General features: G+C 37.7%; 20 protein-coding genes, 2 long non-coding RNA genes and 1 pseudogene across 25 annotated transcripts; 8 read left to right on the forward strand and 15 right to left on the reverse strand.

Moving 5' to 3' along the window:
• Positions 1-6,070: 6,070 nt before the first annotated feature.
• LOC126788219 (zinc transporter 2) lies at positions 6,071-7,777 on the reverse strand. The gene is made up of 2 exons (XM_050514191.1): positions 7,113-7,777; positions 6,071-6,723 (listed from the first exon to the last, which is right to left on the reverse strand). The coding sequence occupies exons 1-2, from the start codon at positions 7,738-7,740 to the stop codon at positions 6,332-6,334; spliced, it is 1,020 nt and encodes a 339-aa protein (XP_050370148.1). The 5' UTR covers positions 7,741-7,777; the 3' UTR covers positions 6,071-6,331.
• Positions 7,778-10,970: 3,193 nt separating this feature from the next.
• LOC126787673 (probable LRR receptor-like serine/threonine-protein kinase At3g47570) lies at positions 10,971-14,486 on the forward strand. Its single transcript, XM_050513564.1, has 3 exons — positions 10,971-11,262; positions 11,345-13,729; positions 13,882-14,486. Exons 1-3 carry the CDS (start codon positions 10,992-10,994, stop codon positions 14,265-14,267), a joined length of 3,042 nt encoding a protein of 1,013 aa, XP_050369521.1. The 5' UTR covers positions 10,971-10,991; the 3' UTR covers positions 14,268-14,486.
• Positions 14,487-16,066: 1,580 nt separating this feature from the next.
• On the forward strand, positions 16,067-23,225 carry LOC126787443 (probable LRR receptor-like serine/threonine-protein kinase At3g47570; annotated as a pseudogene).
• Positions 23,226-25,000: 1,775 nt separating this feature from the next.
• Positions 25,001-26,422, reverse strand: LOC126786263 (E3 ubiquitin-protein ligase RDUF2-like). The gene has a single exon (XM_050512037.1). The coding sequence runs from the start codon at positions 26,378-26,380 to the stop codon at positions 25,313-25,315; it is 1,068 nt and encodes a 355-aa protein (XP_050367994.1). The 5' UTR covers positions 26,381-26,422; the 3' UTR covers positions 25,001-25,312.
• Positions 26,423-40,325: 13,903 nt separating this feature from the next.
• On the forward strand, positions 40,326-47,168 carry LOC126785836 (pumilio homolog 2-like). The gene is made up of 9 exons (XM_050511485.1): positions 40,326-41,522; positions 42,508-44,081; positions 44,169-44,310; positions 44,401-44,508; positions 44,741-44,953; positions 45,046-45,159; positions 45,538-45,732; positions 46,152-46,326; positions 46,632-47,168. The coding sequence occupies exons 1-9, from the start codon at positions 40,890-40,892 to the stop codon at positions 46,676-46,678; spliced, it is 3,201 nt and encodes a 1,066-aa protein (XP_050367442.1). The 5' UTR covers positions 40,326-40,889; the 3' UTR covers positions 46,679-47,168.
• Positions 47,169-48,349: 1,181 nt separating this feature from the next.
• Positions 48,350-49,081, reverse strand: LOC126788713 (uncharacterized). Its single transcript, XM_050514729.1, has 2 exons — positions 48,707-49,081; positions 48,350-48,609 (listed from the first exon to the last, which is right to left on the reverse strand). The coding sequence occupies exons 1-2, from the start codon at positions 49,064-49,066 to the stop codon at positions 48,436-48,438; spliced, it is 534 nt and encodes a 177-aa protein (XP_050370686.1). The 5' UTR covers positions 49,067-49,081; the 3' UTR covers positions 48,350-48,435.
• A 1,635-nt stretch (positions 49,082-50,716) lies between these two features.
• LOC126787764 (transcription factor PCL1-like) lies at positions 50,717-52,904 on the forward strand. Its single transcript, XM_050513663.1, has 2 exons — positions 50,717-51,870; positions 52,425-52,904. The coding sequence occupies exon 1, from the start codon at positions 50,905-50,907 to the stop codon at positions 51,844-51,846; it is 942 nt and encodes a 313-aa protein (XP_050369620.1). The 5' UTR covers positions 50,717-50,904; the 3' UTR covers positions 51,847-51,870; positions 52,425-52,904.
• A 3,967-nt stretch (positions 52,905-56,871) lies between these two features.
• Positions 56,872-58,586, reverse strand: LOC126788541 (pentatricopeptide repeat-containing protein At5g59600-like). Its single transcript, XM_050514543.1, has one exon. The coding sequence runs from the start codon at positions 58,264-58,266 to the stop codon at positions 57,547-57,549; it is 720 nt and encodes a 239-aa protein (XP_050370500.1). The 5' UTR covers positions 58,267-58,586; the 3' UTR covers positions 56,872-57,546.
• On the reverse strand, positions 56,962-57,390 carry LOC126788539 (pentatricopeptide repeat-containing protein At5g59600-like). Its single transcript, XM_050514541.1, has one exon. The coding sequence runs from the start codon at positions 57,388-57,390 to the stop codon at positions 56,962-56,964; it is 429 nt and encodes a 142-aa protein (XP_050370498.1).
• Positions 58,587-59,445: 859 nt separating the features above from the next.
• On the reverse strand, positions 59,446-60,832 carry LOC126788542 (uncharacterized). Its single transcript, XR_007671379.1, has 3 exons — positions 60,731-60,832; positions 59,822-60,126; positions 59,446-59,622 (listed from the first exon to the last, which is right to left on the reverse strand). It is a non-coding gene; the product is annotated as an uncharacterized LOC126788542 (long non-coding RNA).
• A 2,124-nt stretch (positions 60,833-62,956) lies between these two features.
• Positions 62,957-65,463, forward strand: LOC126788535 (uncharacterized). Of its 2 annotated transcripts, XM_050514536.1 has the most exons (5): positions 62,957-63,452; positions 63,931-64,099; positions 64,462-64,494; positions 64,632-64,726; positions 64,879-65,463. In XM_050514536.1, exons 1-5 carry the CDS (start codon positions 63,081-63,083, stop codon positions 65,113-65,115), a joined length of 906 nt encoding a protein of 301 aa, XP_050370493.1. In that variant the 5' UTR covers positions 62,957-63,080; the 3' UTR covers positions 65,116-65,463. The 2 variants fall into 2 exon arrangements, with proteins under 2 accessions (XP_050370493.1, XP_050370494.1); XM_050514537.1 differs by lacking the exon at positions 64,462-64,494.
• A 112-nt stretch (positions 65,464-65,575) lies between these two features.
• On the forward strand, positions 65,576-68,126 carry LOC126788531 (uncharacterized). The gene is made up of 5 exons (XM_050514531.1): positions 65,576-65,646; positions 65,808-66,036; positions 66,115-66,384; positions 66,525-67,682; positions 67,951-68,126. Exons 2-5 carry the CDS (start codon positions 65,856-65,858, stop codon positions 67,992-67,994), a joined length of 1,653 nt encoding a protein of 550 aa, XP_050370488.1. The 5' UTR covers positions 65,576-65,646; positions 65,808-65,855; the 3' UTR covers positions 67,995-68,126.
• A 118-nt stretch (positions 68,127-68,244) lies between these two features.
• Positions 68,245-71,015, reverse strand: LOC126788533 (ribulose bisphosphate carboxylase/oxygenase activase, chloroplastic-like). The gene is made up of 7 exons (XM_050514534.1): positions 70,880-71,015; positions 70,332-70,648; positions 70,098-70,203; positions 69,720-69,805; positions 69,157-69,629; positions 68,713-68,994; positions 68,245-68,575 (listed from the first exon to the last, which is right to left on the reverse strand). The coding sequence occupies exons 1-7, from the start codon at positions 70,922-70,924 to the stop codon at positions 68,460-68,462; spliced, it is 1,425 nt and encodes a 474-aa protein (XP_050370491.1). The 5' UTR covers positions 70,925-71,015; the 3' UTR covers positions 68,245-68,459.
• Positions 71,016-72,452: 1,437 nt separating this feature from the next.
• LOC126788530 (D-xylose-proton symporter-like 3, chloroplastic) lies at positions 72,453-76,589 on the reverse strand. Its single transcript, XM_050514530.1, has 14 exons — positions 76,161-76,589; positions 75,949-76,049; positions 75,310-75,388; positions 75,160-75,219; positions 74,978-75,044; positions 74,758-74,882; positions 74,583-74,684; positions 74,103-74,480; positions 73,911-73,958; positions 73,723-73,785; positions 73,541-73,621; positions 73,328-73,426; positions 72,909-73,046; positions 72,453-72,803 (listed from the first exon to the last, which is right to left on the reverse strand). The coding sequence occupies exons 1-14, from the start codon at positions 76,374-76,376 to the stop codon at positions 72,669-72,671; spliced, it is 1,692 nt and encodes a 563-aa protein (XP_050370487.1). The 5' UTR covers positions 76,377-76,589; the 3' UTR covers positions 72,453-72,668.
• Positions 76,590-82,827: 6,238 nt separating this feature from the next.
• On the reverse strand, positions 82,828-84,604 carry LOC126788540 (pentatricopeptide repeat-containing protein At5g59600-like). The gene has a single exon (XM_050514542.1). The coding sequence runs from the start codon at positions 84,220-84,222 to the stop codon at positions 83,503-83,505; it is 720 nt and encodes a 239-aa protein (XP_050370499.1). The 5' UTR covers positions 84,223-84,604; the 3' UTR covers positions 82,828-83,502.
• On the reverse strand, positions 82,918-83,346 carry LOC126788537 (pentatricopeptide repeat-containing protein At5g59600-like). The gene has a single exon (XM_050514540.1). The coding sequence runs from the start codon at positions 83,344-83,346 to the stop codon at positions 82,918-82,920; it is 429 nt and encodes a 142-aa protein (XP_050370497.1).
• Positions 84,605-85,401: 797 nt separating the features above from the next.
• Positions 85,402-86,788, reverse strand: LOC126788543 (uncharacterized). Its single transcript, XR_007671380.1, has 3 exons — positions 86,687-86,788; positions 85,778-86,082; positions 85,402-85,578 (listed from the first exon to the last, which is right to left on the reverse strand). It is a non-coding gene; the product is annotated as an uncharacterized LOC126788543 (long non-coding RNA).
• Positions 86,789-88,907: 2,119 nt separating this feature from the next.
• Positions 88,908-91,416, forward strand: LOC126788536 (uncharacterized). 2 transcript variants are annotated; one of them, XM_050514538.1, is made up of 5 exons: positions 88,908-89,405; positions 89,884-90,052; positions 90,415-90,447; positions 90,585-90,679; positions 90,832-91,416. In XM_050514538.1, the coding sequence occupies exons 1-5, from the start codon at positions 89,037-89,039 to the stop codon at positions 91,066-91,068; spliced, it is 903 nt and encodes a 300-aa protein (XP_050370495.1). In that variant the 5' UTR covers positions 88,908-89,036; the 3' UTR covers positions 91,069-91,416. The 2 variants fall into 2 exon arrangements, with proteins under 2 accessions (XP_050370495.1, XP_050370496.1); XM_050514539.1 differs by lacking the exon at positions 90,415-90,447.
• Positions 91,417-91,528: 112 nt separating this feature from the next.
• Positions 91,529-94,079, forward strand: LOC126788532 (uncharacterized). The gene is made up of 5 exons (XM_050514533.1): positions 91,529-91,599; positions 91,761-91,989; positions 92,068-92,337; positions 92,478-93,635; positions 93,904-94,079. The coding sequence occupies exons 2-5, from the start codon at positions 91,809-91,811 to the stop codon at positions 93,945-93,947; spliced, it is 1,653 nt and encodes a 550-aa protein (XP_050370490.1). The 5' UTR covers positions 91,529-91,599; positions 91,761-91,808; the 3' UTR covers positions 93,948-94,079.
• A 118-nt stretch (positions 94,080-94,197) lies between these two features.
• LOC126788534 (ribulose bisphosphate carboxylase/oxygenase activase, chloroplastic-like) lies at positions 94,198-96,974 on the reverse strand. The gene is made up of 7 exons (XM_050514535.1): positions 96,833-96,974; positions 96,285-96,601; positions 96,051-96,156; positions 95,673-95,758; positions 95,110-95,582; positions 94,666-94,947; positions 94,198-94,528 (listed from the first exon to the last, which is right to left on the reverse strand). Exons 1-7 carry the CDS (start codon positions 96,875-96,877, stop codon positions 94,413-94,415), a joined length of 1,425 nt encoding a protein of 474 aa, XP_050370492.1. The 5' UTR covers positions 96,878-96,974; the 3' UTR covers positions 94,198-94,412.
• A 1,431-nt stretch (positions 96,975-98,405) lies between these two features.
• LOC126788529 (D-xylose-proton symporter-like 3, chloroplastic) lies at positions 98,406-102,540 on the reverse strand. The gene is made up of 14 exons (XM_050514529.1): positions 102,112-102,540; positions 101,900-102,000; positions 101,261-101,339; positions 101,111-101,170; positions 100,929-100,995; positions 100,709-100,833; positions 100,534-100,635; positions 100,056-100,433; positions 99,864-99,911; positions 99,676-99,738; positions 99,494-99,574; positions 99,281-99,379; positions 98,862-98,999; positions 98,406-98,756 (listed from the first exon to the last, which is right to left on the reverse strand). The coding sequence occupies exons 1-14, from the start codon at positions 102,325-102,327 to the stop codon at positions 98,622-98,624; spliced, it is 1,692 nt and encodes a 563-aa protein (XP_050370486.1). The 5' UTR covers positions 102,328-102,540; the 3' UTR covers positions 98,406-98,621.
• A 14,478-nt stretch (positions 102,541-117,018) lies between these two features.
• On the reverse strand, positions 117,019-121,461 carry LOC126787444 (scarecrow-like protein 30). Its single transcript, XM_050513329.1, has 5 exons — positions 121,454-121,461; positions 121,227-121,305; positions 121,077-121,136; positions 120,226-120,355; positions 117,019-119,395 (listed from the first exon to the last, which is right to left on the reverse strand). The coding sequence occupies exons 1-5, from the start codon at positions 121,459-121,461 to the stop codon at positions 117,312-117,314; spliced, it is 2,361 nt and encodes a 786-aa protein (XP_050369286.1). The 3' UTR covers positions 117,019-117,311.
• A 6,022-nt stretch (positions 121,462-127,483) lies between these two features.
• Positions 127,484-132,174, reverse strand: LOC126786106 (transcription initiation factor IIA large subunit-like). Of its 2 annotated transcripts, XM_050511821.1 has the most exons (11): positions 131,815-132,171; positions 131,403-131,567; positions 131,134-131,307; positions 130,409-130,460; positions 130,275-130,333; positions 129,926-130,051; positions 128,917-129,042; positions 128,477-128,537; positions 128,191-128,354; positions 128,009-128,092; positions 127,484-127,925 (listed from the first exon to the last, which is right to left on the reverse strand). In XM_050511821.1, exons 1-11 carry the CDS (start codon positions 131,923-131,925, stop codon positions 127,902-127,904), a joined length of 1,146 nt encoding a protein of 381 aa, XP_050367778.1. In that variant the 5' UTR covers positions 131,926-132,171; the 3' UTR covers positions 127,484-127,901. The 2 variants fall into 2 exon arrangements, with proteins under 2 accessions (XP_050367778.1, XP_050367777.1); XM_050511820.1 differs by having other exon boundaries at positions 130,275-130,460; positions 131,815-132,174.
• Positions 132,175-133,268: the final 1,094 nt, after the last annotated feature.

The raw sequence follows: 133,268 nt of genomic DNA on the forward strand, positions 1-133,268 counted from the left end.
TTAGGAAGCTCCACCAACTCATATGTGCCATTTTTCAGTAAAGATTCCATCTCAGACTCCATGGCTAGCCTCCATTTGTCGTGGTCTTGATGAATCTTTACTTTCATGTAACTTTCAGGCTCTCTGTCACTAGTCAAAAGGATGTAATTTTCATATGGATCATCTCCATCATTAGTCACCAAAATATATTGAGATGATGGATACTTGGTGGATGGAATCTGCCTCCTGGTGCTTCTACGAACAACTACTTGATTATTCACATGCTGCTCCCCCTGATCAAGCTCCCCTTCATTTTCGACTTCAGTATCTCCCGTGTCAGGTACATTTTCAACTCTATCACCTTGCAGCCCCAACGTTGGATTCTTGCTGCAACGGAGAATCATAAATGTGACTATCACTTGTTGCATTGGTAGTACCTCTTTGTCGAAATCTGCAATAGATTGGTCTTCATGGAACACCACATCTTTACTTCTTATGAATTTCTTCGTCTTTGGATTCCACAACCGGTAGCCAAACTCTTCTTCACCATAGCCGAAAAATATGCATGGCGTCACCTTGTCATCCAGCTTTTTCCTCTACTCCTTAGATACAAGTGCGAATGTTTTACATCTAAATACTCTCAAATGTGAGTATGATGCATCTTTTCCGGTCCAAACTTCATTTGGAGTCTTAAATTCCAAAGGTACACACGGTGCTCTATTGATCAGGTAGCACGTAGTCTTCACAGCTTCTCCCCAAAATTCTTTTGACAATTTGGCCATCTTTAACATGCATCTGACTTTCTCCATAATAGTACGGTTCATCCGCTCTGATACGTCATTATGTTGAGAGGTGCCAGGAACTGTCTTCTCATGTCTGATGTCATGTTTTGCACAATAATCTCTAAATTCGTGCGCTATGTACTCTCCGTCATTAACGCTACGAAGACACTTCAATTTTCTTCCAGTCTCCATTTCCACCATAGCGTGGAAAATCGTAAATGTCTAGAACACCTGGTCTTTGGATTTCAACAAATAAACCCAAACCTTTCGTGAAGCATCATCGATATAAGTAACAAAATATTTATGCATACCTAATGATTCTTCTTCCATCGGACCACACACATCTGAATGTACAAGATCTAGAATATTTTCTTTCCTAGTGAAAGTTTTTAAAAAACTAATTTTCTTATGCTTGCCAAATAAACAATAATCACAAGAGTCTAGTGAGTTTGTCACGACCCCAAAATTTCGAGTATGAAACTCGAATTTCGACGTCATGAAAAACTCTAAAACAATCTCAATAAATCGAAATCGTTCTAATGTCATAGTGGATCATTACTGGGTTCATAATACAACTCAGACAAACCAATTATTACAAACCAAATTTATAATTCAACATTACATCAAATGGAAATGTAATAATCCTCACAAATTCTCACACAAATCCACACAAATTCTCGCCACAAGATGGAAAATGAACGACTTCGGATCTACAGAGTTCTCCTTCGATTTCCACTAATCGACACCTGCATAATTATCCCCGACACCATCGAATAGGTGCACCGGGATTGTAAACACAAACCCGGTAAGCTTTACAGCTCGTATAAGTAAAATAACAAATACCACTCGCATATCAATATATACGAAAATCCACAAATCAACAGATATAAATCCACTCATGACAAATTAGACTGCCCATCTGGTTGTCTAATAATGTGAAAATATATGAACTCATGAGAATTGGGCAACCCCTCTGTTTACCCAAATGCATTTATAATACGGGTACTCATGAGCGCTGGTACGCCTCTGTTACCCCTCATTTAGTACACCGCCGACATTGGACAACCTTCTGTCATCCAATATCAAAAATATATGGGTACTCATAACCCGATAATCCATCTGTTACCTCATATGCAGTACCCCGGCAGACAGACTAGAGCTCTAAATGTATCGTAACGTTCGCCCGGCCAAAGGCTAGGTTCCGACATGCCAAACACGTCCGAAGACATAAACTCGTCCGAAGACAAAAACACGTCCGAAGACATAAAACTCGTCCGAAGACATAAACACGTTTTAACAAACTCAATGTTAAAACCACGTACAATAAGCATCACGTTATATTGTACAATCAAATCAAAATGCTCAATATATATATCTCATCATCAAAATGATCTTATTCACAATGACATCCTAACAGTATATAATATAGCAAACTATATATATGTACCTATTTACCATTTTTACAAATACATATTCCACTATATCATATACATGTCATATTTCATTCTTTAAAATTCTGCATAAAACCCGAATTACCGCAAGGGGTAGATTCGTAATGTGAGATTTTACTCACCTTATAATCTCGAGCATAATTCCACAATTCGGAATGAAATTCCTTTTCTTGAATTATCGATCACCTTGAAAAGATAAGAAAAGAATTTAGAATCGTTACGTAAACCTTAAATGTCGAAACAATAATAATATGTTACTGTTCAGCAATTTCTGGTTTTACCAATTTACTGTTCACGGAGTTACTATTCATGTATTTACTATTCATGTATTACTATACAAATACATATTAATTACATATTTTTGTACAAATACATATTAATTACGTATTTCTGTATGCGTACATACTGTTTACGTATTTTCTGTATGTATGAATACAATTCAAAAATAAATATTATTTCAGTAAATAATAATTACCGATTTACCCTTCTGAAATTACTTTTATATTTACTGAATGTAATTTATATTTATATTTACCATATGTAAAATAAATTTACATTTACCGTACGTAAATCACTTTTACATTTACCGCACGTAAAAATAAATTTTACAAATTTACTGTTTCGGAAACATTGTTCACACGCCGCCGCACGTGGCGGCGCGTGGGGTTCACGCGCCACCTCTGGCGACCGCGCGTAGCACGCCACCGCCGCCCCATTTCTCCTCCTCTCCTTCTCCTCTACCCTCCTACGGTCTCAGACCACTCCTAGGCTACCACACGCACCCACACGCGCCGCCTCTAGGCGGCGGTATTCACCCTCCTCCTCCGATCTCCAATCTCCTCCAATCTTCCACAATTTCATCCAAAAACACAACAACAACAACATCACAACAACTCGATTCAATCAACCCTTACCTAGTTCAAGCCGTGGAAGCACCGGAGAGGCGCCGGAGTGGGCTCGACAACGGCGGAGGAAATTTGCAGAAACTTGGCGACGTTCGTGCGACTTCACGGCGGCGAGGCACGGGGTGGCGAGCTCGAGGGTTGCTGCGGAGGTCCTTGCGATGCCCTAGAGCCCAGCGGTGAGAGGTACGGACTGCCGGAGAGGGAGATCGCCGGAGATGAAATTTTCGGAGGGTGAGAGAGGGAAATCGGGGAGAGAGAAGGAGAGGGAGGCGGATGAGAGGAGAGAGAGAGAGAGAGAGAGAGAGAGAGAGAGAGAGAGAGAGAGATAGAGAGAGAGGTTTCCAAATATGGAAACCCTAAACTGAAAAATTCCCCTTTATACTCATTTTCAAAATCGGAAACTAACTTCCGACGTTAATAACTTTCACGTCCGACGTCCGATTCGAACACGTGATGCATCCACGAACTCGTATCGACGAGCTCTACAACTTTCGTGAAGGAAGTTTTCACAAACGAGCGATGGAACAAAAGTCAATACTCACGTTACGGAAACGTAACGTTTTCTAAATAAACGTTCCGAGAAAGTTTCCGTTTTCGTTTCGTAATGTCGCAAACCACCAATTGTCATTTTAAATGAATTTCACAAACTTTATAAATTGAAAACAACTCGATCAATAGTTCCGAAAAAATTCGGGTTATTACAGAGTTACCTTTGGCAACAGGAATTAGCGACATCTTTGCCAACAACTGTAGCAGCAACATTGCTCATGTCCTCATTTTGTTGATGAGTAACGTATTCTCTCGCTTCTTTAAATTTCCGCTTCAATTTGTTACAATTTTTCTTCATGTGGTCTGGAAGACCAGAATGATAACATTTTCCACTAAACCTTGTTCTGGATTTGCTCATACTTCTTTTGTGACCTCTGGGTCCTTGCTCTTGCTCCTTCCTCTCCTTTCCGCAACGAAGAATTGACCATTTTCTAAACTTGATGAAGTACTTCTTGTTTCTTCGTTCGACATATTATCTTTAATATTTTTCATAGATAATACACCATTAGGAGCAGAGTTACTTACAGTAACAACAAATGTCTCCCAGCTATCTGGTAACGACCTGAGCAGCAGCAACGCTTGTAACTCATCATCAATCTTCATGATCATCATGGCTAATTGATTGAGTACACTTTGGAAGTTGTTGAGGTGTTTGGTCACTCGAACGCCTCCCCGATACTTCATGTTGACGAGCTCTTTAATGAGAAAAGCTTTCTTGACAGTAGTCTTTTTCTCAAATAAGGACTACAGCTTCAACCAAAGCTCATGCGCGCTAGTTTCATTGGCAACATGGTGAAACATACTATCGTCCATCCATTCACGAATATGAACGATAGATTTGCGGTTCAACTTCGTCCAAATTGCTGATGAAATCTCACTTGGCTTGGCATCGTCTCCCTCAATCGACTCATGCAAATCTTTGCAATAGAGAATATCCTCCATTCTCGACTTCCAGGTAATCTTGTTGGAGTGGTTGAGTCTGATCATGGTACTCGTGATCCTTCCATTCTAGCAACTCCCAGTCAGAACCAGGAGCTCTGATACCACTGTTTGAGAATGCGAAAAAATGAACTGTAGAATAGAAATCGAAATAACTCACACCCACAAGCGGAAAATAAAAATGATAGAGAACACCGGGATTTAACGTGGTTCGGCAAAGTGCATACGTCCACGGGTAGCAACAATAAAGAACCTCCACTATACGAAGAAAAGTTACACCGAAAGAAACACTATTTCAAGACTCACACTTGACGGGATACACTCTCACACATTTTATTTTGCTACACACACAAAACTCTCTACTTGGAGTTTTCTCTCTATCTCTCACTCTTGATCACACACAAGATGATCTCTCCTTTATTGTTCTTCTATGTTTAGTACACCATTTCTCATATCTTTATATAGGCAAACATCTTTGTGCAATTCATGCATTTGCATGTAACATGCATGGAAGTAAAGTCAATTTTCTTCCTTGATTCATGCTCAATGTTGGCATGCTCATCAATGCATTCTTCTTTCTTTGTCAAGCAAATCAGCCACTTACTTCCCTAAGGTTGTAGCTTTGTTTCTTACCTTCAATAAAGATTGTTCTAAGTTTCAACAAAGATTGTTCCAAGTTTCAACAAAATCAGCTTCATCAATTAATGAGTCACCAAAATAATATGTGTGTTTGATTTACTCATGTGAACATCATCACATAGTTTTCTCATCTCCATTAAGGAGAGACTGACCCTATGAAATATAATGTGGCCAATCGGCTGTAGCGTAGATTTGACAAACAAGACTAGAATCGCCAAATGATAAATCGAGCTAAATATATAACGACTGTAATCAAAACTAATCTCTCAGTTCTATTTGTCAAATCTCTATATGCTGATCTCTCAATCCTTGATATTACTTCCCTGATTCTTTCCATATATCGTTATATATCCTCAATTAAAGCTAAGATAGAAGGTTTTGTTTTCGTTAAAAATTTCTTATCTCAAAAGTCAATACGGTGCATGGCGCCATGGCTAATCATCACTTTATCATTACAAGTGCGGAAGTTTTCATAGGGAAAACATACTTATTGACACGTTGAGAGAACGTATTTAAGTACATATATATGGGTCGATATAATTTGTTTTTCCAAATAGAAACGAGTCACATTGCAAAGAAAACTCTCGATCTGCTTCACCCGCCTCCTACAAGATCAAACCGGAAAGCTTGATATGCATGCATGGATTTGGTTATCCATCTTTTCCATTTTCTATTTTAATTCATGCATGCATGATTGGGGATGGAAAGATCATGTTCTTGCAATTGCCAAACACTGCAATTCATAAATAAACATCCAATAACAATTGAAGATCGAGTACAAGTCTACGGTGTTTAATAGAATCATCGAGCCCTAAGCAATATATTGAAGTAGAAATGAAGATATATACAATTATAAGCAATCAGGTCAATAGGCAAATTAAATCACCCCCGTAATGTTCTGATGATATATTTCATTTCATGGTCCATGTGTACGTACTAATACGTTTCTAAAACGCGGATAATTAATCATCACACCCTTATTAAAGAAGGTAATAAAATTCATAAAGTGCAAACTTATATCGGAATATACTTATTTTTTCACAAACGCAACACAACCAAATTTGTTCTAACTAATAATTAATTGGAACTAATCCCATATCATAACAACTGCCATGACTCCCACTCCAAGAAGCACGGCAAGAAATTTGAAAGCTGGAGTGTCAAAGTAACATTTGGTTTGTGGTGTAAACCCTTTGGCAATGAGATGGTTGATTGCAACATAGACGAAAACCCCACAAGCAAGCGCCATGGAAATCGCATAGATCCAATCAGCTACAGCTCCTTGAGTAGTTGCGTTAATGGCAATCCCTATGCCTACTCCAATGGGACTAGAAACAGCAAAAGCAAAAGAGTAGGCCGCAGTTAACAGAAATGCTCTCTTTGGTAGCATCCTCAGTAATGCAATTCCCATTGCAATGGCTGCAAAAATCTTGTGTAATGATATCGTCCATAGGTTCCTCCATGCATCGGCCTTTGTATCTGCAATGTCACAAACACATGGACTGACTTTTGGTGGCGATGATCCTTATAAGAACTAAGTGATTCATGCATCTATCGGATTACCCAAGAAAAAATAAAACTCAAGTGCATATGAATTTTGATTGAACCTTACATTCAAATTAGAAAAACCTAACCCGATCAGAGATACACAATAGATACAGAAAAAAACTATTAGTAGGCATATAGACATGTAATCCTGATCTGTGGAGTAAGATGCAAGTAAGCTCTTGAAGTGAGTCCAAGTAATCAAGGAGGATGGAGATCAAGTTTATCAGAATATCAGATCAGTCAATCTATCTCCTATGATGTAACAAACAAAAGAAAAGAATATGATGCTAGAAAACTGAAATTACTTGGTCCAAAAGTACCTGCAACTCCAACGGCAATACCCTCAAAAATTGAATGGAAACACAGGGCAAGAATAAGAAGTATGGTGTCTCCTATAGAATTAGTTGTCTGCAAGAAAACTGGGTTGACTCCATGTCCAATTGGAACTTCCTTGCTCCCATGCTCCTCGTCAACCCTTTCCTCCTCCACTTCAACTCTAGCTTCTGTTTCGCTTGACCTCGTCACATACATCACCACGCAATCGCCAAACATTGTTAGCATATAACCAGCCGAAGCTAGCATGAATGCAAAAGGGTACGCCTTGGCGGTAAGGTCTCGGAATGTCTCATTTGAATCGCTCAAGAAGTGCATCAAAGAGGTACCGAGAAAAACGCCACCCGCAAATTGAGTTCCCAAGAGAAGAAAGTTTTCATTCCATCGATAAAAATATGGAGAGATACCACCAATGAAGGTGGACACGAATAAAATGATCAAACACCATACTTTCACCAGCACCAAACTTTTCGAATGCAGATCTACGTGCTCGTCGCTGCTGCTACCGTCATCATGGCCGCTATGACCATTAACTAGGAGTAGTTGTAGGAGTAGAAGAACACATGGGGAGAGCGATGTTGACTTGAGAGTCTTGATGATATAAATGAAAGCCATGGATGATCAGTTTGATCGATGAAGTTCCTATATCTCAACCCAATAATAGTTTCTGATAGACTTGTCTACTATTATTGGCTACTTACAAACATTTTAATTAAACAACATGATCAATTAGTTTCATTTTTTCTCTTTCTAGTACAACATTGACTTTTTTCGATGATCGTAGTTCAACTGTACTACATGTACATTAGCAGCCTGATATGAGTTGAGACTTGAGAAGAAGCATAGTTAATCCGCCTAAAATAAAATACCTGACTAATTAAAGTAATCAATCATGCACTATAACCCTAAAGATTATAACAAATCTGCGGAAATTATATAAATATTCCACTTCTGTACCCTCACATCGATCACCATTGACATCTTACACATCCTTCTTGTTCATGTACGAGACAGATCATGCAAATCACGCTCAGGTGTCATAGGAGATATCCATTTATACACGTACATATTAATAGCTTTCCTACATGCATACATATAATAGACAAATTAAAAACTGAAACAGCCAAACAGGCCGGTTCATATCGATCGTCATTAATTAGGTTAAGATCGATATACAATGGCTGCAATAGATAAGAGTCCCGCGATCGACATCGATCAATACCATATATTCAAAGTCCTACCACCGGGCAGGAATTGCAATATGGAAGTTAATTGCATGTTGTTAGATTGTTAGAAGCGAAAAATATGTTCGTAACTAAGTGATCGATTTTCGTGCACGCGTTGGTAGATGGTAAGGAGGACAAGAACTAGCTTACTGCAGAAGTGCAGAGTAATATAAAAATGTTTCGGCATATAGCATACTATAGAACTATGAACAGGATAACACCTGACGCGCGCATAATTACTAGCTCTCCTGCAGCGACGTACCCTTCATTGTTATCGGTTTCTCCCTGCTTTGCTTTAGGTAGTAAAAGCTTCGTTGTGGAATGAACACAGTAATTTACGTTTTGATTGAAAGTCTTAAAATGTGGCTGCTGAAATATAAAGAAATGAGAACCCCATCACTGCCTGAACTCATTAAATTAAGTGCCCTGCTGCTGCAGATACTGCAGTAGAGGAAGCTAGCTTTGGTTTCGTTGATGATACATAAAATAGTACGGGGAGATGTCCCATGGAGGTGGTCCTAGTGGAATTATTACCCGTTAGTTAAACAGTTAAAGCTAAACCACCAAGCCTTTCAAGTGTACGTAGAACTACGTACGTGCTCATCGCTGCTGGTATTGCCAATTTGCTATTGGAATGTTCTCCATGAACGTAGATGTATGTAGAAGCAGGGAAAGTGAAATAGAGGTTGAATGAAGCCGTGGATCAGTGGATGAGTAATTTGATGTAAGATTCTGTCCCAAACCAATAATGATCTTACGTAAACTTTTATCTTCTTTTGAAGGATACAATTGATGGAAGCATGCAGGCCGAATATATGGTATGCAGCAGCCCATTTATCTTGGGGCTAAGACTTTAGCCCAGCCCAGCTTTAGAGAGGGTACTGAGCATGAAACGTCGGATACTACACGACACTGTGACTCTGGTCATGACCGACGCAAGCACATTCCCCTGCCGCCACGGCTCAACAACATACAACACCGCGACTCCACCACCCAGAAGACGTGAACAACCAGGCACCACCTTTGATTATACCAAAGAGTTGATGATCGATGTTCCATTTTGAAGACCTAGCCAGCATCAATTAAATCAATCATGCGATCATGTCTACCGTGTCAACAGGGCCGGCCCTGCGTGTCAAACAGGCTCAGCTCTATGGCAACATTAATTCCTAACACGCACCCAGCTAGAAGCGCATGCATTCTTCTCGTTCATACTTCAGCACTGGATTTAGAGTATAAATCCAAAATGATATCTGAAGTATCGTGAAATGTATTTTTTGGTACCTACGAATTTTTGTTATCCGAAATGGTACTTGAACTATTACACCGTTACCCAATATAGTACATCCGTTAGTTTCTCCGTTAAATTGATGACGTGACATGTATTTAGAGTTTTTTATCAAATATTGTAAAACCTTGTTAAATAATACCCGATTAATTAATAACCTCGTTAAAATAAAACATTTTCCGGTCTCTACTCGGAGCCAACGTGCTAAATTAATAATTCACTAAATGTATAAGATAATAGAAATTCAAGAATTTATTTAGCTAGACCTCATCGAATATATAAATTATTAGTGTCATAATTTATATAATAAATTTTAAATTTATGAGGATTTCATTAAAAAATTAATTAATATAATCATCATCAAACATTATAATATTTTGAATAATGTAATACATAAAAAATAGTATATCTAATAAGGTATACATAATAAATTAAACAATGTAAGTAAAAACTTTTTTCTTTACAATAAAATGAAACAAAATATTTATTATACCTTGATAAATTAATAAGTTATAAATTAATCAATAAATTAATAAATTATTAATTTGTTGATATAGTAATATATCGCTAAATTAATAAATTTTATCAATCCCGAGACTATTAATTTATAGAGGTTTTACTGTAAGTAATAGGAAAAATAATAATTTTAAAATTAATTTTATTATTATTACTAAACAAATATATATACTAAAACTTGTGTTATGTTTTGTGATACAAGAGTTGATTTTCCTCTTAAAATTACAAATTTTATAAAAAAAATATTGTAAATAAATTTGCAAATAATATAGGTATAATTTATGAAGTCCAACAAATTTTCAATCAATTTGGTGAATTTGTGAGAATTTTGGAGGAAAAGAGATAGGAAATAAAAAAATAATTGTGTATAGACCATTTTATCCTTCTAAATACATGTTACAACATCAAATTAATGGAGAAACTAACGGATGTACCATATTGGGTAACAGTACAATAACTCAGATATCATTTCGAGTAACAAAAATTCGTAAGTACCAAAAAATATCTTTCACGATACTTCATGTATCATTTTGAGTTTTTAGTCCTGAATTTATGCTAGACCAAGTCTCGATTACACTCATATTCTCAAAGCACCATTAATTGTCTCTACCTTCCCACCGCACATCTAGCAACTCAGACTCTTTCAAACACTCCCATCACTTTTCTTGTTTGACATTGGGACCTATCAGGAAAAAATTAAATCCCAGTCCAGACTACTAGTCAACAAAAAACACAGAATATCATACTTGACCAAATCTCTCTTATAAATTCCGAACATATATTGTTCAAAACAAAGAAACAAAGTAAGCTTTATTCCGGTGTAATCTTCAGTAACCATGGATTTCAACTTGCATACAATACTGCGTCTTCAGTTATCTATGTTAGCTCTTCTTCTATTTCTGAGCGTAGGGTTTGCTATAATTCCAAGCATCAACACAGACAAAGAGGCACTGATCTCATTCAAGGAGGCCTTGATTAATGCCCCTCCGTCTTTAATCTGGGACCAGAATACATCACCTTGCAGCAATTGGACTGGAGTTGTTTGCAGAAAGCATGATCAGAATCAGAGAGTTGTTGGTCTTGATCTTTCAGGCTTGGGACTTACAGGTATGATCCTATACTAGATATGCTTTTACTTTTTATATCTATCGTAATTATTTTTGTTGACATTGTAATATAATATTTACAGGGTCCATAAGCTCTCACATTGGTAACTTATCCTTCCTCCGTTCCCTTCAACTTCAAAACAACAAGTTGACAGGAGCTATTCCAACTCAAGTTGTTAACCTTTTCCGCTTGAGATCTCTGAACCTGAGCTCCAACACCATACAAGGTCCACTACCTTCTAACATGAGCCACTTGACTGCACTAGAAATACTCGACTTGGCGGGGAACAACATAACAGAAAGGCTCCCTGAGAAGTTGTTCGGCTTAAGTAAACTTCGAGTCTTGAATCTTGCACGAAATCATTTCTTTGGTTCTCTTTCTCCATCCATAAGCAACCTCTCATCCACGCTCACATATTTGAACTTGGGTACAAATAGCCTCAGTGGGATCATACCTAGTGAGGTGGGTCTGCTTAATAGTCTCAAGGAACTTGATCTCTCTGGTAACAAGTTCACTGGGACTGTTGCTCCCTCCATATACAACATCACTTCATTGGTTTTGTTTACTGTTGCTTCAAATCAACTTTGGGGTGAGATTCCCAAAGATATTGATCAAACACTTCCAAATATTCTATACTACCGGAACTGCTTCAATCTAATGACAGGGAAGATTCCTGCTTCTTTGCACAATATCACCAAGATTCGATCAATTCGGATGTCAAACAATTTTCTTGAAGGAACAGTCCCACCAGGGCTAGGAAACTTGCCAGACCTTGAAATGTACAACATTGGCTTCAATCGGATTGTTAGCAACGGCAGTGATGGTCTCAGTTTTATCACTTCATTGGCGAACAGCACCAACCTGCAATTTCTGGCGATCGACGACAATCAATTAGAGGGAGTCATTCCAGATTCACTTGGCAATCTCTCGAAGGTTCTCTCTATTTTGTACATGGGAGGGAATCGGATTTACGGTAATATTCCTGCCTCAGTTGGTCGTCTTAGTGGTTTAACTTTGTTTAATGTGAGCTACAATTCTATATCTGGTGAAATTCCCACTGAGATAGGCCAATTGAAAAACATGCAAGTGCTTACTTTAGCTGGAAATGAAATGGCTGGTCACATTCCAAACTCCTTGGGAAATCTCAAAAAGTTGAACGAGATTGATTTATCTGGTAATCACTTTGTTGGCCAAATACCCTCTTCTTTTTCAAACTTTCAGAGTCTGCTTTCCATGGACTTATCAAACAATCAGCTCAATGGAACCATTTCCGGTGAGACTCTAAACCTCCCTACTTTAAGCACCATCCTCAATCTGTCCAAAAACTTTCTTACTGGACATTTGCCTTCAGAAATTGGATCTTTAGTAAGCCTTGTCACTATAGACCTTTCTGATAATGGTTTATCTGGAGATATCCCGGGATCACTAGGAAAGTGTAAAAGCTTGGAGAGATTGTTGATGTCAAGAAATAGATTTTCAGGTCCTATTCCTAATGGTCTAGGCGAATTGAGAGGCCTTGAGTTTCTAGACCTTTCCTCAAACCAGCTTTCCAGCTCCATCCCAGAGAATTTTCAAGACCTACTCGCTCTTCAATACTTGAATCTATCATTTAATCACTTAGAAGGAGTGACTCCCAATGGTGGAGTGTTTGTTAAAAATTTCACTGCTGTTCATCTGGAAGGCAACCCAAAAATTTGCCTCAAATTTCCATGTGCGAAGAAGAATATTAGCAGAATAATAGTACCAGTTTTGGTCATTACTGTTGTGTTAGCAACAATATGTGTTACGCTGGGCTTGGTCTATGCCAAAAAAGGAAAAGACCGTAAAGCAAAAATTGCAGGAAGTGATGACTTACTAGTAAAAGGGCAGCATCAAATGGTATCGTATGAAGAACTCCGTCGCTCAACAGAGAATTTCAACCCGGGAAATTTGGTTGGAAGAGGGAGCTTTGGTTCTGTATATAAAGGGTTTCTTAGAGACCAAGGAATTGAAGTTGCAGTCAAGGTGCTTGATATAAGACCAACAGGGTCTTGGAAAAGCTTCTTGTCAGAGTGTAACGCTCTAAGGAGTGTGAGACACCGGAATCTTGTCAAACTGATCACCTCCTGCTCAAGCTTAGACTCTAAAAACATGGAGTTTCTGGCTTTGGTTTATGAATATATGAGTAATGGGAGCTTGGAAGATTGGATTAAGGGCAAAAGAACAAATGCAGATCGAAATGGTTTAAGCATTGTGGAGAGATTAAATATGGCAATTGATGTTGCTTGCGGATTGGATTACCTCCATAATGACTGTGAAGTTCCAGTGGCTCACTGTGATTTAAAGCCAAGTAACATTCTTGTGGACGAGGACATGACTGCAAAGATTGGAGATTTTGGGCTGGCAAAGTTGCTGATAGAAGAATCAGATCAACATTCTATTGGCTCCACCAATGTCCTCAAGGGTTCCATAGGATACATACCCCCAGGTTAGTAATTAACAATGAGCTAGCTAGTAGTTTCCTTATTCAAGTACTTCATGAGTTATTGAACAATTAAGACGATGTTATTCGCTTCCTCAGAATAATATCATCTTATAAGCTACTATAACAATATGGTTAATTGTTTCTTAACAATGCAGAATATGGTTTTGGACAAAAACCCTCCACCGCTGGAGATGCATACAGTTTTGGGGTAATGTTGTTGGAGCTGTTTACTGGAAAAAGTCCAACGGATGAAGACTTCACAGGAGATCTTAACCTCGTTCAGTGGGTGCAGTCATCTTTTCCCCACAACATTGCACAAGTACTGGACTGTAAGTTGTTACATTGTCAGCACGACAAAGGCTCAAATCCCATCTCAGAAGAACTGAATTGTCTGACCTCAGTTATCGAGGTTGGGCTCTCTTGCACCTCGGCATCTCCTGATGGACGCATTAGCTTGAGGGATGCCCTTCACAAACTTCAAACTGCTAGAGACACCTTTTTGAAGCTTGCTCATTTTGACAGTGTAGACTGCAGAGTGTAACTTTCAGCAAGGCCTTACCGATTACCTTGTACCAACTGGTAGTACATGTTAAGACTGATAGTGTATAAATAACTGATGTAATAATACCTGTCCATACATAGTACCCAGTAAATGCTACTTCTATATGTGATGAACATACGATCTGGTTTTTAGCTGAAACTGGCCATCAGAAATTGAGCACATGTATGATATTGGGTAAACAAGGGGGGAAATAGCTTATAATACTCAAGAAGTCATAATCCTGGATTTATGAATTCATATATAACTCTTTTGTTTTTAAGAATGTGAAATAAAAACTGGTCTTGAAAACAAAATTCCTTTTCCTTTAATTCCATGGAAACTCTGCAATGATTACATTCCCACAACCCACTTGTTTCTTTATTTTCCACTAGGTGATGTTTGAATAATAGAGGCCGAGATGTTGATGAGGAAAGGTCAGTCCTAACTTGCGATATCATTAATTCAGTGCATTTCACATTCAAATGAGAAATCATCCAAGAAATAAAAGAACTGCCATTCTTGTTCCAAGTCACTTCCAACCAATGCAAAGACCATTCTTTTAGATACTTATTGTGTATCAATATGTGCACACGCTAGTCATGACTCATGAGTAGGCAGGACATGGCTGTAGGAGATAGCCAAGTTAAATTTGAATAGCAAGGCATAGGCATAAGTCAGCCACATATGATAACCAGCCGTTTGAAATGTTCTTGTCTAGGAAGCACGGAAACGCGGGGGAATGTTCGTTTCCGTGCTTTCGAAGCGGAACCATTACGGAACTGCGACGGAAACGCCCGGAAACGTGTTTCCAGAAAAATGTATTTTGGAAACGCGGTGGAAACGCGAGTTTCCGATAAAATAAGGTTTTTTATGTTTTTTTTTCTTAAAAAATGAAGGGTTAGATCTATTTTCGTCGAGTCAAATGACTCATTTCGACATACTTTCGACCTCCCGCTGAGTTGCCGACCCTCCCTCCCTCTTGTTCATACTTAGATCTCCCATTATATTTGTGTTATTTCGAATGTAGAACACTAAGTTATTTAAGTTATTTGAGATTTTAAGTTACTTAAACTAAAAATTTGTTATTATGTTTATTTTTTTGTATAATTTATATATATATTTATTATAATTTTTATTTCGACGTTTCTAAAACATACCCGCTTTCTAAAAAAAATTTAAAAAAACGCTTCCGCGTTTCCAAACGTTTCACTTCTGCGCACCTGTACCCGATTCCGTGCAGCCTAAATTCTTGTAGCAGCCCATGTGAGAAGTAGAAGCTTGTACCACATACTTTGAGCCAAGCAAAACTCCCCACAACAAGTAAGCATGCCGAGGTGGATTGGTGGACAGGATATAGTATGCCAACCAACATAGAGCAACACATACTGCAACACTATTTTACATTGATAGAGTACAAGTACAAAAGATTATTATATGGAGGTTATTATATGTTATATGCACAAGAGGGTTACCTTCAAGTTGAATTGAACCTAATTAAGGTTTATTTCACATTTTCATATTAGCTAGTTATTTATTGCCAGAACCAATGCATGTGGTTTTGGGCGTTCAAAGCGCGCATGGGGGGAATTCATTTTTGGCTAAGCCGCCTAAGCACATGATTATCAATCATACATAAAGGATAGGCATGTGCTTGTATGAGAAGTATGGGTGTGATGAAGTATCTTTCATTTATATAGCTTAGAGTTGTAATTTTATTTTTCATCAAGAAGAAAACCAGAAAAGCTTCTGTATTTTTGTGTTCAGTTTTTTAACTTCTTCCGGTGTAATCTGCAATAAGCATGGATATCCGCTTGCATACAATACTGTGTCCTCAGTTATCTATGTCAGCTCTTCTTATATGCGTATCATTTCTGAGCGAAGGGTTTGCTATAATTCCAAGCATTAAAACAGACAAACAGGCACTGATCTCATTCAAGGAGGCCTTGATCAATGCCCCTCCGTCTTTAATGTGGGACCAGAACTCATCACCGTGCAGCAATTGGACTGGAGTTGTTTGCAGAAAGCATAATCAGAATCAGAGAGTTGTTGGTCTTGATCTTTCAGGCTTGGGACTTACAGGTATTGTCCCATATCAGATATATTTTTACTTTTAAATCTATCGTAATTATTTTTGTTGACATTGTAATATAATATTTACAGGGTCCATAAGCTCTCACATCGGTAACTTATCCTTCCTCCGTTCCCTTCAACTTCAAAACAACAAGTTGACAGGAGCTATTCCAACTCAAGTTGTTAACCTTTTCCGCTTGAGATCTCTGAACCTGAGCTCCAACACCATACAAGGTCCACTACCTTCTAACATGAGCCACTTGACTGCACTAGAAATACTCGACTTGGCGGGGAACAACATAACAGAAAGGCTCCCTGAGAAGATGTTCGGCATAAGAAAACTTCGAGTCTTGGATCTGGCACCAAATAATTTCTTTGGTTCTCTTCCTTCATCCATAAGCAACCTCTCATCCACGCTCACAAACTTGAACTTGGGCACAAATAGCCTCGGTGGAATCATACCTAGTGAGTTGGGTCTTGTAACGACCCCAAAATTTCAAGCTTAAAAACTCAAAATTTCAAAGTCGTTAAACACCAAACAATCTCGATGAAATCGAAATCATTTAAAATGCCACAGCGGATCATCTCTGAGTTCAAAATACAACTCAGTCAAACCGATTATTATAACCAAATTATAATTCAACATTATAACAAATGGAAATGTATAATCCTCACAACAACCTCACAAGATAGTCACACAAAATCCTCACATAAGCTGGAGATAAATAACTTCAAGTCCTCTGAGTGGTCCGTCAATTCCCGCTAATCCACACCTGCGGAGTTATCCACTACACCATCGAATTGGTGCACCGGGATTGTAAACACAAACCCGGTAAGCTTTACAGCTCGTATGAGTAAAATGAAAATATATAACTCGCATATCAATATATACGAAAATTCACAAATCAAACAAATATAAATGCACTCATGAGTCAGTGGACGGCCCATCTGGTTGTCCCAAAGAAATATGAAATAAAACGCTCATGAGAAATTAAGTAACCCTTCTGGTTACCCAAATGCATTTATATTACGGGTACCAAGAACGCTGGTACACATCTGTTACCCCTCTCGTAATACACCGCCGACGTTGGATAGCCACCCGCTACCCAACATCCAAAACAATCTGAGTACCCATGAGCAGATAACCACCCGTTACCTCACATGCAGTACTAAGGCAGACAGACTAGAGCTCTAACTGTATCGTAACTTTCGCCCGGTCAAAGGCTAGGTTCCGACTTGCCAAACACGTACAATAATCTCACATCATATTGTACCAATCACGTCCGAAGACAAATCAACATTTTAACAATCTCAATGTTAAAAATCACGTACAATAATCTCACATCATATTGTACCAAAAATCATGTCCGAAGACAAATCAACATTTTAACAATCTCAATGTTAAAATCACGTACAATAATCTCACATCATATTGTACCAAAAATCATGTCCGAAGACAAATCAACATTTTAACAAACTCAATGTTAAAATCACGTACAATAATCTCACATCATATTTTACAAATTAAAATCACATGCTCGATATTTAAATCTCGTCATCGAAATGACATAAATCACGATAAAATCATAACAGTATATTATATAGCAAACTATATATATATGTACATATTTACCATTTATACAATATATATATAATCCATTATATCGTATACATGTCATATTTCATAAACACGTCCGAAGACAAAAACTCGTCTGAAGACAAAACATTTTAACAAACTCATGTTAAAACCACGTACAATAATCACACCTCATATTGTACAAAAATCACATCACATGCTCAACATTTAATTCTCGTCATTCAAAATGACCAATTCCAATGAATTCATAACAGTATATAATATAGCAAACTATATATATATGTACTTATTACCATTTATACGATATATACGTAATCCACTATATTGTATACGTGTCGTAATTCAATATTAAAAACTCTTGCAAAAATCTTGGAATCACCGCAAGGGTAGATTCGTAAATAAGTGAGATTTTACTCACCTTCTTTCCTGCGTGCAACTTCCACGACCCTGAAAGTAATTTCCTCACTCGTTTCGTCAGTCACCTAATAGCACGATAAATGCTTAGAAAATGATACTTAAAATATCAGGTGACGAGTTCAGCACAGCTAAATGTTGTTCATAAAACATTGTTCACGGGAACACTGTTCATGTTACTAATCACTGTTTTTACTAAACCACTGTACACAGTACTGTTTTACCAAAACACTGTTCATAGTACTGTTTTTACACGCCATTGTTCACATTTACTGTTACAGATCACTATTCACATTTTACTGTTACAGATCACTATTCACAGATCACGATTCACAGTTACTGTTACAGATCACTATTCATGCGGAGTTACTATTCATAGTCACTATTCACTCGGCGTTACTGTTCACCGACCGCCACCAATCATCACCAAATTTCACCACCACAACCTAAACAACATTTCCAACAACTTCCTAGTTGACACCAAGGTCTAAATCCGAGTCTAAACAGTCCAAACAACGAAGAACATAAAATCGGCACTATTCACAAACCCTAGAAATTGAAATTTTGATTCGGGTACTTACACTTCGATTTGGCTCGATTCCTTTTGTGGGAATGTTGCTGGGACTGAGACAAGCAAAACCCCCCAAGAATCTTGAGCCATGGTGGCCGGAGGAGGCGGCACCGCCACAACAGTAACTTCCGGCGGTTTCTACGCCGTGTGTGGTTGTCGCCGGAGTGCAAGGCGTAGCCCAAAAGATGGAGCTCGTCGAGCCCGTCAGTTTGATAGGTGGCACGACACGAGGCGACGTCGGATGGTGGAGAAATCGGCCGGAGAAGGTTTTTGGGTCGGGTGAACAGTACCCGAGCTCGGGTGAACAGTACCCCGATCTGATTTTTAGAAAAAATCTGATTTTCTGATTTTTAATCTCCTCTCTTTCCTTTTATACTATTTCCAAAATCGGAAACGAACTTCCGACGTTAATAACTTTTGCATCCGACGTCCGATTCGAACGCATGACGTGTCCACGAATTCGTATCGATGAGCTCTACGACTTTCGTGAAGGAAGTTTTTGCAACCGAGTGACGGAATAAAAGTCGATCTATACGTTGCGGTAACGTTACGTTTTCTAATTAAACGATCCGAGAACGTTTCCGTTTTTGTTTTGAAATGTCGCAAACCTCCAATTGTCGTCTTGAATTAATTTCACAAGTTTAACACTTAAAAAATACTCGACATTTAGTTTCTAAAAATTCGGGTTATTACAGGTCTACTTAACAGTCTCACGGAACTTAATCTCTCTGGTAACAAGTTCAATGGGACTGTTGCTCCCACCATATACAACATATCTTCATTGGTACTGATTACTGTTGCTTCTAATCAACTTTGGGGTGAGATTCCCAAAGATATTGATCAGACTCTTCCAAATATTCTATACTACCGCAACTGCTTCAATCTAATGACAGGGAAAATTCCTGCTTCTTTGCACAATATCACCAAGATTCGATCAATTCGGATGTCAAACAATTTTCTGGAAGGAACAGTCCCACCAGGGCTAGGAAACTTGCCAGACCTTGAAACGTACAACATTGGCTTCAATCGGATTGTTAGTAACGGCAGTGATGGTCTCAGTTTTATCACTTCATTGGCGAACAGCACCAACCTGCACTATCTGGCTATCGACGACAATCAGTTAGAGGGAGTCATTCCAGATTCACTTGGCAATCTCTCGAAGGTTCTCTCTATTTTGTACATGGGAGGGAATCGGATCTACGGTAATATTCCTGCCTCAGTTGGTCGTCTTAGTGGTTTAACTTTGTTTAATGTGAGCTACAATTCTATATCTGGTGAAATTCCCACTGAGATAGGCCAATGGAAAAACATGCAAATGCTTAGTTTAGCTGGAAATGAAATGTCTGGTCACATTCCAAACTCCTTGGGAAATCTCAAAAAGTTGAACAAGATTGATTTATCTGGTAATCACTTTGTTGGCCAAATACCCTCTTCTTTTTCAAACTTCCAGAGTCTGGTTTCCATGGACTTATCAAACAATCAGCTCAACGGAACCATTTCCGGTGACACTCTAAACCTCCCAAGTTTAAGCACCATCCTCAATCTGTCCAAAAACTTTCTTACTGGACCTTTGCCTTCAAAAATTGGATCCTTAGTAAGCCTTGTCACTATAGACCTCTCTGACAATGGTTTATCTGGAGATATCCCGGGATCATTAGGAAAGTGTAAAAGCTTGGAGAGATTGTTGATGTCAAGAAATAGATTTTCAGGTCCTATTCCCAATGATCTAGGCGAATTGAGAGGCCTTGAGTCTCTAGACCTTTCCTCAAACCAGCTTTCCAGCTCCATCCCAGAGAATTTTCAAGACCTACTCGCGCTTCAATATTTGAATCTGTCATTTAATCACTTAGAAGGAGTGCTTCCTAATGGTGGAGTGTTTGTTAAAAATTTCACTGCTGTTCATCTGGAAGGCAACCCAAAAATTTGCCTCAAATTTCCATGTGGGAAGAAGAATAGTAGCAGAATAATAGTACGAGCTTTGGTCATTACTGTTGTGTTAGCAACAATATTTGTTACGCTGGGCTTGGTCTATGCCAAAAAAGGAAAAGACCGTAAAGCAAAAATTGCAGGAAGTGTGACTTACTAGTAAAAGGGCAGCATCAAATGGTATCGTATGAAGAACTCCGTCGTTCAACAGGGAATTTCAACCAGGAAAATTTGGTTGGAAGAGGGAGCTTTGGTTCTGTGTATAAAGGGTTTCTTAGAGACCAAGGAATTGAAGTTGCAGTCAAGGTGCTTGATATAAGACCAACAGCGTCTTGGAAAAGCTTCTTGTCAGAGTGTAACGCTTTAAGGAGTGTGAGACACCGGAATCTTGTCAAACTGATCACCTCCTGCTCAAGCTTAGACTCTAAAAACATGGAGTTTCTGGCTTTGGTTTATGAATATATGAGTAATGGGAGCTTGGAAGATTGGATTAAGGGCAAAAGAACACATGCAGATGGAAACGGTTTAAGCATCGTGGAGAGATTAAATATGGCAATTGATGTTGCTTGCGGATTGGATTACCTCCATAATGACTGTGAAGTTCCAGTGGCTCACTGTGATTTAAAGCCAAGCAACATTCTTGTGGACGAAGACATGACTGCAAAGACTGGAGATTTTGGGCTGGCAAAGTTGCTGATAGAAGAATCAGATCAGCATTCTATTGGCTCCACCAATGTCCTCAAGGGTTCCATAGGATACATACCCCCAGGTTATTAGTAATTAACAATGAGCTAGCTAGCAGTTTTCTTATTCAAGTACTTAATGAGTTATTGAACAATTAAGACGGTGTTATTCGCTTCCTCAGAATAATGGCATCTTGTAAGCTACTATAACAATATGGTTAATTGTTTCTTAACAATGTAGAATATGGCTTTGGACAAAAACCCTCCACCGCTGGAGATGCATACAGTTTTGGGGTAATGTTGTTGGAGCTGTTTACTGGAAAAGGTCCAACGGATGAAGACTTCACAGGAGATGTTAACCTCGTTCAATGGGTGCAGTCATCTTTTCCCGACAACATTGCACAAGTACTGGACTGTAAGTTGTTACATTGTCAGCACGACGAAGGCCAAATCCGATCTCTAAAGAACTGAACTGTCTGACCTCAGTTATCGAGGTTGGGCTCTCTTGCACCTCGGCATCTCCTGATGGACGCATTAGCTTGAGGGATGCCCTTCACAAACTTCGAACTGCTAGAGAGACCTTTGAAGCTTGCTCACTTTGACAGTGCAGATAGCAACTTCCAGCAATAATTAGTGGTTTGAGGTCTTGCCATGTACTAACTGGTAGTACATGTTAACGTACTGGTTCTTGGTTCTTGTTCTTGTTCTCGGTTCTCTTTCGTCAGCCACAATTATCTCACGGCTTGGGTTATGATGGGGAATTGTACGGTACTGATTCAAGTGTGTTCTACCTCTCGGTGGTGTGTTTCTATATGCTTTGTGTATTTGGATATGTTTGGCATCAGTTATTCGGACAACTTTGTTCTAATTTAGTACTGCTCACTACCTTGGTGCTGCTTACTGCAACGACGACGACACGCTTGCAAGCATAGGTTGTTGGTGCAGTGGATTAGTTGTATTTATTGCTTTATTGTATTCGGTTGTGGGGCTCATAGATTAGCGGGCCATGAGTCTCGTTTCACTCCTTCTACATTGATCAAGTTGGAGATTGATGCTGTTCGTTGTATTTTCCGTTTCGCATTTGCAGCTGTTGTAATTTGGGTTGTCTCATGATTAATGAAATAATCATTTCTCACCAAAAAAAAAGAGTTCTATACATAGTACCCATAAAATGCTGTTTCTAATTGTGATGAAGATATGAGTTGGTTTTTTAGCTGAAACTGGCCATCAGAAATTAAGCACATGTATTATTTTGGGTAAACATGGGGGAAATAGCTTATAGTACTCAAGCACCCTTAACCTGGAATCCTGGATTTATGAATTCATATATAACAATAAATAAAAAGAATGTGTTATAAAAACTAGTTTTGAAAAAAAAAATTCATTTTCCTTTGATACCATGGAAACTAGGTTTGGGATCGGTTCCAAACTAATGATTTTTTCCTAGAACCAGAATCGGAAAAGAAATAACGATCCGGATTTAGCACCAATTACTTCTAAAATCGGAAGGAACCTGAATTGACAAATATCGGATCTGTTTTCGAGTTTTTACGATTTTAAAAATTCAATGTAATATTTATTTACCTCCAAGCCATAAACAATAACCATATAATAAACCAACTTCAAAATGCAAATACAGAACCTCAACAACCTCTCTAATTACCCAATGATCAACAATTAACATACTCAATTATTAAAATAAAATAAAAAAGAAAATGCAAACCTAGGACAATTTGGATTTTAAGGAGTAAGAGAATAATAGAGGAAGTGAGACAAATGAACATAAAAAGTGAAGAAGTGAGAGCGTATGGCAAAAAGAATAGGGTTTTTAGTTTATATTGTGATTAGTGAGAGTCTAAGAGGTAAAGAAAAGAAAGTAATGAGGGAGGCGGCGACAAAAAATGTTTCTTTTATGGTTTTTTCTTATATAGTTGTGAGGAATCGGTTCTAAAATTATTTTCAAAATAAGAACCATAATTGAACCGGTTGTTTCGGTGCGGTTCCTCTAGAGTTGGTAATTTATTTATTTTTGAATCAAATCGAATCAACTATTTCGATACGGTTCCGACGGTTCTAAACGGTTCTCGAGTCTAAAGTCTATGGCCTAAGGGAAACTCTGCGATGATTACATACCCACAAGTCCAGAACCCACTTAGGGTTCTTTATTTTCCTCTAGCTGATGTTTGAATAATAGAGGCCAGGATATTTATTTTAGTGCATTTCAGATTCAAAGTAGAAATCATCCAAGAAATTAAAGAACTGCCATTCTTGTTCCAAGCGATGCAAATACCATTCTTTAGATACTTATTGTGTATCAATATGTGCACGCGCTAGTCATGAGTAGGCAGGACATGGCTGTGGTAGATGGCCAAGTTAAATTTGAATAAGTAAAGTCCAATTAATAGCATCAGGTTTTTTTTTAACACAACATAAACACTAGACTCTGAGTTGTGACACTATGACTATGAGCATGAGACTAAAATACAACCATGGACTGCACTTCAGCTCGAATAATGACTAATGTAATGATCATACTGATCGCTTCACAAACTTGAAACTGCTAGAATTGCTCACAAATCTTATAGAGGTGAAGGAACGCCCTCTATCAGTTTCAATGTAATAATCTGAAATAAGATTCCTATTCAATTGAAGTTTTATTGACGAATGATAGAGACCAGAATGTTCAATAAGGTATCATTCATAATTGTTGAAACATATTAATAGTCTGATACACTGCAGATTCATGGGGAAATTCCCTTTCAAGAAAAATAAAGAATTTTGACATAAAAAAATATAAAAAAAAGAACTGGTACTCTTGTCCAGTTGCAACTTGCAACAAAAATGCAAAGGCCATGCATAAGATATTTATTATAAACATCTGTGTGCACAAACAAGGCATGAGTAGGCTGGACCTTGGCTGCAGTAGATGGCCAAAATTTGAATGAGGGTACTTCAATGCTACCATTATGTTTGGTAGACTTCATACGAGGAAGATAATGCCATCTTAAGTTGTCAACTAAGCAAATCAAATCCAAACACTCAAATTTATAGTTAAAACTCTCTTGTTTCAGAAAATATTTAAAACACGTCACATAATTTTTGTTCCATCTTACAAATAGAATAAAAAAAGATACGATCAATTCATTTTAGTACAAAACTTATGACATGTTATATACCTGTAACAGAAGATTGATCCTTAATTCATAAAACGTTTATTGCAATCATTCCCAAGTCTATTCTCCTAGAGTCCTTGTTTATCAGAATAAGAACTCATACCGCCATAGCAATCTTTGGCACGTTGTTAGTGCCAATCAGCCAGCTATGCTGCCTTTGATGAAACCTAATTATATCACTCACGAGATATGGCGCTGTGAATATCAAAGTGTAGCTCAAATTATTTGAGGTCACTAAACTCTCCTTACCAAGTGCCACATTTTTAGATTTTTATGACCAAAAAGCCAAATACCACATATATACAAAAACAAAATGAGCCAACTAATATTTTTCACCACCAGAAGAAACTGGAGCTTGAATTATACAATTAAGATTGAAAATGCTACAATGTAGAAGCAAATTTGCCCTAAATGCCCTTAAAAAGTGTATACAGTGATGAATATGACCTATCACTAGCCTAGAATAAATAAACTTTCCACATTTCCCAATCGAGGAACAAAAAAATTATAATGAAACAAGAGAAAAGAAACAAAAATGTGCTCTTTTTTTGTATTAGCTGTAAAATTCAGCTTTTTTTTCTTTTTCTAAATTCTGATCTCCATTTTCCATTCTAATCATCCAACACCCAAGCCCGGCTGCGTCGCTGCACGTACCGCCCGAACAAAGAGCTCGAGTGGCTCTGACTCCGATTAAATACCCCAGACCCGGTTTCTGACCCGGTCCTCGCAGACGAATTTGACCTAAACCTACCAAAGAACGAGGCGAAATTACGAAATGCCCTGCCAATGCCACGGCTCTCTCTCCCTCTATTTCTCGATGCCCATAATACCCTCCTCGGAGCACCACTTCCGTTAAACCCGCCGTCCATTTCCGTGTACACAACCGGCAATTCACCCTCCCCGGGTCTCCTAGCGCCCGAGAACCGCCCCACGGCGAACCCGCCACCGGGTAATCTCCAAATGGTCAGCCCAATGGCCTCCTCGTCGTTGCCCGAGTCCGAGTTCCGGTCAACGGGCAGCTCGTGGCGGCAGACCGGGCACGAGTTCCGCATCGACAGCCACGGAAGGATGCAGTTGGAGTGATATATGTGCTTGCAAGGCATTTCTCGGGCCTCCGACCCGAATTCGAAAGCTTCTTTACACACCGCGCAGTGGGCCTCCGACCCGACGTGGGACTCCTCGATTTCAACCACCGGCATGGACTCCACGGCGGATTTGGAAGCGGGCGGGTTCTCGGGTCGGCCCAGCCCGGTTATTTCAATCTGTGCCAGCTGCTCCAGGAGCCTATCAAAACCGGACCCCATCAGAAACTCGGACATGGTCGGAGGTAGTGGCCGGAGCCCCGACCCGGCGGCGTCGTCGTAGTAAAGCTCGAACGAGGTCGACTGGTCGTCATCGGCTGCGCCACGTAGGACGATGACGGGGTTAAAAGGAGACCGGTCGCCGGAGCTGCGGCGGACACGCCGGGAAGTCGGGGCGGGATTCTGGATTGGTTCGTAGGAGGAGGCCGGGAAGCGGCGGCGGCGGTGGGTCGGCGCCGGCGGGGGAGTGTTCTCAATCTCTTCGAGAAAGCCGGTGTCGCAGTAAGGGCAGGTGACGGAGGCGTCTTGGACGAAGACGCGGACGAAGCGGGTGCAGCGGTGGCACCAATACGACGTCGTAGGAGACGGCGAAGACATGGCTCAGATCGGAGAGGAAGAAGAGTCAGAGAGAGTTGTAGAGAGGAATGGGAAAAGTGAAGGAGGAGAGGGTTTTATTGAGACACGCGTGGAATGTGAAAAGAGGACGAAATAGGGTTCCTTACGCGGCGCGTTAAGAACACGCGTGGATTTGATGAGAAAACGATTAGGGAATGGATTTTCGGGGGTCTGGTCCACTAATGGTGGTATTAGTATTGCGACAATAAATAGCACCAACATCAGTAACATAACTGCTCCACTACCCAGATGAACTCATTATAATTGGCTCTTACTGTCTTAGGCTATTTTTTTTATGAAAATAAGATCATTTGTGATCTCAGATATCACTGTCATCAAGCCGGTGAGCCGGCTGAGTAATAATCCTGGTTGTGGTGTCATAAGCCGAGTGATCGGTGATCGGTGATGGTAATTACCATCATTTTTTATTTATCAGTTTCCTTATATAGTTTCATCAAATCAATACCTGTTATAGGAAAATAGATGATCAAGTGCTTATTAGTTTTTTTAATACGATGTGTCATAAGTTTTATTAAGCAGAAAAATTGTAAAAATAACTCGTACTATACAAATAAAAATTGTCATCGATTTCTTATTATCAAGGAAGATTTGCCAATGCCATATAAAACATCAGAAACTTCGCACCAACAATAAAGAATGAAGAGAAAGTGAAACCCTTACATTTGAGCCCTTATAGTTCTCATTAAAGAAGAAGAGCGTATTTTCAAAATTTAAGTAAAACCATGTTAGATTGAATCTAATTTATACAATCAATCATTTATGCTCGTAATACTCGTTCATCATATTATTTGTACCATGATTAACAAAAATTATGCTATTTTATTTTGTAGGACTAACTCGTATCTAAAATAATAAATATGTGATAAAATTATTTAGAATATGAGTACAAATTAGAATTCATAAAAAAAAATTAGCACTAGTTTAATCGAAAGCTAAAAATCACTATTTGAATTGTGGGCTCTCACTCCAAAATTACTAAAAAATAATGATCTTGATTTCATTGAATTTATTAGCACCCTCATTATGGATAATGTTATTACAAATTTAAAAAGAAAAAGGAAAGGAAGGGAAGGTAAAGGACTAAAGGCACCGCGGCGCGTGTGTTCCCGTGGAAGTGGGGCAAAAGATGGTATAAATAAAATAAAATCGGGATGTGATTAAACGATAGCAATTACGGGGAAGCGACGACGAACGCGCGTGAGGAGCGTGGGTGGGAGACGTTGACTGGGGACGAGGTCGGACGCCGAGTTTGAAAATTCAAAATAGTCGCCGGTTTGGAGCAAACAAGGAAGAAGAAAAAGAAGCAGAGGAAGGGGAAAGAGATTCCTGAACGAGGCAGAAAACAAATTTTAAAGGCGCGTCGCGTGCGCTCGTCTACGGACAACATTAATATATGGACTCTAAGTGTATGGGCCCCACTTGATTGCAATTATGGGGTCAAATCCAACTGTACTGTGTTGCTGGATTCATTTAATGCACTCTAAATTAATACAAATGAAATTAGACATATGTCATTAATGTTTTATTGATTTTCTATAAGTATTTCTTATACCAGATTAGATGTCCTCTACTCTTCTTCATCAGTCAGCATATACCAGAAAATTTTGGGACGACTAAATGTTTCGTCACATGTAATAATGTAATATACTACTAAACAAAATTTCTAAACAATTACTTTTAAAATTCTCTAATATAGATGATGAAAACATCAAATCTCTAAAAAATGGTCTGAACTCTAACAGCTCATCTATACTATTGTATAAAATGAAATGCAATTTTGTATAATTGAATGGAAATTAAATTGAATATCAAAATGTCATAATTTATATTAAGACCAGAAAAAAAAAATGATAAGTCTTTTTTTTTGTTATTTTTAAGGTGAAGAGTGAATTTGTTTTGCTAAGAAATAAAGTTTAGATATTGTTTTGAAATTTTTTATAGATTTTGAAAATTTCTACAAATCTAGAGATTTTATTTATCTCTTTTCTCACTTTCTCTATTATAAATGACGGTTTAGATGCCTTGTTTGTCTTAAAATTGATGTTTTTCCTCTATAATATAAATTATTTAGATTTTAGATAAGCTATTAGAGATGCTCTAAGTTAAAAAAATGGAGAGCATACCTATGAAGACAAGAATGTCGAACCTTATATAAAATTGAACTCTTTGTTTCATTGCTCGTTTTGTGAAAGAAATCAAACTTGAAATAGGATTTTTTGTTCTATAATTTTTTTACAATAAAAATGGTCATTTATATTTTCCAATTCGATGATACTAATCACATAAGTTATGAAATTTTCTTTTGTTACTTCATTGTAAAGTTGCCAGGCAAAAGGTAGGTCCTATATTTATCAAATGTCAAAAACAATGAGTTATTTCGTATTTTATGACGCATAACTAATAACAACATAAATCGCGTATGATAAAACATTGACAATTGGTAAGACTCATCATTTAGCCCGCGGATCTGAAAAGCCCGCAGAGACCCACAAGCCTTATGGGTTTTTACCCGTCCCGAACCGCGAGAAAACCCGCTAAAATCTGTTTCCGTGAGTAGAGGGTCGTGCTTAGATTAAAGGTGTGAAACTCGGTCTGCCCCGCCAAAAGCCCGTAAGGCCCGGTCGGTAAAATCCCGCCAAATAATAAAATAGTATACATACATATTTTATTAGGTTTTGAATAAAACTATCACCTTATGAAGCAACTATATGAAGGAAAGTTCTTGGGATCGATCGACACCAGTCGATATAATCGGTATATATATCATAACCTTTTATATTATGTTTACAATAAAACTATCACATTATGAAGCGACTATATGAAGGAAACTTATCGGGATCGATCGACACCAGCCGATGTGATTGGTATATATATTTAGTGACCCTGTAAAAATTTCATCAAATTCTGACCTCGTTTAATCGTCGGAATTCTCGGGAAACTGAAACACCACTAATATGTCTTAAGGAATGACCCATTACAAAGATGCGAACACTAAAAGCCGTTATTATAACATTTATATTAGGTTTAGAATAAAATTATTGCATTATGAAACGACTATATAAATGAAACTTCTCATGATCGATCGACACCAGCCGATGTGATCAGTATATATATTTAGTGACCCTATAAAAATTTCATCCAATTCGGATCTTGTTTAACCGTCGGAATTTTCGGTAAATCGAAAACACAACTAATATGCCCTAAGGGAAGACCTATTACAAATATGCGAACGCCGAAAGCCGTTAACATATCTGAAATCATCTAATTTTTTTACCTATTGTGCGCGGTCACACTGAAGAAATCTATTTTAGCAAAGCCCCGGTCAATGGGGTTTCAATATGTCAAAACACCTATTTTTTAGTTGACCGTTGGTACAAACGGTCAAACCATGTCCAAAACGGACGAATTTTTTATGGGTTCCCTAAATATATATACCGATCACATCTACTGGTATCGATCGACCATATTTCGAACTGGAGTTGTCAATCATCGAAGTGTCCACTAATGTATCATAACTTTTATATTATGTTTATAATAAAACTATCGCATTATGAAGCGACTATATGAAGAAAACTTCTCGGAATTGATCGACACTATCCGATGTGATCAGTATATATATTTAGTGACTATTTTAAAATTTCATCCAATTCCGACCTCGTTTAACCGTCGGAATTTCCGGTAAACCAAAAACAATACTAATATGCTCTAAGGGGGACCTATTACCAAGATGCGAATGCGGAAAATTGTTTACATATTTGAAATAACCTAATTTTTGTCACTAATCGTGGGTGGTCGCAACAAAGAAACTAATTTGGCAAAGTCCCGGTTAATGGAGTTTTATTATGTGAAAACACCACTTTTTTTGTTGACCGTAGGTACGGACGGTCAAACTATGTTTAAAACAAATGAAATTTTTATAAGGTCCCTAAATATATATATATATATATATATCACATCTATTGGTGTCAATCGACAATATTTCGAAACTAGAATTAGTTTGTGACTTTTTTTAGAATGTTTTCTAATAATTTTTTTATTGTCTCAAACCCTTAAATTAGAGTATTATATTTTTTTCTAATACAAGTACGCAAGGCCCGGCCCGTAAAAGCCCGTTTTAGGTGGGCGGACTTGGATCTTCATATTTGTGAAAATACCCGGCCAAGTCCGTCACTTATTTAAATGTACTAAACTCCGGACCGGCCCGTTGACGAGCCCTAACAATACGTATTTTTATTATGTGGTTTTCCATAATTTTTATGTTACAAGCCGTTACAAAACTCTCCGAAAAGTGAATACGATGAAAACCATTTTCTCTTCCAACCTTTAGTACGCTCCTCCGATCATATTGTCTTTACAAAAATTAATAAAATGTGTGTTTTAGTGCAAAATACTAAGCATATGTTTGGTGGCACATCAATCAGAAGAGCTAATTTGGCACCGGGCTTGTGTCTCTTTCTTGGCTTCCCGGAGTTCCCTTCATAACAATCATGATGCGTATTTTGCTTTCAGTTGCATGCGTGAAATGATCAGTACAAATTTCAACAACCTCCAAATGTGATAATGATAAAAATGGTATCATGTATATCCTCATCAAGATTATTCTACTTTCTGGCAATTTCATTAGGTTAAACTTGAGCACCGGGATCCCGTACAAACCACTATCCATAATCATTCTAGTCTCTTATTGACCCAGAAAAAAATTGTAGTCTCTAATGTGGAAGACTCAACTCAAAGGTAGCACTAACTTAGTGACTGAGTTGAGGGTGCAGTTAAGCTCATGAAAATAAACTAATGGAGTGAATGAGTTGCATCGTGGTTGCGATCACATATTCAAAGTTCATTGATGCATGTAATTATTTATGTACGCATGGATACAGTCATTGTCAATCGTGTGTTTACTGCGGGTTATTTTTCCTAAGTTGAGGTTGGGATTAATTCTGATGCTCCATCAGAACGGAGCCACATCTTACATATCTTGTGCGTCTACGAAAGAAAGTTTTTTTCAAACTGTCTACAAAAGAAAGTTGCACTAGCAAAAAGTTCAAGAGATGATGCGGTTTCTTAGACCTTTCCGAGGTGCCATTTCTTCTTCTGGTGGCATGGGATTATGCTTCTTTGAATGTAGTCCCTCTTTCACCACTTCTCCAAGAAAAGAAAATGAGACAAAAGGTTTCATGTAGAAGAAAAGAAGATTTGGCTTTTTCAACGTAATATCGGGGAATTGCTTCTGATTTTTGTTTCACAAAGAAAGCTCTTTATAATTTGGTCTACTAGTGCAGCTTAGACCAGCCTATCACCATCAAAATGGTTCTGATGTGATCACTAATGCAACCTTGGTTGTTTGGGAAAAGGATGTAAGAGTAGACGACCTAGTCCATGCGGCCACGCCCCAGTTTTTATAAGATCAATTCGATCGGTGTAACAATATTTGATTATATATTTTTGGTTTTTCTATTGCAGTTAAATCATTAGAACTCGTCAACTTTGATATATGAATATTCAAAATCATATTTGACAACATCCTTTCATGAGTCTCGTGTGGTAGTTCTTAATACGCAGGAGACCACCCATTTGACCACTTAATTAGCAAATCCTAATTTTCAACATCTTTTTTTCTTTTTCAAAATGTTATTTTGAAGTGTTCATCTTTAGAAACTGTTAAGTCCCTCTCTAGCTTCATAATCTATCAACCATGGGTGTGAACAGGACTTGCTTCGGTGACCCATGAGAATGAAACCATGTCGTTTAACTTCTGATTTGAAGTTGCATCTTTTGCACCCTTAACCTCAACTCCTCAAGGATACCAATCTGGGTTAATGCTATAAGAAATGAGTCAACTTCAAGCCAGATCAAACATCTATATTAGTGACATTTGGATTGAGAACGTACGAGTAAAAGACACATTCAATTAAATACAGTTCCTATATAAAAGTCCCTCCAAAGTCCGGGACCTGCGAAGACATTTAGATGAAATAATTATTTCGACTAAGTAATTAATTGAAACAAACCGATATAAATCTCAGAGCGTGAAGCAGTAATACAATTGTATTTTTGTTAATTAAAATATTTGTTATCTTACTAGAATCATTTGGTCTAATGGCACAATCTCTCTTTATTAAGAAAGATGTTGTCCGTTTGACTCAAAACAAACTCATTGTAGTACAGTATTTAAGCTGTTTACTCGATAAAAAGAAAAATATTTGTTCTCTATAAAACGAAAAAAAGGAGAGGAATTTTCTTGGGCCTCTTATCATATTGGAGTCTTGGACACATTGCCAAACACGTTGTCCAGGGCCAATTTACTGACGGCCCAACTGCTTCAGTGTCAGTGCATTCAGTACCCGTGCACTTAAAAATTTCAAAATAAAAGGTGGACATACAGAGGTCGCAGAAGAAAACAGAGAAGAGATAATGCAACTAAACTGATGCTCACGTGGTTTTGGGCCATTCAATTCGAATACCAAGGCAGATAGTCAGATACATAACCCTCTCCTAGATCCTCTTGTGTTAATAGCCTTTTAGATCCTCTCCGCAAATAACCAGTTGCTATTTGCTGCCAAACACTGAACCTTTCCTATCGACGAGGGTTTTTGCTCCATTTGGTAAATCCAAACTGCTTACTTCAGGAACTGTCATCCAATCCCAGCCGCGCTGCACTGCTTTGGGGTACTATTGGCCTAAACTGCCACTCTCCCAATACCATTCTTGTGTCTCTGCTTCTCTACTTCTCTGTAACAATGGGACACAAGTTGCACAAAAATAATTTATGATATATAGTTTTACCGATTTGCTTAATATTGTGAAAATTCGCATTAACATTGGGGTAATGTATGGTGATTAACTGTGTTAGCTTATGGCATGTGTAAAACTGTTTTTTACTTCTTTTTTTTTTTTTATGTAAGGGTTAGTACGGAACCCTCAAGTCTTCATTAATGATACCGTCGAATACACGGGAGAACATGAAGTCTAAACCCCTGATTACAAAGACCTGACATAAGATCAAAGATCCCTACAAACAAGTACCCAACAAAGCACTAACTAACAAAGAGTACCACACTAATGACGACTCTATTTGCTTTCGAACAACGGTGACATGGTGGAGAAAATCACTAGATATGTAACCCAATCAACAATGAAACAACAATTACATATCCTAATGTATAATAAAACAGCTCTCCAACTATGTTGCCGCCAAATAATAATTAATTCGTTGACACTTAATCTCATCCTGTCACTAGGCGACAACGACCATTTGACAAATCAAGAAACTCGCCGCCAATCTAGAGCAGATAAAGCACATTGACTGCACACACAGACACGAAGTCCGACAATCTCTACGAAACCACAGCACAGAGTTATTTGAGATAATAACAAAATAAAAACATTAAACAAATATATAAACTGGTTAGAGTCCAGACTGTGAGCCCACCCCTTATTACCAGGTCGGAAAAGGCCCAACACATGCTCACAGTCCCATAACCAAAAAAGAGCATAGAAGGCCCAAGGAGAAGGCCCGACACCGTGCCGACGCCGATCACACACCATCGTCGCTCCCTCTCCCAACCCATAGCACTGTCGCTGAACTTGATCCCTAACCATCGTCGGAAAGATTCCGCCGACAAAGAAACATAAGGCCTCCTCCACCACCAAACCCGTGGGGCCCAAGCACCCAGATCTCAAAGAAACAGATCCACCAGAAATCGGGCACGGTGATACTATCTCCCCAGATTTATAGCCGACCACCAAGTCCACTGTTGCAAAGACCAAAAAAGCTGCTAACATAAGGCCACCCCATCTTTGCCACAACCCCGTCCCATGTATCCGCCGCCTCCACCGTCGGTGTAACCTCAAACTTCCTCTGTCCCGATCTCCGATCACGGGACCAAAATACACCTTCTACATCATGTTCGACTGCACAGGCCGCACACCAACAAGACCAGAGGCCGACATTGACGCCGTCGTACAGCTGGACGAGAAGTAACACGAACGGTGACAAAACTCTCTCAACCAGAGAGCGTACTAGGTAAGAGACAAAGAACGATTATTATTATTATTACTATTATTTTCATTTTTAAGAGTGTGTGAAAAAAAAATCATTATGTTTAATCATGGTTCTTATGTTGTAAATCACATAGCGATGAGTCTTTCTCGTCTTCACCTTAGTTTTGCTTCCCTAGTGATGATGGTTTTGGCCAGATTCAGGCATTCATGTGGCCTAGGCTACCTCTCTTTATGTTCCCCTTTTCTCAGCTAGTGAGGGTTGTCTCTTTAAATGAGCGGCTCATTCGTTTCTTTATGGAGGGAGGTGATGAAGTCAACCCCTATGGTTGGTGAGCTCAATCTGATTGTGGCGGTTGCCAGTGAAGTGGTGGTTCGGACAGTATGGGTGATATCTCCTTGTTTTGGGGATGTCGTCAACGTGGTTTTGATAACGGTAGTGTTTTTCCTCTGACGACAGGTCCAAAGTGGTTGAAACTGTTTTTGTCTTGGTCTTTGATGGCTTGGACAATCGGTGGCAAATCCATGGTGGCGAGGCTAGGTGCTTCCGGTGACGGCATATTGGTTGGCGGCGGTGTCACACCTCTTTACGGCTATGGGATGTTGTTGGTGCAGGGTTCATGGTTTGAGCCTGGATTCTGGGCTTTGCCTTTGGGGTTGTTTAGTGTGGTTCTAGTTTTTTTCTTCTTCTAAATAAGTGAGTGTAGTCTTGTATTCAAGACATTTGGTTACTTATGGGGATCATATCATGGTTGTCAGCATTGAAACAGTAAGGGTTAGTTCGCTCGGCTTATTTTGTTTCGCATGGTTCTAACTTCATGCCTACAAAGTGAGTGTTCTATGTTTATGTTGACCTCCTACATTTTAATATATTGACGACTCGATCGTTCAATTTAAAAAAAAAATATGTGTTGGCTTATGGACTTAATATTGTTTGCTGGATGTATAATTCAATTGAACTTGTATGAACTTATTCCTTATCTTACGAAATAGCATTACGTTGTGAATCACCATGTTTGTTTCACAATTAATTTACTAACGTTAATATTATAATCTACCATTTGTACATATAATTTTTTTGGTCCCACCATCGTACATGTTTGATATGTATCTAATAAGAATTTGAAAGCCATGTCACATTGTTACTAGACAACCATGTAACAAGCACATATATACATGTATGGACCACCCAACATGTATATATTTTGACCTCCCATTGTTAAAAAAAAAATCACTTAGATCAACAATCTCAAGTCTGGTTGGTCTATATATGCGGTTGTAAATATTTTTTTTAGAAATGTAAATGTATATAAATATAAATCTAGAGTTACAATCCGAGAGAGATTTTACAGTGGTGAACACAATATGTCACACACCCCTCCCTATTAAACCAGCAATGACTGTGGACAAGAACCTAAGAAAAATCAACTGTAACCTAAGACGATTCTAAAAATAGTCGATATCTACTCGCTGACAATCTCAAAAAGAGAATTGCTATAATGATATCACATAGCAAAACCTCAAGCATATTTGCAGAGACAACCTCCTTATTACATTGACAACCAGAATGAACTGACTTTTAAAATGGTATATGGAGATTACATGCACCATGAATGACACACCTAATGACACGATTAACACCCGAATTAATGACACCCTAAACCCTTGCTCAAAGGAAGAGGGACAACAAAACACCAAAAAAACTACCAAATAAAATAAAACCTAAGCAAATATGGGCCAGAAGACCTAGACCCACCTAAGTTAACCCTAACCTAGGCCCAAAACGAGCCCAAGCCCCCCAAGCACCAGGAGAACGACTCCAAGGTCCAACCGACCAGCAACCCTCTGTCAGGTCACAACACCATTGCACTGTCATCAATGTTGTCGCCACCACAAGAAGACCGCTACCTGAGTCCATGGCACACCGAGAGAAACACTTACAAGATTTCAATCAAACAGATGCATCGTATCTGACCCAAAAACAAATCAAGGTAAAAAGTCGACGCCAAGTGTTTCCCCATCACACAACACCTTCTCGTCACCATCTCAGACCACCGTGGAGATCAGACTAGCACCCTCAAGATCGACAACAAAAGCATTGCCGCTATGTAAAGCACTGTTGCAAACCAAGCAAGAAAATTGCATTGCAAACCACACCTATAACTGCCGGCCTCTCCCGATCCACCACGACCAACCGCCCAAGTTAGGCCACTGGCTGACCCACCTCAACTCTCGTCTGACGGCCGCGTCAATAGACACGCCGTCAAACGAAAACCATATTTTTTTAAACCCTAGAACTCATCGGCTTTTGTGGAGCTCTCAGGACTGAAAAAACTATCTTGCTGTATGTGTTGAATGTATGCAGTTGTAACCCGTTCCTTGAATATATAACAAAATTATGTATTTTTATCATAATAGGAAAATAATATTATATTGGGCAATCTCAATTTGCAATTTTACTTGATAAACTCATCAAAGTGTGAGGAACACATTTTGAGTTATAAACCACTTTTGTGAATGACTCACTACTGTTACACATTCCCTGATTTATTCCTCCCATATGGGCCTCCAATACCTCAAAGTCTAATTTAATAAGCATGATAAATTTTAAAAGTGTGATCCTTACCTTATTCCTTGGCAAATAACAAAGCACAATCAAGGATAGGTGACATACCCACCTACTTCCATAGTTCCATACCCATCACAACAAATATCTGTGGAATTTATTTTTGTTTGGTCAACATTGCAGCATAGGGAAAAAAAAGCCTTGTACGTACCACAGTAAATTAGCTCTCTAATCTCTGCTTGGCACTTCATGACCAAATGATTCAATGGTGCTGTTAAATGTGACAAGTAAATTTCTTAGTATACCCAATAAATCAAAAATAACCAATTAGTTCCTATTTTGCCCCTAGTTGATTTTGTACCCAGCACTGATTGTCAATATTTCATTTCATGCTTCCAGTTGGTTTGCAAATGACCACTTCAATTATCCATTTGATTATTGATCCATATATAATAGACGAATTGTATAGATACTATAGAACTAGATGGTGATATATATGTTGGTTAATTAAAGCTTGCTGCAATCGCCATATGGCTCCATCGGGAGATGAACATGTTTATAGATATTTCATTTTTATGTAATAGCAATTGCTTTACTATTTGGCACTCTACTTGATTTAATTGCCATTTCTCTCTATCTTCTTGACATGAATTCGTTTATCTAAAATTTAAAGACGATACTCAAACAATGAAAATCTCACGGTGTCAATTGTTGAAACTATCACGCGATGAAATATGTATGTCTGTTTGGAGCATACAGATTGAACATCAGTTTGAAGATTTTCATCAATAGAAGTATTAACATATTGATGAGGAAGATCAACATGCGTGTGATCTGACGATGCACAGTTTGGAGGGAGGGTGAAGGTGAAGGTTTTAACAAAAGAAAATAGAAATATGGTTAAAATTGGAAATGTCAGAGGAAAAATATGTATGCTGGTACACTTAGATATTTTTTAGGTACATTTAGCAACACCCTGATTATTCAGTGACCCAATTTAATTACCCAATTGCTAATAAAAGTTCTAGCTCATACCCTCTCAGGCTCTCAGTTTTGTTTTTACAAAAAGATTCATGAACCATAGTTAAGAGTACGTTAAAATTGCTATAAAAAAATCATAAATAAACCCTTTGACCGTCTATTAAGAAATGCTAACAAATTTGTAACACACTAACACTTTGATTTTGATCAAATTGGGGCAAAGATCACAATTTCACCAAAACAGAATTTTTTTTGAAATACGAATAGAGAAGATCTTCTCAAGACAAGAACAAGAACAAGAACAAAAGCAAAACAGATCCAAGATACATATATACTGTACCTAAAAAGAAATCAAAGACATAAATACTAAGGGGGTGTATTGTATATAGAATTAGTGGGAGTTTAAAAGAAATCCATGGATTTTATAACTCTAGGTGTATTCAATACAAACTTTTAATTATTCATACAAGTCTAGGTGTATTCAATTAGGATTTTAAAAAGTCATTATAAAATATATGAGTTTGGCGGTATTCAATTATGACTTTTCAAAATGAATAGAAGTTTGTGGGTATTCAAAATATCATTCATACTTATAGAATTATAAACTCATAGAATCTCATGGACTTTATGGTGTAAAATATACATCAGAGTCTAAAAAATGTCTAGCCTCTAAACCAAAGATTTGCATAGACTTTTCCATGGACTTTCTCATTTCATTTAAAGATCAATGTTCATCCTCCATCATTTTTCTTTATTTTCTTTTTATATTTTCTTTACCGATTATTTTTCCTACATCCCAACATGGTTATTCATCATTTGATTATTTTTTCTTATCTATGTTATGTTCTTAACTTGTATATTTATACTTACTAAAACCTCATTCTAAACTGTGGACACATGTCTAATGCTACCAATAGAAATAATAACAATGAAAGAAGTACATAAGAAAAAAATGATTAAATTTGAAGGGTTTCTCTTACTTTCTTATAAAATAATTGAGATATTTTCTAATTTCTTTATAACAGACACAACAAATAAATTTTCTTAGAATAAATATAATACCCGAAAATCATAGCAGAGGTTTATTATACTAATTATATTAAGGGATATATATATATATATATATACTTATCGATTTAAAAAAAAGAAAAAAAAAGGAAGTCGGTTTAGACCGACAGAAGGAAAGAGATAAAAACAAAAAGACTGACATGAGAGGGGGATACCTCGACTCGGCTCCTCTCTTTTTCTCTCTCTCTATAAAATTTATCGTCGAGCACTGTCGCCATGGACGACGTCGTTATATGTGGGATACGATCTACAAGACCATGCACTAAAACTTTCTCATCTTCTCCTCTATAAATCTGGTCCCTGATTTTCAGTACTTGGTGTTTGGAATGATTTTTCTTGATTTATTTTGGATTGGTATGTCACAATAAAAATTATTCCATATAAAATTTTATTAGCATACATTAAGTCCCTGTTTAATAGTACCCACAAGGCGTTAGAGAACCAAACAAACCTAGATGCTTAAAGCACACTCGAGAGTAAAACAAATTATCACAGAACTGTGGACAGTGAAGCAACATATCCGTAAGCTTGTAATTGACGGACATTGTATGCACATTAATTAGTTACCATATCTTATTTTCGTAACTAACAAAAAAGAAAGTTTTAAATTTTTTATGAGTACTAAAAATCTGTAGAAGTCGATCGATATGAATTATATGGATTCCATGAATCAATATAAATTAGTAGAAATCAGCCAAAAATATGTGGTTGAAGTCAGTGATTTTAACAATTTTATAAAAGTCTGTAAATTTTTTAAGAAGTCCGTAAAATTTTTAAAAAGTCTGTCAATTAAAATAAGTCTATAAGAATCTAATACAATACATCCTCCTAAGAAAGGAAGAAATTTTGTTACCATAAGTTTCTACTGCGCATCAGCTCAATTGTACTTGCCCCGTTTCCACTGGGCTTCTAAATTATTATTTTTTGGTTAAACCACCGGGCTTCTTAATTTAGGTTACACAACCAGCGAATCTATAGAGGTGACGTGTCAGTCAGAGAGTCTTCTATAGGAAGACGAGAAAACCTAAAACAAACATCATTTTCATTTTAATAATTATTCTTAACAAAAAAATAATTAAATAATTAAATAATTAAAAAATTGTTTTTGGGCTTCTTAGTAAATTTAGTGTAAAAACACAGTAAAGCCGTTATCACCTGTCAATATAATCCCTGATTCCCAGGGCTCGATAATTGTTTTTAAGAGAGAAAAATAAAAATAAATAAATTTTATAAAAGGAAAAAACCAAAAAAATAATATAAAAAATTTACTACTTTCTTCTTTTCTGTGCTTTCTCTCTAACTATCTCACACTGTATTTAATCGGCTTGTTGAACTGGAACAAAACCCTAACAAGGGTTTCTTGTAAGAAGAAATCGCCGCCGTAATTGATCATCCGCCGTCACTTCGTCCATATATTTCTCATCTGACGACACTTGTTTCTCTCTGTGTTTCTCTCTCTCTCTCAGAGCTCAAGGTCCACTGTTTGTTTTTCTGTTGTTTAATCTATCATCACATCACTTTCTTCACAGTTAATCCCCTTTGTGTTTTTCCTGTTCTTGTTTTTATAAAATGGTTGCGAGAATCTATGGGGTTGAATTTTGGGGGAGGTAGGGTTTTTACGGGCTGTGATTGTTTTTGTGTTTTTAGGGGCTGATCGTTTCTGGGTTGGTTGATTTAGGGGAGTTATGAAGTGGGTTGTGGGAAAGTTTGAGTCTTGATCAGGTTAGAGGTTTAGGCTTTGAGGTTGTATATAAGTGGTAAGATTAGGTTTTGGGGTTTTTTAGGGGTTTAGGGTTTGATTACTGGTGGTGTGTTAGTGATTAGTTTAGGACTATAAGGTAGGGGTTTTGGTTGAGGATGTTGTCTGAATTGGGGAGGAGGCCAAAGCTTGGAGGGAACGAGGGTTCGTTTGGGGATGAATTTGAGAAGGAGATTGGGATGTTGCTTAGGGACCAGCGTCGGCAGGAGGCTGATGATCGTGAGAGTGATTTGAATATATACAGGAGTGGTTCGGCGCCTCCGACTGTGGAGGGTTCTTTGAATGCTGTGGGAGGGCTGTTTGCTGGTGGTGGGGGTGTTGGTTCTCTGCTTTCAGAGTTTCCAGGAGGTAAAAATGGAAATGGGTTTGCGTCGGAGGAGGAGCTGAGGTCTGATCCGGCTTATATGCAATATTATTACTCGAATGTGAATATGAATCCGAGGCTTCCGCCTCCTTTGTTGTCAAAGGAGGATTGGAGGTATGCACAGAGGATGAAAGGAGGGAGTTCAGTTTTGGGTGGGATTGGGGACAGGAGGAAAGTGAACAGGGCTGATGATGCTAGTGGCAGATCCATGTATTCGATGCCCCCAGGTTTTACTTCAAGGAAACAAGAGAGTGAGGTGGAGCCAGAGAAAGTACGTGGCTCAGCTGAGTGGGGGAATGACGGGCTAATTGGTTTGCCAGGTTTAGGACTTGGTAACAAACAGAAAAGCCTTGCTGAAATCTTTCAGGTGATTTGCTTATGCAATTGTTATTGATGTTCGCTATTTAGTACACGTGTTGTTGAAGCCTTGCTTTCATAGTGTGTTCCTAATTGTTGATAATGCCATTGTGACATTTATAATTGTTATGCTTGAGCATTGATACTTTGAACACATGTTACTGAAGCCTTTACCTTTGTTTTTACTCTACACTTACATTTGATAATGTTCTGAGTATCAGTTTATTGCTTCTGTGTCGCAGCTCATACTTAGTACATGTGTTACCAAATCATCTGTATTAACGTGCATGTTTTTGTTGATAAATTTGATACTTGAGCAAAATGTTCCTCAACTTGGTGGTTCTGACATTGGTTTCCCATTGAGCTTTAAAATAAAACAAAATTTTGAATTATTTAGGTGAACATAAGGTTATGTGATCCTTACATATACTCTGTTCAGAATAAAAATGTTTTTCTAGTCTTACCAGGACCAAAATTTTCTAGCATTTTCATAGAGTACTCCATATCCATCTGCATCAAATGTTAGCTACACACTTAAGTCTATCAGTCTATCTTTCCATGGAGCATAGTGGTATCAGTACTCCCGATAAAAGTTGGCCATTGGCACTGGATCGTGGATTATTAGATGAGTGAACTCGTTGAGTCTTTGTTTAATTGTTTAAGTACAACATGGTGCTGTTGCAATCTCAACACTGGAGTTCACCACAATCTATCAATGCCCAGGAAAATCCTTGTTTAATACATGAACTTTACTGTGCAATATCACATTGATTTTATCAGTTTCCATATCTGTGATATTTACTTTACGATACTGCTTGTATGAGGATCCTTTAAATTTTATTTCTCACATGGAGCTTGTTCCTGGGTATTGTTGTCATAATGATCTATTTTCCAGCTTTGTGTTCTTGTGCACTTCTTTGTTGTTGCCTGTTGTTTATTGCTTATGGTCCTTTTGTTGAACTGTTGAGCTGAGGCACTTCCTTTTGGTTGTGCAGGATGACATGGGGCGTACAACTCCTGTTCATGGGATTCCTTCTCGTCCTGCTAGCCGTAATGCATTTGATGAAAATGTTGAGGGACTTGGTACTGCTGAAGCAGACCTGGCTCATTTGCGCCGTGACTTGATGACATCTGATGCTCTACGATCTGGTGGAAATGGACAGGGCTTGTCTGCAGCCCAAAGCATGGGCCCACCTTCTTCTTACTCATATGCCGCAGCTCTAGGTGGTTCCTTGTCAAGAAGCACTACTCCTGATCCTCAGGTTATTGCTAGGGCTCCGAGTCCTTGTCTTACACCTATTGGAGGAGGAAGAGTTAGTGCTTCAGAGAAAAGAGGCATTTCTAGTCCAAGCTCCTTCAATGCTGTCTCATCTGGCATTAATGAGTCAGGAGATCTAGTAGCTGCCTTATCCAGCATGAATTTGTCTTCAAATGGTGTGACAGATGATGATCCCCATTTGCCATCACAGATCAAACATGATGTTGTTGATCATCAGAATTATCTCTTTGGCTTGCAAGGTGCTGAGGGTCATGCCAAGCAACTTGCTTACTTAAAGACGTCTGAATCTGCGCATATACATATGCCTTCACCACAGTCAGCAAAAAGTTCATACTCTGATTTAGGTAAGAGCAATGGAGGTGGCTATCAGAACAACGTTTCATCTGACAGAAAAGTTGAGCTGCCAAAACCTGCTGTTCCTTCTGGTAACTTGTACAAAGGATCCTCCGCATCAAATCTGAAGGGTGGAGGTGGGTTGCATAGTCAGTATCAGCAAGTAGATAATGCAAATTCATCATTTTCCAACTATGGTTTAAGTGGCTATTCTATGAATCCAGCATTGGCGTCCATGGTGGCTAGCCAACTTGGTACCGGCAATCTGCCACCTTTGTTTGAGAATGTTGCCGCAGCATCAGATATGGTACCTCCTGGAATGGATTCAAGACTTGGAGGAGGTTTAGTCTCTGGGACAAACCTAGCTGCTGCTACTTCTGATAATCTTGGTAGATTAGGGAGTCCTCTTGCAGGTAATGGTCTCCAGGCACCATATGTTGATCCTATGTATCTTCAATACTTGAGGACATCCGAGTATGCTGCAGCACAGCTTGCTGCTCTGAATGATCCCTCTGTGGATAGGAACTACTTGGGTAATTCATACATGAATTTACTTGAACTTCAAAAGGCGTATCTTGGAGCCTTACTATCACCTCAGAAATCACCATACGGTGTTGGTGTTCCCTTGGGGGGCAAGAGTGGTGCTTCAAATCATCACGGTTATTATGGAAATCATGCCTTTGGCATGTCTTATCCAGGTAGTCCCATGGCAAGTCCTGTTATTCCCAACTCTCCAGTTGGCCCTGGTAGTCCAATGAGGCACAATGATCTTAATATGTGTTATCCTTCTGGGATGAGGAGTTTGAATTTGGGTGGGAGTGTCATGGGACCATGGCATCTGGATGCTGGATGTAACATAGATGAAAGCTTTGCATCTTCACTCTTAGAAGAGTTTAAGAGTAACAAAGCCAAGTCTTTTGAACTTTCAGAAATCGGTGGACATGTTGTGGAATTCAGGTATAAACTGCCAAGAAATTTTCTTATAGTCTATTTTTATGGTTTCTGATGGATATTTGGTTCATAATATTGCATTTTGGTGAGCAGTGCGGATCAATATGGGAGTCGGTTTATTCAACAGAAACTTGAAACAGCCACTACGGAAGAGAAAAACATGGTTTACCAGGAAATCATGCCTCAAGCTCTCGCTCTAATGACCGATGTATTTGGTAATTATGTGATTCAAAAGGTAATTTATTTTCCTACCTCCATTCATACTCTTATTTTGTTTTTACTCATTAGGATTTATACCATGTAACATTTGGATTTTTGTATTCAGTTTTTTGAGCACGGACTTCCAACTCAGACAAGGGAATTGGCCAACAAGCTTTTTGGTCATGTGCTGACCCTTAGCCTTCAAATGTATGGCTGCCGCGTGATACAGAAGGTATCAATGATCTGTTGCTGCTATATTTCTTTAAATTTGGATATCTATTCCCGTTCTAGCACTGATAATGAAATTGATTTCCAAAGTTAATTGATTTTTCAAGGTCATTTTTATAAAAATTCTGATTCAGTTGTCACCTTTAATAACAAAACCTGTGTTCTCTTGTATAATACTTCAACCACAGTAATTTCTACATAGATGCAAGAATAATTTGTTTTATGAAATGTTTCAGGCAATAGAAGTTGTTGATCTAGACCAGAAGATCAAAATGGTCGAAGAACTTGATGGCCATGTTATGCGCTGTGTGCGTGACCAGAATGGGAATCATGTGATTCAGAAGTGTATTGAATGTGTCCCTGAAGAGGCCATTCATTTTATAGTCTCAACGTTTTTTGATCAAGTTGTGACCCTTTCCACCCATCCATATGGGTGTCGTGTGATACAGGTAGAGTTACTGCTTTCTCTTTTTCCTTTTGTGCTTCTTAACATATTCTTTTAACAATCTGAAGAATGTAAAACATTGTTCTTATCTTGCAGAGGGTGCTTGAGCACTGCAGCGACCAGAATAATACTCAGAGCAAAGTTATGGATGAGATTTTAGGAGCTGTTAGCATGCTGGCACAAGATCAGTACGGAAATTATGTTGTTCAGGTTCATAATCTTTCTTGAAAACCCTCTTGGTGAAAAACTCATATGGACTTTTGTTTAGTCACTGTTGTTGTTTATTTGCATGAGCTTTGTTCTTGATTTGTGGTGCATTGACAAACCATTTATCATCTAATTTCCCTATTAAATGAAGTACACCCTGTTTTTACTCCCCTTTTTGCCACGTGTTTGATATTTCACTATGAATAATTAATGCAAAATCATCGGCTAGTTATTTTCTTTTGTTATTTATTTATTTGTTTGGTTTCTTGAGTTTAAAACCACAGCACTTGTGGCAGTTACGGTTTGCTAACATGTCAGCATGTGTTTGTATTAACATTTGAAGCTTCCAGATTTTATATTGAAATTTCTATAATGCTGCAGCATGTATTGGAGCATGGAAAGCCACATGAGCGATCTGCTATAATAAAGGAGTTAGCTGGGAAGATAGTCCAAATGAGTCAACAGAAGTTTGCCTCTAATGTTGTAGAGAAGTGCTTAGCTTTTGGTGGTCCAGCGGAACGTGAATTACTAGTAAATGAGATGCTTGGCACTACTGATGAGAATGAGCCTCTTCAGGTTTGTCGTACTGCTGTGCTTATTACTACTTTTATGTATCTGTGAAAGTCATGAGTTTTACTCCCAATATTAAGGATAATTAATGTGTGGGATAAGTATTGATGAGGTTTTGTGGATTGCAATGGATTCTAGATTTGTAGAAGCTGTCATCATGGGAATGTCTAACGTAGATTCTTGTGCTCTGTAAGCAGATGTGTTCAATGCAGAAATATTATAGATTCAGTGATGTACTTCAAGGAAACAAGTACACATTAGAAAACTTGGGCCAAGGGAATGAGTATACATTAGAAAACTTGGGTTACTTAGAATCTATGCTGATTGCACCTGTCACACACACACACCACGCATGCACACATTTGTCTTCCCCAAATTCCCAACCTTGCATGATGCCTGTTTAATTGTTTGATTTGTTTGTACAGGCAATGATGAAAGATCAGTTTGCAAACTACGTTGTACAGAAAGTGTTGGAGACTTGTGATGACCAACAACGTGAACTGATTCTTTCACGAATTAAAGTTCATTTGAATGCATTGAAGAAATACACCTATGGGAAGCATATCGTTGCCCGTGTAGAAAAACTTGTTGCTGCTGGGGGTACTATTCCTTTTCTCTTATCCATTGCATATTTATAGCTATGCTCTATAGTTTATGTAGAAGTATACGCATTTGAAAAGACACAAGGACGATCTGGTCCATAGACCATAGGTACCAGAAGTGTTGAAGTAATATATGATTATTGTGAGCATTTTTATGATCACAATATTCTAGGGACAGTTTATTTATTCATATCCTGAATTCTGGTTGTGGAAATACTTTAAGTTGATAATTCAGGTTATAGATTTTTTTAAGTTGGTCTTTGTAATATGTTAATCCATACTTGGTTGTTTTTATGGTTACAGAAAGGAGAGTTGCTGCTGCTGCTCAGTCGGCTCCTCACCCTGCTTAGGCAGCGTAGGAAAGGAAGTTGTTTGTACAGCTAACTGAGGCTAGTGTGTGTTTCCCTCTCTCCCATCGTTCGTAGTAGGATCTCTGACTCTACCTATCTTTTTCAAGAGAGGTAGGAGGCAGGTTAGAAATAAAGTTGTTGCTTTGTACTGGAAAACTGTACATTGTGTAGTTTTAAAAGTTTATACATAGAGTCGAAGCTAGCTGAGGTTCAGATGTTGGATGTTCGCTCGCACCTGACGCCCCTGCAAGAGGAGATAAAATGCACTATACAAGTTTTTCTAAGGGTGTAAAAATGATGATTAATGGTGAGGTTAGTAGTCTATATGTTGACGTGACTGTACAAAAATGTTGCCATGTGGAGAGCTGTTCTTGATTAGGCGAGGCCACAGTTTTTTTTAATGATGTATGGTAATGACTTTGTTTCTTTTTCTTCTAATTACATAAAGTACAGTTTTCTATCTGATCAAGTTTATTGATCAAGGTTTATCCTATGTATTTGCTGCTATTTTTTAATGCATCAATGCTCTTTCTTACACAAAACAGAGAATTTATCTACTTAGATCTTTCATCTTTGGATCACTTTAATCTGATTTTGGTCCCTTTGTTTTTAAAAAAAATTTGTTCTCCAGTGCCTGTCTTGATGTTCAATGGGTCTCTTAGACTTTGAGTTGATGGTTTGCAAAACTGGAATCACTAACCTTTGGTTTCTGTGACTATTGAGGCGAATTTTAGGTTTATATATATATATATATATATAATTTTTCAACTTCAGACGTCTGCACCATGTGGATTCGGCGATTCTGGCAACGATGACGCTCTTATTTGTACCGGCCGGAGTTGCAACGCTTGGCCACACCGGTCGGAATCTCAAAATTTCAAGTTTTTGGGCACCGTGCAGAAATTTTAAGTTTCTGGGCACTCACAGGAGTGCCGGGGGGGGGGGGAGTATGGCCAGCACTATCCGCGTTGCCGGAATCGCCGAATGCACACTGCGGATGTCCGCATTTGAGAAAAAAATTATTTATATATATATATATATTATTTTTCACAAAATTAACCTTCAAGTTGATCTGCTGAGCTAAAAAGAACATTCAGTTCCAATTTTAGTTCGAATAAGCGTGGAAACTGGAAAGCATAAGCTTAGTGTTCTTCACCTAAAATCCCCCCCACCACTTCATTTCTTCAAGGTTCCTGTCTCAGAGTAGGGGCTCTGTCGAACTTCACAATGTGCTCAAAATGAAAACAACATGGGGAGCAAAACCTTGGGATCAACTGTGCACCTTCCACCGGCGATAGAAATGCTATTAGCAATCCAAACTTGGAAATGTTGAAAACATTCAGTACTGTTTTTTTGTGCTTTCCAAGTGCTTCTTGCATGATATTATTTACACAAACTTTCACACCCCAATGAAAACAGCATAATCTGAGCTTTTATATAAAGATTGGCCGAGTTTTCCTAGATTTGATCACACTGACTAGTGTAGTAAAAGAATCAGTGTTATCTGTCCGGGTGATCTTTGAAGGCTATACCATATATTGACGAATGAAATCGCTGGAAGGCTTAGTAATTACAATTTACAAGTCACTGGTACTGCTGCCAATGCCACCTGCAAAATATATATGCATTGCTACAAGTTCCAAGGGAGTTTACTACCAACTCTCGGCTCATCCATATTACTTTCAAGTGTGTCCGTAAACTTGGGAATACAAATTACAAAAAAGTTGAAATGCTTACAGGAAGCAAGTGCATACATTTTAATCATCTGCATCAAACTCAAACTCTTCAACCTTTTGCCCAAATCCCTTAGGCCCAGCTCTGGCTCTCAGTCTCTTCTTCTTTCCACCCTTCTTCTTGTTAGCTTCCTCTTCTTTCTCAAGGCTCTCTCTTTCCCTCTTCTGCAAGAAATCCGTCACACCTAGGTACACCACCTGAATTCCAAAGCCACCCAAATTCACAAAACTTTCAGTAATCTAAGCACATGAATATGGTCTAATTGAGAAGGCAAAACAAGTATTCTGAGTTTACCCCAATAGTGAGAATGGTGAGACCAACAAATGCAACAAATAGGAGAACAGAAATGGCAACAGAGACACCATCATCACTAGTGGTAGCCACTATCTGCTCTGTGGTCTCAATTGGGATGGCTTCTGAAGCCACCACAGATTCAACTGAGGCTGCATAGGTTCTCCAAACTGGGGTGCTTCTTTGGTTGATTTTATCATGTGGGTGGTGGAAAGTTAAGGTCTTTTTGGTTGAAATATTGGTTTGTGAGGGGAAAGGCAGAGAATTCGGTTTCTGGGTTCTGGGAACTTGGTAGTGGTGTGGTTTGAGAACTGAGGGAAAAGTTGATGGGGATAGAGATATGGATGTGGTAGCCATTCCCATTTTGCTACCACTTGGTATCTCTTTCTAAGCCTCTGTTAATGGTTGAGGGGCTAAACTCTTGTGTACTAGTCTAGGCTGTCTAGCACACCATTGTAATGTGTTGTTCTGTACTGTTCTAATTTCTGGTGGAAAATGAATCATGAAAGGCCTGTACTCTCTGTAGCATAACAAAGTCCACTAGTGGAGGAGGATTGGGTCATATTATTGTGAAAATTTACAGGCCTAAGGTTTTCCCAAAGGATGAGGCTCATGTACCGTTTTGGTTTGTGTTCATATTGGTGAGCCGTGATCTGGTTAGTTAATTAGACTCAGTATCCAGGCTAGCTGACACTATTGAAAATTATGGATTCAAAATCACACTGAGATTAGTGACATACATAAAGGTGGGGTGGCTTGAGGCTTCCTCATCCCCTTGGCGAGGAGTGGTTCTTGCCGCTCTCAGTATCCATGGACCATGGTCGAGACTATTGGGCTATTTAATCCCATGTCTCTTAGTGCTACACTCTGTTTTAAACTTGTAATACACTAAGAATAAATCAGGTTATGTAGTTGGAGCAACCATTTGGTCATATCGAATCGACGAAAATAAGATAATATGGTGAAGTATTCATTTTTGAAATTATCACGTCAGAAATATCTTATACTATGCAAACGAGTGTTTACAAACCATTACATTATATTGTGGTAAGGAAATTGAAACAAGACACAAATTTTGATAAAAGTTGTGACATGTGCACCCATTCAAAAGGTCGATCATTTTACAAAGCTACAATGAAGCTAGTATCCCTATATACAATTGCATTGATTCTCTTTTCCAATCAATCCTTGGTAAGAAAGATGGATAGGGATGTCCAAAATAATGAAAATTTTATTTGTACCGTCATGAATGCAGAAATAAGAAAATAAAAGTGATGTGATAGTCACCTAATTATATCAATGTTATAGCCCTATGAACAATAAGTGACATATAACCCATATTTTTGGTGAGTAGTGACATATAACCTCACACGTGTGTAGCATGTGACAACTAACATCACCTAACCCTATGGTACTTAGTCTCCTCCACTGTTCCAGACCGTACATTTATTCATACAAGATCTTTGCTAATCCTGCGGCTCCTAAAAGCCTGCACCATAGAAGCCCATAAAGTACCCAACCAGATCCTCCACATTAAACTCCAGCTGTTCACCAACATCTCTCTCTCACCATTGGTCCACCCACTTGTTATAAAGCACCCAAGTAAACACCCCCATTTCCAAAAGTCGGTACTTTTTTAACAACAAAATTATTCACTCAAACATCAAATTACCAAAACACCCTTATAAAAGCGTCACCCCCTTCGCTGACATGGACACCTCCATCGAATGACACACCTTTATTAGATCCTCATCCCCACCCACGGGCCTTCCCGTCATTTCCTCTTCGGATAAACCACACTCAGAGAGCGGAGCTACTGAGACGTGTAACCACTCACGCAGCGAGTGGAGGCTCGAATCGAAGGGCTGCGAGTGGGGCTGTGGGGGTGATAGATATTTTGAAACAAAAGATCAGATTTTTGGCTAAGTCCGTCCACGTCGGCCAGAGATATTTGCACTTTTTCCAGGCTTTCCCATCACAAAGTGCAAAAAGTAAAAAACTTAATTTCTAATTTCCTCTCATTTTTTTTCTCTCCTCCACCTTGTTCTTCTCAGTCTTCATTTCAGCCCTGAATTTTCTCTCCAATCGGATCTCGATCCCGACACGGATCCGAATCGTTGACCCGAACAACCCGACCTCGCTGATGGTGATAAGAAATTAAAAAGAGAGAGAGAGAGAGATAAAGAGGAGTGAGTCTTGGGATGGGCGAGGAGGTGAGGATGAGCCAGTACGAGGGAGGCGACGAGGAGAGAGTCTCCGAGTGGGAGTCCGGGCTTCCGACGGCGGATGATTTGACTCCGCTCTCTCAGCCTTTGATTCCGGCGGAGCTGGCCTCGGCGTTCAGCATCTCGCCGGAGCCGTGCCGGACGGCGGTGGACGTCAACCGCGCGTCGCAGAAGACGGTGTCGACGCTGCGCGGGTCCAACTCGCAGGCGTACTCGTCCAACTACAAGTCGTTCGATGAGAACAACAACAACCGGAGCGACGAGCCGATGGTGGTGGAGGTGGAGGACACGGAGGAGCCGTACGGCGGCGGGGAGGGATCCGATTCGAGGAAGTCGAGGAAGGTGGACAGCCCCGAGGAGGCGGACTCGGCGCTCCGGATCGAGAATTCCTCCGGCGGCGGCGGAGAGGACCCGTCGGGGAGGGCGGTGAAGCGGCCTCGGCTGGTGTGGACGCCGCAGCTGCACAAGCGGTTCGTGGAGGTGGTGGCCCACCTGGGGATCAAGAACGCGGTTCCCAAGACGATTATGCAGCTGATGAACGTGGAAGGATTGACTCGAGAGAATGTGGCCAGTCACTTGCAGAAGTACCGCCTCTACTTGAAGAGGATGCAGGGCCTTTCCAACGAGGGGCCCTCCTCGTCCGACCCGCTCTTCGCCTCCACTCCGGTGCCGCAGAGCCTGCACGAGTCGTCCGGCGGCGGGTCGGCTCAGGGTCATGCGCATGGAAATGGACACATGCCCATTTCGATCCCCATGCCCTACCCGCCACCGGGTGCCATGATGGCTATGCCGAGTTACATGGGCATGCCCGGTGGGTACCATGGGTTCGAGTCGCACCCTTCGTATAATATGATGCAGCAGCACAAGTATGGTGGCATGGTGCCGTACCCACCCCATGTCGCTCCTAATGAGAAATGAAGCAGTCTTGCACATTATATTCAGGTATGTTACTTTCTTAAGCTGTTATCTTGCTCCAAATTATTGCTGTTTTTAATTTATCGGCTTAGATTCACGGTTTATTTTTTGGGTCCGATACTTAGATTCATAGTTTCACACTCGTTGAGTTGAATTTGGAACTTGATGTGCTACTGCAAGATTAGAATCTGCTTATTTCACATACTTATAGCTTATCTAAAAAGTTTTTCCCTTGGCATGTGTAGCTACAGGCCTACAGTTATAACCTTACCTTTCTAGTAACATGTAAGAATACTAAAATCTAGACTTCACAGAGCAGTTAAGTAGTATATAAATGAGCTCAGTGATACCTTGCTCCTATTTGGAACTATTATTGATCAATTGATTCAATTCCATTTGAGTCATTTGGCATGCCCTGGTAGCTTGTCTACTATTTCTTTAATCCAATCCATGGCCATTTTCTTCACTGTCATTTGGCTTCAGGGTTGTTTTTAGTCCTAGTTTCTCTGCCGTGTATGATGCAGTTTTCTGTTGATAACTGCTTACAAATTTCAGGTTATTTTTGGAATGTTTTTGTGTAGATTCAGAAGCTTGAACAAGTTGGCTGGAGCTAACTCGTGGAACTCAACCTGTAAGCTTGCCTGCTTGCTTAACTTGAACCTGACGAGCAAGGGAAGGCTTCTTAGGAATTATATGGAGAGCTTTTAATCTTACATTCCCAATATCTTCTGGGGGCTTGTATGAATCCGGGAATGTAACACAACTTCCCTCTTTAGTCGTATATATCTACCACCCACTTACATAACTGGGGAGATCCTACATGGTTGGCAGAGATGCATTCAGTAAATTCTTAACTTGTTACTAGTCTACATATGTTGTTCTTGTATCATTGAGGTATTAGACCTTTTTGTTTCCTGAATCAAAGGAAACACAATAAAAGTAGAAGAAGTTCAGTTGGCTGCCCCTCTCCCTCCATGCCGTGTTGAATGTTTTTATCACCTGCTGCTTCGTTAGTTATATTTATAGAACTATGAACATTTCGTTATTATCACTAAATTTTGCAATTACTTCAGTCAACCTTTTGAGTTTTGGATATCCTTTCTTAATGCTTTTAGGAAAATGTTTACAGAAGTGTGCCATCACAAGAAACTGAAGAAAGTGTTTGCCATGAATTCACTTCAAAGATTATTTTAAATATGGAAATATGATTCTGCTTAACCCTATTTGATATGTAATAACATGATAATGGTTACTTTGAAACACCTCTTATAGCTGAGTAATGTCAACGTTGCTCGCAGTTCAGTTGAATACGTGGTTACTTGTTATGATCTTTTCCTTGGACATGAAATTGATATAACTGAACCAATATGCACATCAATTGCAGATTGTGTTGAGATACTAGAGCTGGATTTCATCGGCAGAGTTGTGGCACCCTGGAATGGTGATAAGGTGCAGAATTACTGATATCTATGGTTGCATGTTGCGCCCCTAACTGTTCATAGTTTACATTAGGCTGCTACCCGAGATCATAATCGTTGTAGTGCTCGACAGATTGAGCTCTATTTGTTTCTCGTTGTTGTTGGAAAAATGGTTAATAAACCATTTAAAACTAAATTTTAATTGATTAATTAAATTAAGTTAAAATTATAATCAATCAAAGATGAACATAGATTTGAGTTCTCCATAATGAGGGCTATAAGATCATATGTTTGTTTGTGTAATTTGATTTGTGGGTGAATAAGAAATTGTCACTCAAAAATGACTATTTAGAATGAGGGAAAAATGTTTGTCCCACATTGGAAAAGAGAAGTGTTGAAAAGACTTTATTTAGAATCCATTGTGTGGATTGTTAAGTGTGTAAGTCCTCTTATACCCTCTCGCGTACGCGCAGGGAGGGTGCAAATCTCAGGTCACAAAGGAAACCCGTGCGACCTGCGGACATGCAACACTGAATTGAGGGTCGGAACGCTGATTTTTTTTGCATTTCCGAAAATTCGTTTTGGACGTTTCAAATTCTGTTCGAATTCTTCTCTTGTAACAACTATGTTATTGTGTGTTATAGAAAATTATAACAGATTGAAATCAGTGCTATGTAACTCATATATGTAATGATCTTTTGATTTCTATAACAGCTGTTCTCTGGTGATAGAAAGAGGTACATTTCGAGTTTGTTGAGGGTTCTAATTAGTAGTGTGCAACTTCTTAGAATTGTTTAGTCGTTATATCCTGGGAGACAAGCGCCGAGCATCCTTGCACCGGTAGAGGAGGCGTAAACGTCTTAAGGACAATGTGGTATCACATACGTCTCGACTAGTTCTTCCATCACCAAGCGTTCGGTATTTTGGTCGAATTTCTTTTTCGTGTTCTTCGTTATTAGAGTTACATGTTTGGTTTCTGCTTTATAATTATTTATAATTCAGTTTATTAAATTATATATGCAATATATCACTGTAATTTATAACAGTTGTAAACTCGAGGCTGAATTCAAGTTAATGAATAGACACTGAACGAACTTATTGGGTCTTGTAGTGATTGAATTGGTTTCTGATGATAATAACGTTCTTTGTTATATCATCATAGGCTTGTTACACTCGTTATTTTGAAATTGGTTGCCGTTGAATGGTCATTTTTAACTAGAGGAATGAGAAAAAGATGTGTCCCATGTTGTGATATCTGTCATGTACATTGCAGAGGATAGCTCATGCTCTGAAATTATTTTCCCTAACTCATTTACTTGGCACTTCCACAAAGCATTACGTCTTGTTCAAGTCGAATAATTACAGGTGAACTTCGAACAGGCACTGGAAAGCAACAATATTCAGTTGGATTAGGTGACTTTTGAGTTGGTTGTACTACTTATGCTGCAGTGAGGTTCCAGCTGAAATCTGGTAATCCATTTATCTCGAGAATTCATGCATGGGATATAAGTTTTTCCCCCTGGCAATACAAACCTGATGACTTTCTACAGAAGCTTAGGCAACATTTCCTTTGGAATGTGAGAAATTGATTCAATAATACATGGTAGGGGATTGGTTACAAATAAGAACTACGTTTATATGAACTAGTGATGTGATTCCCGCAAGTATACATGGTGGATGTAATATAGTATATGAAAGAGAGGGGTTGTCGTTCCCACGAGAATATTAGCTTAATTCAAAGTATGAAAACTTAAATTACTCACTATTAAAAACACTAAAAACAAGAAACACACAGGAACTAAAACAAACAAAGCAACTCGAAATAAAATTGTTCTTATGATTTTTGGGTTTTGAAAGACTTTAATATAACAAGAAATAACTAGAGAACAAAATGTGGACCTTCCGTCACGGAGCTCTCAACTGAGTTAACAAATGTGAAAACACAATAAATCTAAAAATCAGAAGTGATTATATGATGATGATGAACCTAGGGTGTCAGAATCAATCATAAGAAATCATATCTACGCTCTGATGTAATTAATTGATTCTTTCTTTTCTCTAAATGACAATTCTTGTATCTATGTCCTTCTCAGGTACTTTAGACTATAGTTTGTCTTAAGTGTATGATGCTCTCACTCTCGGGTAAATGTTGTATATCCTAGCTATGCAGTTTATCATTCTCAAGTATAAATTTAACATGCATGACTTATTACGATTTAGAAAACAAGAAAACTAAACAAATCATCATTCTCTCTCGAGTAACAATGTAATTCACCACACTTAATTACAAGAAGCTACATAAATTATATTGCATCTCTGCTTTAAATTTATCTTCGAATTATTATATGCAAAGTCCTAAGGTGATCAATCAAAGAATTTAAACATAAAACATACAATTCAAATAATGATCAAGCATTCATCTAAAAGAAATTAGAAACCCATCAATTAAACATCAAAGTTGTAAATCATCATGCTAGGTCCTAGCCCTAGAAAAGGAGTTTAGCTACTCATGTTCTTAGAAAACATAGCAAAAATACTTAAAAACATAAACAAACTAAATGAATGAAGATGGAGGGACGTTGTTGTGGCAGCAGCCATTTGTCTCAGTTTGGTATGGAATGGTGCGGTTTGGGTGTCTTGTCAAAATCTTCTATATGCATCATTTCCTTCTTGCTTTAGGCTTTTGAGAAATCTGACTCCAATAAGGTAATATAGCACGTCTAAAACTCTATGGCAACATGGACTAGGCTCTTACACAGTCCACAATAATGTCTTAATTTTCTTGGAATTTTTCCAAGTCATTCAAGCCTTCAAAACTCGAGCTCATGTAACACATAGCAGATTCGCATGTAACCTGAACTGTTTGTACTCAAACTGCCATATTTCCCTCTAGGAATATCGGAATCACAAACCGTAAAATTCTCCATAAAGTAGACATCTAGGCCTTTCTTTCGATAGAAGAAACGCTTTCTGGTTCCTCATATTTGCTCTTCACACCTATAAGACATTAAACTAAGTAAAAGAACTAAAAACAAGAAGAACTAAACATGCATATCACAATTAAGAGGCATAAAAGCATAGCACATTATGAACATATCAACTAGTAACTATAAACTCAATCCCCTCTCCTTTGAATTAATCAACGATTTCACTTGTACATCACCGATTTACTGGTACAGTGGTACTAGAGAGACCAAGCAGGTGAATCACTTGAACAGATCAGTAATCTCATTATGCAGAGATTTTATTTAAAAGCCGAAGCCGTGGCTTCTAATGAACCTCACAGCATCAGAAAAGCCCTTTTTGTTGTTTGAGGAGCACTTTTACCGAGAACGTTTCTTGCGGACAAAATTCTTCTTTATCCCATCTGAAGTTTGAACAATTGCTTCGACTTAGATTTTCTGAAGATCAAGAGACTGGAAGTCACATTGCATGTTACCCTCAACTTCACTGTTCTGCATAGTTGCAGATTCCACTTTATATATTAATAGGACGCAAAAATCTGCATACTCTGAGGGACTGCTCTGAGACTCTTATCCAAAGTAGTTGTTATCAGAACTCCAACAACCAAATACTTAGAATCTGCAGAGATAGCAAAATGAAGGGCAGCTCCGGCCTTATACCTGGATATTTCCTTCTCTTCAGGTCTCTTCTGAATGAAGAATTGTTCAGAACCTTACTTGAAAAGCATTCTTGTACTTTAGCCAGCTTCCATCCAACTGCAACCAGGTAACTTCCTCAACTTCTTTTTCTTCATTATTTTCTTCAACCTTGCAACATTTCTCCAGTTTCCAGCATCTGCATACAGACTGGATAATAGCAAATTGTTTCCTGCACTCTCCGGCTCTAGCTCTGATAAATGATTAGCTGCTATTTCAGCAAGTTCTATGTTCCCATAGTTGCGACTTGCTCCTAATAATGCTCCCCATACAAACAAATCTGGCTCCATGGGCACTGCCTTAATCATATCATATGCCTCAGTGAGATCCCCTGCCCGACCTAGAAGATCAACCATACATGCATAATGTTCTAGTCTAGGCACGATCCCATGTTCTTCCTGCATCAGACTAAACAAACTTTTGCCAAGTTCAATCATCCGGGCATGACAACAAGCAGTAAGGACAGCCATGAAAGTCAAGTAATCAAGTTTACAGTTGTCTTATGTTTTCATGGTGTTGAAAAGATCTATTGCTTCAGTGCAATGCCCATGATTCGCATATCCAAAAATCATTGAGTTCCACGTTACAGTGTTTCTTTTAGACATCTTGCAAAACAATGTCTTTGTTTAGTATATAAATCCGCATTTTGCATACATATCAACAAGAGCACTCCTCACATATACATCAGCTTCAACACCAACCACCAAGGCATAGGCATATAACTCCTTACCACACCTCAAGTTCGTCACAGATGCACAAGCAGGCAACAGGCCGCTAATCGTGGCCGAAGTTGGACATATTCCATGATTTAACATTTTCTTAAATGTACAAAAAACCTTACTGTTCTGAAAATTCTTCACAAACCCAGATATAACCGAAGTCCAAGATACAACATCAGGCTCAATGCCATTTATGCACATCAACTCAAACAGCCTAGACGCCATTGCCTCATCACCCTTCTGCGAAAATCCAGCAACCAAACTGTTCCAAGTTATCAAATTAGGCTTAATCCCAACCACCTGCATTTCCTCCACCAAAACCAACGCTTCCTCCGCCATCCCACGCTGACAAAACCCAGAAACAACAGCATTCAAAGCCACCAAGTCTTTCTCCACCATCATATCAAACACCCAGCGCGCCTTCTCCACCCTCCCATTCTTCGAGTACATGTCAATTATTGCACTGCTAATAAAAGCATCAAACTCAAACGAGTGCCTGAGCACAACAGCATGTAGTTTCTTCCCGGTTTTGACATCAGACAAATGCCCACATGCCTTGAGAACACTGGGAATAACAATCCTATTGGGCCTACAACCCTGTCTTTGCATCTCACAGAACACATTCATTGATTGCTGATAAAACCCAGAACGAGCATAAGCTCCGATCAGAGCAAACTAGCGGTGTACGTTCGTCTTGGGAATTTCATCGAACAAGTTACGGGCGTGGGCTACTTGGCCGCAGGTAGAGAAGAGAGATATGAGCTTGGAGGCGAAATGGGTCAGACGGGACAACCCGGTAGTGATCAAATGGGCGTGGAGTAGTATTGCTGAGTTCAACTCTCGATTACGAGTGTAGATATCGATCAGCTTTGTGTAGAGGTCAGGCGAGGGTGGAAATGCGCGGTGGGTGAAGGGAGTCAATAGGAACAGGGGGAAATGTAAAGCGCGGGAAGATAAGTGTGATTTGGTTTCATATAAAGAGAGTGAGTTTATATGCATGCAATTCTTGGCTCATGTTCATGATTATTATTGGTATGCACATGTTCTATTAATTTAAGTGACAGAGAATTTTATATACATCAAATGAAATGAAAGGAACAAGACGTGAAAGAAACAAATTATGGGTCTCTGTTTGTTTAGATGATAATTTGAACGGTTAGAAAATATAATGAATAACGAGTTTGAAATATTGGAGGTAACATGACACACGTATGTATGAGCTCTCTCCTAATGCAGATAATTTTTAGATATATATTCGGATAAGAAAAAAAACTTATCCAATTGTAATAGTTATATGTTTAGATATAAACTTTATATATGTTTCATGTAAATAAACTTATATTTCGTCCTCATCATAGTTTGAATTCTTATTTAGTTCGTAGAGAGAATTTTATATCGCAGTACAATATATCAGCCGATTGTAATAGTGTTCAATATTTTCTTGTTATGCATATGTTTGGTAGAACCTGTACGATTTCTTAATGTATGTATACAAGGGTCTAAATATCGTTTATCGGGATCGTATCGGTTGAGGGAAAAATGATATATTGGAGATATATCGGATTTGCTAATTTTTAGTTAAAATTATTATATTTATACACATATACTTCAAAATATTTATACACAAAGCATATACACAAGCCATATAATCAAAGTATACACCTTACTGCCTAGTGCCTACTCACGTCATATAATCAAAGCATATACAACCTACTGCCTACACAACCCACTGCCTAGTGCCTACACGAGCTGATGAATCTGTGATTCTTTGCAAAGCCACTACAAGTATAAAAATGAAACAATCAGGCAGTAATATCATCAACATCTATTGTTAAACATATCATATCATAATCCCATGTTAATTTCAGTTTATAAGTTTCATAGTTACATTTCTAACATTATTTGAGTTTTAGACAAGATTTTAACATTATCTGTCTTCTTAATCTTATTTTGAAAGCTTGTTTTCCTTCTAAATGCCGTCCCCTACAATAACAATAAAGCAAACTAGTCATTATCAAGTTCCAACTAAAGATTGTAAGGTCAACCAGAACACTATAAACGTAAACATAAACATATGCTATCCATTATCTTAAATAATAACTGGGAGGCAGTATGAATCACAACCAACACATATTGTAACTTTTTCCTATCAGAATTAGTACTGCAAATCTTCTACACTCACCATAGGCATATCAAGTTCCCCTGATCGTTGTGTCTAATATATCTTCTTGATCTAAGGGCCTGTGATCAAGGTGGGAGAAACAATTCTACCATCAACCGAGGCATCTCTGTAAACTCTATCTTTGGTTTGTAATGAGGCAAACTAGTGTTAAATTGGACAAGCTCTGAGGTAACAAAATTGAGATTGGAATCTAACACAATTTCCTTCAATGACCTACTTTCCACTAAATAGGGAGCAATGTGACCGGCAACAACATAAGCAGGAGCTAACTTTCCAAGTTTATCCTCCAGGCCAGGGGCAGTGGCCTTCAATAAAAGAAAATCACAAACAATTAATCAACTGGAAATTAAGGGTCTACTGATTATAGCACTCTTAGCAAAAATACTTAAGCAAGGCAGCAACTTAGAATGGATCACAAAAGGAGTGATCAGATGATTACTGTGATAATCACAGACCTCTAATAGTACGTTAGACCAAGTCCTTTCCTTTATATCCATCGAGTTCATCCATGCACCATCAGTTTTCATCAATGCAGGCATATCCCCCAATTAGAAGAGACGCAAAAAAAGAACTAACAAGAGAGATCCTCTCAATGATGTTATAAACTTATTTACACATCCACATGCTTTCAAATTTCAATTGTGCCCGAGTTCCTCACTTCCTCAGTTCCTCATATCCAAGTCCAACTAACCAGAATCATAGGTTCTTGATGATATAACTAGAAATCCAAAATCATAGAACCTACTGCCTACAACTATACAACCTACACATATGAGTTCCTCAATCCTACTAATCCAAGAATCTAAGATATAAAACACATACAACAACATAAATTAACAAGAACTAATCAAGCCCAAGTAAACAAATTGATTGTGATTGAAACCCAGAAGGAGATAAAGCCATTTATACCTATTGCGATATCGCGCGGGTGGAGAAGGCAAGACGGCGACGGCGAGCTTCTTCTTCTTCTCTTCTCAGCTGAAGCAGAGTTACAGATTCAAGGATTCGAAGGTCAACGACGAAGGCTGAAGCCGTCGGCCTTTTTTTTATTCCAATTTGTGAGTGAAACGACGCCGTTTCGCAAAATAATATCCACCGATATAACAGGTCAATATCGGGTTAACCCGATATATCGCTGTTGACCAGCTTTTATGCGTTGACCAATAAATATTGACCGATATGCCCTTATCGTATTGTGTTCTAAATATCGGCGATATATCGGCTGATATATCCGATATTTTGAAGTATGTATACCAAAGTCGATTTGTACACATAAAAAAATTATTCAGTGCGATCTAATTGCACTAGCAAGTTTATAGTTTACATCCACACGTACTGGTACCACAATTAAGTACCTCATAAAGATCTATAAGTTCAAAGAAGACCAAACTGTTTTCTCGCATATGAGAGTGCTCATTAAGAAGTTTTGTTTTTTGATTCGTATGTAACCGAGCAGATTTTGTTTATAGCAAGTTACAAATTTTGATGATTTTTTTTTAAAATAAAGAGCTAGTGCGACTGTTGTTAAATCTTCATTAATGAAACTATCAAATATAAGGAGAACATAAAGTTTTAACTCTTAATTACAAAGATATAAAATAATATCAGATATCCTTGATTAAGAATTTTGATGATTTGAGTGTAACAAAATTGAATGAAACCCAATAGGATTGGGATAATGGAAACATACTAAACTGCACGCTACATGTATACTCCCACCTCCTAGGCACTGCCGGCCTCGGGCAAGGCAAAGTAGGCATCAGTCTAGGGCCTCAATAAAAATTTTTGTATGCATGCATTTTTTTAAAAGAAAAATTAAGAAGAAAATTCTTCTTAATTATATATGAGTTATGCAATAATCACTGAATATATATATATATATTACTTATTACAATGCATGAGTTATCCAATAGTCATTCATAATATATCTCTATTTCTTATTACAATTTTTTTTCCTTTAATCAATTTAAGGCATAAAACCTTCTCAATTCATATTTTTTCTTTCTCAATCCAAGGCATAAGATGTAAGATTTTTGAACCTCTTTGTTTTGTGTTTTCCATTTTTGATTGCTCCTAGGCTGCAATCGAAGACCTCTTATTAACTTGTGGCTCAAACACTCCTGAAAAAAAAACATTCATTGGAGAGGGGTCACACCCAAGGTTCAAAATATCGGTATCGAGGGATATATCATTTTCTTTGTAAAAGGGAGATTTCAGATATATCGGGGATATTGAAAAAATAATATCGTTCCTATTCTGAAATTATTTATTTATTTATTATTAAATTACATACAAACAAATACAATTATTAACTTTATCTAGTACCCAAAAGAGGCTCTAGGTAGTCGTTTTCATTGATCACATTATCATTTACTCGTTTATCACGTAGTCGTAACTTCATATTGTAGTAGAAGTATACGAGTTTTTCCAACTTCATGAGACTACGTTGTGACCATTTATTTTGGATTCTCTCAAGAACAATGAGAGCACTGGTCATTGATATGGCTTGACTTTTAAGAGTTAAGACTTGAACTTTCACTCCTCATCTCGATATCTTTTACGAAAAATTAAAAATTAACCAATTGAAGGACTAATATTCTAGTCTTATTTTTTATATCCCTCGAGGTGATTAATTAATCAAAAACTGTAGGTCAAGAAGAGTCAAAAACATCCTTAAGTTGAGTTAAATTTTTTTAAGTGAAATTTTTTAGATATTTCTCTAAAATATCGAAGATATATCGGATATATCGTAAATATCAGAGATATTTTATGTTATCGGAGAAATATCGCAGTTACGGGAAAAAATAAGATATATACCCTTTAAATATATTGTTTTAAAAAAAATAAAGATATCAGAAAATATATCGAAAATATCGGGGAGATTTTATACCTTAATCACACTATATTATTCAATTATCTCAATCGACCACTATTTTGTGTATCCAAAAAACATTTGTATGAGTTGATCTTTTGATTTACTCGACTTACCCTTTTCTACGAAAATGTTGTTTAAACTTTAAACGCCCCCACTTAATTAATGAAATAAATCGACTAGCTAAATCCAGCCGTTCACTGGGTTGTTTTAACAGATATACGGACACCGGAGACACCCATATCATCATCGATTTCCCAGACCTCCCAAAACACAGAGCCACCCAACCAAATCACCATATACAAACCTTAGCTAAGCAAGCTACAACCTTTCTCTGGGGACATGAAAGTAATCAACCACTCCAGACACTAGTTCACTCCATAGAACATGCATGGGTTTCTGGCTTTACTCCCTCTAACACCACCACCACACACCTTGTGTTTCTTCAACCTCTCTTCTTCTTCTTCTTCTTCTTCTTCTTCTTCTTCTTCTTGTTCAAGATCTCTTCTTTACTTCCAAATCAGACCCAATTCTTCGAAACCCGTTTTGGGTTGTCCTTCAAAGACCGACTTGAATCTCCTTGTCTTGTCCTCCCACTCTTCGAGTTTTTATAGTAAAAGACGACGCTTTGTAACGAGAGCGAGTCGCGGGGAGTCACCTTACCAAGTTCTGGGGGTGTCTCCTTCTGCTTCTGATGTGGAGATCAAGAAGGCCTATCGAAAACTCGCCCTTAAGTATCACCCAGATGTTAATAAAGAGGTTCGCCTTTCAAGTTTGAATTTTTATTTTCTGGGTATTTCCTTGTTTGGTTTACTGAAAGATTGAAAGGAGCTGGTTAAATTAGTTTTATCTAGTTAGGTATTTTTTTTTAATGACATTGAATTAGACAGTTGATTTAGTTTGTCTTAGGTTGGAGATCTGGTCATAGAATATATGCTGAATGTTAGACAATTGTAGAAACTAAGAAGGAGGATTGAGGAAGAAGAATTGTAGTGTTGATTAGAGAAAGTAATTACGTTCTAAGGGTCGTTACCCTTTTGGCATTATTGAGGTTGTTAGCCTATAACTAGGCTTATGATGCCCGTTGAGGTAGTCTTGATTAGTGAGTCTGTTGACAGAGTCTAATAATGGCAGTCAAGTTTTGTGTTTATGGCACCAATTGTCCAGGTGCATCATTTTGTTTGCAAAAATTTGTAATGTGTGTTGAACTCTTGCAAAATTTTTGTATCCTGTACAGGCAAATGCACAGGAGAAATTTATGAGGATTAAACATGCGTATAGTACATTGCTGAGTTCAAAATCTCGGGGGAAATATGGCTCTATTTACGGATCTGACAAATCCTATTCTGGCTCTCAAAGAAGCCAAAGTAAGAAGGCTCCAGATGAAGAAGAGTTTTATGGATTTGGTAAAGTCTTTTGATAAACTTAAGTGCCCACGAAAAACTGTCTACTCTCTTGCATTACTATTTTCGTTGTGAATTCGGCCTTGTTCAATTCTGAATATGTTTTGTGGAAAAATAACACCATTCAAGTATCAACCTCGGTCATTTATGAACAAGCATGAGGGAAGATATTAGTAATATAATCAGTCATTAATCTATCTTTTGGGTTAATGACCATTAAAATCTAAACTGTTTATGCAAATAACTGGCTTCTTCAGAGATTGTGGAGTGAAGTGTCTAGATAGACCAGGATATTGTACCTTGGACCAGTCTATAATATAGGTAAATTTTAGTATGTTCTTATTATCAAGCCCTTCATTGTGCAGGTAATTTTTTGAGGGATGTTCAAATAACAATAGGTAGATATGTCCTCTCTATGACATCAGACAGGCCTTATTTTTTGCTTGCATTGCCTCATGTCTCAGCAAGCATCAGTTCATTTATCCTTCTTATCGCAAGTAAGATTATAGCGTGACAAGTCTTTTTGGTGCTACAGAGGACCTCTTTAAAGATATTCAATCAGAGTTCCAGAACTGGGAAGAAAGTGCTTCTAAAGAAGGAAAACCAAGGAGTCTGTGGGAGGAATTGTCGGTATGATATGATTAAGTTCTTGCTGTATTTGAAAGCATCACTATGTTTTGTCTCCTTCTCCTTGTCATTTAATTTTATGATACATATATGATATATGCAAATACCAAGTTAGCAGGGAAAGTTCGTTTATATTCTTTGTTTGCACATTACAGGAAATTGGAGAAGAATTTGTGGAATTTCTTGAGAAAGAACTCAACATAACGGATCAAGAGGTTGAATCAAATAACATCAATGAAGGGCCTGAGAAGGGCAATCCATCTGGAAATTCTGGGGCAGAGAGAACGAAAAGTGCAAGTAAAAAGGAGTCCACCATGGGCGCTAGTATAGAAGACAATATTGATGAGATAGAAGCTACTCTTGCTCAGTTGAAAAAAGAATTGGGGTTGTAGCACAGAAATGCAGCTTTTTCAATTCGTGAAGGAAACATATTGATAAGGTGGAGGGGAAGAAAATAGAATAAGAAAAAGTAGAGATGGAGGATTCAGCTAATCCTTTCAATTCTTGGACAGATGATAGAAGGTTCTCAAGTCAAAATATAAAATGACTTCAGTATTCTTCAATTTCATATCAAAGGCAATATGTAGAGTAAAATTACGAGTGTTTTGCTTCCAATAGTGTGATTACATTTTCTCTTGTATTCAGATGTGGATATATGAAAATCAAGTGCTGTTCTAAGGATTCTTGTGCTGAAGGGCGGTCCTTGATATACTTTATTCAGTTCTGTAATTGGCCCTGGACTCCATGGTTGTACACTTGTACGTGATTTCTAAGTTTCTAACCTTAGTAAATGCCGTTATTTTTCCAATTGGAAGGTGTGATTCTAAAAGAAGGAAATAAATCTATGATGAAAAGCATGTGTCTTTTGTGTTGCTCTTACAATCAGAAGTGTTCCCAAGCACAAGGCAAAGGAAAGGAAGATTGTATGGTTACTGCTGACTTGGTCAATTTCTATTTCTGGATATAACCATTCTTGTGTTGCAAGCAGCAGCAAGCGAAACTTGATGACTTCTCAGGCCACGTGTGAAAATGGAACCCGTAAACAAACTACCTAATTGACTTGTGGATCTTGTTGGTTGTCTAGGCAAGAACTCCGGAAGAAAATGGCAGAATCCCATAATAAGTAGAGGACATGCAGAGACCAGAATTATTTCTACAGCAGAGGCACAAGTCCAAGAAACCCTTCTCCTTTCTGCATTACAGAACAATGGCTCAACTCGAACGTCCGCAAAGACATGGTGATGCTGAAGCTACAATGGCCTCTGAGCAACGAAAACTTACTGTCAACCCTTCTATGGAACACTATCTTCGAGGTATCCCCATGCCGTTAATACAATCCTACGGGATGTACTGTGGAATTTGTTTATGATAAATTGTGTGTATTTTACCAGGAACTGATTTTATGAGGTCGTCATCACCAACATCCTTATCATCTCCAGTTGGGAGCCATGATGCAGAAGAAGATCACAACCACCATCCCAAGAAATCAGTTCTCACCAAGGTGAAAGAAAAAGCTAAGAAACTGAAGCACTCACTCAGCACCAAGAAGAAACATCATGACAATGATAGCCATGAGACCGAGGTCACCACCCGTTCATGGAGTGCTAACTTAGATGACAATGAGGTTGAAGAAGAAGATGCTGAATACCTTGGAGCCCCAAGTAATAATTTGTATATAGGAAACTTAATTATTTATTTTCATAAGCTTGTTCACCCTTTCAGAAGTACTATGCAACAATTTATCTTGTCGCTCTTGAATGCTCCAATGTTCTCCTTTCTAATGATTTTATGTTGTTTTCAGTGTACAAATCTGAGATGGCACCTGAAGCATACAGGGAAACGGCAAAGCTAGCAAGTCCTGTGCTGTCTGAGAAGCATATTTTGTCGAGCAGCTACAGTCAGAACTCTGAAAATAATAAGGATAAGTCTCCTAGTTCTAACCAGATAGTAGCCGAAAGTGTGATCACGAAGCTTCCCAATGAGATATTTACAGGAATTGTTCTCACAAGGACTCTTAGTTCTAAAGAGACAGCAACTGGTACCGCGGCCACAAAGCCTCGTAGTCCTAACAAGACACTAAGTGAAACTAATTCCCCTAACAAGCCTCACAGTCCCAACAGGACAGTAACCGAATCTGGGGACACAAAGACTCTTAGTCCTAAGAAGACAATAACTGAGACTGTGAGTGAGAAGTTGGGAGCAGGCTATGCCACCGTGTCAGAGAAGTTGGGGACAGGCTATGCCACCGTATCAGAGAAGTTGGGAACAGGCTATGCCACAACATCAGAGAAGCTGGGAACAGGCTACAACATAGCATCAGAAAAGTTAGGAACAGGATACAACACAGCATCAGAGAAGTTAGGACCAGCTTATGCCACAGTATCAGATGCAACACATGCAATTGCATCGAAAATAGAAAGTCTCACTGTGTCACCTCCATTTCCTACAAACAGAGAAATTCACACAGCTTCACGCCCGGATCCCTCAAAAATCAAAGGTCTCACTGTTACAGCCCCACCACCTGCACAGTACATTACAGCTCGGGAAGCTCCACAGGCCTTGTCAGCATCAGCAGTCGAGCATAACTCTTCGACTAGTGCAGCTCTAGAGTCTCCACAACCTTTGTCAGCCCCAGCAGGTCCTGGAAAGGCCGAGCAAAGATGGGATAAGGGAGTTTCTGTGAAGGAGTATTTGATTCACAAGTTTGAGCCCGGGGAAGATGAGAGAGCACTGTCACAAGTGATATCTGATGTAATGAGTCCGAGGAAAAATCCCGGTGAAGCTGGTGTGGTGGAGAAGGTGAAAGGGGCTATAAGTTCATTGCTTCGGAACGATGAATCCCCCAGAGCTACTACTATTTCACAGTCACCATTTTCCCCATCACAGTCAATCTTGCCCCCAACACAGTCAGCCTTGTCCTCATCACCGCGCATTCCAATCTCTACCAATGCTTATGAAGGTAACTCCATGTTGTTTCCTTCATTCAACTATACATAGTGCATGCAGAGTGGTCTTTATAAAACTAATGCTCACTCACTACATATCTGACATTTTACACTGTCATATAATCTGAAATCGACAATATTATTGATCCATAGTCCAGATTAATAGTAACAACTAAATTGATCATCTGTAGATTGTCATGTAGAGAATATCGAGCTGTATTTTAAACTGTCGAAAACTCGAAATGATGATACATTCTCATACTCCTTTTCAATTTATGGCAGTTGTTGAGGAAGAAAATCAGGGAAGAGTACTCCAGGCTAATTGAAAGGTGGAATGCATCTGTTGAAATTAATTCTCTAGAATTTTGTACAAGATTCTATATACAGCAATAAGCTTTTGTATTGTGGACCTTTTTTCCATCTCCGGAAGTTCAAACATGTAAATAAATGAACTGAATCCTGTCAGCAATTCTGTTGTTGATACACATTTTAAGGTCGTTCTATGATGTTGTTCTGAAAACCTCATATACAGTAGAAATGGAATGGAGAACTGAAAAGTACCGTTAAGGATCATTTTTCTTTCTTTGATTTTATGCATAAGATAGAAATGACAGTGAATTCTTAGGTTCAACGTAACATCATAAGCCAATTTATTTATGAGAACGAAACAAAGCACTAGATTCCATAAGAACCGAAGGGTAATTACAACAAAATTAGGAATATCAGTCCATAATAAAGGGCCAAGGAAGCAATATATTCACCTCCCACACCCATGAATCTGTATATACAGCTTAGAGTTGGTACTGGCAGCTACCATCGTCACTCCTCGCTGTTGGGTCAAAGTTTGCGGCTGTTGGATCAGTACATCCTTCAGGAACTGGTACATGAACTTGTTGGGCTGCCTGGCCTGCATCACATAGATTCATAAATAAAAAATTGATCAAAATCACTATAGTTAAGATGATACGTATATTCATTGTGATTAATCAAGAAGAGAGTTCATTAAATTCACTATTGAAGGCTCAAAGGACAGAAGGTGCTAACCATAGAAATTTCCTCTCTTGATAGAATCCCGGTTAGCGTCTCCTAGTGCTGCTTGACTCAAGTAGGTGTCAGCAAGCTGTACTCTCTTTACATTGTCCTGCTCTTGAACAAGCATGTTACCATACTCGAGAAGCTTCTCCACTGTCATCTTAGGCTGCTCGAAAGTTGGGAGACCATCTTTTGAGTTCACAAGCTTCTTCCCAATGCCGTCTACTCCAACACCAGATATCCACTTCCTCACTTCATCATCGTAGACTCGAGCACGAAGGGCACCAAAGAAATCTGCAAGAATGTCATATGATAAGCTACAATGGTCCTAATTCTTACAATTTAATTTCCAAGTGAAAGTCAATCGATATATATGTTAAGAAAACACTCCCAAACTCAATGCATTTCTAGTTCTTGTTAATTTCATAGTTGTCTCAATATTAAACCTATGCTTACCAATAGATTGACCAGGGAATGTGTCTACAATCTTGACAACATCTTCCTCAGGAATATTATCAGTCTTGAAGATTCCAATGCAAACACCGATCCTGTCCTCCCTTGTGGGAGCCCAGTAAAACTTCTCCATACGACCATCACGGATAAGAGGCGCATACAGTGTAGAGAAGTCATTACCAGTGACTATAATTGGCACTCTAGCATTATCCTCCTTGTTGTACATTCCAGGAAGCTGCACATTTGTTGGATTATCAGCAATGTTCATGAGGGTTGCATTGACCATCTGGTTGTTCACAGTGTACTGTGTGGTTCCACCCATCCTACCAGCACCTGCATCCAGATCATTGATGAAGAGGCAACACATTTTTCCCTTTCGGATAATGTCTGAAGCCTCACGGTATCTCTGTCTGATCAACTTTGCTGGCTCTCCTGCATTCCCACTTTCTAATTCTCCAGCACTCATCATGATGGGGCTGAAATGTAATCACCATATTATAATTAATACAAACAAAAGAAACATGTCTTATGAAGAAATGATAGCAGAAAATTTAAATGAAACTCACGTAATTCCCATCTTGGCAAACACAAGCTCACACTGGAATGATTTTCCCTGACCTTTCCCTCCCCATACACCAAGAATGAGGGGAATCTAATCATAACGCAAAAATTAATTAATCACGAATGCTATAAAAAATCGACAACCATAAACAGTATTTTGTGGAGAAACTTATTTTAATGATAATAATATAGAGGCAACAACAGATGTTTTTGCATATGAAAGAGTTAAAAGACGATATATTGTTATAAATATCGTCGAATATCTTGTTAGGAATAGATAACAGTTTTAAGTACGTTAAGGCATAAATAAATGAGCCACTTTCGCATGAGCTGGGATGTAAAGTATGTATTCACAGTTTTAAGTACGTAGGATTATATCTTACTTTAATGTTAGGCAGGTCCATAAAGTTCTTGGTAATATGAACCACAAGCTTGTCCATGAAAGCTGGAGCTATGTAAAACCCATCCATGGTGTTATCCAGGTTGTACCTGAGACACACAATTCAGCAGCCCTCTCATGATTACCAGAATCTCAATTCTCTTCTAACAACACTATTAAGTTTCACATATCAATGAAGAAATTAGCAAGCAGTTATTTGTATATATTTTCTGCTTACGTGCGAAGTCCGGTGCTGATGTAATCATAAGAGCTCATGATGGCATTGTGAGTCCCAGTCCCAGTAGGAGCTTGGAACACCGAATCAACCAACCCCTTTCCTCTTGTAATGTCTTGTTGGTCATCAGAAATGTCATAAGCAAGGCCTTTCCACTTGTCTGTTTTCGACTGCTTTCCCTCATCGATTTCTGCTGTGATTCTCAAGTTACCTGCATTTTTTTGGTAGGGGAGTCTTGTGTTGTTCACCTTCTTCAAACTGCTTCCCAAGAAAGCTGAGCTTGGGATTGAGCTTCCAGCACCAGAGCTGTTCAAGCTCAACTGCATTAAATATAGACCAAAAAAGGCAATAATTCAAATAGAAAACACCACAAACTTTTCACTTGGTTTCTCTTTTGATCGAGCATATACCACTTGAAAAAAAAAATACATAGGCTGATCAAAACGCTTGTAGTTTAAAGAATAACATAGATAAATATAATTGAAAAGCACATTTGGGGTATCCCGCAATATTGAAACAGTTGAAATATATATAATTTGGCGGGAAAGTACAGGTGTTCTGTTAACAGCTCCAACAGTTGAGACTGTGGAAGCCATGGATCAAGGTGGTGTGATTTCCTGAGAGCTTCTGGTAAAAGCAATAGAGCTGAAGATGGTGAAAGTGTTAATGGGATAGATATTAAGAAGAGTAGAGATATAAAGTGTTGAGTGATTGAAATATCTATGGTGTGGTTATGAAGTGCCTGAAAGCCACACAACTGAGATTGGCTGAGTGACACATGGCTTTCTCTGAACAAAATAGGATATGCATCCCACTTGTCAAAATTGGAAAAAACTCTATTATTGGAGTTCATTTGGAGGCTTTTAGGCTTTGGAATAGATTTTTAGTATCTATCTATTTAGTCTTTAAACAGATTATTGGCCTTGGTGGAAAATATGGGTAAATTCCTCCTATGGTACCTGATGTTTGGCTACTTGGACAATTTGGTACCTGATGTATGAAAGCGGACAATTTGGTACTCAAAGTTCTCAAATTTAGGCCATTTTGGTACTTATGTCAATTTTGATCATATTTTTAGGGTTATTTCCGTCATCTTATCTCAACTTTACTTCATTTTTTTATAATACCTCCAAATTGCCTCTAAGTTATCACTAAAAATTTGATAACTCATCCACTTAGTATCTGTGATGATTTACGTATATAAGTTTTTATAATGTAGCTATCAATCTAAATTAATTTTAGTTATAAGTAATTAAAAAAATTTTGAAAAAAATTACAATTGCATAAAGGCAATTTATTTCCTTTGCATAAAATAATTAGGATACAATAAGTATATTAAGAAAAAAATTTATTTTCGATATATGCGAAGTAGATGATAAGTGGAGTAGATATATCAATTTAATTATCTCCAAAGAGAGGCAATTATAGGAAGAAATGAAGAAAATGTGAATTTAATGAATTTAGGACTAGAATGACGGAAATAACCCTGAAAATATGGTCAAAATTGATAGAGGTACCAAAATGGCCTAAATTTTAGAACTTTAGGTACCAAATTGTCCGCTTTCATACATCAGGTACCAAATTGTCCAAGTAGCCAAACATCAGGTACCATATGAGGAATTTACCCGGAAAATATCTAGATTCTGGTCCAGAATTGTTGGCCTTGGTGTGGATAGACTTTGTTCCACAGTTCACACTTGGGTGTCCTGTACTGAATCTAATGAAGATTTAGCGTTTTCTTGCTCACATGGTAGCCAAGAAATTTTCATCCATAATTATATCATCCAATGTCTGGGAAGTAGAATAAAGAATTCACAGCCACTGTTTTTTATTTTTTTCTGGGATTCTAGCTTTTTAGCCTTTAGGTCTATTTGTGAATGACCATTAACTCCTTGGTAGCTCTTTGGTCACCAAGTGACGAAGATTGCGAGATTACCATATGTTGAAAAACTAGAATTACAAGTTCCAGTATCATATGTTGAAGAATACAAACAAACATAGCACTGGAAAGGAAAAATATCCGCTCGTTTTCATCTTCATATCATGATGCTGAGCACAGTTTTACTACCAACCCAATTCAGGTGTTCTGTGTGGAGCTAATTTTGCTTTCTCTAAACTAACAGCTCTTAAAATGATGCCATCAGTCAGTCATCATTTCATTTACTAAAAGATCATGAAATTGAATCATACAGTGATGTACACAGTCGTTAAACAGATTTACATGATCCTGTAAAAATAGTATCTGGCCAGATGATAGTTACAAACACGGTTACAGAATTGCGAATACCTGTCAAGTGGGAAAACTTACAAATTTACAATGACTGGTTCTGGAGTTGGCAGCTATTTCAAGATTTTGGATTCTATTTCTTCCAAACTCAAACCTTTGGTTTCTGGGACAATCAGTAGAACGAACAGAAAAGATACTAATGCGATAGCCCCAAAAAGGAGGAAAAGGTTGTCTGCTCCTAGTGCCTCCTGCAGAATTATCGTATGTTAATGTACCACTTCTGTACCAGTTTCCTGGAAGCTCAGGTCAAGAAATGTGAAATTAATTTATGTTAATAGATTGGCAGTACATACTTTCAGTGGTGAGAATGCAAATGTCACAAGGGCATTTGAACCGAAGTTAGTAAGAACTGCAAGACTAATCCCTTTTCCTCTTGTGCGTAGTGGGAATATTTCTGATACCATAAGCCAACTTATAGGACCAAAAGATATCTGTAAAGACATTTGAGCATGATATTCAATTATGTCAGAACCGGACCTCTGTCTTAATATCAAAGCCATAGAATATGACATGTATTATAGCAACTCCATCCCTTTCTTTTCAGGGAGTTAGCAGAGAGCTGTAGTACGAAGGGGGGAAGTATGTCGAGTTATAAGATAGAGTTTACAGGTGTGACTTTTTCATAAGACTAAAGCAATATTGTGGTGCTATTACATATTAAAAGGCATTGTAAGAAAATTGAGCAACAAATGCCAAGAGCCGAAAAGAATACCTGATAGCAACCAACATAGAGAAGAAGAGAAGCTACAGCAACAAGTGGGAACCCTCCAAGAAATTTGTAGTAAGCGGAGAGTAGAAATAAGGAAAGAGTCTGAGAAAAAGAAAACAAAGAACGAATAGACCTTGCATCATCATTACCATTTAAAATGAAACGAAGTAAAAAAAAAAAAGACAAACAAAATTATTGAATAGTTAGGATGCGTACAAGCCCACTGACTCCTAGTATGAGCAAAGGTCTTCTTCCTAGATCATCAACTTTCAGGACAGCTACCCCTGTCATCACAAACTGCAGAAACAATCAGAGATATAAAACAGTCAGGCCAAAAGTGGAGCTTCCTAATGCATATATAGGATCAAAGTATTCAATGAAATGAATATCACATGCACCTTGAACAACCCAATTATAACCGATACTTTTGTAGCATCAGCAGCAGCAGAGAATCCTGCGCTCTTGATTAACAAGTTGACAAAGACTATCACACAGTTAGGTAAATGACATGAAAAAAAATAAAATTTCATTTCCAAGAAAGAAAACAAACTTTACACAACCAGAAAAAGTTAGAGTAAATTGATACCTGAAGAATTGGACCTGCGTAATATAGGACACTTGGTTGCCCTGTTATCTGTGAAGTCAGGTAGCAGATTGGCTTATAAATTTTGTTCTAGTCTCCAATACATATCTTTGTATATAAAAGAATTAAAACAATAACAAACAAAAAAACAAGAAAGAGAAACTTAATTTCATTGTAGCGATGACGAAAGATTACTTGTTGAAAAAGGACCAAGCCACCAGCAATAATGAAGGCCTTCAAACTAGGGCCTTGAAAGACTTCCATCAAACTTCCCTCTGATTCCTCAACTGCATACACAGACTTCAAAGTAACAAATGTCTCTTCTATTTGTTTTTCAGACACTTTGTCACCAGGAGGCCGGCCTCTCAACTTGCTCAAAGCAAGAATGGCTTTTTCTTTGTATTCTTTCACAGATCCTTTACCTTGAGCTGCCCTGAGAAGCAACCAACGAGGAGAGGGTGGGAGAAGCCACATGCCTATTCCCATAAGTAAAGCAATAGGACCACTTATTCCATACATGTATCGCCAACCCCCAATTGCATCAATCTGAAAGCTTCCTACTAAGTAACCCAACTGCATACAGAAGGACTCTTCAGTTTAGAAATTGAATATAAATAACATGAACATATGTATATATATATATATATATACATATATATGTTATCTGAACAATACCAGGATCCCCAAAACTATGAAGAGCTCCTTTAATGACACTAGAGTTCCTCGAATTTGAGATGGACATGTTTCAGCAATATAGAGTGGAGCCCCATGCATGGCCTGTCAAAACAAATTAGGAGTGGTTTTCTCCTTCTGCTTTGTTAGAAGCTACAGAAAAATGAAACAAACTTACCATGCCAATACCAATGCCATATAAAAGACGCCCAACTAAGAGTACATCGAGTCCTGGAGCAAATCCGGTGATCAGACCCCCAAGGAGGTAAAGTGCAGCTGCTATAATGAGTTCTCTCCTCCGTCCTTTATAGTCCATTAAAAAGTTTTAAATTAGAAAAGATGTATCATGAAGCAACAAAACTGCAGAGTACAGTAAATGAGCAAAGAAAAGGACACACCAAGGAAATCAGCAATTGGGTAGACAAGGAGAGAACCAAAAAGAGCTCCATAGAGGGAACCACTAACCTGCATCAAAACAATGTACTTTATGATTACTGATGTCCTCTTGTCTTTTTGGCAGACAAAGAGCAGAAGAATTTCTGATGACACAAGCAATTAACAAAAGTTCAATAATCTATACCACAAGACCAAGCTGAACAGCTGTCAGATTAAACCATGTTGTGCCACTAAGCTCAGCGGACTGTGAAATATCAACATAAATGTATCTTGGTCACACTTAATCATCAAAACCACAAAAGCAAACCAGTAGAAGTCTAAAAGTGAGGTATACCGTTAGTGAGATGGTGGCACCAGAAGTAGCACCAATGTCATACCCAAATAACAGACCACCCAATGCTGGAAACACAAAACTGGAATTCCAAGGGAAGTTGGTTATTAACACAATTACAAGAACCAGAAAGTAGAAAAATGTTCAAACACAAATTTCAACAGATCGCAGTCGCTACATTCATCTCAAGGCTTTTTTCTTTCTTTAATTTTACATATAAACTACAGAGGCATAGCTTGCTACTCTTCAAAAAGCAGTCAGCTGGTTTCAATCAGTACATAGCTCCAGTTCAGTTCCTCCATTATATTGGTTTCCAAAATGGTATCCCCCATATTACCTAAAAAGTAGAGAGCATTCCAAGCATAAACTTTAGAATGCAGTATGCAAGTTCATCTGAAAGCTGCTTCTTTCTTTAGTTTAAATATTCACTTACAAGGCATAGTTCGCAATCCTAAATAAAACACTCAACTTGCTTCATTACCAAAGAAAAACTAAAGCTTGAAACTTCAAGGTCCTTTTTTAAGGTGCAATTCAGGTCATTCATTACATTGGTTAACATAACAAAATTGATGTTTTAAAAAGAACACACATTTACTCAAAGCATGAGAATCCTACAAATAAACAAATTGGGTAGAAACTTACGGAATAATCACAGAAACCCAAGAGAAATCCTCTTGTGGAGTTGCCTCGGGAATAAGAGACTGAGCCTCATCCCCTGAAGAATAGTCATTCTGAGATCCAACCTACACAAAAAAACCAACCAATGCAAAATGAATCCTATTGCTAAAAAACTAAATAGACCAACAAACAAAAAAAGGCAGAATCTGAAATGGGATGTGGTCAGTTTGGTGTGCCTTAACACTGAATCTGAATTGCTTTGATGATGATGATGATGTCGGGTTTGTGAAAGTGCCAAACTTGGCCCTGAAACGACAAGAGGAAGAACGAAGGGGAGGCTGGGTAGAGAGGGCATTAGAGAAAAGTGGGATTACAGGTCTCTTGTTCTTGGGCTGATGGAGTGGTGGTGAGAAGTGTGTGTGGTGGAACAGTGGTCGAGTTGAGAAAGCCATGTTTGGGTCGTGAAGTGCCCCCCAGAAAGTTGTTAAATGGTCCGTGTGTGTGATCAGTGAGTGAGTTTGGTTGTGGATATTTTGTTTCGACTTTGACTTAGATGACTCTTAGCACTTGGCTTCTTGTTCAATCTCTGATCCCCCATAAAGCGAAGAATGTGTGTGCGTTTGTAAAATACTCGAGACTTAAGAATGAGATTTGTTCTAAAGGAATGATGTAAGTGGGACAAGGTTTGGCCTCACGATCTTGAACTCAACTGAGGCTTATGAGAGATGGATCTGTACAAATAGAATTACAAGTTTATACAACTGAAGAAGTGCACCTTTTGTATGCACAAACTACTGTTTTTGGGGTTTGTGGTTGGAGAATATGGCATACAAGTTGATGAAGGTGCGTGCAATTAGAGAGTGGCTAGCCCCTAAAACAGTTTTGAAGGTGAGGAGCTTTCATGGATTGGCTACCTTCTAATGCGTTTTGTGAAAGATTTCAGCTTCATCACTGCACCACTTATAGAATGCATGATGAAAGACAAGTTTCATTGGAGTGAGGAACAAAAGAAGAGCTTTGCACTTATAAAAAACAAGGTTAATACTGTACTAATATTAGCTCCTTTTGATTTTGACAAAGTGAAGTTGAAGAGATTTGAAGTTGAATGTGATGCTAGTAGAGTTGGAGTGGGAGTTGTTTTGTCTCAAGAGAAGAGGCCAGCTACGTATGTGTATTCTTTAGTGAGAAGTTGAGTGAAACTCACCAAAAGTGGAGTACTTGTGACTAAGAGTTTTATGTTGTATTGAGGGCTCTAAGGCTGTGAAATCATTATTCGAAACAGATGAACTTCATCTTATTCACTTACCATCATGCTCTAACGTTGTTGAATAGGCAGAAGCATGTGAACAAGATGCATATTAGATAGGTCACGTTTGGGTAACAAAATTGCAATAGAAAAGCAGCAAACTACTCTAATGCACATGTGAGCAAATGACCAGTAAGTTTATATAAGAAAATTTCACAATTGAAACATAGTGCAAAAAAAAAAAAACATAAACAACTCATCTACCACAGACATCATAGATAACAAAACACTTGCCAACAAAGAGTGTCTTCCGTAAGTTAATACCAAGATAACAACTCAGTATGACCCTGAAAGACTAGCTTATACCGGCTACATATAACAAAGATGAATACATGGATAATAAAAATGAAGTTATGCATTATACCGTGAAACGATAGCATACAAGAGCAAATCCTACGTGAAAAAGTACAAGAAAAAATTGAGTATCTGATAGAGCGTTTTATAACCCTCAATGACACAAACAATAAATAAAAGCAAAAACAAACAATTAATGATTTTACAACCCTATCCCACACTTAGAAAATTACATTGTCCTCAATGTAAGCTTAATAGTAAGAATGTAATTCACAAGCATCAAATAAAATCATATATCAACACATATACAATTCAACCATAAGAGTGAAGGGATTAGAAAATTCAAACTCCCGTAGACGACTCCTCCACAGATACGGTTGAAATGGGTTGCATCCCATGCAGCGCTTGAGTTTTATAGTCTCTCAGCCTAGACTTTCTCATATTCATTCTCATTTAGACGCATCTCTCACAATTGTCTCATCATGCGTGTGCTCCTCAAATGGCTCATAGTAGGGCTTAAGTCGATGCTCATTCACGTTGAATGTTTTCCCTGTTTTATCATTTTGAATCTCAACTGCACCATGAGCAAACACGTTAGTAACAACAAATGGGTCAACCCAACGCGAACGAAGTTTCACTGGAAACAACATAAGCCTCGAATGGAATAACAGAACTTTCTGGCCCACTTGGAACTTCTTTCCTCTAATCATTTTTTTGTTATTATTTTTTTTCTTAATTCTTAAATCTTTTTTATTCTTTTATTTATTTATTTATTTATTTTATTTTTAATGTTACGAAATCTATATAAAGTATTACTAAGTCTAATTGAATTTATTCACACACAATCCTAACATTTAAGGTACGTGGAGCAGAGGAGCTAACTGTGCAATGGACTGAAACGGCCCCAGGTAAGGGTCATGCTTTATCTGATATACCTTAAAAGTTAAAATATCATTTTCTTTTGAAACTATATACATCTATTTATACAAATTTATTTTCTAAGTTATAAAGCGAGGTTGACGTGCAGCCTAAGTATGTTGTCTTAGACATAAACTCATTCTTTTGTTTCAGAAGGCTAGATAGCTAGATTCAGAGATAGTCGCAAGGCAGGACTCATTTGTTGGACACCACGGAGGCTACACCCTCGAAAGGATGTTTCCACTATCGACTCCATCACCGAGATGTATGTCAGTCTATGGGTATCTGAGATCCAATTTTGTAAACCTTGAACCAGGGTAATGAAAATAGCATGCCCCTTACTCAGCTCGGAATAAATTTGTGTGTTAGACTGCTCGCAAAGTGTTAATAAAAGCCGCCCTCAACCCCAAGTGATCTTAGCAAGGTACAAATGGAGGGTTAAGACTAATATTAACAAAATGAACTTTACCTATTCCGTTCACTTTATAATTTACAATAAACTAAGCATAAATAAACATTTAGTTTCCTTAAAAATTATCTAAGTATAACAAGTATCATATATGCATACTACAACAAAATTAAAACATTTATCACAAAAAAATATATATTTTTAAAAAAAGTTTAATTTTTTTACTGTGCGTATTTTACTATTACCCAATACTGTTCACATACATTTATTTTTTAATTTTTTTTTTCGATTTACTATTTACTATACACAAAATTTATTTTTACAAAGATAAAGTTTTTTTTTACTTTTTATTTTTACAATTTATAAGTATTTTTACATTTTTACACTTTACAAAAAAAAGTAAAAAAAAATTTAAAGAAATTTACTTTTTTTTAGATGTAAAAAAAACTTATAATTGTTTTTACTGAATGTTATTGTTCACCGTACTATTCACAGGAATTTATTTTTACAAATATACAATATAGTACAAAATTAACACTTCAAAGAATTGAGATTTTCTCAATTCCCCGGCAACGGCGCCAAAATGATAGAGCGTTTTATTAAAACGTCTATAATAAACCATGTAAAACATCATTTTTAGTATAGAATAAGCAGGGATCGTTCAGTCCGGGGAATTGAAAGGAACTCTAAACTTTTAGTGTTAACAAATAATAGGGGGTTTGAGATTGATTATTAACTACTAAAATAAAACTTAAATTATTATTTACATGATCGACTTCTCTTTAACAAACTTAAACCAAAATTACCATTACACCACATAATTACAAGTTCGAACCTATCATGCATTCTAATTCGACCAATTACATACTTCTTAGACACCAATACAATTAGAGCCTTAGGGGATCATCTAATCGTGCAAGATTTCCATTAACATTTAGATTGACTTAGGGCCTAATCTAAATTTGCATGCAATCGAATTCAATAACACTTAGAGTAGAAATCAAACAAGATTACATTTAAGCACCAAATCTTTGTTGGAGACATGTTTCATGTATGGCGTCACCCACCATGGTTTCACATGCAAATTTCCAGAATTTTTACCACTTTTAATCAACACAAATCGAACCTACTTAGGGCATGATTCAATTTGTGTCAATATGGTTGATGAATATAGCACTCAAACACAATCTTAGACAATGCATCCAAGCGCTAAATTCATATGCACATATTTGAAAATTATCTAAAATTATGAGAACGATGATTAGAACACAACAATAGAAATACAAACTCATTAATTATAGAAAACCATCAATTCGGCAAAGATCCAAAAATCCAATAAAACAATCTGAAAATTTCGATTCTTAATACAAAACAATAATCTCACACAAACATCATACTACAATCTTTATAGACAAAGTATTGTAAAAAAAATCAAAAACGAACAAACCCGTGGAGATAAGTTGCGAGAATCACACGTTGTAGGAACCTTGGAGGTGTGTCTTCAATGGTGATTTCGGTGGAGATGAAATTTGTATATGGGGGAGAATGACTTGTTGTTTTAGTGAAGGATGTTTGAGGTAGTATTTTGGTAGAGTTTTGGCTCTTGAATGCAAATGAGAAGTGATCTTATTTGAGAGATGAAGCCATGTATATATAGAGGAAAGAATGAGAGTAGTTGCATCTTTCCTCATATTATAATGCAATGCTTTAATCCCTTAAATCATGCCATGTTTTGTTCCCTAAAACATGTCATACTTTAATCCCTAAAACATGTCATGTTTTATTCCCTAAAACATGCCATGTTTTATGCCTTTAATGATCATCTTTAATTGTTGCATGACTTGGCTCCATTTCTTTTTCTTTAATTATCTCTTCAATCAAATCTGAAAATAAGAAAATAAAATCATAAGTAAGAGATAATTAGTTTCAAAACTTAACAAGGATTCCTAGTCAAACTAGGACTCTAGACCAATTATGCGTTTTTAACTCATGTAAGCACAAAAATGCATTCAATACCTCCCAAGACTCTTACTACGACTCAATGACTCAATAATATAACAATAAGGGCTAAGCAAAGTACAAATTGAGGTAAAAACATGTTAAGAACGTCGCACAAAGTGCTCATATCAGTATCAAACAAAACCATGAAAGCAAGAGATTGTGAAAATCATACTCGACTTTCCACAATGAAATGGCCATGAGAACTCTCCCTCTCCATCCATGCATCATCCAATTTTCATCTTCATCAATACTAAAATCATTGTGATAGCCTATCAATTTTGACACAATCTTCACCTTTTTCAAAAGTTTTTGGTCTAATGGGAGCTGCTTAAATCCAGCCCTCATATTTCTTGCCTGCCACTTCTGATATGTTTCAGGCCTTTGAACTATTTCAAGTCCCTCACAGGCCACTACATTCATTACCTCTTTAGCCTTTATTGATCTTTCTAATAAACGTCGTTGTTTATCATCACAAGACATTGTGGCCACAGTGATATCAAAGTATGCATTGTAGTAAGAGATAGCTTGTTTGAAACGTGTGAGAAAAAAAGATGAATTATGTGCCCCATTGATAACCCCCCATAAATGAATATTTCCGGATTGATTTTCCTGATCAGCTTTAGGACATCATCTCTTGGATTGTTTCCCATCATTGTCACCTCAGGAACGTTCCTTAACCGGTGTTGACAGTTCACTACAATTAACTCATTTATGTCTATTTTAAGACCATCAAATCCAATAATTTCCCATTTCTGAGCAATGGCATGGAACTCAAATGCACACTAAATCTTGCGGAAAATTTTGCTAAGTGACGACCGATGCAGGTCTAAAACCTGGTTGTGGGAACTGAATCAATGTGATACGAAGATTAGGAGGTCTGTCATTTCTCTCTGAAAGCCATTAGATGAGGGAGGGCCACTGGAAACCATAAGAAATACCAAAATCAATAATGTGAAGACTTGTTGCTTTTTCTACTAGTTTCATAATTGTCATATTGGCAAAGAATTGTTGGAGGGACCCCACCGGTGCTAGTCACTTAGCCTCTAATCAACGCACTATTGGAGGGACCCCCACCGGAGCTCCAATATGTAGATTTGGAAATCAGAAATCAGGATATGAACCGGGATGACCCGGGAGCTAGAGCGGGCCCCCCACGCAGGATCTCCAAACTCAGTTGCTGTTGTGCATGAGCGATACCTTAGAGCGACTGTCTTCCAAGGTTGACGGGATTGAGGCAAACTGCCATATTTCCCTCTAGGAATATCGGAATCACAAACCGTAAAATTCTCCATAAAGTAGACATCTAGGCCTTTCTTTCGATAGAAGAAACGCTTTCTGGTTCCTCATATTTGCTCTTCACACCTATAAGACATTAAACTAAGTAAAAGAACTAAAAACAAGAAGAACTAAACATGCATATCACAATTAAGAGGCATAAAAGCATAGCACATTATGAACATATCAACTAGTAACTATAAACTCAATCCCCTCTCCTTTGAATTAATCAACGATTTCACTTGTACATCACCGATTTACTGGTACAGTGGTACTAGAGAGACCAAGCAGGTGAATCACTTGAACAGATCAGTAATCTCATTATGCAGAGATTTTATTTAAAAGCCGAAGCCGTGGCTTCTAATGAACCTCACAGCATCAGAAAAGCCCTTTTTGTTGTTTGAGGAGCACTTTTACCGAGAACGTTTCTTGCGGACAAAATTCTTCTTTATCCCATCTGAAGTTTGAACAATTGCTTCGACTTAGATTTTCTGAAGATCAAGAGACTGGAAGTCACATTGCATGTTACCCTCAACTTCACTGTTCTGCATAGTTGCAGATTCCACTTTATATATTAATAGGACGCAAAAATCTGCATACTCTGAGGGACTGCTCTGAGACTCTTATCCAAAGTAGTTGTTATCAGAACTCCAACAACCAAATACTTAGAATCTGCAGAGATAGCAAAATGAAGGGCAGCTCCGGCCTTATACCTGGATATTTCCTTCTCTTCAGGTCTCTTCTGAATGAAGAATTGTTCAGAACCTTACTTGAAAAGCATTCTTGTACTTTAGCCAGCTTCCATCCAACTGCAACCAGGTAACTTCCTCAACTTCTTTTTCTTCATTATTTTCTTCAACCTTGCAACATTTCTCCAGTTTCCAGCATCTGCATACAGACTGGATAATAGCAAATTGTTTCCTGCACTCTCCGGCTCTAGCTCTGATAAATGATTAGCTGCTATTTCAGCAAGTTCTATGTTCCCATAGTTGCGACTTGCTCCTAATAATGCTCCCCATACAAACAAATCTGGCTCCATGGGCACTGCCTTAATCATATCATATGCCTCAGTGAGATCCCCTGCCCGACCTAGAAGATCAACCATACATGCATAATGTTCTAGTCTAGGCACGATCCCATGTTCTTCCTGCATCAGACTAAACAAACTTTTGCCAAGTTCAATCATCCGGGCATGACAACAAGCAGTAAGGACAGCCATGAAAGTCAAGTAATCAAGTTTACAGTTGTCTTATGTTTTCATGGTGTTGAAAAGATCTATTGCTTCAGTGCAATGCCCATGATTCGCATATCCAAAAATCATTGAGTTCCACGTTACAGTGTTTCTTTTAGACATCTTGCAAAACAATGTCTTTGTTTAGTATATAAATCCGCATTTTGCATACATATCAACAAGAGCACTCCTCACATATACATCAGCTTCAACACCAACCACCAAGGCATAGGCATATAACTCCTTACCACACCTCAAGTTCGTCACAGATGCACAAGCAGGCAACAGGCCGCTAATCGTGGCCGAAGTTGGACATATTCCATGATTTAACATTTTCTTAAATGTACAAAAAACCTTACTGTTCTGAAAATTCTTCACAAACCCAGATATAACCGAAGTCCAAGATACAACATCAGGCTCAATGCCATTTATGCACATCAACTCAAACAGCCTAGACGCCATTGCCTCATCACCCTTCTGCGAAAATCCAGCAACCAAACTGTTCCAAGTTATCAAATTAGGCTTAATCCCAACCACCTGCATTTCCTCCACCAAAACCAACGCTTCCTCCGCCATCCCACGCTGACAAAACCCAGAAACAACAGCATTCAAAGCCACCAAGTCTTTCTCCACCATCATATCAAACACCCAGCGCGCCTTCTCCACCCTCCCATTCTTCGAGTACATGTCAATTATTGCACTGCTAATAAAAGCATCAAACTCAAACGAGTGCCTGAGCACAACAGCATGTAGTTTCTTCCCGGTTTTGACATCAGACAAATGCCCACATGCCTTGAGAACACTGGGAATAACAATCCTATTGGGCCTACAACCCTGTCTTTGCATCTCACAGAACACATTCATTGATTGCTGATAAAACCCAGAACGAGCATAAGCTCCGATCAGAGCAAACTAGCGGTGTACGTTCGTCTTGGGAATTTCATCGAACAAGTTACGGGCGTGGGCTACTTGGCCGCAGGTAGAGAAGAGAGATATGAGCTTGGAGGCGAAATGGGTCAGACGGGACAACCCGGTAGTGATCAAATGGGCGTGGAGTAGTATTGCTGAGTTCAACTCTCGATTACGAGTGTAGATATCGATCAGCTTTGTGTAGAGGTCAGGCGAGGGTGGAAATGCGCGGTGGGTGAAGGGAGTCAATAGGAACAGGGGGAAATGTAAAGCGCGGGAAGATAAGTGTGATTTGGTTTCATATAAAGAGAGTGAGTTTATATGCATGCAATTCTTGGCTCATGTTCATGATTATTATTGGTATGCACATGTTCTATTAATTTAAGTGACAGAGAATTTTATATACATCAAATGAAATGAAAGGAACAAGACGTGAAAGAAACAAATTATGGGTCTCTGTTTGTTTAGATGATAATTTGAACGGTTAGAAAATATAATGAATAACGAGTTTGAAATATTGGAGGTAACATGACACACGTATGTATGAGCTCTCTCCTAATGCAGATAATTTTTAGATATATATTCGGATAAGAAAAAAAACTTATCCAATTGTAATAGTTATATGTTTAGATATAAACTTTATATATGTTTCATGTAAATAAACTTATATTTCGTCCTCATCATAGTTTGAATTCTTATTTAGTTCGTAGAGAGAATTTTATATCGCAGTACAATATATCAGCCGATTGTAATAGTGTTCAATATTTTCTTGTTATGCATATGTTTGGTAGAACCTGTACGATTTCTTAATGTATGTATACAAGGGTCTAAATATCGTTTATCGGGATCGTATCGGTTGAGGGAAAAATGATATATTGGAGATATATCGGATTTGCTAATTTTTAGTTAAAATTATTATATTTATACACATATACTTCAAAATATTTATACACAAAGCATATACACAAGCCATATAATCAAAGTATACACCTTACTGCCTAGTGCCTACTCACGTCATATAATCAAAGCATATACAACCTACTGCCTACACAACCCACTGCCTAGTGCCTACACGAGCTGATGAATCTGTGATTCTTTGCAAAGCCACTACAAGTATAAAAATGAAACAATCAGGCAGTAATATCATCAACATCTATTGTTAAACATATCATATCATAATCCCATGTTAATTTCAGTTTATAAGTTTCATAGTTACATTTCTAACATTATTTGAGTTTTAGACAAGATTTTAACATTATCTGTCTTCTTAATCTTATTTTGAAAGCTTGTTTTCCTTCTAAATGCCGTCCCCTACAATAACAATAAAGCAAACTAGTCATTATCAAGTTCCAACTAAAGATTGTAAGGTCAACCAGAACACTATAAACGTAAACATAAACATATGCTATCCATTATCTTAAATAATAACTGGGAGGCAGTATGAATCACAACCAACACATATTGTAACTTTTTCCTATCAGAATTAGTACTGCAAATCTTCTACACTCACCATAGGCATATCAAGTTCCCCTGATCGTTGTGTCTAATATATCTTCTTGATCTAAGGGCCTGTGATCAAGGTGGGAGAAACAATTCTACCATCAACCGAGGCATCTCTGTAAACTCTATCTTTGGTTTGTAATGAGGCAAACTAGTGTTAAATTGGACAAGCTCTGAGGTAACAAAATTGAGATTGGAATCTAACACAATTTCCTTCAATGACCTACTTTCCACTAAATAGGGAGCAATGTGACCGGCAACAACATAAGCAGGAGCTAACTTTCCAAGTTTATCCTCCAGGCCAGGGGCAGTGGCCTTCAATAAAAGAAAATCACAAACAATTAATCAACTGGAAATTAAGGGTCTACTGATTATAGCACTCTTAGCAAAAATACTTAAGCAAGGCAGCAACTTAGAATGGATCACAAAAGGAGTGATCAGATGATTACTGTGATAATCACAGACCTCTAATAGTACGTTAGACCAAGTCCTTTCCTTTATATCCATCGAGTTCATCCATGCACCATCAGTTTTCATCAATGCAGGCATATCCCCCAATTAGAAGAGACGCAAAAAAAGAACTAACAAGAGAGATCCTCTCAATGATGTTATAAACTTATTTACACATCCACATGCTTTCAAATTTCAATTGTGCCCGAGTTCCTCACTTCCTCAGTTCCTCATATCCAAGTCCAACTAACCAGAATCATAGGTTCTTGATGATATAACTAGAAATCCAAAATCATAGAACCTACTGCCTACAACTATACAACCTACACATATGAGTTCCTCAATCCTACTAATCCAAGAATCTAAGATATAAAACACATACAACAACATAAATTAACAAGAACTAATCAAGCCCAAGTAAACAAATTGATTGTGATTGAAACCCAGAAGGAGATAAAGCCATTTATACCTATTGCGATATCGCGCGGGTGGAGAAGGCAAGACGGCGACGGCGAGCTTCTTCTTCTTCTCTTCTCAGCTGAAGCAGAGTTACAGATTCAAGGATTCGAAGGTCAACGACGAAGGCTGAAGCCGTCGGCCTTTTTTTTATTCCAATTTGTGAGTGAAACGACGCCGTTTCGCAAAATAATATCCACCGATATAACAGGTCAATATCGGGTTAACCCGATATATCGCTGTTGACCAGCTTTTATGCGTTGACCAATAAATATTGACCGATATGCCCTTATCGTATTGTGTTCTAAATATCGGCGATATATCGGCTGATATATCCGATATTTTGAAGTATGTATACCAAAGTCGATTTGTACACATAAAAAAATTATTCAGTGCGATCTAATTGCACTAGCAAGTTTATAGTTTACATCCACACGTACTGGTACCACAATTAAGTACCTCATAAAGATCTATAAGTTCAAAGAAGACCAAACTGTTTTCTCGCATATGAGAGTGCTCATTAAGAAGTTTTGTTTTTTGATTCGTATGTAACCGAGCAGATTTTGTTTATAGCAAGTTACAAATTTTGATGATTTTTTTTTAAAATAAAGAGCTAGTGCGACTGTTGTTAAATCTTCATTAATGAAACTATCAAATATAAGGAGAACATAAAGTTTTAACTCTTAATTACAAAGATATAAAATAATATCAGATATCCTTGATTAAGAATTTTGATGATTTGAGTGTAACAAAATTGAATGAAACCCAATAGGATTGGGATAATGGAAACATACTAAACTGCACGCTACATGTATACTCCCACCTCCTAGGCACTGCCGGCCTCGGGCAAGGCAAAGTAGGCATCAGTCTAGGGCCTCAATAAAAATTTTTGTATGCATGCATTTTTTTAAAAGAAAAATTAAGAAGAAAATTCTTCTTAATTATATATGAGTTATGCAATAATCACTGAATATATATATATATATTACTTATTACAATGCATGAGTTATCCAATAGTCATTCATAATATATCTCTATTTCTTATTACAATTTTTTTTCCTTTAATCAATTTAAGGCATAAAACCTTCTCAATTCATATTTTTTCTTTCTCAATCCAAGGCATAAGATGTAAGATTTTTGAACCTCTTTGTTTTGTGTTTTCCATTTTTGATTGCTCCTAGGCTGCAATCGAAGACCTCTTATTAACTTGTGGCTCAAACACTCCTGAAAAAAAAACATTCATTGGAGAGGGGTCACACCCAAGGTTCAAAATATCGGTATCGAGGGATATATCATTTTCTTTGTAAAAGGGAGATTTCAGATATATCGGGGATATTGAAAAAATAATATCGTTCCTATTCTGAAATTATTTATTTATTTATTATTAAATTACATACAAACAAATACAATTATTAACTTTATCTAGTACCCAAAAGAGGCTCTAGGTAGTCGTTTTCATTGATCACATTATCATTTACTCGTTTATCACGTAGTCGTAACTTCATATTGTAGTAGAAGTATACGAGTTTTTCCAACTTCATGAGACTACGTTGTGACCATTTATTTTGGATTCTCTCAAGAACAATGAGAGCACTGGTCATTGATATGGCTTGACTTTTAAGAGTTAAGACTTGAACTTTCACTCCTCATCTCGATATCTTTTACGAAAAATTAAAAATTAACCAATTGAAGGACTAATATTCTAGTCTTATTTTTTATATCCCTCGAGGTGATTAATTAATCAAAAACTGTAGGTCAAGAAGAGTCAAAAACATCCTTAAGTTGAGTTAAATTTTTTTAAGTGAAATTTTTTAGATATTTCTCTAAAATATCGAAGATATATCGGATATATCGTAAATATCAGAGATATTTTATGTTATCGGAGAAATATCGCAGTTACGGGAAAAAATAAGATATATACCCTTTAAATATATTGTTTTAAAAAAAATAAAGATATCAGAAAATATATCGAAAATATCGGGGAGATTTTATACCTTAATCACACTATATTATTCAATTATCTCAATCGACCACTATTTTGTGTATCCAAAAAACATTTGTATGAGTTGATCTTTTGATTTACTCGACTTACCCTTTTCTACGAAAATGTTGTTTAAACTTTAAACGCCCCCACTTAATTAATGAAATAAATCGACTAGCTAAATCCAGCCGTTCACTGGGTTGTTTTAACAGATATACGGACACCGGAGACACCCATATCATCATCGATTTCCCAGACCTCCCAAAACACAGAGCCACCCAACCAAATCACCATATACAAACCTTAGCTAAGCAAGCTACAACCTTTCTCTGGGGACATGAAAGTAATCAACCACTCCAGACACTAGTTCACTCCATAGAACATGCATGGGTTTCTGGCTTTACTCCCTCTAACACCACCACCACACACCTTGTGTTTCTTCAACCTCTCTTCTTCTTCTTCTTCTTCTTCTTCTTCTTCTTCTTGTTCAAGATCTCTTCTTTACTTCCAAATCAGACCCAATTCTTCGAAACCCGTTTTGGGTTGTCCTTCAAAGACCGACTTGAATCTCCTTGTCTTGTCCTCCCACTCTTCGAGTTTTTATAGTAAAAGACGACGCTTTGTAACGAGAGCGAGTCGCGGGGAGTCACCTTACCAAGTTCTGGGGGTGTCTCCTTCTGCTTCTGATGTGGAGATCAAGAAGGCCTATCGAAAACTCGCCCTTAAGTATCACCCAGATGTTAATAAAGAGGTTCGCCTTTCAAGTTTGAATTTTTATTTTCTGGGTATTTCCTTGTTTGGTTTACTGAAAGATTGAAAGGAGCTGGTTAAATTAGTTTTATCTAGTTAGGTATTTTTTTTTAATGACATTGAATTAGACAGTTGATTTAGTTTGTCTTAGGTTGGAGATCTGGTCATAGAATATATGCTGAATGTTAGACAATTGTAGAAACTAAGAAGGAGGATTGAGGAAGAAGAATTGTAGTGTTGATTAGAGAAAGTAATTACGTTCTAAGGGTCGTTACCCTTTTGGCATTATTGAGGTTGTTAGCCTATAACTAGGCTTATGATGCCCGTTGAGGTAGTCTTGATTAGTGAGTCTGTTGACAGAGTCTAATAATGGCAGTCAAGTTTTGTGTTTATGGCACCAATTGTCCAGGTGCATCATTTTGTTTGCAAAAATTTGTAATGTGTGTTGAACTCTTGCAAAATTTTTGTATCCTGTACAGGCAAATGCACAGGAGAAATTTATGAGGATTAAACATGCGTATAGTACATTGCTGAGTTCAAAATCTCGGGGGAAATATGGCTCTATTTACGGATCTGACAAATCCTATTCTGGCTCTCAAAGAAGCCAAAGTAAGAAGGCTCCAGATGAAGAAGAGTTTTATGGATTTGGTAAAGTCTTTTGATAAACTTAAGTGCCCACGAAAAACTGTCTACTCTCTTGCATTACTATTTTCGTTGTGAATTCGGCCTTGTTCAATTCTGAATATGTTTTGTGGAAAAATAACACCATTCAAGTATCAACCTCGGTCATTTATGAACAAGCATGAGGGAAGATATTAGTAATATAATCAGTCATTAATCTATCTTTTGGGTTAATGACCATTAAAATCTAAACTGTTTATGCAAATAACTGGCTTCTTCAGAGATTGTGGAGTGAAGTGTCTAGATAGACCAGGATATTGTACCTTGGACCAGTCTATAATATAGGTAAATTTTAGTATGTTCTTATTATCAAGCCCTTCATTGTGCAGGTAATTTTTTGAGGGATGTTCAAATAACAATAGGTAGATATGTCCTCTCTATGACATCAGACAGGCCTTATTTTTTGCTTGCATTGCCTCATGTCTCAGCAAGCATCAGTTCATTTATCCTTCTTATCGCAAGTAAGATTATAGCGTGACAAGTCTTTTTGGTGCTACAGAGGACCTCTTTAAAGATATTCAATCAGAGTTCCAGAACTGGGAAGAAAGTGCTTCTAAAGAAGGAAAACCAAGGAGTCTGTGGGAGGAATTGTCGGTATGATATGATTAAGTTCTTGCTGTATTTGAAAGCATCACTATGTTTTGTCTCCTTCTCCTTGTCATTTAATTTTATGATACATATATGATATATGCAAATACCAAGTTAGCAGGGAAAGTTCGTTTATATTCTTTGTTTGCACATTACAGGAAATTGGAGAAGAATTTGTGGAATTTCTTGAGAAAGAACTCAACATAACGGATCAAGAGGTTGAATCAAATAACATCAATGAAGGGCCTGAGAAGGGCAATCCATCTGGAAATTCTGGGGCAGAGAGAACGAAAAGTGCAAGTAAAAAGGAGTCCACCATGGGCGCTAGTATAGAAGACAATATTGATGAGATAGAAGCTACTCTTGCTCAGTTGAAAAAAGAATTGGGGTTGTAGCACAGAAATGCAGCTTTTTCAATTCGTGAAGGAAACATATTGATAAGGTGGAGGGGAAGAAAATAGAATAAGAAAAAGTAGAGATGGAGGATTCAGCTAATCCTTTCAATTCTTGGACAGATGATAGAAGGTTCTCAAGTCAAAATATAAAATGACTTCAGTATTCTTCAATTTCATATCAAAGGCAATATGTAGAGTAAAATTACGAGTGTTTTGCTTCCAATAGTGTGATTACATTTTCTCTTGTATTCAGATGTGGATATATGAAAATCAAGTGCTGTTCTAAGGATTCTTGTGCTGAAGGGCGGTCCTTGATATACTTTATTCAGTTCTGTAATTGGCCCTGGACTCCATGGTTGTACACTTGTACGTGATTTCTAAGTTTCTAACCTTAGTAAATGCCGTTATTTTTCCAATTGGAAGGTGTGATTCTAAAAGAAGGAAATAAATCTATGATGAAAAGCATGTGTCTTTTGTGTTGCTCTTACAATCAGAAGTGTTCCCAAGCACAAGGCAAAGGAAAGGAAGATTGTATGGTTACTGCTGACTTGGTCAATTTCTATTTCTGGATATAACCATTCTTGTGTTGCAAGCAGCAGCAAGCGAAACTTGATGACTTCTCAGGCCACGTGTGAAAATGGAACCCGTAAACAAACTACCTAATTGACTTGTGGATCTTGTTGGTTGTCTAGGCAAGAACTCCGGAAGAAAATGGCAGAATCCCATAATAAGTAGAGGACATGCAGAGACCAGAATTATTTCTACAGCAGAGGCACAAGTCCAAGAAACCCTTCTCCTTTCTGCATTACAGAACAATGGCTCAACTCGAACGTCCGCAAAGACATGGTGATGCTGAAGCTACAATGGCCTCTGAGCAACGAAAACTTACTGTCAACCCTTCTATGGAACACTATCTTCGAGGTATCCCCATGCCGTTAATACAATCCTACGGGATGTACTGTGGAATTTGTTTATGATAAATTGTGTGTATTTTACCAGGAACTGATTTTATGAGGTCGTCATCACCAACATCCTTATCATCTCCAGTTGGGAGCCATGATGCAGAAGAAGATCACAACCACCATCCCAAGAAATCAGTTCTCACCAAGGTGAAAGAAAAAGCTAAGAAACTGAAGCACTCACTCAGCACCAAGAAGAAACATCATGACAATGATAGCCATGAGACCGAGGTCACCACCCGTTCATGGAGTGCTAACTTAGATGACAATGAGGTTGAAGAAGAAGATGCTGAATACCTTGGAGCCCCAAGTAATAATTTGTATATAGGAAACTTAATTATTTATTTTCATAAGCTTGTTCACCCTTTCAGAAGTACTATGCAACAATTTATCTTGTCGCTCTTGAATGCTCCAATGTTCTCCTTTCTAATGATTTTATGTTGTTTTCAGTGTACAAATCTGAGATGGCACCTGAAGCATACAGGGAAACGGCAAAGCTAGCAAGTCCTGTGCTGTCTGAGAAGCATATTTTGTCGAGCAGCTACAGTCAGAACTCTGAAAATAATAAGGATAAGTCTCCTAGTTCTAACCAGATAGTAGCCGAAAGTGTGATCACGAAGCTTCCCAATGAGATATTTACAGGAATTGTTCTCACAAGGACTCTTAGTTCTAAAGAGACAGCAACTGGTACCGCGGCCACAAAGCCTCGTAGTCCTAACAAGACACTAAGTGAAACTAATTCCCCTAACAAGCCTCACAGTCCCAACAGGACAGTAACCGAATCTGGGGACACAAAGACTCTTAGTCCTAAGAAGACAATAACTGAGACTGTGAGTGAGAAGTTGGGAGCAGGCTATGCCACCGTGTCAGAGAAGTTGGGGACAGGCTATGCCACCGTATCAGAGAAGTTGGGAACAGGCTATGCCACAACATCAGAGAAGCTGGGAACAGGCTACAACATAGCATCAGAAAAGTTAGGAACAGGATACAACACAGCATCAGAGAAGTTAGGACCAGCTTATGCCACAGTATCAGATGCAACACATGCAATTGCATCGAAAATAGAAAGTCTCACTGTGTCACCTCCATTTCCTACAAACAGAGAAATTCACACAGCTTCACGCCCGGATCCCTCAAAAATCAAAGGTCTCACTGTTACAGCCCCACCACCTGCACAGTACATTACAGCTCGGGAAGCTCCACAGGCCTTGTCAGCATCAGCAGTCGAGCATAACTCTTCGACTAGTGCAGCTCTAGAGTCTCCACAACCTTTGTCAGCCCCAGCAGGTCCTGGAAAGGCCGAGCAAAGATGGGATAAGGGAGTTTCTGTGAAGGAGTATTTGATTCACAAGTTTGAGCCCGGGGAAGATGAGAGAGCACTGTCACAAGTGATATCTGATGTAATGAGTCCGAGGAAAAATCCCGGTGAAGCTGGTGTGGTGGAGAAGGTGAAAGGGGCTATAAGTTCATTGCTTCGGAACGATGAATCCCCCAGAGCTACTACTATTTCACAGTCACCATTTTCCCCATCACAGTCAATCTTGCCCCCAACACAGTCAGCCTTGTCCTCATCACCGCGCATTCCAATCTCTACCAATGCTTATGAAGGTAACTCCATGTTGTTTCCTTCATTCAACTATACATAGTGCATGCAGAGTGGTCTTTATAAAACTAATGCTCACTCACTACATATCTGACATTTTACACTGTCATATAATCTGAAATCGACAATATTATTGATCCATAGTCCAGATTAATAGTAACAACTAAATTGATCATCTGTAGATTGTCATGTAGAGAATATCGAGCTGTATTTTAAACTGTCGAAAACTCGAAATGATGATACATTCTCATACTCCTTTTCAATTTATGGCAGTTGTTGAGGAAGAAAATCAGGGAAGAGTACTCCAGGCTAATTGAAAGGTGGAATGCATCTGTTGAAATTAATTCTCTAGAATTTTGTACAAGATTCTATATACAGCAATAAGCTTTTGTATTGTGGACCTTTTTTCCATCTCCGGAAGTTCAAACATGTAAATAAATGAACTGAATCCTGTCAGCAATTCTGTTGTTGATACACATTTTAAGGTCGTTCTATGATGTTGTTCTGAAAACCTCATATACAGTAGAAATGGAATGGAGAACTGAAAAGTACCGTTAAGGATCATTTTTCTTTCTTTGATTTTATGCATAAGATAGAAATGACAGTGAATTCTTAGGTTCAACGTAACATCATAAGCCAATTTATTTATGAGAACGAAACAAAGCACTAGATTCCATAAGAACCGAAGGGTAATTACAACAAAATTAGGAATATCAGTCCATAATAAAGGGCCAAGGAAGCAATATATTCACCTCCCACACCCATGAATCTGTATATACAGCTTAGAGTTGGTACTGGCAGCTACCATCGTCACTCCTCGCTGTTGGGTCAAAGTTTGCGGCTGTTGGATCAGTACATCCTTCAGGAACTGGTACATGAACTTGTTGGGCTGCCTGGCCTGCATCACATAGATTCATAAATAAAAAATTGATCAAAATCACTATAGTTAAGATGATACGTATATTCATTGTGATTAATCAAGAAGAGAGTTCATTAAATTCACTATTGAAGGCTCAAAGGACAGAAGGTGCTAACCATAGAAATTTCCTCTCTTGATAGAATCCCGGTTAGCGTCTCCTAGTGCTGCTTGACTCAAGTAGGTGTCAGCAAGCTGTACTCTCTTTACATTGTCCTGCTCTTGAACAAGCATGTTACCATACTCGAGAAGCTTCTCCACTGTCATCTTAGGCTGCTCGAAAGTTGGGAGACCATCTTTTGAGTTCACAAGCTTCTTCCCAATGCCGTCTACTCCAACACCAGATATCCACTTCCTCACTTCATCATCGTAGACTCGAGCACGAAGGGCACCAAAGAAATCTGCAAGAATGTCATATGATAAGCTACAATGGTCCTAATTCTTACAATTTAATTTCCAAGTGAAAGTCAATCGATATATATGTTAAGAAAACACTCCCAAACTCAATGCATTTCTAGTTCTTGTTAATTTCATAGTTGTCTCAATATTAAACCTATGCTTACCAATAGATTGACCAGGGAATGTGTCTACAATCTTGACAACATCTTCCTCAGGAATATTATCAGTCTTGAAGATTCCAATGCAAACACCGATCCTGTCCTCCCTTGTGGGAGCCCAGTAAAACTTCTCCATACGACCATCACGGATAAGAGGCGCATACAGTGTAGAGAAGTCATTACCAGTGACTATAATTGGCACTCTAGCATTATCCTCCTTGTTGTACATTCCAGGAAGCTGCACATTTGTTGGATTATCAGCAATGTTCATGAGGGTTGCATTGACCATCTGGTTGTTCACAGTGTACTGTGTGGTTCCACCCATCCTACCAGCACCTGCATCCAGATCATTGATGAAGAGGCAACACATTTTTCCCTTTCGGATAATGTCTGAAGCCTCACGGTATCTCTGTCTGATCAACTTTGCTGGCTCTCCTGCATTCCCACTTTCTAATTCTCCAGCACTCATCATGATGGGGCTGAAATGTAATCACCATATTATAATTAATACAAACAAAAGAAACATGTCTTATGAAGAAATGATAGCAGAAAATTTAAATGAAACTCACGTAATTCCCATCTTGGCAAACACAAGCTCACACTGGAATGATTTTCCCTGACCTTTCCCTCCCCATACACCAAGAATGAGGGGAATCTAATCATAACGCAAAAATTAATTAATCACGAATGCTATAAAAAATCGACAACCATAAACAGTATTTTGTGGAGAAACTTATTTTAATGATAATAATATAGAGGCAACAACAGATGTTTTTGCATATGAAAGAGTTAAAAGACGATATATTGTTATAAATATCGTCGAATATCTTGTTAGGAATAGATAACAGTTTTAAGTACGTTAAGGCATAAATAAATGAGCCACTTTCGCATGAGCTGGGATGTAAAGTATGTATTCACAGTTTTAAGTACGTAGGATTATATCTTACTTTAATGTTAGGCAGGTCCATAAAGTTCTTGGTAATATGAACCACAAGCTTGTCCATGAAAGCTGGAGCTATGTAAAACCCATCCATGGTGTTATCCAGGTTGTACCTGAGACACACAATTCAGCAGCCCTCTCATGATTACCAGAATCTCAATTCTCTTCTAACAACACTATTAAGTTTCACATATCAATGAAGAAATTAGCAAGCAGTTATTTGTATATATTTTCTGCTTACGTGCGAAGTCCGGTGCTGATGTAATCATAAGAGCTCATGATGGCATTGTGAGTCCCAGTCCCAGTAGGAGCTTGGAACACCGAATCAACCAACCCCTTTCCTCTTGTAATGTCTTGTTGGTCATCAGAAATGTCATAAGCAAGGCCTTTCCACTTGTCTGTTTTCGACTGCTTTCCCTCATCGATTTCTGCTGTGATTCTCAAGTTACCTGCATTTTTTTGGTAGGGGAGTCTTGTGTTGTTCACCTTCTTCAAACTGCTTCCCAAGAAAGCTGAGCTTGGGATTGAGCTTCCAGCACCAGAGCTGTTCAAGCTCAACTGCATTAAATATAGACCAAAAAAGGCAATAATTCAAATAGAAAACACCACAAACTTTTCACTTGGTTTCTCTTTTGATCGAGCATATACCACTTGAAAAAAAAAATACATAGGCTGATCAAAACGCTTGTAGTTTAAAGAATAACATAGATAAATATAATTGAAAAGCACATTTGGGGTATCCCGCAATATTGAAACAGTTGAAATATATATAATTTGGCGGGAAAGTACAGGTGTTCTGTTAACAGCTCCAACAGTTGAGACTGTGGAAGCCATGGATCAAGGTGGTGTGATTTCCTGAGAGCTTCTGGTAAAAGCAATAGAGCTGAAGATGGTGAAAGTGTTAATGGGATAGATATTAAGAAGAGTAGAGATATAAAGTGTTGAGTGATTGAAATATCTATGGTGTGGTTATGAAGTGCCTGAAAGCCACACAACTGAGATTGGCTGAGTGACACATGGCTTTCTCTGAACAAAATAGGATATGCATCCCACTTGTCAAAATTGGAAAAAACTCTATTATTGGAGTTCATTTGGAGGCTTTTAGGCTTTGGAATAGATTTTTAGTATCTATCTATTTAGTCTTTAAACAGATTATTGGCCTTGGTGGAAAATATGGGTAAATTCCTCCTATGGTACCTGATGTTTGGCTACTTGGACAATTTGGTACCTGATGTATGAAAGCGGACAATTTGGTACTCAAAGTTCTCAAATTTAGGCCATTTTGGTACTTATGTCAATTTTGATCATATTTTTAGGGTTATTTCCGTCATCTTATCTCAACTTTACTTCATTTTTTTATAATACCTCCAAATTGCCTCTAAGTTATCACTAAAAATTTGATAACTCATCCACTTAGTATCTGTGATGATTTACGTATATAAGTTTTTATAATGTAGCTATCAATCTAAATTAATTTTAGTTATAAGTAATTAAAAAAATTTTGAAAAAAATTACAATTGCATAAAGGCAATTTATTTCCTTTGCATAAAATAATTAGGATACAATAAGTATATTAAGAAAAAAATTTATTTTCGATATATGCGAAGTAGATGATAAGTGGAGTAGATATATCAATTTAATTATCTCCAAAGAGAGGCAATTATAGGAAGAAATGAAGAAAATGTGAATTTAATGAATTTAGGACTAGAATGACGGAAATAACCCTGAAAATATGGTCAAAATTGATAGAGGTACCAAAATGGCCTAAATTTTAGAACTTTAGGTACCAAATTGTCCGCTTTCATACATCAGGTACCAAATTGTCCAAGTAGCCAAACATCAGGTACCATATGAGGAATTTACCCGGAAAATATCTAGATTCTGGTCCAGAATTGTTGGCCTTGGTGTGGATAGACTTTGTTCCACAGTTCACACTTGGGTGTCCTGTACTGAATCTAATGAAGATTTAGCGTTTTCTTGCTCACATGGTAGCCAAGAAATTTTCATCCATAATTATATCATCCAATGTCTGGGAAGTAGAATAAAGAATTCACAGCCACTGTTTTTTATTTTTTTCTGGGATTCTAGCTTTTTAGCCTTTAGGTCTATTTGTGAATGACCATTAACTCCTTGGTAGCTCTTTGGTCACCAAGTGACGAAGATTGCGAGATTACCATATGTTGAAAAACTAGAATTACAAGTTCCAGTATCATATGTTGAAGAATACAAACAAACATAGCACTGGAAAGGAAAAATATCCGCTCGTTTTCATCTTCATATCATGATGCTGAGCACAGTTTTACTACCAACCCAATTCAGGTGTTCTGTGTGGAGCTAATTTTGCTTTCTCTAAACTAACAGCTCTTAAAATGATGCCATCAGTCAGTCATCATTTCATTTACTAAAAGATCATGAAATTGAATCATACAGTGATGTACACAGTCGTTAAACAGATTTACATGATCCTGTAAAAATAGTATCTGGCCAGATGATAGTTACAAACACGGTTACAGAATTGCGAATACCTGTCAAGTGGGAAAACTTACAAATTTACAATGACTGGTTCTGGAGTTGGCAGCTATTTCAAGATTTTGGATTCTATTTCTTCCAAACTCAAACCTTTGGTTTCTGGGACAATCAGTAGAACGAACAGAAAAGATACTAATGCGATAGCCCCAAAAAGGAGGAAAAGGTTGTCTGCTCCTAGTGCCTCCTGCAGAATTATCGTATGTTAATGTACCACTTCTGTACCAGTTTCCTGGAAGCTCAGGTCAAGAAATGTGAAATTAATTTATGTTAATAGATTGGCAGTACATACTTTCAGTGGTGAGAATGCAAATGTCACAAGGGCATTTGAACCGAAGTTAGTAAGAACTGCAAGACTAATCCCTTTTCCTCTTGTGCGTAGTGGGAATATTTCTGATACCATAAGCCAACTTATAGGACCAAAAGATATCTGTAAAGACATTTGAGCATGATATTCAATTATGTCAGAACCGGACCTCTGTCTTAATATCAAAGCCATAGAATATGACATGTATTATAGCAACTCCATCCCTTTCTTTTCAGGGAGTTAGCAGAGAGCTGTAGTACGAAGGGGGGAAGTATGTCGAGTTATAAGATAGAGTTTACAGGTGTGACTTTTTCATAAGACTAAAGCAATATTGTGGTGCTATTACATATTAAAAGGCATTGTAAGAAAATTGAGCAACAAATGCCAAGAGCCGAAAAGAATACCTGATAGCAACCAACATAGAGAAGAAGAGAAGCTACAGCAACAAGTGGGAACCCTCCAAGAAATTTGTAGTAAGCGGAGAGTAGAAATAAGGAAAGAGTCTGAGAAAAAGAAAACAAAGAACGAATAGACCTTGCATCATCATTACCATTTAAAATGAAACGAAGTAAAAAAAAAAAAGACAAACAAAATTATTGAATAGTTAGGATGCGTACAAGCCCACTGACTCCTAGTATGAGCAAAGGTCTTCTTCCTAGATCATCAACTTTCAGGACAGCTACCCCTGTCATCACAAACTGCAGAAACAATCAGAGATATAAAACAGTCAGGCCAAAAGTGGAGCTTCCTAATGCATATATAGGATCAAAGTATTCAATGAAATGAATATCACATGCACCTTGAACAACCCAATTATAACCGATACTTTTGTAGCATCAGCAGCAGCAGAGAATCCTGCGCTCTTGATTAACAAGTTGACAAAGACTATCACACAGTTAGGTAAATGACATGAAAAAAAATAAAATTTCATTTCCAAGAAAGAAAACAAACTTTACACAACCAGAAAAAGTTAGAGTAAATTGATACCTGAAGAATTGGACCTGCGTAATATAGGACACTTGGTTGCCCTGTTATCTGTGAAGTCAGGTAGCAGATTGGCTTATAAATTTTGTTCTAGTCTCCAATACATATCTTTGTATATAAAAGAATTAAAACAATAACAAACAAAAAAACAAGAAAGAGAAACTTAATTTCATTGTAGCGATGACGAAAGATTACTTGTTGAAAAAGGACCAAGCCACCAGCAATAATGAAGGCCTTCAAACTAGGGCCTTGAAAGACTTCCATCAAACTTCCCTCTGATTCCTCAACTGCATACACAGACTTCAAAGTAACAAATGTCTCTTCTATTTGTTTTTCAGACACTTTGTCACCAGGAGGCCGGCCTCTCAACTTGCTCAAAGCAAGAATGGCTTTTTCTTTGTATTCTTTCACAGATCCTTTACCTTGAGCTGCCCTGAGAAGCAACCAACGAGGAGAGGGTGGGAGAAGCCACATGCCTATTCCCATAAGTAAAGCAATAGGACCACTTATTCCATACATGTATCGCCAACCCCCAATTGCATCAATCTGAAAGCTTCCTACTAAGTAACCCAACTGCATACAGAAGGACTCTTCAGTTTAGAAATTGAATATAAATAACATGAACATATGTATATATATATATATATACATATATATGTTATCTGAACAATACCAGGATCCCCAAAACTATGAAGAGCTCCTTTAATGACACTAGAGTTCCTCGAATTTGAGATGGACATGTTTCAGCAATATAGAGTGGAGCCCCATGCATGGCCTGTCAAAACAAATTAGGAGTGGTTTTCTCCTTCTGCTTTGTTAGAAGCTACAGAAAAATGAAACAAACTTACCATGCCAATACCAATGCCATATAAAAGACGCCCAACTAAGAGTACATCGAGTCCTGGAGCAAATCCGGTGATCAGACCCCCAAGGAGGTAAAGTGCAGCTGCTATAATGAGTTCTCTCCTCCGTCCTTTATAGTCCATTAAAAAGTTTTAAATTAGAAAAGATGTATCATGAAGCAACAAAACTGCAGAGTACAGTAAATGAGCAAAGAAAAGGACACACCAAGGAAATCAGCAATTGGGTAGACAAGGAGAGAACCAAAAAGAGCTCCATAGAGGGAACCACTAACCTGCATCAAAACAATGTACTTTATGATTACTGATGTCCTCTTGTCTTTTTGGCAGACAAAGAGCAGAAGAATTTCTGATGACACAAGCAATTAACAAAAGTTCAATAATCTATACCACAAGACCAAGCTGAACAGCTGTCAGATTAAACCATGTTGTGCCACTAAGCTCAGCGGACTGTGAAATATCAACATAAATGTATCTTGGTCACACTTAATCATCAAAACCACAAAAGCAAACCAGTAGAAGTCTAAAAGTGAGGTATACCGTTAGTGAGATGGTGGCACCAGAAGTAGCACCAATGTCATACCCAAATAACAGACCACCCAATGCTGGAAACACAAAACTGGAATTCCAAGGGAAGTTGGTTATTAACACAATTACAAGAACCAGAAAGTAGAAAAATGTTCAAACACAAATTTCAACAGATCGCAGTCGCTACATTCATCTCAAGGCTTTTTTCTTTCTTTAATTTTACATATAAACTACAGAGGCATAGCTTGCTACTCTTCAAAAAGCAGTCAGCTGGTTTCAATCAGTACATAGCTCCAGTTCAGTTCCTCCATTATATTGGTTTCCAAAATGGTATCCCCCATATTACCTAAAAAGTAGAGAGCATTCCAAGCATAAACTTTAGAATGCAGTATGCAAGTTCATCTGAAAGCTGCTTCTTTCTTTAGTTTAAATATTCACTTACAAGGCATAGTTCGCAATCCTAAATAAAACACTCAACTTGCTTCATTACCAAAGAAAAACTAAAGCTTGAAACTTCAAGGTCCTTTTTTAAGGTGCAATTCAGGTCATTCATTACATTGGTTAACATAACAAAATTGATGTTTTAAAAAGAACACACATTTACTCAAAGCATGAGAATCCTACAAATAAACAAATTGGGTAGAAACTTACGGAATAATCACAGAAACCCAAGAGAAATCCTCTTGTGGAGTTGCCTCGGGAATAAGAGACTGAGCCTCATCCCCTGAAGAATAGTCATTCTGAGATCCAACCTACACAAAAAAACCAACCAATGCAAAATGAATCCTATTGCTAAAAAACTAAATAGACCAACAAACAAAAAAAGGCAGAATCTGAAATGGGATGTGGTCAGTTTGGTGTGCCTTAACACTGAATCTGAATTGCTTTGATGATGATGATGATGTCGGGTTTGTGAAAGTGCCAAACTTGGCCCTGAAACGACAAGAGGAAGAACGAAGGGGAGGCTGGGTAGAGAGGGCATTAGAGAAAAGTGGGATTACAGGTCTCTTGTTCTTGGGCTGATGGAGTGGTGGTGAGAAGTGTGTGTGGTGGAACAGTGGTCGAGTTGAGAAAGCCATGTTTGGGTCGTGAAGTGCCCCCCAGAAAGTTGTTAAATGGTCCGTGTGTGTGATCAGTGAGTGAGTTTGGTTGTGGATATTTTGTTTCGACTTTGACTTAGATGACTCTTAGCACTTGGCTTCTTGTTCAATCTCTGATCCCCCATAAAGCGAAGAATGTGTGTGCGTTTGTAAAATACTCGAGACTTAAGAATGAGATTTGTTCTAAAGGAATGATGTAAGTGGGACAAGGTTTGGCCTCACGATCTTGAACTCAACTGAGGCTTATGAGAGATGGATCTGTACAAATAGAATTACAAGTTTATACAACTGAAGAAGTGCACCTTTTGTATGCACAAACTACTGTTTTTGGGGTTTGTGGTTGGAGAATATGGCATACAAGTTGATGAAGGTGCGTGCAATTAGAGAGTGGCTAGCCCCTAAAACAGTTTTGAAGGTGAGGAGCTTTCATGGATTGGCTACCTTCTAATGCGTTTTGTGAAAGATTTCAGCTTCATCACTGCACCACTTATAGAATGCATGATGAAAGACAAGTTTCATTGGAGTGAGGAACAAAAGAAGAGCTTTGCACTTATAAAAAACAAGGTTAATACTGTACTAATATTAGCTCCTTTTGATTTTGACAAAGTGAAGTTGAAGAGATTTGAAGTTGAATGTGATGCTAGTAGAGTTGGAGTGGGAGTTGTTTTGTCTCAAGAGAAGAGGCCAGCTACGTATGTGTATTCTTTAGTGAGAAGTTGAGTGAAACTCACCAAAAGTGGAGTACTTGTGACTAAGAGTTTTATGTTGTATTGAGGGCTCTAAGGCTGTGAAATCATTATTCGAAACAGATGAACTTCATCTTATTCACTTACCATCATGCTCTAACGTTGTTGAATAGGCAGAAGCATGTGAACAAGATGCATATTAGATAGGTCACGTTTGGGTAACAAAATTGCAATAGAAAAGCAGCAAACTACTCTAATGCACATGTGAGCAAATGACCAGTAAGTTTATATAAGAAAATTTCACAATTGAAACATAGTGCAAAAAAAAAAAAACATAAACAACTCATCTACCACAGACATCATAGATAACAAAACACTTGCCAACAAAGAGTGTCTTCCGTAAGTTAATACCAAGATAACAACTCAGTATGACCCTGAAAGACTAGCTTATACCGGCTACATATAACAAAGATGAATACATGGATAATAAAAATGAAGTTATGCATTATACCGTGAAACGATAGCATACAAGAGCAAATCCTACGTGAAAAAGTACAAGAAAAAATTGAGTATCTGATAGAGCGTTTTATAACCCTCAATGACACAAACAATAAATAAAAGCAAAAACAAACAATTAATGATTTTACAACCCTATCCCACACTTAGAAAATTACATTGTCCTCAATGTAAGCTTAATAGTAAGAATGTAATTCACAAGCATCAAATAAAATCATATATCAACACATATACAATTCAACCATAAGAGTGAAGGGATTAGAAAATTCAAACTCCCGTAGACGACTCCTCCACAGATACGGTTGAAATGGGTTGCATCCCATGCAGCGCTTGAGTTTTATAGTCTCTCAGCCTAGACTTTCTCATATTCATTCTCATTTAGACGCATCTCTCACAATTGTCTCATCATGCGTGTGCTCCTCAAATGGCTCATAGTAGGGCTTAAGTCGATGCTCATTCACGTTGAATGTTTTCCCTGTTTTATCATTTTGAATCTCAACTGCACCATGAGCAAACACGTTAGTAACAACAAATGGGTCAACCCAACGCGAACGAAGTTTCACTGGAAACAACATAAGCCTCGAATGGAATAACAGAACTTTCTGGCCCACTTGGAACTTCTTTCCTCTAATCATTTTTTTGTTATTATTTTTTTTCTTAATTCTTAAATCTTTTTTATTCTTTTATTTATTTATTTATTTATTTTATTTTTAATGTTACGAAATCTATATAAAGTATTACTAAGTCTAATTGAATTTATTCACACACAATCCTAACATTTAAGGTACGTGGAGCAGAGGAGCTAACTGTGCAATGGACTGAAACGGCCCCAGGTAAGGGTCATGCTTTATCTGATATACCTTAAAAGTTAAAATATCATTTTCTTTTGAAACTATATACATCTATTTATACAAATTTATTTTCTAAGTTATAAAGCGAGGTTGACGTGCAGCCTAAGTATGTTGTCTTAGACATAAACTCATTCTTTTGTTTCAGAAGGCTAGATAGCTAGATTCAGAGATAGTCGCAAGGCAGGACTCATTTGTTGGACACCACGGAGGCTACACCCTCGAAAGGATGTTTCCACTATCGACTCCATCACCGAGATGTATGTCAGTCTATGGGTATCTGAGATCCAATTTTGTAAACCTTGAACCAGGGTAATGAAAATAGCATGCCCCTTACTCAGCTCGGAATAAATTTGTGTGTTAGACTGCTCGCAAAGTGTTAATAAAAGCCGCCCTCAACCCCAAGTGATCTTAGCAAGGTACAAATGGAGGGTTAAGACTAATATTAACAAAATGAACTTTACCTATTCCGTTCACTTTATAATTTACAATAAACTAAGCATAAATAAACATTTAGTTTCCTTAAAAATTATCTAAGTATAACAAGTATCATATATGCATACTACAACAAAATTAAAACATTTATCACAAAAAAATATATATTTTTAAAAAAAGTTTAATTTTTTTACTGTGCGTATTTTACTATTACCCAATACTGTTCACATACATTTATTTTTTAATTTTTTTTTTCGATTTACTATTTACTATACACAAAATTTATTTTTACAAAGATAAAGTTTTTTTTTACTTTTTATTTTTACAATTTATAAGTATTTTTACATTTTTACACTTTACAAAAAAAAGTAAAAAAAAATTTAAAGAAATTTACTTTTTTTTAGATGTAAAAAAAACTTATAATTGTTTTTACTGAATGTTATTGTTCACCGTACTATTCACAGGAATTTATTTTTACAAATATACAATATAGTACAAAATTAACACTTCAAAGAATTGAGATTTTCTCAATTCCCCGGCAACGGCGCCAAAATGATAGAGCGTTTTATTAAAACGTCTATAATAAACCATGTAAAACATCATTTTTAGTATAGAATAAGCAGGGATCGTTCAGTCCGGGGAATTGAAAGGAACTCTAAACTTTTAGTGTTAACAAATAATAGGGGGTTTGAGATTGATTATTAACTACTAAAATAAAACTTAAATTATTATTTACATGATCGACTTCTCTTTAACAAACTTAAACCAAAATTACCATTACACCACATAATTACAAGTTCGAACCTATCATGCATTCTAATTCGACCAATTACATACTTCTTAGACACCAATACAATTAGAGCCTTAGGGGATCATCTAATCGTGCAAGATTTCCATTAACATTTAGATTGACTTAGGGCCTAATCTAAATTTGCATGCAATCGAATTCAATAACACTTAGAGTAGAAATCAAACAAGATTACATTTAAGCACCAAATCTTTGTTGGAGACATGTTTCATGTATGGCGTCACCCACCATGGTTTCACATGCAAATTTCCAGAATTTTTACCACTTTTAATCAACACAAATCGAACCTACTTAGGGCATGATTCAATTTGTGTCAATATGGTTGATGAATATAGCACTCAAACACAATCTTAGACAATGCATCCAAGCGCTAAATTCATATGCACATATTTGAAAATTATCTAAAATTATGAGAACGATGATTAGAACACAACAATAGAAATACAAACTCATTAATTATAGAAAACCATCAATTCGGCAAAGATCCAAAAATCCAATAAAACAATCTGAAAATTTCGATTCTTAATACAAAACAATAATCTCACACAAACATCATACTACAATCTTTATAGACAAAGTATTGTAAAAAAAATCAAAAACGAACAAACCCGTGGAGATAAGTTGCGAGAATCACACGTTGTAGGAACCTTGGAGGTGTGTCTTCAATGGTGATTTCGGTGGAGATGAAATTTGTATATGGGGGAGAATGACTTGTTGTTTTAGTGAAGGATGTTTGAGGTAGTATTTTGGTAGAGTTTTGGCTCTTGAATGCAAATGAGAAGTGATCTTATTTGAGAGATGAAGCCATGTATATATAGAGGAAAGAATGAGAGTAGTTGCATCTTTCCTCATATTATAATGCAATGCTTTAATCCCTTAAATCATGCCATGTTTTGTTCCCTAAAACATGTCATACTTTAATCCCTAAAACATGTCATGTTTTATTCCCTAAAACATGCCATGTTTTATGCCTTTAATGATCATCTTTAATTGTTGCATGACTTGGCTCCATTTCTTTTTCTTTAATTATCTCTTCAATCAAATCTGAAAATAAGAAAATAAAATCATAAGTAAGAGATAATTAGTTTCAAAACTTAACAAGGATTCCTAGTCAAACTAGGACTCTAGACCAATTATGCGTTTTTAACTCATGTAAGCACAAAAATGCATTCAATACCTCCCAAGACTCTTACTACGACTCAATGACTCAATAATATAACAATAAGGGCTAAGCAAAGTACAAATTGAGGTAAAAACATGTTAAGAACGTCGCACAAAGTGCTCATATCAGTATCAAACAAAACCATGAAAGCAAGAGATTGTGAAAATCATACTCGACTTTCCACAATGAAATGGCCATGAGAACTCTCCCTCTCCATCCATGCATCATCCAATTTTCATCTTCATCAATACTAAAATCATTGTGATAGCCTATCAATTTTGACACAATCTTCACCTTTTTCAAAAGTTTTTGGTCTAATGGGAGCTGCTTAAATCCAGCCCTCATATTTCTTGCCTGCCACTTCTGATATGTTTCAGGCCTTTGAACTATTTCAAGTCCCTCACAGGCCACTACATTCATTACCTCTTTAGCCTTTATTGATCTTTCTAATAAACGTCGTTGTTTATCATCACAAGACATTGTGGCCACAGTGATATCAAAGTATGCATTGTAGTAAGAGATAGCTTGTTTGAAACGTGTGAGAAAAAAAGATGAATTATGTGCCCCATTGATAACCCCCCATAAATGAATATTTCCGGATTGATTTTCCTGATCAGCTTTAGGACATCATCTCTTGGATTGTTTCCCATCATTGTCACCTCAGGAACGTTCCTTAACCGGTGTTGACAGTTCACTACAATTAACTCATTTATGTCTATTTTAAGACCATCAAATCCAATAATTTCCCATTTCTGAGCAATGGCATGGAACTCAAATGCACACTAAATCTTGCGGAAAATTTTGCTAAGTGACGACCGATGCAGGTCTAAAACCTGGTTGTGGGAACTGAATCAATGTGATACGAAGATTAGGAGGTCTGTCATTTCTCTCTGAAAGCCATTAGATGAGGGAGGGCCACTGGAAACCATAAGAAATACCAAAATCAATAATGTGAAGACTTGTTGCTTTTTCTACTAGTTTCATAATTGTCATATTGGCAAAGAATTGTTGGAGGGACCCCACCGGTGCTAGTCACTTAGCCTCTAATCAACGCACTATTGGAGGGACCCCCACCGGAGCTCCAATATGTAGATTTGGAAATCAGAAATCAGGATATGAACCGGGATGACCCGGGAGCTAGAGCGGGCCCCCCACGCAGGATCTCCAAACTCAGTTGCTGTTGTGCATGAGCGATACCTTAGAGCGACTGTCTTCCAAGGTTGACGGGATTGAGGCAAAGGGTACGCCGCGCCCGCTACACGGGGGATATGGCGGCCGAGCCGACCCATTCACCCAGCTGGTGCAGGCGGAACAATGCCCATCAAGGGATAAACCGCTCAACGTTACGAAGTGCAACAGGCGCTCAGACCCGTACACTCATTTAGAGAATTTCCAATCCGTCTTGGACAACACGCGATACACAGACGCACAATTGTGCCATGTCTTCCAAGAGACACTTACCGATGAGGCCTTGGGTTGGTTCCTCAGTCTACTCTCAAACTCGGTGGATAGCTTCGAAGAGCTTACAGACAATTCCTCAATCGTTTCATCTTGCAGGCCAATGCCCACCACGACATCAGCTCCCTATTCCAGATAAAGCAGAGGAACGATGAGAAACTCCGGGATTTTGTGTCCCGATGGAAGTGGTGCAAAAATGGAAATCGGCATCAAAACAGTGGTGTGGACCTCCGCAGCCAAGAATGATATATATATATATATATATATATATATATATATATATATATATATATATATGCGGAAATTTCCAGATTCCAGTCACCAAGCGCCAGTGCTGGAGCTTTGACTAGCAAAGATAGGAGGGCCAGGAGGGGGTGCACGGCCGGCACAACCCGTGCCGTCATTGCGCGTCGCTAGAATCGCCAGAATTGGACGGTCATGACCTCCGCACATGAGAAATCCTATATATATATATATATATATATATATATATATCCATTATGAATGGAATGTTATGCCATTTGGTCTTAAGAATGCTCCTAATGAATTCCAAAATATTATGAACGACATTTTTAATCCTTACAGTCACTTTTCAATTGTGTACATCGATGATGTCCTAATCTTCTCTCAATCCATTGATCAACATTGGAAACATCTTCACCAATTCTTTTCTATTATAAAAAACAATGGTTTAGTGGTATCCGCTTCAAAAATAAAACTATTTCAGTCAAACATCAGATTCCTAGGATTCAATATCCATCACTTACAAATTCAACCCATTAACCGAGTAATTCAATTTGCAGACAAATTCTCAGATGTCATACTAGACAAAACTCAACTACAGAGATTTCTTGGATCATTCATAGCAGATTTCTATCAAAATCTCAGAAAGAAATGCAAACCCTTATTTGACAGATTAAATAAAAATCCTCCTCCTTGGACTATTACTCATACATCTATAGTCAGAGAAATCAAAAATCATGTTAAAACATTACCATGTTTAGGAATTTCCCTTCCAGATGCCTTTAAGATAGTTGAAACTGACGCATCAGATATAGGATATGGTGGTATTCTTAAACAACAAATTTCTCCTAGTTATCCCGAACAAATTGTCCGTTTTCATTCTGAAGCTTGGAACCCGGCTCAGGCTAATTACAACACAATCAAAAAAGAAATTTTATCTATTGTCTTATGTATCAGCAAATTTCAAGATGATTTATTAAATCAAAAATTTTTAGTAAGGGTTGATTGCAAAAGTGCCAAAGATGTTTTAGAAAAAGATGTTCAAAACATTGCTAGTAAGCAAATTTTTGCCAGATGGCAGGGCATTTTAAGTGTTTTTGATTTTGAAATTGCATTCATCAAAGGAAGTGACAATCATATTCCGGATTTCCTAACCAGAGAATTTTTACAGGGATCCTCATCATGCAGCCAGCTTCGGCCGCCCGACGGCGAAACACCGGAAAAGAAAAAGTCAATCCTACCACACCAGTAATCAATCTTGCAACACCATCCCCAGTCAAAACAGAAATAATTAAGTCAGAAATTCCTGAGTCATCCACCAGTTTAGTCCCTCACACAGGCCATTCCTTATTGCCAATTACCAATAAGTACAGTCCATTAGGTACTACCCTCAGTCCTATCAAACCAAATTATCAGTCAGCACTAGTTATCTCAAATAGTCATTATCCTTCTAATAAATCTTTATCATTTTATAAAGATATTTTATATAAAACCCAGTCGGTCTCCATTAACTCAATCAAAGATCCCAATGACCCAAATAAAACATTGTACCATTACCTTTACATTAAACAAATCATCTCTTTATCACAATGGGAAGAAACCCCCTACCGTCCTCATCAATCATTTGCATGCACTTACCATGAGTATATTGATGCATGGTACAAAATCTTCCTCTTCCAAACATAGGATTTCAATCATTCATGGTTTCTTAATTTTGATAAAAATTTCAAACGCCAATTTCCCCTGTGGTTTGGTGAATGGTGGGAGTACTATGGAGCTTTCTGTGATCTCCTTCCCCCAGAACTTCAAAACTTAGTCACCAAGTATTCTGAAGTAGTTCCCCATTCAAAGTATGAACAGAATTTCACTCCCACTCTATTGTTCATGTCCAAATATAAAATCCATTGGATCATGAAATGACATTATGAATTACACGACATAAATGTCATCTCTCGAATTTTCTTAGTTAAATGGTGGGACAAGTTCAAAATAGAAAGAGTCATATAACAGTTCACCAGAGAATTTTCAGTCATCCACAAACACTAGTCCCTACACAATCTCCAGTTGTTATCCAGTCATATATATATATATATGTGTTATCTGAACAATACCAGGATCCCCAAAACTATGAAGAGCTCCTTTAATGACACTAGAGTTCCTCGAATTTGAGATGGACATGTTTCAGCAATATAGAGTGGAGCACCATGCATGGCCTGTCAAAACAAATTAGGAGTGGTTTTCTCCTTCTGCTTTGTTAGAAGCTACAGAAAAATGACACAAACTTACCATGCCAATACCAATGCCATATAAAAGACGCCCAACTAACAGTGCATCGAGTCCTGGAGCAAATCCAGTGATCAGACCCCCAAGGAGGTAAAGTTTATAGTCTATTAAAAAGGTTTAAATTAGAAAAAAGATGCATCATGAAGGACCAAAACTGCAGAGTAAAGTAAATGAGCAAAGAAAAGGACACACCAAGGAAATAAGGAATTGGGTAGACAAGGAGAGAATAAAAAAGAGCTCCATAGAGAGAACCACTAACCTGCATCAAAACAATGTACTTTATGATTATTGATGTCCCCTTGTTTTTTTGGCAGACAATAGCAGAAGAATTTCTAATGACACAAGCAATTAACAAAAGTTCAATAATCTATACCACATGACCAAGCTGAACAGCCGTCAGATTAAACCATGTTGTGCCACTAAGCTAAGCGGACTACGAAATATCAACATTAAAGTAAATTGGTCACACTTAATCATCAAAACCACAAAAGCAAACATAGGGGTAGCAATGGTATATAAAACCATCCCAACCAATTCGTATAACAACCGTACCAAATACGTTGGTATACCAAATACTAGGTACACGGTATATGGTACAGTATACCGTACCAACATTAAAAATATGGTAGGTAGGTGGTATAGATTTTCCATATACCATGGTATATCGTACCTACCAACTTATATTATATTAAATTATTTAATTAAATATATATATATATCTTTAAATTTCAACCGTAAATTTATTGAAAAATAAATCCAAACCGTATAAATCTACTAATCTTAATCTAATCTCTCTGAGTTTCTTTCTCAAGTACACTCTTTTTCTCGTCTTCAATTTCTTTATTTAATTATAAATGAATCGATTCAATCGAATTCCGAAGTACAAATGCTTAGATCTATCAGTAGCACCATCACTGCTTACAACATGTCAACATATATCGCATTTAAACCTATCATTTATTTTTTCAATTGTTTTGAGAATTCATAAGTACTTTTACAGTTTGACTATTTGGACTTTGGCTTTCTATTTATGACTTTGTATTTGGTAATTTGGTTGAAGTTATATAAGACTTTGGAATTCTATTGATATTTCACTTATTTGTTATTACTTATTTGGATTGAGCCTTTAAATTGTTAGACCTTAAATATGTTGGTACAAGCCCATTACCAACTGTACCAACCGTACCACTTAATTGGTATAACAACGTTATTGGTTGGTATAAATTGTGGATTTTTCATACCAAATATGTATTGGTTGGTATATGATATTGGAAAATTAAGACTGGTATACCAACCAATCCAGCCCTAAGCAAACCAGTAGAAGTCTAAAAGTGAGGTATACCGTTAGTGAGATGGTAGCACCAGAAGTCGCACCAATGTCATACCCAAATAACAGACCACCCAATGCTGGAAACACAAAACTGGAATTCCAAGGGAAGCTGGTTATTAACACAATTACAAGAACCAGAATGTAGAAAAATGTTCAAACACAAATTTCAGCAGATTGCAGGCTCTACATTCATCTCAAGGCTTTTTCTTTCTATAATATAATTTATAAACTGCAGAGGCATAGCTTGCTACTCTTCAAAAAGCAGTCAATTGGTTTCAATCAGTACCTAGCTCTAGTTCAGTTCCTCCATTAAAATGATTTCCAAAATGTTATCCCCCTTATTACCTAAAAAGTAGAGAGATTTCCAAGCATAAACTTCAGCACAATGCACTATGCAAGTTCATCTGAAGGCTGCTTCTTTCTTTAGTTTAAATATTCACTTACAAGGCATACAGTAGTTTGCAAACCTGAAAAAAAAAAAAAAAACTCAAGCTTCACTACCAAAGAAAGACTAAAGCTTAAAACTTTAAGGTCCTTTTTCAAGATTCAATTCAGGTCATTCATTACATTGAATAACAAAAGTGAGGTTTTAAAAAGAACACACATTTACTCAAAGCATGAGAAAAATCATATGAATAAACAAACTGGGTTAAAAAAAAGTACGGAATAATCACAGAAACCCAAGAGAAATCCTCTTGGGGAGTTGCCTCAGGGATAAGTGACTGAGCCTCATCCCCTGAAGAATAGTCATTCTCATATCCAACCTACACAAGAAACCAACCAATACAAAATGAATCCTATTGCTAAAAAACCAAGAAACAAAAAAAGCAAAATCTGAAATGGGATGTGGTCAGTTTGGTGTGTCGTAACATTGAATCTGAATTGCTTTGATGATGATGATGATGATGATTTTGGGTTTTTGAAAGTGCCAAACTTGGCCCTGAAACAACAAGAGGAAGAACGAGGGGGATGAGGGGTAACGAGGGCATTAGAGAAAAGTGGGATTACAGGTCTCTTGTTCTTGGGCTGATGGATAGGTGGTGAGTAGTGTGTGTTGTTGAACAGTGGCCAAGTTGAGAAAGCCATGTTTGGTAGTGATGAAGTGCCCCCCAGAAGGTTGTTAATTGGTCGTTGATATATCCCGCTTCAGTCTCTCTCTCTGTGATCAGTGAGGCAGTGTTTGGGTTCCAAGAATTTGAAAGTAAAGAGATTTGAAGTGAAGCATTTTGAAAAGTGATCAGATTTTAAAAGGTAAAGGACTTTGGGTAGGTCAATTTTTTTATGCAAGGGATTTAATCTTGAGATTTTATAACATTTACTTTCTTCTGATAATATAATTTTTTATTTTTACTTTTGCTCTATTACTATCATAATTAATTAAATTCTTTTTACTTACTATACTAGTATTAGTATTGAGCTTAGTTTATATATTGTGCGTAAATCAATGGAGTTTATTTCACAATTTACATGCCTCAATAGAGGATTAAATTGAGAACAAAGTACTTTTCAACATAAGAGTAACTAATAAAATTAATATCATGGACTACATTCTCTATTTCTTACTAAAATTAGACTAGCCAAGAAACCAAACGTTCTACAGCTAAATAATTTTTTTGATCTGACGGCAGATAAATAATGAATTACAGATTACAAAAATGAGATGTTCTTAAGAATGAGAAAGCAGGGGAAGAATCATATCTTGGAATGACTACCTATTATCCACATTTACAAGGGGAAGCTGTAAATTAAAACAGTTGATCATTCCAATATAATTTACAAGACGTTAGCCAGTAATCCCACTATCGGTTCCTGACACTAGCAAAATTTCACCAATCCCTCACAACTTGATATATTGCAGGCCAATGCATCATTTTCTTTGTCCAAGAAAGAGTAATTCACAATTGCCTTGAACATATAAGATTACACAAATCATTACGTTATCAATCAAGTATAAACAACACCTATACACTAACTGGAAATGTTATATGGTATGATAAAACATTTTAATAAAACAATAGGCTTGCATTTCTTTGATACCCAACTAATAACTAATTTCATAAACCACAGGGCAATACAGTTCCTGGGGCTTAAAGCCACAATGGTATTCATAGAACCATAGTAAAAACGATGGTATGTATACGCTCTCAGAACAAACAAAGACTTTGGAGGGGAAGTATTCTGGTTTTCTCCAGTAACTACAACTAGTTTTCTAAAGGGGAGAGTTACTTGTACTTGAATAGTAGCAGAACAACAAAAGGAGATGGTGAAGTTAAAGTTAAAGTGTGATTCATTCTATGCAATCAGAGATTTATACCACAGTAAAGTTAAAGTGTAATTCTAACCGCAATGGATATTCTATTCCATCAAAATTTCATTAATCTAGTAAAAAAAAATGCAGACATGAGATGAAGTTCAAAGTATCTTGTAGCACAAAATTAAAATGCAGATCTCTCATTTTTCTTTATTGATATAAAGATGCATAGACCCAAGTGCTAGAGCTAATCAATGAAGCCCCAAAACCTACTTTGTCTCATACATCATTTCGGGTTAACGATCTAGACCTAGAGCTTTGAGACCCAGAAACTGCAGAGCTAAAGTCTACCCACATTTGCAGATACAACCAACGACACATTTGCACAGTTGCAATAAGTAGCAACTCTATTCAGAAAACAGTTCTTCCCATTTGTAGATACAAGTCTTTGTCTTAACCAATTTGTTCACTCACTTAAAGAGCTATCTTGACCTTGACTACTTAAACTCTTAACAATCGTGACTACTGACAATATTCATTACAGACTAAACCAACCTCTATGTTTCTCCCCAATCTCTATATTTTTCATCTCCTATACCAAAACCATCCTTACATAAGATCAGGGCAGGAGAAGTTTGCCAGTCACTTGCTCATAACTAGATTGAAATTTCAAGGGTACAAACAACAAATTATGCACAGATAAATGGATGATTTAAAAATGCCACAAGCTCCAAACCCTTTCTACCACAACTCTCAAAATCCAGATTCAGTTTCGTATCTCATAAAACCCAGAACCCAAAAAAAGTCTCAAGAACACATAAGATAGATCGCCCAAATTGGAGATCTGAACACGTCAAATTCAACGATATAACTCTAGATTACAAAGAAACACAAGTCCATGAGTTTGGAACAAACCTGAGAATGAGCGATTAAAGGAGATGAATTAGCGAGGAATCGAGTCTGTCTCCATCGCCACTGAGAATTTCAAAATGACACCTCTCTAGGTGGAATTGAGACAAGGGATTCTCCTCAATGAAAATCCCTTCTAATATTCTTTATTAAAGTCTCGGGTATTCAAAGTCCCTCCCAGTTTTTTTTGCCAAACAAGGTATTCAAAGTCCCTCCCGGTTTTTTTACCAAACAAGGGATTTTTCCACGTGAGATTTGAAATCCCTTAAAAATGTCATCTAACTCCTCCAACTCCCTTACCTAAACACTGTCTGAGTGAGTTTTCTTACTTTATTTTGCTTCGATTTTGACTTAGATCTTAGCACTTGTGTAATAAGACGTATTTTCTTAAAAAAATTTCTTTAAATTGATAATAATATCTTGGTAACTACTAGGGATGCCTAAATTAGAAGCTATAAAAAAAATAAAACAAAGAAAGAAAGAAAAAAGGGGAGTATGGAAGGATCGGTATCGAAACCGACTTAAGTCACCGACTAAACAGGAGATTGAGGGAGGGAGAGAGAAGGGAGGGGGAACCTCTCTCTCTGCCTTGGGGTATGGGAGTCGAATTTAACAACTGGTCCACTTCGATGATGAAAATCTTCATCCTCTCTTACCCGGAAATCCAACAGTTAGGTTTTTTTGAATTGAGGTAATATTATCGATTGTTCATGCAAGTGAATCGGATTTAAACTTGTATTATTTTCTATTGATTTTGGGGTGGGATGTTACAACTTGGCTTCTTGTTCAATATCTGATCCACCAGAATGGGAACAATGTGTGTGCGTTTGTTAAGTACTTGAGACTTCAGAATCAGATTTGTTCTAAGCATCCACTATCCAATAAAGTAAGGAATGATGTAAATGGGACTAGGTTTGGCCTCACGATCTTGAACTCAAATGAGGCTTATCAGAGATGGATTTGTACAAATATAATTATAAGCAAAAGTGTTACAAGATAACAAGTTTATACAACTGAAGAAGTGCACCTTTTGTATGCACAAACTACTGTTTTTGGGGTTTGTGGTTGGAGAATATGGCATACAAGTTGAGGGGAGAAGGTGCGTGCAATTAGAGAGTGGCTAGCCCCTAAAACAGTATTGATGGTGAGGAGCATTCATGGATTGGCTACATTTTACATGCATTTTGTGAAGGATTTCAGCTCCATCACTGCCCCAATTACTGAATATATGAACAAAAACATGTTTTATTGGGGTGAGGAACAACTGAACAAGAGAAGAGCATTGCACTTGTAAAAATGAAGCTTAATATCAAAAACAAGAGGAGCTAAATTTTTAGCTCCTCTTGATTTTGACAAAATATTTGAAGTTGAATGTGATGCAACTCCACTAGGAGCGGGAGTTGTTTTGTCTCAAGAGAAGAGGGCAACTATGTGCATTCTTCAGTGAGAAGTTAAGTGAAACTCACCAAAAGTGGAGTACTTATATGACTAAGAGTTTTATGTTGTAGTGAAGGCTCTAAGGCTGTGAAATCATTATTGATTAAGATGGAGTTCATCTTATTCACTTACCATCATGATGTAAAGCTACTGAATAAGCATAAGCATGTGAACAAGATGCATATTAGATGGGTGACGTTTAGGTAACAATATTGAGGTGGAAAAGCAACAAACTACTCTAGTGCACATGTAATTAAATGGCCCGTAAGTTCATATAAGAAAATTTCACAATTGAGACATAGTGTAGGAAAAACATAAACAACTTATGTATTATAGTGATCATAGATAACATAGCACCTGCCAACAAAGAGTGTCTTCCATAAGCTAATACCCTAACAACAAGCTCAGTATAACCCCGAAAGACTGGTCTTATATCGGTTACATATGACAGAGATGAATAAAAAATGGATATTAAAAATGATGCATGACTTCATACCATGAAACAATAGCATACAAGAGAAAATTGTATGTGAAAGATTACAGGAAAAAAATGAGTATCAAACAAAATAATGAAAACAAGAGGTTTTTGTAAAACTCCTACACGCCTTTCCAGAAGGATAGGGCAAAGAGGACTCTCCCTCTCCATCCATGCAACATCCAATTTTCATCTTCATCAATGCTAAAGTCATTGTGATAGCCTATCGACTTGAACGTATTCTTCACCTTCATTAACAACTCCTGGTCTAATGGGAGCTGCTTAAATCCAGCCCTTACATTCCTAACCTGCCACTTTTGATATGTTTCAGGCCTTTCAACTATTTCCAAACCCTCACAAGCCACTACATTCATTATCTCTCCACCAAGTACTACTCTTTCGAAAAGCAATCGTTGTTTATCCTCACAAGGCATTGTGGCCTCATAAATATCAAAGTGTGCATTGAAGTAAGAGATAGCTTGTTTGAAACGTGTGAGAAAGAATGATGAATTGTGTGCCCCATTGACAACCCCATGGATAAATATTTCTGGATTGATTTTCCTGATCAACTTTAGTACATCATCTCTTGGACTGTTTCCAATCATTGTCACTTCAGGAACGTGCCTCAACCGGTGTAAACAGTTCACCACAATCAGCTTATTTCTGTCTATTTTGAGATCATCCAATCCTATAGTTTCCCATTTCTGAGCAATGACCTGGAATTCAAACGATACACCAAATCTTCTAGAATACTTTGCTAACCGACGACCAGTTTCCTCAACCCTCTCTGTGGGTCTAAAACCTGGTTGCGGAAGCTCAATCGCTGTGATATGAAGCTTAGGTGGTCCGCCATGTCTCTCTGAAAGCCGTTGGATGAGGGAGGGCCATTGGAAACCATAAGAAATACCAAAATCAATAATGTGAAGGCTTGTTGCTTTTTCTGCTAGTTTAATAATTGTCATATTGGCAAAAAATTGTGTAAGTTTCCAGAAAGGGAATGTCGTGATAGATGTCTGATGACCTTTCAGTATTTCAACAGTTAATATCTTCGGACCAACAATATATGAATGCAACGGGGCTCTAGTATCAGCCAAGCGTACCTGGAGGCCATCGGCAAAGTAATGAGCCAGTCTCTGGGTTGCATCACCATAGGGAGACGAGTGCTGCCTGATCTGCTTCAGTAGTACACTAGCATTTCTTTGGTCATAACTTGCAACAGCTTGCGCGCATTGGATTAACATTGTTCGCAAATCTACTACTCTATCTTCTTTAGTTCGTCTCTTTGAGCGTACATGCTTAGATTCTTCTGAGTATTTGCTTCCTTCGTTACAAGACTCATGAAGCGAACTAGAATTGACGGATTTACAATTCGCAGTTTGACAGAGCATTAACTTATCAAACATTTCTTGCAGCTCAGAGTCGTCAGTAGAATATGCAACTGAGTAAAGTGACTGCTTGTTGCTCCTCCATTCTTCTAGACAATGATCATCCAGTCTTCGACGATCTTTCTTTGTCTCTGATCCATTTTTTGAGTTGTACCCGTCACTTCGTTGCTCATACACCGAAGTTAAACCTGTATGTGTTTGAGGACCCTGAAGCATTGGTTGGAACCTCTTAGCCTTAAGGATTTTAAACTTTGCATGCCAGTTGTTTTCTTCCTCCACCCTTCGAGAATTCCCAAGACTTTGCAGCTTTGAAATTGAATTGGAAACCAAAGAGGTATCCGGATGACACTTAGCAAGAGAATACGGGACATCAGCAACCCCATCTGTCTTGCCATAAATAGCGCCACCAGTGCTGAAAAAACTCTCCTTGTAATCATCCGGGTTCTCATAGCTTTGGTCTAGTGTTGTTGAATCCTTTTGATGAATGACATCATAGAAAGATTTCGCAGCAGCTTGGAGGGCCAAACAGTCATGTATCATACAAGGCTTATCCTCAATGTCCTCTTCAAGAAGAATATCACTTATATACCTGAGAACAGGAGTGTTGTCGTCATAATTGTCACCAGCATACTCGTCTGAGGCCGGGTTCAAAGATGTACAACAATCACCAGGGAGGTCTAAGTTGGCTGGAATGAAAAGGGGGTTGATGAGTTCATGATTATCATCTGAAGAAGAATTGTTTGAAACTGAGCCTTGATCAGATAGGAAAGATTCCATGGGAACAGAAAATCTGCAGGAAGATTTTGGAGAGTATGCCACACCTGAGGATAATAGTAATGATTAGTCACAGACTATGTATGTCATATATATGCCCCTGAGAAAAAGCTCCACGGCTGCCCGTAATCAATTCAATACCCTCTGGGAAGGCATCGAAGCAACTCCAAAGATGTCAGCCGCCCTCCTGTTATTAGTCAAGGAGCTTTTTATTGACTAACCACGTTTGTTTGCTTGGAGTTTGGACTAATCACGACCATGCTAAAAGTCTGGTATTAAGTAGTACATGTATGTGGATGCTGAGATTAGATCATTTAGGTGCAATTGATCTAATCATTTAGGTTGTGGATATTTTGTTTCGACTTTTGACTTGGATGATTCTTAGCATTTGGCTTGGATGATACTTGAGACTTGAGAATATGGGATTTGTTCTAAGCATCCAATAAAGTAAGGAATGATGCAAATGGGGCTAATTTTGTAGCAGCAGCAGTTACATTCTGAAATATAAGTTAGTTTCAAGAGTTCCAAATAAACCAGGTCAACATAATAGCACATTGAACTTGCTCCAAATTATTAGTATAAAATAAAGATTTCAGCCAGGAAAGAAAAGTATCAGGCCATCCAATAAGAGAACAAACCGAAGACAGAGACCAGACTTGAGCAGCAAATGAACAATGCAAGAAAATATGATCTACTGTTTCAGCATGAGTATGACAGAAAGGACAATTACTAGGAATGGTAGAATTATAGAGAGAGAGAGTATATCTTGTTGCAAGTCTATTTCTAAATAAGAGCCAAGCAAAACTTTTAACCTTCGGAGGAAGTTGGATTTTCCAAATTTTGGAAAGAAAAGAAGCATTAGAATGTTTTGAGATACACTGCATTAGCAACCTGGAAGCAGAGCTAATAGTAAAGGAACCAAATAAACTGGTCAGGTCTAGGATGTAGAGGGAGAGGTATGGCTGTAATCTTGTTAACAATGTCTTGAGGTAAAATGGCCTGCAGTGCTGGGATATCCCAAGAAGAATAAGAAATAAAATGATCTACTGTAATATTCCAGTTTATACCAGTACGTTGATCCTCAGAATGAATAAGAAAAGTAGGGAAAGGAAGGACCCAATTAAATTTCCAGAAAATAACAGTTTGACCGTCACCAATAATCCACCTCATTCCTTCTAAAAGAGTACCTCTAGAATCCAAAATGCATTTCCAAGCAAGAGAATAATAGGAGGTTTTAGTAAGAGAAAGAAAATGATCACTTCTGATCCCTCCTCATTGTTTACTATCTTCCAATCTCAATGCAGGATCACAAGCCATGCACGTACAGTAAGGTTTAAGAGTCGGACTCTTTGGTTTTGAGTTCACATCCGGTCTCAACTTTGATGTACAGAACGGCCTACATTACGTAGAGATCAAGCTAGGATCAACCAGCCTAGCTTCTTTTACGTTTCTGCTATATTACTAGCTTCGGTCTCAAATGAGCTGCGTTGATCCATTATTGTTTCTTGTTTTTAGTTGCTACAACCTTAGATTGGCCATGTATGAAGGCCTCACTATCTTCTGCAGCCCTGAACTCTTGCAAATTTAAAAACCATTCCTAAATCCTGATAACTACAAGATAAGGTTTTCAAGCAATGATTACTGATTTCCTCTTGTTTTTTTTTGGCAGACAAGAGCAGAAGAATTTCTAACGACACAAGCAATTAACAAAAATTCAATAGCCTATACCACAAGACCAAGCTGACCAGCTATCAGGTTAAACCACGTTGTGCTGCTAAGCTCAGCGGACTGTGACATATCAACATAAAAATATCTTGGTCACACTTAATCATCAAAACCACAAAAGCAAACCACTAGAAGTCTAAAAGTGAGGTATACCGTTAGTGAGATGGTAGCATCAGAAGTAGCACCAATGTCATACCCAAATAACAGACCACCTAATGCCGGAAACACAAAACTAGAATTCCAAGGGAAGTTGGTTATTAACACAATTACAAGAACCAGGAAGTAGAGAAATGTTCAAACACAAATTTCCGCAGATTGCAGTCTCTACAAATTTCCACAGTTTTTCTTTCTTTAACTTTATATATAAACTACACTAGTACAGAGGCATAGCTTACTACTCATCAAAAAGCACTCAACTGATTTCAATCAGTACCTAGCTCCAGTTCAATTCCTCGATTAAATTGATTTCCAAGCGTGAACTTAAAACCAAAAAAGTAGAGTTTTCCAAGCATAAACTTCAGCCCAATGCAGTGTGCAAGTTCATCTGAAAGCTGCTCCTTTCTTTAGTTTAAATATTCACCTACAAGGCATAAGTTCACAATCCTTAAAAAAATATATATACTCAACTTGCTTCACTAGTCACTACCAAATAAAAACTAAATCATGAAACTTTAAGGTCCTTTTTTAAGGTGCAATTCAGGCCATTCATTACATAGGTTAACAAAACAAAACTGAGGTTTTAAAAAGAACACACATTTACTCAAAGTACGAGAAAAATCATATAAACAAACAAACTGGGTAGAAACTTACGGAATATCACAGAAAACCATGAGAAATCTTCTTGTGGAGTTGCATCAGGGATTAGTGACGCTCAATCCCCTGAAGAATAGTCATTCTGAGATCCAACCTACACAAGAAACCAACCAATGTTCTTCTCAAAAAAAAAAAGATAGAAAGAAACCAACCTAGGGGTCATCATTTGACCCATGAGCCCGAGCCCGCTCTACCCGATAGGGCCGAAGTCCGGCCCAGTCCTCCATTAGAGCAGGCCGGCCCTAGCCTTTTCTGAATAGGGTTGGGCAAGGGTTGAGCAAATCAAACCCGGTCCGGCCCTACTTATGCCCTTTTGGGCCAAGTCCGGCTCGGCCTTAGAAGTCCGCCTTATTTAACCAGTTTAGGCCCTAATAATAATTTATTTATTTTTCTATTTTTAAATATATATTTTATATTTTATATACAATACACATCACCTTTTTTGCAATTGATTTTGTAAATTTTATGTCTTATAGTTCTATTTGTTATGAAAAATAACAATGGTTTTTGAGTAATTTGATATAAGATATTGATATATAATCGGCAAAAAGACTGATTTGCACCCTGAACTTGCATTTGAGTCAATTTACCTCCTAAACTTAGTAAAAATTGTCGATTTGCACCATATCCGTTAAATTTAATGTTTTCCATCCAATTTTAAGTCACATGTCATGCATTTGAGGGGCAATATTGTCATTATATATTTATTCATATTTAATAATGAAATAAATTAATAAAATTACTTAAGATGAACACTTGTTACAATTTTTTTTCGAAACATGTTATTTTTTTTATATATTTATTATTTTACGTGTAGTATGTTAAAAGATATTAGAAAAATATAAATAAATACATTGAAAATTAAAAATAAATGTGTGTTCTGGGAGAATTATTATTCTACTATTGTGTATGTCTTAGCCTTATTAGGTTTCCTGTTAGATATAGATTCGCATCTCTATAATAGATTAGGACTCTGAATCCTACGGGATTGTAGTTATGTAATGCCTATATATAAGCCTCATTATCAATAATTAAATGGTTACGTTTTGTTCTATTACGTCGTTATTATTCTCGTTTCGTTCCTCCTTCAACAATGTGTATATATGAATATGGGTAAATTTCTCCTATGGTACCTGATGTTTGGCTACTTGGACAATTTGGTACCTGATGTATGAAAACGGACAATTTGGTATCTAAAGTTCTCAAATTTAGGTCATTTTGGTACTTATGTCAATTTTGACCATTTTTTCAGGGTTATTTCCGTCATCTTATCTTCACTTTTAAGAGTTAAGACTTAAACTTTCACTCCTCATCTCGTTATCTTTTACGAAAATTTAAAACTTAGCCGATTGAACGACTACTCTTGTAATCTTATTTTTTATATCCATCGAGGTGATTAATTAATCGAAAACTGCAGGTCAAGAAGAGTCAGAGACATCCTCAACTTGAGTTATATTTTTTACCAAATTTAGGAGGTAAATTGACTCAAATACAAGTTCAGGGTGCAAATTGACAATTTTAGCCAAATTTGGGGTGTATTTTGGCAATTTTGCCTATATAATCACTTAGATTTAAAGTTATAGATGTTTTAATTTAAATCTAAGGCATATATGTATTTATAATATGATCATATACTTGTAAAAAGAGACTTGTCTTATACTTACAATTACATAAATAAATTTTGAGAAAACAATTAAACATAATATTTTTATTTTTGTTAAATAAAAAAAGGCATATTCAGCCTATTTCGGCCCTATTTAGCTCTATTTGGAGGGCCGGCCCAACCCGCCCTCTTAGCCCTAAAGAAATGGGCTTTTAGGGCGGGTAAGGGTTTGAAAATCAGAGCCCTAGCTCGGCCTTTATCTAAGTAGTCACCATTTGGTTTCCTCTCATTTTGGGTTGTTGTATTAAAAGTGAATTTGGGCAGGTGACTATCACCACATTCCGTATGTAATTTTGAAATTCTAGTTTTGCGGAAATGTTCAAATTGTTATTCTAGTTTTGTGAAGGTAAAGTTATTTTGTTTGTAAAAATCTCTTTCACATGGTTAGTAATGGCTCCATGTCATTTGTTCGCTTGCCAATTTCTTTTGTTTCAGTTTGTTAAACTTAAAAACCACCCCAATATACTTTTTATGTTCCATATTGGGATTTGACATAATCGAGCTGCTCACGAAGCAACTAAGCTTGGTTCAAGGACATTGGGGCTTTTCACTTGGTTGGAGACTCCTCCACCATCTCTCACTATGCTTCTCAAGAATGATGAATTGCCTTGTCCTCATGGAATTGTAACTGAGTAGGAGCTATGTTCCTACTCTTTTTTTTTGGCGTCTTAGATCGTTCTTCTTCTTGTCTCTCCTAGTGAGATGAGATGTGAGCAGATAACCTTGTTATTTTTGTTGTACTAGTTGGGCTTCAGGTTTTTCTAGGCCTTGTGGTTGGGTACTTTTGGCCCTCCTTTTATGAAGTATTATTATTCACCCAAAAAAAAGACCATGCCAAAAGTCTGGTATTCAAGACCCGCACTAATGTGGATGTTGAGATTCGATCACAATACGAAGGTACAGTTTCAACCTATCTTGTTGACTTATATTTCAAAAAATAAAACATATAATTATATCTTAAGTTAAATAGGAATTTGTGAATGAAGGTTTAGATCATATTAACTCATTAGTTAGATGACTAACGAGGGCGGTGAAGTCTCTAGACTAATATTATGAAAGAAACACTAGTAGCCGCCCCCATTAGGGTTTTGTGATCGCTACCCTTATTTAACCTATTTTTACTAGCCTGCCTCCTCTCACAAATCCATTGCCTCCCATCATTCACCATGACAAGTCTGGAAGAGGTCACTGTTAGCTTTACGCACTCCATGACTCTTGCTAGTGATGATGTTATCGATGTTTCCTCCACGGATCCTTTCGAGGATCCCCCAATCAAAACTAACACCTTTCTTTTGGCCAAAACGTTAACCACTAATTTGGTGGATGTCAAGGATCTGCAAAGTGTGTTTCGTCGGATTTGGAAGCTCCATCGGCGTTTTAGGGTTTAAGAGCGTGGACCTTCACTGTTTGTTTTCCATTTTGACATGGCGAAGGATCGCAAAAAAATATTTTGGGGAGGACCGTGGTACTATCAACATGCTCCTATGCAATTGGAAGAGTACGATGGACTGCGATCTTCATCGTCTATTCTGATGAACAAGTTGTATTTTTGGGTGAGGTTGCAAGGTATCCCGCCGGCACTGGAGCAAGAGAGGTACATCAAGAACATTATCTCTGTTGCAGGGTCGTATGTGTGCATGTATGATGATTTGTATACCTATCATCAAAAGGCTAGGGTTAGGGTTTTTCGAGGCCTTAACAATCCTTTCTTCAAGAAGAAGACTTTGAAGATTACTGCAGGGGTGATTGAGGAAATTGAGTTTGATTTTGAACATCTTCATGGTGTTTGTAAGCATTGTGATCTCATCTACCATGAAGGGGATCATTGTTTCAAGTTAGGAGGCCCTAACCTTGGTATGGCTATGGCGTCGAGTTCTAGTGTCGCGCCGTCTTTTTCCAAGATGCCTCAAATTGGTCTGCAAGAGGGTATGTTTCGTTTCAAGGGTGTGGATGTTTCCCATATGCCTTCAATTGCATGGAACTTCTTTGCTTTCAAACCGAAATTGAGAAAGCCTACCATTCAGTGTCGTGAGGAAGGGGAGTCTTCTACGGCTATTGTGATTGTTGAGCCACAACCTGAGCCTCCTTTGATTACTTTGAAGAGGGCACGATCAGAAGTTGTTGTGGCGTTGCCAAAAAAACCGAATGTGCTATTATTGAAGGATAAGGCACATAACTCTCTGAAGAGGGTGAAGGTGCCGAGAGTAAAGCTCATGGCTAAAGCTTTTGGCCTTGTGGAGGATGGGAGTCGCAGGTTGGTGCCTTAGCAAAGTGGGGAGTTCAATGATGAAGCAAAGAAGAAGAGGGGCCGGCCTTATGGCTCCAAAAATAAACCCAAAAAGAAGAAGGCAGTTCAAGCGGAGATGGTCTATGCCTCCAAGCCCCATGTCACATTCCAGGCCCTAGTGTGAAGGGCAAAGAGAAAGTTTAGAGGGGTTCTGTTGCATATTGCTATGCTCGTTTAAGTCGTAGAATAAGCAAATTTTAGGAATAATTGAGCGTCCCCTAGTACTAAAGAATAGTTCTATACCGCATGCTAACTTTGAGTTTTACTCATGATCTCTTTTCTTGTACGTAGTTACAGATGATGAGTATATAACGGCAATTCAGGCCAAGGAGAAATTTTATAAAACAAAAGTATGTTTATCATCAAAAAAAAGATGACGTACAAGGGCATGGCCTATTCTCATCATTACCTCCATCCGTGGTTAATTTCCTCCACTAGTTAAGAGGTTTACCAGGAAAATCCTCTAAACAAACTGATACATAGTGGGATCAGATATTTGACTACAAGGGATAAACCCCTAAACTCCTAGGATGTAGGCCCTCATTTCAATATTGGAGCAAATGACCGTTATTCAAACTGTCCTTCTCCCATTTCAGGAAAACGCAATTTTTCTGACCATTCACCTCTTAAACCAACCCCTTAATTTTAGAGTCAAGAAAATAATTAGTCATAATAATTAGTACCATTTCTATGTATACCATTTTGGTTAACTTGCATATATATACCCCTTTCAAAACCAAGCAGTTAACCCAACAGCAGAGTGAACGATCCAAAACTGTGAGTGAAATCTTGAACAGACGTTTGAAGCCATTGAAATCATACAACGTTTGTTTAGCAATGGAGTTTCACAATGCATGCAGCCTCAAAGAAAAAGATGGGAGGCTCCGAACTAGGCTACAAAAGCAAGCTCCGGCACCTCTTCATCTTGATCAAATGACAAGCAACGCCCCAACAGACCCTTTATCAGATACCCCCAATGCAATTCCATTATTATCTCCTGTAGTCATTCGATCCCCGGCATCAATTGCAGAGAAAATGGAGACAGACGGCCACCAAGACATGAGCAGTCGAAGCAATGCTACGCCAGAATCACCCTTTCCGGTTGGAGCTGGATGGCAGCATCCGGCTGTGTCAAACTTTGCGGATCCCTCATTGTTTACTTTCTTCCAATCTCAATGCATGATCACAAGCCATGCACAGTAAGGTTTAAGAGTCGGACTCTTTAGTTTTGAGTTCATGGATCGGCCGGTCTCAACTAGCTAGGATCAACCAGCCTAGCTTCTCTTACGCTTCTGCTACATTACTAGCTTCGGTCTCCAATGATCTAAGTTGATCGATTTTTGTTTCTTCTTGTTTTTTGTCGCTACAACCTTAGACTGGCCATATATGAAGGCCTTCCATATTTTTTGCAGCCCTGAACTTTCCTAAACAAGATAAGGTATGTTCATGTAATACAGACACCGGACCACAGTAGAAGGAAGATGAATGATGAGCTGTCCCGAACCTCAATGTCCAATTTCATATGTCACACATACCAGACTGTTTCTTCCTCAACTGTTTCACCTCAACTGTATTAGCCAAACATCCAAGAGACTAATGTGCACGTCCGTAGACTAACAAACAAATCTGACCATTTCAGAAAGAATAAGTTCTCTAAAGATATGGTTTCAGTAGATTTGGAAACATATGCTACAACTGAATACAAGCTGAAGTTATCTCAACTGCGAAGTTTCTAAGCGATGCAATTCTCAACTCGAACCAATAAATCCAAGTACAGAGTCAATGGAATCACATTCCATTGCACAAAATATTTAAACTTTAGAAACGTGCCTCAGTGGCCCTCCATTGTAAAGGCCGAAAAGAAAAAAGCATTCATCCTTTATGTACAGAGGCCAACATCATCGGTCCCAATCTTAACAGGATATCTAGAATGTTTCTCTCCCCCTCAAAGCTTTCTTAATAATAGTTCATAAAGAAAAATTACAAAACACCCACAGGCCAATGGTAACACTGGACTTGCTCTGGTAACGGAACTGCATGCCAGGATAGACATATCTCCAACTAATCAGAAGTCAAACTCTCCAGTCGCCTGCGATGAGAATTTAAAAGTGAACTCATGAGTATTAGACCAAAAACATGCAAGGATCTCATTTCTTTAAAGCTGAACTTCACCTTATTAAAAAGGACATCCTTGTTGTTTATGTGCATAATGCCATCCTTCAGTGTGCACTTCCACCTGCTCTTGGTGCGTGTCACCTATGAACAAAACAAAACGAGAATTAACATACAACAGCATACCAGATCTGGTCTGCGGAACAGAAATTTAAGTATTTTTATACAGAGCGAGTGGTGACCTTATCAAACTGAGCCAGTACCAAATGCTGTGTGTTCAGTTCCTCCCCTTGGTCCACATCATCCAAATCATCATCATCATTTTCATTCAATGGGGGCTCATCATCATCCTCATCATCTCCAACATCATTCTGAACAACAGGAGCTGGAGTGCTGACTGGTGCATCTGAAGTATAAAAAAATCACATAAGAAGCGGAGTTAAATATTAGGAAACAAAAGTTATCTTACATAAAAGAATCTAAAGTAGTCATGACATTCAAAATTGTATCAAAAAGTTTCACAGTTACCACTGGCTGGTGTGTTGGCAATGTTGTAGTCTTCATTGAAACCTCCTTGATAATTGTATATCTGTAAGTAACATCCAGTCAGTCTGCCAATATATTCACTTTAGGGAAAGAGAGATGGAGAAACAGGAACTCTCATCTTCAATTTCCAACCATACAAGTCAATTCGCTGGATATAATTATGTTCTTTTGAATTTTAGAGTTCATAAGCAGCCAAACTATCACGATACTAGTTCCAAATAAGTTAAATAGCTATAACGGTCAGAACTTGATATCTCACAATCTGCTTAACCGAACAAATTTTGTTCCACTCTGACTCGTTTATCCAAAAGTAAATACCAAAACCACGTGTGTCCAGACATTATTGTTAACACAGATAAAAAGGCACACACGATTAAAAGACAATAATATGCTACATGCAGAATTTTAGGAACCGTCTTTACATTGGGAGTAGATAGCTCTTCATATGGATCAGGGATTGGCCCATCAAGTTGAGGAATCTTCGGTGAACAAGCGGACATCTTACCATACGCACACCCACCACCAACAGAAGTGCTCCCTCCACAAATCTGTGAGGTCAGTAACATAATGTGCATCAGAAATTGGTACGAAATCAATATTAATGCAGTGCTACATATATAATTCATGCTAATCTATAAGTGATCAGCAAGCTTACGGCTTGAACTAGTAGAGATCAAACAAAAAATAAAAACAAGGAAAGTTAACATCAATGGAACTCAACTGGTCTGTTTCCAACTAATGGAGATGTTTCTACAAAATTAACTATAGTCAGGTCAACATAAGCAGATGCTATAAACTCCTAATACATATTAAGTAGGTTTTAGAAAGATCAGCCCCACTTCCAACAAATTAGTACAAACAGAACATTCATGTATTCAACATCCAAGGAGGGTCTGCAAATAGCAACAGCAAAAACGATGCAAAAAACACAGGCCTTATGAGCAGAAACAATAATTCCTAGTACACTAAGAATATTATGAAGAGCAGAAAATAAAATACATCAGTACAAGACTTTTTTGAGTTTCAACCAAACCAAATGATGAAAACAAACCACTCCGAACAGAATTCTAGAGCGGTTAAAAAAGGGTCTGAAGGAACATCCCTGAACTGCTAATAAATTAGGCCCTAAAAGGCAGATTCTTTAGATATATCTACATTTCAGTACTTTCCCATAAGTATATCTCTAATCTTTCCCCCTTTCAGTCACCAAACTGAGCACCTCCTACCTTAACCTAACATTTATTGGTAAGTTTTGGCACTTTACATGAACACAACATCATCCACAAATCCATAATACACCTACCCCTTTCCCTTTCTTTCATATATTTTTGAGAATATCAGACCAAATCCAACTTCTAATAAATCTTTTAAAATGTCATTCAGTGCTTTTAGAAGAAGAAAAAAACTAACAAAACAAAACAAAAAACAAACCTCAATCTCAAAAAATTCGGGTATAGCATCTGCGGCTCCATCTTGCTGGGGTATAAACCCACCAGCTTGAAATTGTGGGGGGATTTCTTCACGTTTTCGCTTTCCAGCAGACATTGTGAAGAAGTCCTGAAATATCTCCACGACAACATCAATAGTTAGCTATACTAGTAACATAATTATATCACCATAAAACAGACTGTATGTCCTCGATAGGGATGCAGTAGAAGAAGCAATGAAAAAGAATGTATAAAAACCAACTCCAATCAGAAGATGTTTAATCATCAGTTTTCCTTCAAACCCAGTTTTTTCTTTCTTTCTGCACTTTCACTTTAGTTATTAACAGCATTACCTGTGTCGGGGATTGATGAGAGGTTCCTCTATCCACCTCATCCCGCCCTTCCACGTAAGCTACACAAATAAAGTGTGAATCAATACCCAACCATGGAGGGTAAAGAAGTATATCCGATATAATATTCAACTTACCAATATTAACGTCAAGTGGGGGTCGCTGGGTCATCCAAGGTGAAGGAGGTTGCTGCAGCCAAAACAAACAATAATTACGCTTTCTTCTACTTGAATCAACCCAAAGGACTATATCTTAAATCTACTTTTATAGTAATCTACTTTTTAAGTAACTATATACCCAATGTCCTATTCACAGGTACATTTATACCACTGATTTAATTATCGTTATAATTTCAAAATTGGTTGTCATTTTACATAAATCAGTTTACACCAAAACATAATCATTCCATATTTATGATAACAATCATGTAAAAATCATATAGAGGCATCTTTAGGGGAACTTTGCAGCAACTTTAAGAACTTGAAATTCCATGAATTGAACATGTATGTTTCATATACTCATACCATCCAGGATGACTTGTTCTACTCTCACTCTCCGGCACATGTTGCAATTTGAATTCTAGTATGTAGGAAGTGACCAATATTCGAGCAACATTATAGTGAGATTTTATTCTAGAAAATTTTCATGCCATCAAATTCTTTCACCAAAGGTATGTGCATTTAATTTCAAAATAATAATTTAGCGTGAAATTAGTCAAAAGATACTCTTTTCTGTCTTGACAATTAACAGTAATCCATTCTCAACTAGATATTGACAATTGTTCCACCATATTGGGTGTTCCCCTACAATTTTTTTTATTACATCATGCCTGCAACTTATACACGCAGAATGGAGTGTTTACCATGTATGGGCTAGGTCTTCCAGGTTTCGTCTCTGTATTTCCACCTGCGTTGCCGCCGCCAGAATCATCACTACCTCCAGTAGGAATATTATAATTCTCTGCAGTTCCCGGTAGAGGTGTTTGACCGGGAGTTGATGGGGGCAAAGTAGTGGGCAAAGGAGTTTGCATTGGAGTCTGACATTCCAAGAGGCACCCACAACATCAACAATGTGAAAAAAAAACTCATTGCAAAGACAGAAAATCACAGTGAAACAAAACGCAAAACTCACTGGAGGGAAGAGTAATTCAGCAGTGGGAGTTTCATACTCCTCAGTCCCTTCATACGGCACATTGAGATCATGAACTGGAGCAGCTCCAGGCGCGGGCTTCACCGCCGCAGACCTCTCAATTGGAGCATTTACAACCCCAGCTTGCATCATTTTCGCCTCCCAAGTCTGCGAAATTCACCCCGAAAAGTTCAACCAACATCAACTAAACCACACTTACAATCCAAATCACCCCCTCACAATCCAAAACCCTAGATATGAAACCAGATCGAGCTCTAATAAGTAATTAACCAGGTCCATCATACACCTCCAGATCATTAAAGCACAATTCAACCTACATAATTACCAATTTCGATATCGAAAGTCAAAAAATCAAGAGAGAAATTAGCGAATGAGAGATTAAAGGGATGTTTACTCCTTGAAGCTCCTTGAGGACGTCTTCACCGGCGCCATTGGCGAACTCTTCTTTGACCTTGTTGATGACGTCCTCGATGACACTGATGTAGACAGCGCTCGTCGTCGTCATTCTCCGGTACTCAGCCCCCCGTCCGCCGCCTCCAGATTATCCCGTCAACAACGAGGTAACCGAATCGGAGATTTCACCGGGGAAAATTGAACGGTCAAATCCGGCGAAGGAAACAGTCGATTAGAGCTGTGGAGATGAATTAGGGTTTGGATGTGAGAGTGAGAGGGGAGAGAGAGGGCGGAGGATAGGAGCGGAGAGAAAGAGAGAGAGAGAGAAGGGCGGACGAGAAGTGGAGAATAAAGAGTGGAATATAAATAGGTTTGCATCCGATTATATGGTTGGGTTGGGAACGGTGGGTAAAAAGTAATATTTCTATTTATATTGTTTTTTGGGGTGGGCCCACATGGCGATTTCTGCATGATGCTGATGGAGTGCATACATTATGGATTTCGTACTAGGCTACTAGCCTTGATTTTTTTTCATTCGCCCATTATTGTTTGCAGTGAGTGGTCGGCAATGGGCGGGCCAGGGCTGGGCCAAATATTAACGGGCTCGGGCCGGGCTTTCAGGGAAAATACTAAATATCAGGCCGGGCCGGGCTGGGTAGTGGAGAAATTTCAAGGCCTCAAGGCTACTCATGGGCCGGGCTTTTACCCACCGGGCAGGGCCGCATGGCCTTTTTTCTTTTGGAAACTAATTATCGTCTTCTGCATATAATCTTCCATCACATAGTAAAATCTTCTGGAAAACTTAAACTAATAGACAACAGATTTAAAAGTGATACACTCGATAACAACAAACATCCGAGATCAAGTTTGGATTATTCAATATTTGCTTCATCCCAATCTAGCAAAGCACCTCAAACTAGATTCAAAATTAAGTACAAAAAGCACAAAATAAAACCGTTACGTTCTGACAGGGGAATTCCGGCGAACCGATGAAGCTCTCCGTCACCTAAAAATCATGAACCACGGCGTCACGGGGTGAAGACCGGGCGCGCTAACCTTCAACGCTCTGATGCCTAAGTCAGCCACAAAGATAGATATGTGTAGAGTTAGGTAGGAGAAATGATGTGAGTGGAGGTGTAGAGACCTACCTTGTTGTGGAGAGGAGATGCGTATTTCTAGAGGCAAATAGTTGGTGACTAGTAAGATTATCAAACTACCATTGTGGGCTAATAATGCATGTAATAGGCTTTTTGGCTAATCTGACCCTAACATGGTGAGCAATCACGATGTTTAGCAGTTTAAATGACGTGGTGTTAACAAGTCCCCAAATTTCTGGTCAAGAGACCCTTTTGGGTGGGGATTTTATCAAACAAAACATCGAGAGTGCGAGCCCGAACGAGTGCCAAGCACTAACAGTAGCACTACCAATCCCTAGTCCCCCAAGTCCCCATGCAA

The sequence above is a fragment of the Argentina anserina genome, chromosome 3, assembly GCF_933775445.1.
Source record: "Argentina anserina chromosome 3, drPotAnse1.1, whole genome shotgun sequence".
NCBI classification, from domain to species: Eukaryota; Viridiplantae; Streptophyta; class Magnoliopsida; order Rosales; family Rosaceae; genus Argentina; species Argentina anserina.

Excerpts from the sequence above, each read along its gene's own strand:
- LOC126788532 (XM_050514533.1), top strand. The coding sequence starts at position 91,809 with ATGCAGAGACCAGAATTATTTCTACAGCAGAGGCACAAGTCCAAGAAA. Across the intron at positions 91,990-92,067 it reads TATGGAACACTATCTTCGAG|GAACTGATTTTATGAGGTCG; the intron begins GTATCCCCATGC and ends GTATTTTACCAG. Across the intron at positions 93,636-93,903 it reads CTCTACCAATGCTTATGAAG|TTGTTGAGGAAGAAAATCAG; the intron begins GTAACTCCATGT and ends AATTTATGGCAG.
- LOC126785836 (XM_050511485.1), top strand. The coding sequence starts at position 40,890 with ATGTTGTCTGAATTGGGGAGGAGGCCAAAGCTTGGAGGGAACGAGGGT. Across the intron at positions 41,523-42,507 it reads GCCTTGCTGAAATCTTTCAG|GATGACATGGGGCGTACAAC; the intron begins GTGATTTGCTTA and ends TTGGTTGTGCAG. Across the intron at positions 45,160-45,537 it reads ACGGAAATTATGTTGTTCAG|CATGTATTGGAGCATGGAAA; the intron begins GTTCATAATCTT and ends ATAATGCTGCAG.
- LOC126788531 (XM_050514531.1), top strand. The coding sequence starts at position 65,856 with ATGCAGAGACCAGAATTATTTCTACAGCAGAGGCACAAGTCCAAGAAA. Across the intron at positions 66,385-66,524 it reads TGAATACCTTGGAGCCCCAA|TGTACAAATCTGAGATGGCA; the intron begins GTAATAATTTGT and ends TGTTGTTTTCAG. Across the intron at positions 67,683-67,950 it reads CTCTACCAATGCTTATGAAG|TTGTTGAGGAAGAAAATCAG; the intron begins GTAACTCCATGT and ends AATTTATGGCAG.
- LOC126788541 (XM_050514543.1), bottom strand. The coding sequence starts at position 58,266 with ATGAATGTGTTCTGTGAGATGCAAAGACAGGGTTGTAGGCCCAATAGG.
- LOC126788533 (XM_050514534.1), bottom strand. The coding sequence starts at position 70,924 with ATGGCTTCCACAGTCTCAACTGTTGGAGCTGTTAACAGAACACCT. Across the intron at positions 70,204-70,331 it reads ATCAGCACCGGACTTCGCAC|GTACAACCTGGATAACACCA; the intron begins GTAAGCAGAAAA and ends TGTGTGTCTCAG. Across the intron at positions 69,630-69,719 it reads TTTGCCAAGATGGGAATTAC|CCCCATCATGATGAGTGCTG; the intron begins GTGAGTTTCATT and ends ATTACATTTCAG.
- LOC126788536 (XM_050514538.1), top strand. The coding sequence starts at position 89,037 with ATGCATGGGTTTCTGGCTTTACTCCCTCTAACACCACCACCACACACC. Across the intron at positions 89,406-89,883 it reads ACCCAGATGTTAATAAAGAG|GCAAATGCACAGGAGAAATT; the intron begins GTTCGCCTTTCA and ends TATCCTGTACAG. Across the intron at positions 90,448-90,584 it reads GGATGTTCAAATAACAATAG|AGGACCTCTTTAAAGATATT; the intron begins GTAGATATGTCC and ends TTGGTGCTACAG.
- LOC126787673 (XM_050513564.1), top strand. The coding sequence starts at position 10,992 with ATGGATTTCAACTTGCATACAATACTGCGTCTTCAGTTATCTATGTTA. Across the intron at positions 11,263-11,344 it reads TTCAGGCTTGGGACTTACAG|GGTCCATAAGCTCTCACATT; the intron begins GTATGATCCTAT and ends TAATATTTACAG. Across the intron at positions 13,730-13,881 it reads CATAGGATACATACCCCCAG|AATATGGTTTTGGACAAAAA; the intron begins GTTAGTAATTAA and ends TTAACAATGCAG.
- LOC126788529 (XM_050514529.1), bottom strand. The coding sequence starts at position 102,327 with ATGGCTTTCTCAACTCGACCACTGTTCCACCACACACACTTCTCACCA. Across the intron at positions 100,834-100,928 it reads CCCAATTGCTGATTTCCTTG|GACGGAGGAGAGAACTCATT; the intron begins GTGTGTCCTTTT and ends TGGACTATAAAG. Across the intron at positions 100,636-100,708 it reads ATGGCATTGGTATTGGCATG|GCCATGCATGGGGCTCCACT; the intron begins GTAAGTTTGTTT and ends TTGTTTTGACAG.
- LOC126788539 (XM_050514541.1), bottom strand. The coding sequence starts at position 57,390 with ATGGCTGTCCTTACTGCTTGTTGTCATGCCCGGATGATTGAACTTGGC.
- LOC126788540 (XM_050514542.1), bottom strand. The coding sequence starts at position 84,222 with ATGAATGTGTTCTGTGAGATGCAAAGACAGGGTTGTAGGCCCAATAGG.
- LOC126788537 (XM_050514540.1), bottom strand. The coding sequence starts at position 83,346 with ATGGCTGTCCTTACTGCTTGTTGTCATGCCCGGATGATTGAACTTGGC.
- LOC126786106 (XM_050511820.1), bottom strand. The coding sequence starts at position 131,925 with ATGACGACGACGAGCGCTGTCTACATCAGTGTCATCGAGGACGTCATC. Across the intron at positions 130,052-130,274 it reads CTCATCAATCCCCGACACAG|GACTTCTTCACAATGTCTGC; the intron begins GTAATGCTGTTA and ends GAGATATTTCAG. Across the intron at positions 128,093-128,190 it reads TACTGGCTCAGTTTGATAAG|GTGACACGCACCAAGAGCAG; the intron begins GTCACCACTCGC and ends TTTTGTTCATAG.
- LOC126787764 (XM_050513663.1), top strand. The coding sequence starts at position 50,905 with ATGGGCGAGGAGGTGAGGATGAGCCAGTACGAGGGAGGCGACGAGGAG.
- LOC126788535 (XM_050514536.1), top strand. The coding sequence starts at position 63,081 with ATGCATGGGTTTCTGGCTTTACTCCCTCTAACACCACCACCACACACC. Across the intron at positions 63,453-63,930 it reads ACCCAGATGTTAATAAAGAG|GCAAATGCACAGGAGAAATT; the intron begins GTTCGCCTTTCA and ends TATCCTGTACAG. Across the intron at positions 64,495-64,631 it reads GGATGTTCAAATAACAATAG|AGGACCTCTTTAAAGATATT; the intron begins GTAGATATGTCC and ends TTGGTGCTACAG.
- LOC126786263 (XM_050512037.1), bottom strand. The coding sequence starts at position 26,380 with ATGTCTTCGCCGTCTCCTACGACGTCGTATTGGTGCCACCGCTGCACC.
- LOC126788530 (XM_050514530.1), bottom strand. The coding sequence starts at position 76,376 with ATGGCTTTCTCAACTCGACCACTGTTCCACCACACACACTTCTCACCA. Across the intron at positions 75,389-75,948 it reads TGGGTTTCTGTGATTATTCC|TTTTGTGTTTCCAGCATTGG; the intron begins GTAAGTTTCTAC and ends TTGGAATTCCAG. Across the intron at positions 73,427-73,540 it reads TACTAGGAGTCAGTGGGCTT|ACTCTTTCCTTATTTCTACT; the intron begins GTACGCATCCTA and ends TCTTTTTCTCAG.
- LOC126788219 (XM_050514191.1), bottom strand. The coding sequence starts at position 7,740 with ATGGCTTTCATTTATATCATCAAGACTCTCAAGTCAACATCGCTCTCC. Across the intron at positions 6,724-7,112 it reads TATTGCCGTTGGAGTTGCAG|ATACAAAGGCCGATGCATGG; the intron begins GTACTTTTGGAC and ends GTGACATTGCAG.
- LOC126788534 (XM_050514535.1), bottom strand. The coding sequence starts at position 96,877 with ATGGCTTCCACAGTCTCAACTGTTGGAGCTGTTAACAGAACACCT. Across the intron at positions 95,583-95,672 it reads TTTGCCAAGATGGGAATTAC|CCCCATCATGATGAGTGCTG; the intron begins GTGAGTTTCATT and ends ATTACATTTCAG. Across the intron at positions 94,529-94,665 it reads CAAGAGAGGAAATTTCTATG|GCCAGGCAGCCCAACAAGTT; the intron begins GTTAGCACCTTC and ends TATGTGATGCAG.
- LOC126787444 (XM_050513329.1), bottom strand. Across the intron at positions 121,137-121,226 it reads ATGCTACCATCTCACTAACG|TCCGCTGAGCTTAGCAGCAC; the intron begins GTATACCTCACT and ends GATATGTCACAG. Across the intron at positions 120,356-121,076 it reads CTGGTCAGCTTGGTCTTGTG|CACTGCAGGCCATTTTACCT; the intron begins GTATAGGCTATT and ends GGGATATCCCAG.
- LOC126788713 (XM_050514729.1), bottom strand. The coding sequence starts at position 49,066 with ATGGGAATGGCTACCACATCCATATCTCTATCCCCATCAACTTTTCCC. Across the intron at positions 48,610-48,706 it reads TCACCATTCTCACTATTGGG|GTGGTGTACCTAGGTGTGAC; the intron begins GTAAACTCAGAA and ends TTTGGAATTCAG.